The sequence below is a fragment of the Callospermophilus lateralis genome, chromosome 14, assembly GCF_048772815.1.
Source record: "Callospermophilus lateralis isolate mCalLat2 chromosome 14, mCalLat2.hap1, whole genome shotgun sequence".
In the NCBI taxonomy this organism is placed as follows: Eukaryota; Metazoa; Chordata; class Mammalia; order Rodentia; family Sciuridae; genus Callospermophilus; species Callospermophilus lateralis.
In genome coordinates this window covers 20,018,419-20,136,644 of record NC_135318.1, presented here as the reverse complement: position 1 = coordinate 20,136,644, position 118,226 = coordinate 20,018,419, and the positions used below count along the sequence as shown (strand labels likewise).

General features: G+C 44.4%; 1 protein-coding gene across 4 annotated transcripts; it reads right to left on the bottom strand.

Annotated features, from left to right (window-relative positions):
• Positions 1 to 25,794: 25,794 nt before the first annotated feature.
• On the bottom strand, positions 25,795 to 109,226 carry Dpysl5 (dihydropyrimidinase like 5). 4 transcript variants are annotated; one of them, XM_076833440.2, is made up of 13 exons: positions 108,919 to 109,226; positions 74,142 to 74,406; positions 48,931 to 49,089; positions 46,742 to 46,921; positions 45,859 to 45,927; positions 44,402 to 44,446; positions 42,611 to 42,686; positions 41,295 to 41,451; positions 37,476 to 37,617; positions 35,470 to 35,612; positions 34,794 to 35,001; positions 31,183 to 31,351; positions 25,795 to 28,775 (listed from the first exon to the last, which is right to left on the bottom strand). In XM_076833440.2, the coding sequence occupies exons 2-13, from the start codon at positions 74,400 to 74,402 to the stop codon at positions 28,690 to 28,692; spliced, it is 1,695 nt and encodes a 564-aa protein (XP_076689555.1). In that variant the 5' UTR covers positions 74,403 to 74,406; positions 108,919 to 109,226; the 3' UTR covers positions 25,795 to 28,689. The 4 variants fall into 4 exon arrangements, with proteins under 4 accessions (XP_076689555.1, XP_076689553.1, XP_076689556.1 ...); XM_076833438.2 differs by having other exon boundaries at positions 108,945 to 109,226; XM_076833441.2 differs by having other exon boundaries at positions 108,949 to 109,226.
• Positions 109,227 to 118,226: the final 9,000 nt, after the last annotated feature.

Here is a 118,226-nt window from a genome sequence, read left to right as displayed (position 1 = left end):
CAGTCACATGGTGGCTGGAACTCAAGCATCAGGGGCTAGCTGGACAACCCTCTCTCATCATGTTGTCTTAGAGCTAGTTTGAATTTCTCACCACATGGTGGTTTCAGTACTCACTTACTTGGTAGTTGAAGGTTTCAAGTTAAGTATTTCAGTGAACAATAGAGAAGTTGTATTCTGAAACATACACTTATTCATTGAAACAAAATCACAGAAAATCACAGTTGCCTATACAATGACAAGAGGAGGGAACGTAGAACCCATCTTTCAATGGGATATAAGTCACATAAGAATGTAGTAAGTCTCAAAGTCACACAATAAGTTGTGAATGGAAATATTGTTAAAGCTGATATTTTGGAAAATATAATTTGTCACACCCTGCCCTCTGATCACAATTTGCCGCAGTCCGGCTGGGCAAAATAACTGGAGGTGACAAGCAACTTGAAGGTTGAAGCAGGAACTGCTTTATTGCGAAGGAACTCAGTGGGAACTGAGCGGGAACTCAAGGTAGCAGGCACCCAAGGTAGCGGGAGCCGCTTTATTGCAAAACAGCAGAGGCATATATACCTAACGGATTAACACACAGCTTGACTCAATTAGCATCATCCAGTTACAGCAATCAGCCAATAAGGAATCCCTACCATCTTAATGGCTTGGCTTTGCCTCACAAACCACTCCTCCTGGCAAACTGCCAGGCGCCATCTTGACTTGATTTGCGGTCCCCAGCAACAATTCACATCACACTCAATGCAAAATACACTCATCTCCTCCAAGACCTTCAAATCTCATCCCATGACATCATCAGCTCAAAATCAGAATCTTGTGATCTGAGTCAGGTCCCAGTGTGGATATAGCTCCTTAGGTCAAGGACCTTGGGTACAACTCCTGAGTACCAGTACCACTCCTTTGATCTGAAGACCTGTAAGGTCAGGAGACACACCATCTACCTCTCATATACCCAACATACATTATGGGCCCAGGTGTAGGATAATTGTATGGACATTCTCAACTCAAGAAGGAGGAAAACAAAAGGTACACACAGCAGTTCTTAGTTCATAGTGACTCTGAAATCTGGCCAGGTGCATGATCCAGGTTCAGCTCTACTCCCATTTATTTGTATCAATGAAGATATGGATTTCTTTGCCAGTGGGTTGCAATTCTTTCCTAAGATTATTTGATTTGATGTTCAATATATCAAAGATTTGACCAGTGAAAGAAACTTCAAGCAGTCCTGTGTCCTTAGGAATTGTCCCCATTTTTCTTTGAGCACTTCCTAACTTCTGACACAAGATGTTACAGGCTCATCTTGCACCTCCCTTGCCCTAGCCCTGGAGTCAGCTGTTTCTCCAAGAAGCCATAGATTCTCCTGTTCTTATTTTTTCCAAATGCTTCATGTGGTAAAATATACTTAAAATATACCATCTTGGTCTGGAGTTGTAGCTTAGATCTAGAGTACTTACCTAGCATGTGTGAGACTCTGGGTTCAATCCTCAGCCCCACATAAAAATAAATAAAATAAATATTGTGTCCATCTACAACTTAAAAAAAATAAATATACCATATTAACCATTTAAAAGTATATAGTTCAATGGTATAAATCACCACTGTTGACTGTCATCTTTCTGTCACTGTGACAAAATATCTGCAAAACACAACTTACAGGAGGAAAAATTTACTTGGGCTCATGGTTTCAGTCCATGGTCACCTGGCTCCATTGCTTCTGGGTACATGGTGAGGCAGAATGTCATAGTGAGGAATGAGTAGTGGAACAAAACTGCTCACCTCATGGTGGCCAGGAAGGAGGGAGAGAGATAGAGAAAGAGAGAGAGAGGGAGAAGGAGGGAGAGAGATAGAGGGGGGGCAGGGACAAGATACACCCTTTCATGGCATGCCCCCAGTGACCTACTTTTTTCAACTAGGTCCCACCTCCTAGTTTCTCCCACCTCCCAATTATCCCTTCAACCCAAGTCCATCAGTGGATTAATCCACTGATGATATCAGACCCTCATGATTCAAGCATTTCCCCAAAGCCTCATCCTGAATATTGCTACATTGGGGACCAAGACTTCAACACATGAGCCTTTGGAGAACATTCCAGAGCTAAACCATGACAACCACCATCCATTTCCAAACTTTTTTCATCTTGTAAATGAAATTCTGTACCCATTAAACAATAACTCCCATCTCCTTCTCCCTCCAGCCCTGGAAACCACCATTCTCTTGTTTGTCTCTGATTTTGACTAAGTGTCTCATATATGTAGAGTCATACTGCATTTATCTTTTTGTACCTGTCTTATTTCACTTAACATAGTGTCTTCAAGGTTCATGTAACATATGTATCAGAATTTGTTGTAGCATATATTAGAATTTCCTTCTTTTTTAAGGCTTAATAATAGAGTCCACTATATTTTTATACACAATTTGCTTATTCATTCATCCACCAAAGAGTATTCTGTTTGCTTCTACCTTTTAGTTGTGCTATATGTTGCTATGTACATGGGTGTACAGACATCTTTTTTAGACCCTGTTTTAAATTTCTTGGGGTATCTGATCAGAAATGGAACTGAAGGATCATATAGTAAACCTATGTTTAATTTTTTGAGAAACTGCCATACTGTTTCTGTAACACCTGAACAATTTTCCACTTCCACTAACTGTGAAAGCATTCTATTTTCTCCGAATCCGCACCAACATTTATTATTTTCTGTTTTTTTGATAGTAGCTTATCATAATGGCTGTGAGTTGGTATTTCATTACAGTTTTGATTTGCATTTCCCTAGTAATTATGATATTGAGCATCTTTTCATGTGCTGTTTGGCCATTTGTGTATCTTCTTTGGAGAAACCTTTATTCAAGTCCCTTTTTTCCAGTTTTGAATTTGGTGGGGTTTTGTTTTTTTTGGTTGTTATTGAGTTTTAGAGAGTTTCTATATATTCTGGATAGTAATCTCTTAGCAGATCTATGACTTGCAAATATTTTTTCCCATTCTATGGGTTGTTCTGAGTAGCTTCATCTATTCAGTGACTTCTGAGTCTATATCTCCATCCTAATTAGTTCTCCCAATTCTCAGACCTGTATGTGCCATTGCCTTTTAGACAGCTTTACCCTTCTTTCCATAGTCACCTCAAACTCAGTGTGCTTAAATTATTTGCCCTTCCCCTATTGTTGTTAATAGCATCATTCTCTAAAACACATTGGGGGTAGTCCTAACCCATCTCTCTCCCCAGTTCCCAGGACAGTTTTCTATTATTATCAATTCTACTTCTTAAATGTCTCTCAAATCTATTCCCTTCTTTATCTCCCTCATCTTGACCATCTCTGGCCTGGCTATTACTGCAGAATGTCCAACCTGCTCTCTCTTGACTTTCCTCACCTTTGATCCAATCTCAGCACTAGTGCCAGAAGCCTCTTTCTAGGAGATAAAGCTTTTCACATAACTCCCTGCTTAAATCCTATGACTCTCTTAAACTGGCTTAGACAACTTCTGGGAAAGGGAGATCCATGGAAGTACATAGAATGGAAGAGCTTTAGAACAGGTAAAGTCTACTTTTTTATTTGGAGTTTCAGGAAAAGAATTTTTTTATATTAAAATGAATAGACATATGTAATAGAATACAAAAGTTACATGTTTTCAAAGATAAGACTTTTTAAGGGAGATGGGCTTGTTACAGTTTAGATCTGGAATATTCCACAAAGCCTCATGTGTTGAAGTCTTGGTCCCCAGTGCGGCAATCATCAGAGATGGGGCTTTGGGGAAGTGATTGGCTCATAAATGGGTTAACCCATTTATGGACTCAAAATATAATGGACTATTGGGAGTTGGTAGAAACTGTAGGAAGTAAGGTCCAGTTGGAGGAAGTAGGTCACTGGGGGCATACCCTGGAAGGGTGTTTCTTGTCCCTGAACTCCTTCCCTCATTCTGCTTCCTGCCACCATGAGGTAAATAGCTTAGGTCTACTACTTGTTCTTTCATGATGTTCTGCCATACCACAAGCTCACAAAGATGGGGACTGAAACCTCTGGAACCATGGGCCCAAGTAAATCTTTCCTCCTTTTCAATTGGTTTTCTCAAGGATTTTGTCACCGTGGTGGAAAGCTGATGGATACACAGCTCAAGACTGGGTGCTGTCCACTCCTAGGCCTGTGCTGTCCACTCCTAGGCCTGTGCTGCCCACTGCCTTTGGGATTCTTCAGTGAAAACGTTTAAGAAATATTGACTCAAAAGTTCAGACGCCTTCATATGGTGGATGAACCCTTACAATCTGGCCCCTACCCACCACTTTCACTTCATCTCCACTCCTTTCGCGCCCTACCCCACCTGACATTTCTCATCATGTATGTCAGCCATGAAAGCGACCACTTGCAATTGTCCAAGCAAACAGTTCTGCTTTGTGGCTGAACCTACAAGAGGTCATTCCTTCTTTTTCTTCATCAGGCAAACTTCTAACTATTCTCCAAGACCAGCCCTAATATCAACTCCTCTGTGGCTCTGTCATGAACTCCCCCAGTCCCATCCCAACCCCAAAATGATTCTTTCTCTTTGGCACCAAGCACATTTTTTGTGAAGTCCCTCTTTGTGTCACTATGATTGCTCACATCTTTCTCTGAGAAGGCCCTCACACTCAACACCATATCTTTATTTACCTTTGTATCCTTAGCACCTTGCACAGGACTGGAAACAGTCACACCAGTTAAAAACAATCGGACCTTTCTATGCTTTTCCCGGGGTGACTGGGGAAGCCAAGAGCATGGCTAAGAGAAGGGGTTAACTCTGCTGATCAGGGGGCTAAAGGTCAGATTAGAATTTGGTTTTTAGATACGTGGCCTTGCTGTGAGGTAGAGGTGAGGTGTTGCAGGGCTGGTAACTGCTACCAACCCTGTTCATTATTTATGGGAAACTGGCTAAAAGTGGAACAGGGCACTAAAATAGGACTGGTGCTCACAATATAGTAACTCCTCAACATGGTTTTGAACTTTTATAGGGGACTCATATAAGCAATATGTAATTTTGCCAAGGAAATAGATTTTTTTTTTAAAGAGAGAGTGTGTGTGTGAGAGAGAGAGAGAGAAGTTTTTTTTTTTTAATATTTATTTTTTAGTTATTGGCGGACACAACATCTTTGTTTGTATGTGGTGCTGAGGATCGAACCCGGGCTGCACGCATGCCAGGCGATCGCGCTACCACTTGAGCCACATCCCCAGCCCCGGAAATAGATTTTAATTACACACCTTGAGTGAATGAGTCTTTATTTAGAGAGTGTATCAACCCTCCACCCTACTAGAGTCCCATGAACACCAGGCCCAATACTTTCTGAGCATGTGACTTTGACCTTGGTTTTCCTATGGTTGTGATGATGGCTAAATGAGATAATATATGAAAACTGCCTAGCAGTATCTGATACACTGTAAATTCACAATACATGGTGATTATCATTGATAATCAAAACGCATTGGAGTCAATAAGTCATTTGTCACCCTTCTGCCTCAATTATGCTTTATTATATTACAAATTTGCAAACTGAAAATTTGTGAAGGTCTTTTTAAGACAAATTTCCTGTGAACATTAACAACTTAGTGTACTCAAAATGACCAACAACGCTAGTCCAGTGGCTTAGATTTCAAGATGTTAACCTGCAGAAAGCTCTGCCCTTGAGAAGCAGGTAGGTGATAAAAACTTGGATGAACCTGGAAGAGCTTGAGGCAGTGTCATGACCTCAGGACTCTTCTTCTATCTTCTCGTCTTTTGCATCTACATCAGCTGCCCCTGCAGCTGGGCAGACAGAAATGGTACTTTTTTTCTCAAGTGATCATACACTCAAACCTCAAGGGCCAATTCATGCAAGGTGGCATAAGCTGGAGGTGAGGGGCAGGGACTGCCTGAGTGGAAATGCTAAATCTTCCACTTAATGGCTCTATAGCAAGTTACTTAACTCAGTTTCTCCATCTGTAAGATGGAGATCATAATGGTAAGTACCACAGGCAGTTAATGTAAGGATAAAACATGATAATATTTATCAGGTGCTTAGGACAATGCTTAGCATGTTGTGAACATTTGATAAATGATATCAGCTATTATTTTTATTTTAAAAATGAAGCATTACTTCCTTTGTAAAGATCTTCTCAAAACTCATTTCTACTATGGCATTTTATGTGCCCTCTATTAAATAGCATTTCTTATTTGTAAAAGGGACACTAGAGGTTGGGGATACAACTCAGTGTTAGAGTGCTTGCCTAGCCTGGGAAAGACCCTGGGTTTGATACCCAGCACCACAAAAGGTGGGTGTGGACTAGTGTTTATTTAGCTCCTACTATAGCCAGGCATGAAATGCGTATCATTTTTTATGAACTCCTTGGTCTTAACAGGGTGGTATTATTCACATTTTCTCAACAGAAGCCCAGAGGTTCATAACTTGACGAAGACACACAATTAGTGGCCATCATATGTGGACTTTGAATTTACACCTAACATGAAAATCCAATTTTCTTCCACTAATTCTTTGCTTCCTGTACTTTCTATACTATAACTGTCAATATGTCTTTTCCTCAACTCACTTTTGAATGCAGGAGCTGCTTTGATTCATTTTTGTGGGGTGTAACATAAGCCTGGTAGACATTCCATTAACTCATTAAACAGAAAGGGGGAAATTCATGTGCATAAGCTCAAACCAGAATTTCCAGATAAATGTATGATACCTTAGAGAAAGCTAGGGGGAATCTCATGACAACTGAAGGGAGATCAGTAGAGTAGAGAAAAGAGACCAAGAGGGAAAGGGGAGAGAGAAGGAGAAATTCTGGGGAATGATATTGACCAAATTATATTGTTATATTCTGTGTATATATAAATATGGGACAACGAATCCCCCATTATGTACAACTGTAATGCACCAATAAAAATATGGAAAAAATGTGAGACAACTTAGTTAAATTTGGATTTCAGGTAACTTTTTTTTCAGCATTAGTATGCCACAAACACTATTTAGGACATATTTATACTTAAAAAGTATTTTTTATGAAATTCAAATTTAAGTGGGTGTCCTATATTTTGGTTTGCTAAATCTGGCAACCTTATCCACATATGAAAATAGAGCACAAAAGGGAGAACTTTCCCAGATGCGAGAAAGGTCACTGCTGCCCTGACCCTGAGCAGCTCTGGGGGCTGGGTCTGAGGATGATGATACCTTGACCAGAACTACCTTTCGCTGAGCCTTACCTGTTATATACTTAGGTTAACGTTGGCATCTTTAAACCAAAGAAGCAGCCATCAATGAGCTTAGAGCACCCTCTGGAGGTCTCTCTGGGTGGTGCAGGGGAGCAGAAAAAAGCCAAACAAGGCATTGACAAGAGGAAGACAGTAAGAAGGGAATCTTTCCTAGCATTTTCAGTTTGCTGCTGCTGTTGCTGCTCTGGCCCCTGGGAACTGAGTGAGGCATTCTCCAAAGGAGGTTACTACCAAGGATTTCCCTTTCCCAGAATCATCTGCCTCTCCAGCAGTTCCTGGCTTTTTCCCAGGCCCAAATCATTGCTTAGGAGAAAGGTCATGATCTGGATTGGCTGAGAGTACTATGGCTCATGCATTTTTTTTTTTTTTTCATTTTCTTTTTGCGCTGCTAGGGTTGGAACCTAGGGTCTCAGGATGCTAGGCAATCCTCTTCATCCCCAGCCCATGGCTTGTGCTTAAGTTTTTTTTTTTTTTTTTTTTTTAAATGTTACTTTTCTTCTTAGAGGCTTGTCAGACATCATTATCTTCCAGAGAAAAACAAAATCTTTGGGGCCAACAATAAAGGGAATTTCTGCCCATCTGACATCAAGAACCCATAAAGTCTACAGCAAAGTACTTGGCATATTGTAGGCTATTAATACTTGTCGCTTTCCTTTTCCCTAGGGATGGGGATGGACTGTTGCCAGTGGGAATGCCTCTTTTTGTCTCCTTGTCTTCCCGGGCTACCCTCAGAAGTTCCTTCTTCCTCGGGGTGTGTGTGTGTGTGTGTGTGTGTGTGTGTGTGAGCGTGAGCGCGCCCGCGGGCGCCCACGACAGGACTTCCTGCTGCCCAGAGGGGGGCTCTCAAGCAAGCAAGGCCTGCCTCTGTCCATCAAATCCTCGCAGAGCAGTGGAAAACCAGCTTCTCATCATCTCTGGCAGCTCAGGGTTCAGATTTTGGATCTGGTCTTGGAGAGATTAATAAAAAGCTGTGGCAAATAATCCAGAAAAACAAAATCATGGAAGAAATTTAAGGGAAGCACAGATGAGTGAGGAAAAGAGTCACAAAGATTGAGAGACTAGGAAGGAGACATCTTGGAGGAAGAAGTTCAAGACAGTTTATTCCCAAAGATGTCCACCCAAAGCATTTCCCTGGGGGTGGAAGTCTTGGGCCAGAGAGGTTCACAGTCCCTTGGAAACCTCAGTAAGGGCCCTGCTCCAGTACTGAACAGGCTGGCTGGGACTCTTAAATTCCTGGGGATGGCTGTTTTGGGGGAGTCCCCAGGCAACTCCTGTATACCAGGTGAATTCATCACTGCTCAGCTGGTGAATGTTTGGGGGGCTCTATCTTTGCTCCTGCAAAGCACCATCAGTCCATGCATTGGTGGGCACTGGTGGGCACTCTCTCCTGAATGCCTTTGGTCAGAGGACTCTGTTCTGGTGCACACATTACAGTGCTGGGAATCAAACCCAGGGCCTCCTAGCATGCTGGGCAGATACTCTACCACTGAGCTACATCCTCAGACTGCTACATTTTAAGATGAGGACGAGTGGCATGAAAAGAATTCTATGGAGGAATGGGAGTTGTTTTTTTAAAGCAGTATTTCTCAAAGCTTAGCTTTCAGCATACTTGGGAACTGGTAAGAAATGCAAATTCTTTAGCCTCATGACAGAGCCACTGAGTCAGAAATTCTGGGGGTGGGGCCCAAGAAATTATTTAAGCAAGCCCTCTGGGTGATTGTGATGCCCTCCCAAGAAATACTGGCTTAGAGAAAACAGTAGTGTGGTAGGCACAGACCAAGTCTGCAACAATGTGCAAATATTGTTGCATGAATAAGATAATTTGTGGCTCTGGAGGGAAGAGTTAGGACAAATGGGCACAAGTTGCAGAGATAAAATTCTGTTTCAATTAAGGAAGTAATATTGGATAAACAGCTCTAGGGGAGAGGCATAGTAAACCTGGTAAAATCATTTCTCTGTCATTGATTTAAATGACCTGTATCCTAGGCTAGATGTTCTGTCAGAGATATGGTAGAAATTTCTACAGAGGATAAATTATATGTGTGTTAGAAACTTCCAAACTCAGAAGCTCCATGATTCATTCTTGCAAATAAATATGCTTCTTAGGTTCATATGTGTGTGTGTGTGTCTCTCTCTATATATATATATTTGTTGATGGACCTTTATTTAATTTATTTATATGTGGTACTGAGAATTGAACCCAGTGCCTCATACATGCCAGTGCTCTACCACTGAGTCACAACCCCAGTCCTTCTCTGGTTCCTTTATCAAGAGCTAGGGCTATACTTGCTGGTTGTTCTGTCATTTCTGAAGAAATTTGTCAGCTAGGTATTTGTAAAACATTGTTACAAATGAGCAAATACTGAGAGCAGGTGTCTGTCCTAGTCTCCTGGTTAGGATTTTCTCAGGACTGTGTCCCTCTGGACCAGCTGTTCTCTGCTGCACAGTTGTCTTCTAGAGCTTTCCCTCTGCACTACCCCAAGACTGCTTTTCCTCTCTCACCTCTCAGCTATATGATTTGCAGATGTTCTCTTCCATTCTATGGGTTCTTTTCTCTTTCTTGGTGGTTTATTTTGAAGTACAAAAAATTTAATTTTGATGAAGTCGAATATTTCTATTTTTTTTTTCTTTTTGTGGTTTTGGTATCTGACTTATCAATCTCTTGCCATATCAAGCTCATAAAGGTTTTTCTCTGCATTCATCTAAGAGTTTCAGTTTGAGCTCTTAAATACTTGATCCATTTTGAGTTATTTTTGCACACAGAATGAGGCAAAGTTCCAATTTCATTCTTTTGTATGTGGATATCTAGTTGTTTAAACATCATTTGTTGAAAACACTATTTTTTCCCCCATTAAATCAACTTGGTATTTGCTATGGTTTAAATGTTACCCCCAAGGGCTAATGAGCTGGAAGCTTGGTCCCCAGAATGGCCGTATTGAGGTGGTGGAAATTTTAAGAGGCAGGCGTGGTGCAAGGTAATTAGGTCATTGAGGGCTCTGCCCTCACAAATGCTTTAATTCTGGTCTTCCAGAGTGGGTTGGGTCTCGAGGAGTGAGTTAGTTCCCACAAGAATGTCAAAAAAAAAAAAAAAAAAAAAAAAAGAGCAAGCCTGGCCTCTTTCACCTTCTTCCTTCCCATCTTGCCACATGATACTTCATTCTGGAATATACTTCTGTCATGATGCCATCTGCCATGTTGTCCTGTTGACAGAAGGTCGACAAAGCTGAGCAGATGCTGGTGCCGTGTTCTTGGGCCTCTGCAACTGCAAGCTAAATAAACCTTTTTCCTTTCTTTTTTTAAAAAATTACCCAGCTTCAGATATTTTGGTATAGCAAAACAAAATGGACTGAGACAGTATCTTGTTCAAAAATCAGTTGATTATAGATATTTGTCCCTCCCCTCCCCGACTTTCAATTCTATTCAGTTGATCTGTAGTCTCTCCTTTTACCAACTTTACACTGTCTTGATTACTGTTTTGTAGCACCTTCTGAAATCAGGTAATGTGAGCCCTCCAGTTTATTCATTCATATATGTATATTTATTTATTTTACCCTTCTGGATCCCTTGTAATTTCAAATAAATTTACAATGAAGGTGTCCATTTTTATAAAGAAGCCATCTGGGATTCTTACAGACTATAGTGAAATTCCAGCTCAACTCAATGGTTGTATATGGAGAGTTGAGAGGTATAGACTTCCCTGAGTAACTCTGAGAAGAGGCAAAGATCCTCTTATCCCTAAAAAGTGGAGGACCATTCCACAAAGAATCACTATATACCAGTACCTTGACTCTTCACATGTTCACATTTTAAGCTGTGCCAATCATCTATTTCTACAAAATGAATCACTCAAACTTGTTGGTGTAAGACAACAACCATTTAATTATCTCTATTTCTGTGGGATGGGAGTTCAGTAGGAGCTCAGTTGGGTGGTTCTGGCTCAGGATGTAATTGCAGTCACATGGTGGCTGGAACTCAAGCATCAGGGGCTAGCTGGACAACCCTCTCTCATCATGTTGTCTTAGAGCTAGTTTGAATTTCTCACCACATGGTGGTTTCAGTACTCACTTACTTGGTAGTTGAAGGTTTCAAGTTAAGTATTTCAGTGAACAATAGAGAAGTTGTATTCTGAAACATACACTTATTCATTGAAACAAAATCACAGAAAATCACAGTTGCCTATACAATGACAAGAGGAGGGAACGTAGAACCCATCTTTCAATGGGATATAAGTCACATAAGAATGTAGTAAGTCTCAAAGTCACACAATAAGTTGTGAATGGAAATATTGTTAAAGCTGATATTTTGGAAAATATAATTTGTCACACCCTGCCCTCTGATCACAATTTGCCGCAGTCCGGCTGGGCAAAATAACTGGAGGTGACAAGCAACTTGAAGGTTGAAGCAGGAACTGCTTTATTGCGAAGGAACTCAGTGGGAACTGAGCGGGAACTCAAGGTAGCAGGCACCCAAGGTAGCGGGAGCCGCTTTATTGCAAAACAGCAGAGGCATATATACCTAACGGATTAACACACAGCTTGACTCAATTAGCATCATCCAGTTACAGCAATCAGCCAATAAGGAATCCCTACCATCTTAATGGCTTGGCTTTGCCTCACAAACCACTCCTCCTGGCAAACTGCCAGGCGCCATCTTGACTTGATTTGCGGTCCCCAGCAACAATTCACATCACACTCAATGCAAAATACACTCATCTCCTCCAAGACCTTCAAATCTCATCCCATGACATCATCAGCTCAAAATCAGAATCTTGTGATCTGAGTCAGGTCCCAGTGTGGATATAGCTCCTTAGGTCAAGGACCTTGGGTACAACTCCTGAGTACCAGTACCACTCCTTTGATCTGAAGACCTGTAAGGTCAGGAGACACACCATCTACCTCTCATATACCCAACATACATTATGGGCCCAGGTGTAGGATAATTGTATGGACATTCTCAACTCAAGAAGGAGGAAAACAAAAGGTACACACAGCAGTTCTTAGTTCATAGTGACTCTGAAATCTGGCCAGGTGCATGATCCAGGTTCAGCTCTACTCCCATTTATTTGTATCAATGAAGATATGGATTTCTTTGCCAGTGGGTTGCAATTCTTTCCTAAGATTATTTGATTTGATGTTCAATATATCAAAGATTTGACCAGTGAAAGAAACTTCAAGCAGTCCTGTGTCCTTAGGAATTGTCCCCATTTTTCTTTGAGCACTTCCTAACTTCTGACACAAGATGTTACAGGCTCATCTTGCACCTCCCTTGCCCTAGCCCTGGAGTCAGCTGTTTCTCCAAGAAGCCATAGATTCTCCTGTTCTTATTTTTTCCAAATGCTTCATGTGGTAAAATATACTTAAAATATACCATCTTGGTCTGGAGTTGTAGCTTAGATCTAGAGTACTTACCTAGCATGTGTGAGACTCTGGGTTCAATCCTCAGCCCCACATAAAAATAAATAAAATAAATATTGTGTCCATCTACAACTTAAAAAAAATAAATATACCATATTAACCATTTAAAAGTATATAGTTCAATGGTATAAATCACCACTGTTGACTGTCATCTTTCTGTCACTGTGACAAAATATCTGCAAAACACAACTTACAGGAGGAAAAATTTACTTGGGCTCATGGTTTCAGTCCATGGTCACCTGGCTCCATTGCTTCTGGGTACATGGTGAGGCAGAATGTCATAGTGAGGAATGAGTAGTGGAACAAAACTGCTCACCTCATGGTGGCCAGGAAGGAGGGAGAGAGATAGAGAAAGAGAGAGAGAGGGAGAAGGAGGGAGAGAGATAGAGGGGGGGCAGGGACAAGATACACCCTTTCATGGCATGCCCCCAGTGACCTACTTTTTTCAACTAGGTCCCACCTCCTAGTTTCTCCCACCTCCCAATTATCCCTTCAACCCAAGTCCATCAGTGGATTAATCCACTGATGATATCAGACCCTCATGATTCAAGCATTTCCCCAAAGCCTCATCCTGAATATTGCTACATTGGGGACCAAGACTTCAACACATGAGCCTTTGGAGAACATTCCAGAGCTAAACCATGACAACCACCATCCATTTCCAAACTTTTTTCATCTTGTAAATGAAATTCTGTACCCATTAAACAATAACTCCCATCTCCTTCTCCCTCCAGCCCTGGAAACCACCATTCTCTTGTTTGTCTCTGATTTTGACTAAGTGTCTCATATATGTAGAGTCATACTGCATTTATCTTTTTGTACCTGTCTTATTTCACTTAACATAGTGTCTTCAAGGTTCATGTAACATATGTATCAGAATTTGTTGTAGCATATATTAGAATTTCCTTCTTTTTTAAGGCTTAATAATAGAGTCCACTATATTTTTATACACAATTTGCTTATTCATTCATCCACCAAAGAGTATTCTGTTTGCTTCTACCTTTTAGTTGTGCTATATGTTGCTATGTACATGGGTGTACAGACATCTTTTTTAGACCCTGTTTTAAATTTCTTGGGGTATCTGATCAGAAATGGAACTGAAGGATCATATAGTAAACCTATGTTTAATTTTTTGAGAAACTGCCATACTGTTTCTGTAACACCTGAACAATTTTCCACTTCCACTAACTGTGAAAGCATTCTATTTTCTCCGAATCCGCACCAACATTTATTATTTTCTGTTTTTTTGATAGTAGCTTATCATAATGGCTGTGAGTTGGTATTTCATTACAGTTTTGATTTGCATTTCCCTAGTAATTATGATATTGAGCATCTTTTCATGTGCTGTTTGGCCATTTGTGTATCTTCTTTGGAGAAACCTTTATTCAAGTCCCTTTTTTCCAGTTTTGAATTTGGTGGGGTTTTGTTTTTTTTGGTTGTTATTGAGTTTTAGAGAGTTTCTATATATTCTGGATAGTAATCTCTTAGCAGATCTATGACTTGCAAATATTTTTTCCCATTCTATGGGTTGTTCTGAGTAGCTTCATCTATTCAGTGACTTCTGAGTCTATATCTCCATCCTAATTAGTTCTCCCAATTCTCAGACCTGTATGTGCCATTGCCTTTTAGACAGCTTTACCCTTCTTTCCATAGTCACCTCAAACTCAGTGTGCTTAAATTATTTGCCCTTCCCCTATTGTTGTTAATAGCATCATTCTCTAAAACACATTGGGGGTAGTCCTAACCCATCTCTCTCCCCAGTTCCCAGGACAGTTTTCTATTATTATCAATTCTACTTCTTAAATGTCTCTCAAATCTATTCCCTTCTTTATCTCCCTCATCTTGACCATCTCTGGCCTGGCTATTACTGCAGAATGTCCAACCTGCTCTCTCTTGACTTTCCTCACCTTTGATCCAATCTCAGCACTAGTGCCAGAAGCCTCTTTCTAGGAGATAAAGCTTTTCACATAACTCCCTGCTTAAATCCTATGACTCTCTTAAACTGGCTTAGACAACTTCTGGGAAAGGGAGATCCATGGAAGTACATAGAATGGAAGAGCTTTAGAACAGGTAAAGTCTACTTTTTTATTTGGAGTTTCAGGAAAAGAATTTTTTTATATTAAAATGAATAGACATATGTAATAGAATACAAAAGTTACATGTTTTCAAAGATAAGACTTTTTAAGGGAGATGGGCTTGTTACAGTTTAGATCTGGAATATTCCACAAAGCCTCATGTGTTGAAGTCTTGGTCCCCAGTGCGGCAATCATCAGAGATGGGGCTTTGGGGAAGTGATTGGCTCATAAATGGGTTAACCCATTTATGGACTCAAAATATAATGGACTATTGGGAGTTGGTAGAAACTGTAGGAAGTAAGGTCCAGTTGGAGGAAGTAGGTCACTGGGGGCATACCCTGGAAGGGTGTTTCTTGTCCCTGAACTCCTTCCCTCATTCTGCTTCCTGCCACCATGAGGTAAATAGCTTAGGTCTACTACTTGTTCTTTCATGATGTTCTGCCATACCACAAGCTCACAAAGATGGGGACTGAAACCTCTGGAACCATGGGCCCAAGTAAATCTTTCCTCCTTTTCAATTGGTTTTCTCAAGGATTTTGTCACCGTGGTGGAAAGCTGATGGATACACAGCTCAAGACTGGGTGCTGTCCACTCCTAGGCCTGTGCTGTCCACTCCTAGGCCTGTGCTGCCCACTGCCTTTGGGATTCTTCAGTGAAAACGTTTAAGAAATATTGACTCAAAAGTTCAGACGCCTTCATATGGTGGATGAACCCTTACAATCTGGCCCCTACCCACCACTTTCACTTCATCTCCACTCCTTTCGCGCCCTACCCCACCTGACATTTCTCATCATGTATGTCAGCCATGAAAGCGACCACTTGCAATTGTCCAAGCAAACAGTTCTGCTTTGTGGCTGAACCTACAAGAGGTCATTCCTTCTTTTTCTTCATCAGGCAAACTTCTAACTATTCTCCAAGACCAGCCCTAATATCAACTCCTCTGTGGCTCTGTCATGAACTCCCCCAGTCCCATCCCAACCCCAAAATGATTCTTTCTCTTTGGCACCAAGCACATTTTTTGTGAAGTCCCTCTTTGTGTCACTATGATTGCTCACATCTTTCTCTGAGAAGGCCCTCACACTCAACACCATATCTTTATTTACCTTTGTATCCTTAGCACCTTGCACAGGACTGGAAACAGTCACACCAGTTAAAAACAATCGGACCTTTCTATGCTTTTCCCGGGGTGACTGGGGAAGCCAAGAGCATGGCTAAGAGAAGGGGTTAACTCTGCTGATCAGGGGGCTAAAGGTCAGATTAGAATTTGGTTTTTAGATACGTGGCCTTGCTGTGAGGTAGAGGTGAGGTGTTGCAGGGCTGGTAACTGCTACCAACCCTGTTCATTATTTATGGGAAACTGGCTAAAAGTGGAACAGGGCACTAAAATAGGACTGGTGCTCACAATATAGTAACTCCTCAACATGGTTTTGAACTTTTATAGGGGACTCATATAAGCAATATGTAATTTTGCCAAGGAAATAGATTTTTTTTTTAAAGAGAGAGTGTGTGTGTGAGAGAGAGAGAGAGAAGTTTTTTTTTTTTAATATTTATTTTTTAGTTATTGGCGGACACAACATCTTTGTTTGTATGTGGTGCTGAGGATCGAACCCGGGCTGCACGCATGCCAGGCGATCGCGCTACCACTTGAGCCACATCCCCAGCCCCGGAAATAGATTTTAATTACACACCTTGAGTGAATGAGTCTTTATTTAGAGAGTGTATCAACCCTCCACCCTACTAGAGTCCCATGAACACCAGGCCCAATACTTTCTGAGCATGTGACTTTGACCTTGGTTTTCCTATGGTTGTGATGATGGCTAAATGAGATAATATATGAAAACTGCCTAGCAGTATCTGATACACTGTAAATTCACAATACATGGTGATTATCATTGATAATCAAAACGCATTGGAGTCAATAAGTCATTTGTCACCCTTCTGCCTCAATTATGCTTTATTATATTACAAATTTGCAAACTGAAAATTTGTGAAGGTCTTTTTAAGACAAATTTCCTGTGAACATTAACAACTTAGTGTACTCAAAATGACCAACAACGCTAGTCCAGTGGCTTAGATTTCAAGATGTTAACCTGCAGAAAGCTCTGCCCTTGAGAAGCAGGTAGGTGATAAAAACTTGGATGAACCTGGAAGAGCTTGAGGCAGTGTCATGACCTCAGGACTCTTCTTCTATCTTCTCGTCTTTTGCATCTACATCAGCTGCCCCTGCAGCTGGGCAGACAGAAATGGTACTTTTTTTCTCAAGTGATCATACACTCAAACCTCAAGGGCCAATTCATGCAAGGTGGCATAAGCTGGAGGTGAGGGGCAGGGACTGCCTGAGTGGAAATGCTAAATCTTCCACTTAATGGCTCTATAGCAAGTTACTTAACTCAGTTTCTCCATCTGTAAGATGGAGATCATAATGGTAAGTACCACAGGCAGTTAATGTAAGGATAAAACATGATAATATTTATCAGGTGCTTAGGACAATGCTTAGCATGTTGTGAACATTTGATAAATGATATCAGCTATTATTTTTATTTTAAAAATGAAGCATTACTTCCTTTGTAAAGATCTTCTCAAAACTCATTTCTACTATGGCATTTTATGTGCCCTCTATTAAATAGCATTTCTTATTTGTAAAAGGGACACTAGAGGTTGGGGATACAACTCAGTGTTAGAGTGCTTGCCTAGCCTGGGAAAGACCCTGGGTTTGATACCCAGCACCACAAAAGGTGGGTGTGGACTAGTGTTTATTTAGCTCCTACTATAGCCAGGCATGAAATGCGTATCATTTTTTATGAACTCCTTGGTCTTAACAGGGTGGTATTATTCACATTTTCTCAACAGAAGCCCAGAGGTTCATAACTTGACGAAGACACACAATTAGTGGCCATCATATGTGGACTTTGAATTTACACCTAACATGAAAATCCAATTTTCTTCCACTAATTCTTTGCTTCCTGTACTTTCTATACTATAACTGTCAATATGTCTTTTCCTCAACTCACTTTTGAATGCAGGAGCTGCTTTGATTCATTTTTGTGGGGTGTAACATAAGCCTGGTAGACATTCCATTAACTCATTAAACAGAAAGGGGGAAATTCATGTGCATAAGCTCAAACCAGAATTTCCAGATAAATGTATGATACCTTAGAGAAAGCTAGGGGGAATCTCATGACAACTGAAGGGAGATCAGTAGAGTAGAGAAAAGAGACCAAGAGGGAAAGGGGAGAGAGAAGGAGAAATTCTGGGGAATGATATTGACCAAATTATATTGTTATATTCTGTGTATATATAAATATGGGACAACGAATCCCCCATTATGTACAACTGTAATGCACCAATAAAAATATGGAAAAAATGTGAGACAACTTAGTTAAATTTGGATTTCAGGTAACTTTTTTTTCAGCATTAGTATGCCACAAACACTATTTAGGACATATTTATACTTAAAAAGTATTTTTTATGAAATTCAAATTTAAGTGGGTGTCCTATATTTTGGTTTGCTAAATCTGGCAACCTTATCCACATATGAAAATAGAGCACAAAAGGGAGAACTTTCCCAGATGCGAGAAAGGTCACTGCTGCCCTGACCCTGAGCAGCTCTGGGGGCTGGGTCTGAGGATGATGATACCTTGACCAGAACTACCTTTCGCTGAGCCTTACCTGTTATATACTTAGGTTAACGTTGGCATCTTTAAACCAAAGAAGCAGCCATCAATGAGCTTAGAGCACCCTCTGGAGGTCTCTCTGGGTGGTGCAGGGGAGCAGAAAAAAGCCAAACAAGGCATTGACAAGAGGAAGACAGTAAGAAGGGAATCTTTCCTAGCATTTTCAGTTTGCTGCTGCTGTTGCTGCTCTGGCCCCTGGGAACTGAGTGAGGCATTCTCCAAAGGAGGTTACTACCAAGGATTTCCCTTTCCCAGAATCATCTGCCTCTCCAGCAGTTCCTGGCTTTTTCCCAGGCCCAAATCATTGCTTAGGAGAAAGGTCATGATCTGGATTGGCTGAGAGTACTATGGCTCATGCATTTTTTTTTTTTTTTCATTTTCTTTTTGCGCTGCTAGGGTTGGAACCTAGGGTCTCAGGATGCTAGGCAATCCTCTTCATCCCCAGCCCATGGCTTGTGCTTAAGTTTTTTTTTTTTTTTTTTTTTAAATGTTACTTTTCTTCTTAGAGGCTTGTCAGACATCATTATCTTCCAGAGAAAAACAAAATCTTTGGGGCCAACAATAAAGGGAATTTCTGCCCATCTGACATCAAGAACCCATAAAGTCTACAGCAAAGTACTTGGCATATTGTAGGCTATTAATACTTGTCGCTTTCCTTTTCCCTAGGGATGGGGATGGACTGTTGCCAGTGGGAATGCCTCTTTTTGTCTCCTTGTCTTCCCGGGCTACCCTCAGAAGTTCCTTCTTCCTCGGGGTGTGTGTGTGTGTGTGTGTGTGTGTGTGTGTGAGCGTGAGCGCGCCCGCGGGCGCCCACGACAGGACTTCCTGCTGCCCAGAGGGGGGCTCTCAAGCAAGCAAGGCCTGCCTCTGTCCATCAAATCCTCGCAGAGCAGTGGAAAACCAGCTTCTCATCATCTCTGGCAGCTCAGGGTTCAGATTTTGGATCTGGTCTTGGAGAGATTAATAAAAAGCTGTGGCAAATAATCCAGAAAAACAAAATCATGGAAGAAATTTAAGGGAAGCACAGATGAGTGAGGAAAAGAGTCACAAAGATTGAGAGACTAGGAAGGAGACATCTTGGAGGAAGAAGTTCAAGACAGTTTATTCCCAAAGATGTCCACCCAAAGCATTTCCCTGGGGGTGGAAGTCTTGGGCCAGAGAGGTTCACAGTCCCTTGGAAACCTCAGTAAGGGCCCTGCTCCAGTACTGAACAGGCTGGCTGGGACTCTTAAATTCCTGGGGATGGCTGTTTTGGGGGAGTCCCCAGGCAACTCCTGTATACCAGGTGAATTCATCACTGCTCAGCTGGTGAATGTTTGGGGGGCTCTATCTTTGCTCCTGCAAAGCACCATCAGTCCATGCATTGGTGGGCACTGGTGGGCACTCTCTCCTGAATGCCTTTGGTCAGAGGACTCTGTTCTGGTGCACACATTACAGTGCTGGGAATCAAACCCAGGGCCTCCTAGCATGCTGGGCAGATACTCTACCACTGAGCTACATCCTCAGACTGCTACATTTTAAGATGAGGACGAGTGGCATGAAAAGAATTCTATGGAGGAATGGGAGTTGTTTTTTTAAAGCAGTATTTCTCAAAGCTTAGCTTTCAGCATACTTGGGAACTGGTAAGAAATGCAAATTCTTTAGCCTCATGACAGAGCCACTGAGTCAGAAATTCTGGGGGTGGGGCCCAAGAAATTATTTAAGCAAGCCCTCTGGGTGATTGTGATGCCCTCCCAAGAAATACTGGCTTAGAGAAAACAGTAGTGTGGTAGGCACAGACCAAGTCTGCAACAATGTGCAAATATTGTTGCATGAATAAGATAATTTGTGGCTCTGGAGGGAAGAGTTAGGACAAATGGGCACAAGTTGCAGAGATAAAATTCTGTTTCAATTAAGGAAGTAATATTGGATAAACAGCTCTAGGGGAGAGGCATAGTAAACCTGGTAAAATCATTTCTCTGTCATTGATTTAAATGACCTGTATCCTAGGCTAGATGTTCTGTCAGAGATATGGTAGAAATTTCTACAGAGGATAAATTATATGTGTGTTAGAAACTTCCAAACTCAGAAGCTCCATGATTCATTCTTGCAAATAAATATGCTTCTTAGGTTCATATGTGTGTGTGTGTGTCTCTCTCTCTATATATATATTTGTTGATGGACCTTTATTTAATTTATTTATATGTGGTACTGAGAATTGAACCCAGTGCCTCATACATGCCAGTGCTCTACCACTGAGTCACAACCCCAGTCCTTCTCTGGTTCCTTTATCAAGAGCTAGGGCTATACTTGCTGGTTGTTCTGTCATTTCTGAAGAAATTTGTCAGCTAGGTATTTGTAAAACATTGTTACAAATGAGCAAATACTGAGAGCAGGTGTCTGTCCTAGTCTCCTGGTTAGGATTTTCTCAGGACTGTGTCCCTCTGGACCAGCTGTTCTCTGCTGCACAGTTGTCTTCTAGAGCTTTCCCTCTGCACTACCCCAAGACTGCTTTTCCTCTCTCACCTCTCAGCTATATGATTTGCAGATGTTCTCTTCCATTCTATGGGTTCTTTTCTCTTTCTTGGTGGTTTATTTTGAAGTACAAAAAATTTAATTTTGATGAAGTCGAATATTTCTATTTTTTTTTTCTTTTTGTGGTTTTGGTATCTGACTTATCAATCTCTTGCCATATCAAGCTCATAAAGGTTTTTCTCTGCATTCATCTAAGAGTTTCAGTTTGAGCTCTTAAATACTTGATCCATTTTGAGTTATTTTTGCACACAGAATGAGGCAAAGTTCCAATTTCATTCTTTTGTATGTGGATATCTAGTTGTTTAAACATCATTTGTTGAAAACACTATTTTTTCCCCCATTAAATCAACTTGGTATTTGCTATGGTTTAAATGTTACCCCCAAGGGCTAATGAGCTGGAAGCTTGGTCCCCAGAATGGCCGTATTGAGGTGGTGGAAATTTTAAGAGGCAGGCGTGGTGCAAGGTAATTAGGTCATTGAGGGCTCTGCCCTCACAAATGCTTTAATTCTGGTCTTCCAGAGTGGGTTGGGTCTCGAGGAGTGAGTTAGTTCCCACAAGAATGTCAAAAAAAAAAAAAAAAAAAAAAAAAGAGCAAGCCTGGCCTCTTTCACCTTCTTCCTTCCCATCTTGCCACATGATACTTCATTCTGGAATATACTTCTGTCATGATGCCATCTGCCATGTTGTCCTGTTGACAGAAGGTCGACAAAGCTGAGCAGATGCTGGTGCCGTGTTCTTGGGCCTCTGCAACTGCAAGCTAAATAAACCTTTTTCCTTTCTTTTTTTAAAAAATTACCCAGCTTCAGATATTTTGGTATAGCAAAACAAAATGGACTGAGACAGTATCTTGTTCAAAAATCAGTTGATTATAGATATTTGTCCCTCCCCTCCCCGACTTTCAATTCTATTCAGTTGATCTGTAGTCTCTCCTTTTACCAACTTTACACTGTCTTGATTACTGTTTTGTAGCACCTTCTGAAATCAGGTAATGTGAGCCCTCCAGTTTATTCATTCATATATGTATATTTATTTATTTTACCCTTCTGGATCCCTTGTAATTTCAAATAAATTTACAATGAAGGTGTCCATTTTTATAAAGAAGCCATCTGGGATTCTTACAGACTATAGTGAATCTATAGATCAATTTGGGGAGTACTGCAATCTTAATGATATTTAATCTGATTTGTGAATATGGGATTTTTTTCATTCATTTATTAGATCTTTCAAAATTTCTTTCAATACTTTCATAGTTTTTCAGAGTACAAATGTTGCATTTGTTTTGTTAAACTTATCACTAAACTGTGGGGAGCCACTCTGAATGATTCACGGCTTTCATCCTGGAGAGGAGAGATTTTGACTGGTCACTACACTAAACACTTTATTCTTTTTGATGTTACTGTAAATGAAACTGTTTTCTTCACTTTTAAATTTTTCATTGTTAGTTGGTAGAAATAAAATTGAGTATTGTATGTATATCATTGTGTTCTATTACTTTGCTGAATTTGTTTATTAATTCTAATAGCATTTTAGTGGATTCCTTGTGACATTTCTGTACATAAGATCAGGCTATCTACAAATAGTTTTATTTCTTCCTTTTCAATTTGGATGCCTATATTTCTTCTATTTTCCTAATTACTCTGACTAAGACCTTTAGTATAATGTTGAATGTCTTATTCCTGACCTTGGGGAGTTAGTATGTCTTTCATCATTCAGTATGATGTTAACTGTAGGGTTTTAATAAATGTCTTTTATCAGGTTGAGGAAGATATCTTCTGTTTCTGGTGTGTTGGGGATTTTTATTTTTACTTTTTTGTAGTTGTAGATGGACAGCATGTCTTTATTTTATTTGTTTATTCTTATGTTTATTCTTATGTGGTGGATTGAACCCAATGCCTCACAAATGCGAGGCAAGTGCTCTGCCACTGAGCCATAGCCCAGCCCGAGTTGTTTTTGTTTTGTTTTGTATAATAATGGAATAGTTTTTCCTGCATTTATTGAGATTATCCCATTTTTTTATTCTATTGAGATGGTATATTATATTAATTGAATGCTGTCATATAAGGTAGTACTACTAACTGAGCTACCTCTCCCTACCTCTTAAATTTTCCCTATATGATTTTCTAAAATAACTGAATAAATCTCCTTTTACCTGTAAGCTAGACAGGGGTTTCTGAAGCTCAGTGCTATTGGCACTTTGTGTTAGACAATTCTTTACTGTGGAGGCTGTCCTGTGTATTGTGGGCTGTTTAGCAGCACCCCTGATCTGTACTCACTAGATCCCAAGGGCCCTAAGTTGTCCCCGCTAAGTTGTGATAACAAAAAATTGTGTTTGAACATTGCCAAATTTCTCCTGGAGGACAAAATTGTCCCTGGTCAAGAACCATGGGGCTGGATTGACCTATGGGTTGCTTCAGCCCAAGGGCAGGAAGGGAGCCTGGTCACTGCTCAGATCATATTAAATAATTCTGATTCTCAACATACTGGATTTGTTTAAAGAATGGAATTGGAGAGCAGGATGTCCAAATTACCATCATCTTGATCGTTCACATGATAATGATGCCAGATGTGGTATCTGTCAAAAAGTAAGAATTACAAAAGAAAGGCAAAACTCTTTCATTGCTTCCCACACTGGGAGGTAGTGCAAACCCATGTTACAGACATCAAGTAGGAACAATAAAGTGCTCCTAAAAGCATAAGTTCAAATCCTTAAAACTTAGAAGTGAGAGCCACCAGGTACATTGGGGACAATTCATCTATGGAAGTCTGGCCAATGGAACACTGAATGTCCAAATAAACCTCTGCAGCTCCCACATATTGACACCTTCTTCTAAGATACCCTTGGTAGAGCCTCCAGATTTCTTTTCCTTCAGACCAGAAAATGGCTGATGGAAACAGGCCCTCAAGGCACTGCCACTGAAGTCTCCTTTACTCTAGGGCTCAAAATACCCCAAGAAAAATTGTTTTCCAGGGGCTTCTACACTCTGAGCTGTGAAAGGTTCAGACTATCCTGAGGTCTTTTGTTACTGATATTGACCTCTCTCATGGTTTGAAACTTGATGTAACTAGGAACTGATCAAAAAGGAGTAATCTACATGGCAAAACTTCAAGGACAGTTTACAATTAAGAATTTCATCTGATGTGGTGGCACATGCCTGTAATCCCAATGACTCAGGAGGCTGAGGCAGGATGATTGCAAGTTCAAGACCAGTTTCAGCAACTTTGCAAGACCCTCAGCAATTTAGCAAGACCCTATCTCAAAATAAAAAACAAAAAGGGTGGGAATGCAGCTCAGTGGTAAAGAACCCCAAGGTTCAATCCCCGGTAATCTTCCCACCCCCCAAAAATTTCATCTTAAGGAAAAATATCTCAAGCATTTGTATGATTCTAGCCAGAAAGATGGTACTAGATGAGTGTATTTATTAAAACTAAAAACTGAAACACAAGATGTTTTTAAACCAAAACTTTAGCATAGACTTAAGTTCAGAAGGAAAATGAATGTTATCAGCAACGCCATCAAAGAGCTTTTTATTAACGAGGATTATAACATCTACCCTTCCGTATTGTCTAACGTCATGAGTTTCTTCTTTGTGCTTAGGGTGCTATGATGCCCTTCCACCTCCACAGACTGCAAGGCAGTTCTTGGCATCAGCTGTACTACATGTGAAAGTCGACCTGCGATTCTGAGTTAAGAAATTAAGGCTGTTGGTTACTTAGCTGCAGACTGGCCTGGGTTTCTCACAATGCAAATTCTCCTAAATGACTGAGCCTTAAAGTCTGAATCTGTGGTCTTTATTTTTCAATCACTACATATTAAAGTATTCACTGTCTTCATAAGCACCTTTTCTTTTTCTCCATAGACTGATAAATGCACATGGCTTGTCCGATGTAGGGTCATGCTATTTTCCCATCCAAATGTTTACTATGGATTTTAGGCAGTTAATGTCTGATGATCTCCCAAATGTGGTGTGCAGAGTCCCCACACACTACCTACAATTCCCTCCACAGTATTAGAAACAATTTCATTTTCTTATGAGTGTGAAAGAGTTGGATTGGATAATCCCTGCCAACAACAGGCTTGAGATCTAAAGATGGGAGTGGGGGTGATCTGGACACTGAAAGAGGCTTGAGGATATAGCAGGCCAACCCCTGCAGCAGCTGTACTGCATGTGAAAGTTTTTTATTTTTCTATCAGGTATTGAACCCAGGGATGCCTAACCACTGAGCCACATCCCCAGCCCCTTTTATTTTTTGAGACAGGTCTCGCTAAGTTGCTTAGGGCCTTGCTAAGTTGCTGGGGCTGGCTTTGAACTTGTGATCCTCCTACCTCAGCTTCCCAAGCAGATGGGATTACAGGCATGTGCCACCGAACTCAAGGTGAGGTTTTTGAAAGCCAAAGAGCAGTCAGAAGGCCCTGCAATGACACAGAGGCCTTGGGACAGCCCCTTTTCTTGTGATTTTTGTGAGGCCATGAGTCAAGGTTCTGATTTGAATGGAGAGGGGGCATAGGCTTCCAGAATGTTGGCCAAGAAAACAAGTGACAAAGGGTACATGGAGGGAGTCTAGTTTTTCACCCTCTTAAATCCAATGATTCCCCCTAATTATTCCTGTTTCAGATGATTGAACAACCTTTTCCTGGGAAATCTGGCACCAAAAACCTTGGTTTTATTCCCATAAGAAATTCTGGGATTTCAAAAGAGAGGCTGATCTTCAAAGCAATTTTTTTTTTTTTAAATCTCCAGACTCTGATCAAGCCTCTCAGAGAGTTGCCACCCCACAGGAGTGATGGGTCAAAGCTGAGTTTTCCTAGCCACTGCAGAAAGCTGAAAGTCTCCGCCAGTCACTGAAGAAGAGGTCCCCTGCCAAACTCCCTCTTCCTTGAATAAACACAACAGAGACCGAGTGAGAAGTAGCTACAGTTTAATGCAAACCTGCACCAGAACACAACGTGTCGGGCTGTTTTGTTTTTGCCTCAAACGGTGGCCAAAGCACAGGGCTGTGTGTCATCGTGGGGTTGACACTGTCTTAGCACCATGACATTTACAGAGGAGTGAGGAAGTCACTTAGGTGCTGGAGGCTCCATCCCGACCCCAGGGTGTGCCCGCCGCCTTGGCAGCTGGAGGGGGTTTGGGTTTCCGCGTGGTTCTGTGGTTTCTGGGTCAGTATGGGTCATCATGGCATCGGCTCGACAGAGACCTACTGTGCACTCCTAGCACTACACACACGCACACACACGCACACACGGTAGCACAATTTTCTGGTAACTTAACCCCACAAACCTAGAGAGCAGCTAAGGCAAGAACAACAGTATTTATTCAGTAAGTACAAGACCAGTTTGAGAGCTGCAGTCGGTGCAACCAGAAACCCTTTCCATCCCAGCCGGGAGCCGTCGGGGCTGGTGATGGAGCTGGCTGGAATCTGCACGGGGCAGGGAGTGGATGGTGGGGATGACCATTCGTTTGGCTCCTTGAACTTCCTTCTGATTTCCATCTAGAAGCTCCTGGGTGAGGGTTGGGTCTATGTCAGGGTGGGAGTGGATGAAGTGGGAGGCCTCCAGCGGGCCCCTCCAAGACGTGGTCTCCCAGCACCCTGGGTCATGCATCTCTTGGGTGGAGGCACTCAGAGAAGGTAAAGCTTTGCTAGCCCAAGCAGGGTGCTCTGCCCAGCTGGCCTCACCACCACTTGGCTCTTTGGCATCTGCCCAAGGCCCATGACCCAGCTAGAGCTGAAAGGGATAAAGATGGTGTGCATTGTACCAGGGGTCAGTGTCACAGTTTCCCTTGTCACTTGTGGCTTTCCCAGGCCTGGGTCCCTACCTACTGTCCCCATAGCTGCCTCTGTTCCCTGGGTTACCATCTATCCTTTCAGCCCCTAAGTGAGATTAAGGGGAGTGAAGGGAGGATGTGGATGAAGCTCAAATGACACAGGAGGACCCCAACATTTGGCTAGTCCTGACTCAAACCAAGAATGTGCATTAATTTGTTTACAACAGAGAAAAATCTATCTATTTGTGCAAAACAAAGCAGAATGCCTACCGGGGAGTAAATCTTCTAGTTAGTTCTTGGTGGATTTGACAGCAGACACCACCCCATACCTCCTTCTCCATAGCTAGGCTAGAGAGCTATGGTCACAGGGCAGTCATGGGCACTTCTGGGACCAGAGGGTCTAAATTTTCTGGGCCTCAGTTCCATCATCTGTAAAGTGGGAAGAATAATAGATGTGCTCTATTGTTGTGAGGAGCGAGTGAGATCTTGTATATGGAAGAGTTTTGATATGCAGAAGCGCTCTAGAAATGCGCAGGGTATGACCTTTAACCAAGAGTCCAGGGGCCTCCTGAAAGCTTGGGGGGGATCAAACCAAAGGCTCGACATGAAATCACTTCCCCGAGGGGGAAACAAGGCTTATCAAGGGGAGGTGGCTGGGCCACTTCCCACACCACTAGGGATAGATGGACATCACCTGCCTCCAGGGCTCCCGTGAGAACCTCTAAGGAACGTGGGAGGAGATGAGGCCACCAGCCAGTGAAGGTGGGTGCTGACTACGGGAGTCCACGGCACTTATTCAGTGATGTGGATTTACCATTGTCCCTGTGGCTGGCGTCTCCCTCCCTGGCCCTGGGCATTTGGCCAGTCCCTCTTCCACCCCCCCTCTCTCAGCAGGCATGAGGCCTCTTGCCAATCACACAGGAGGAGTGACCAGGCCTCTGTCCAGCAAGAGGAAGTTACAGGGAGGTGTGTGTGTGTGTGTGTGTGTGTGTGTGTGTGTGTTGGGGGGGTTAATGCTGGGAGTGATCAGAGCCAGAAATGGGAGGGACTGACCTACTGCCTGAAGGTTTCAAGGGCCAGTGTCCAGGTCCCCTCTTAGAATGAAGAAAATCCAAATGAAGGAGGGGAGTGGGTCCTGGCCCAGGAAGCCTGGGGGAGGGGCCCGTGCGGCCTGGCCCCATCAACTCTGCCCTGTGCTGTCTGGTTGGTGGCGAGTGCAGCATCTCCTAAGGACCACATCTATTCCTGTTTCTATGCTATGCTAGTGACACGAAGCACCGTTATTTTCCACAGGATGCACAAACAAGTCAAACCAAACCACTGCGCAAACCAAACGTGCAAAACAAAACCATTTACACGCGCCTGGCACCAGCCTTACAACCCTGCCCAGCTACCCGTTGGGGCCTGGGTCTCACAGAGGGTATGGGTTTGGAGCTGAAAGAGGCTGGCAAAGGGCACAGGGTGTCCCAACCACACCCACACCCAGAGTGTCCCAACTGCACCCACACAGGACTAGAGGTGCGTTAGGAGAGATAGGATGTCCTAGGCATGGCTGGGAAGCTGACACCTGTCTGACTTGGGAAATGTCACCAAGGGGCCTAAGGGGGTGGGGGAGGGAGGCCATTACTTATAAAACACATCTGCTAAAGTGCTCTGGACACCTGGTGGGGTGGCCAGGGGCAGGGCACTAAAGTCTGGGCCTTCCCAGAGCCAGCAGAGGTGGCAGTGGTGGGAGGAGGGGCTGGGCCAGGGCTATGCATTGCTCCCCTCCGTGCATAGTGTGGGCTTCTGGGGCCCAGAGAAGCCCCTGCCGCAGGAAGGGAGCACAGCAGGAGGGACAGCTCAAAGTGCCTGTTAGGGTGGCTCGAAGCCCAGTGAATCACGTTCAGATGTGGGGAGGCTCCCCGGTCTGGGGGGGCCCCCCCGCAGGTGGTGCTGCCAGCCCAGCCTCTCCGGCCCCCTGTAGCTGTGGCCGGAAGGTGTGCAGGTGGGTGGCAGTGGCGCATCCTCACTTGGGGGGCCGGTCAGTGCCTTTACCAAATGCCACTCGACCTGCCTCCAGGGGGCGCGAGGATCCGAGCTGAGGCTCGCTTTGGAACATGGTCATCAATCTGAGAACCTGCAGGGAGGGAAGCCGAGGGTGAGCCAAGCAGCTCCTGCCTGGGTAACAGGCCCCGGCCGCCTCCAGGAGACAACCGGCTAAATTAAGCCCCTTGTAGGTATTATCTCAACACCACCCCATTTTACAGATGAGGACACAGGCTCAGGGACAGTGAGTAGCGGTTCCCTGTTAAGGAGTGGAGCCTGGATTCGAACCTAGGTTTTCCTGACTCAGTCTATCTATCAGCTGCCCCCCTCCCTGTGGGCTTGTGGCCTGCAGCCAGGGCACAGTTTGTCACCATGCAGACCACGGGTCAGCCTCTCAGCCCGGACCTCTATACACGTGCCTCAGTGAGTGGGTGAGGGGGAGAAGGGAAGACGCTCCATTGTTTTGGAAAATGAAAGACCCACACCCCAAAGGCCCCCTATCTGAAATTCCAAAATTTATTTAGAAAGGGAGGGGGCTAAACTTAGTGAGACCTTGTCTCAAAATGAAAAACAAAAAGGAAAAGGGGCTGGGGTGTAGCTCAGTGACAGAGCACCCCTGGGTTCAATCCCTAGAGCCAAAAAAAGACAGAAGTGGCCTGGGGAGCATGGTGGGGCAGCGGGCAGTCTTTGGCCTGACCCACTTGGAGTAGACAAGAGAGCAGGTGACGATGGGCTGCCTGAGCCTGCAGTGCTTGAGCCGAGCTCTGCCCAGATGTGGCTCTTGGGTGGGGGCCACAGGGCCCTGAGGTCGTGTTCCTTCTCCTGGGGCTGGGGGCAGGACTGTACCCAGGCAGCCCAGGGGATTCACCTCCTGGTGGGTGAGGCCTGAGCGTGCCAGGACAAGTCCTCCAGGCACAGGTGCTTCTGACTCCCAGCATTCATGTCCTGTCACAGGTGGAAGTGGCAGTGGCCCTCAGCATGTTTGTGTGTGTGGATCCTGACCCACAGGTCACCACTACCTCTGATGGGAACCCCATGGCACTGCTGCAGGCTGCTCCCACTGTGCAAGAGGGGTCTCTGTAGGCAGGTTCCCTTGCCAGCCCTCACTCGGCCTCTGCCTGTCCTAGGGAGTGGTCTGTGCTCTGGGTGGGATGATGGGGGTCTTACTCTTCTGGCTGTCCCCACTCCAAGCATACCCCCCTGGCAGAGAGGACTCTCTCTGGGCTGGTCCTGAGGGCTACTGGGCCGAGGTTGGGAGGACCCAAGCCCCCTGCTCCTTTCAAGTGGTGATGACAGTTTCCACCAAAGTCTCTAGAAGGACCAAGACATCTCACAGCCTCTGCCTGTCCTCCACTGCGGGCTACCACTTATGAGGTAGTGATCCCACCCCAGTTCCATACAGGGAGGACCCTGTGCACACATGGCCATGGCTGAGGGGAGCCTAGGGCTCTGCTGTTGGTGTTGGTAGGAGATTGTGGCATAAAGAATGGGGACAGAGGGACTAGGGACATAGCTCAGTTGGCAGACTGCCTGTCTGGCATGCACAAGGCCCTGGGTTCAATCCCCAGCACCACAAAAAAAAAAAAAAAAAAAGAATTTGGGGCTGGTGTTGTGGCTCAGTGGTAGAGCACTTGCCTAGCATGCACGAGACACTGGGTTCAATCCTCAGCACCACATAAATGTAAAATAAAGATATTGTGTCCACCTAAAACTTAAGAATAAATATTAAACAAAAAGAAAGAAAAAAAGAATGAGGACAGGACACAGCCAAGGAGCTCAGAGATTCTGCAGACAGATGGGGGCTAGGACATGGCCCAAGGGACAGAGAGATAAGAAAAAGAACTGGGAGTCAGAAGTCAAGAGACAGAAAATATATATATATATATATATATATATATTTTTTTTTTTTTTTTTTTTAAAGAGAGAGTGAGAGAGGGAGGGAGGGAAAGAGAGAGAATTTTTAATATTTACTTTTTAGTTATCGGCAGACACAACATCTTTGTTTGTATGTGGTGCTGAGGATCAAACCCGGGCCGCCGGCATGCCAGGCAAGCGCGCTACCGCTTGAGCCACATCCCCAGCCCCCCAGAAAATATTTAAAATAAATGGAGTGTGTGTGTGTGTGTGTGTGTGTGTGTGTGAGAGAGAGAGAGAGAGAGAGAGAGAGAGAGAGAGAGAGAGAATTAAATATATATAATACAGTTCCTGTTTTTTATAAAGATGGAAACAGGGGAAAAGTGAGGATGGTGAGGCAGGGTCAGAGAGAAACAAAGAGCAGGATGACCGGCCCCCAGAGGAGCTGCCGAGGGCTGTGAACCACAGCAGCCCGGGCATCGCTGGGGCACCCGTGTGTGGGAAGCCCGGGGGAGCCCTGGTGCTGCTCATCCCTCCCCATATTTGTGTGTCTACAGCAGGCCCAGCGCTCATCCCCGGGGAGGAGGAGGGATGCCGAGGACCAGCAGGCCTTCCAGGCCCTGGCCCCGCCATCCCACCCTTACCAGAGAGGCTGAAGCTGGATTCGTGAAGGTCCCGCATGCCCCCATGCCGGGTGACCGGCCGTGTGGGCGTGTCTGCCAGCGGCGTGCCCATCTCTTTTTTCCCAGGATGCACAACGACAGCGACGTCCCCCAGGTAGGGAGTGCGGTCCACTCCCCTCACCTTTAAGGTCTGGTGAAGGCAAAGGACAGTAGTGTCAGAGTCAAGGGAAACGCGAGGGGACCTGAGTCAGGTGTCAGCGAGGCTTCCCTTGCCTCAGCCCAGAGGTTGGGGGTTCTTTTCTTGCTCCCCTTAAACAGCACGTATGTGCATGTGCTCAGGGCGTCATGTGCTAGAGAGAGACCCAAGGCTCCCCTCAAAACTGGCAGAACTCTCGTGGCTAGTCTAGCATATAGACTTCTGAGGCTCACATGGGACAATGCGACCCCTCTGTGCTGGGCTCCCAAGGGGCCTTGCCTTTTACTATGGTCTGATAACTGGGAATAGAGGCTCTAGAGCTGATCTGGAGACCCCGAGTTGGAAGGCTAGTTAATCCTATACTCCCCAAACCAGCAGAGTTAAGAGCAACCGGGCTGCCTGGGTTCCAATCCTAACGGCCAGTTGTAAGCTGTGTGACGTTGTGTAAATCACTTAATCTCTCTTTCCTCTTTTTGCAACATTAGGATGGTAACTGGACCTATATCAGAAGAGTTGTTATGAGATACAATAAATGAATAGGAGTAAAGCTCTTAGAACCGCTCCAGCCCAGGTTGTTTTTGGTGCTTCACAGTGTTCAGAAGTGCTGTTGTGGGCAGGAAGATGTGTGTGGGGGTGTGTGCACGTAAATCTGAAGGAACAGCAGAGACCATCTACACTCTGCCACCCCTCAGGGATGCAGCGTCAACTGCACTGCGTTTAATGCTTATTGACAATCTTGTTAAGAGAGAGAACAGACCTGGGTGATTTCTCTAAGGCCATTCCTTCATGTTCTCTGACAACAGATCAAGCTTTCCTCTTCCAAGTGGGAAAGAGAGTGATCATATGTATCAAGCACTCAGATGCCATTATAAGACTTGGTATTTATCAACACATTTAATTCTCACACAACTTTATGAGGAAGTGCTGTTATTACCCCATGTGGCAGCTGAGTTCCAGAGGGGTTAAGCAATTCGCTCAAGGTTACACAGCTGTTAAACAGTAGAGCCAGTCCACAGTCTAACTCTGGGGCTTGTCGGCCAACACTGGCTGCTACACAAGCTGGGTGACCATCCTATTTGTTACTGATTTCCAGGCCTTTGCAGCCTTACCCCAAACCTGTTTTTTTTGTTCATTAAAAACTCTCTCCATCTATCTATAATCTTGTCACTTTGTCCAATTTTCTGTATCATGTTTTGCAAAAGTAACTTTATCTACTTCAAAGACCTTCTATCTTGCAGGACAAGCAGGGGACTCTCTTCTGTCCTCAGTTCTCCATGGGGGAAGGTAGCTTGATCCCAGCTTTGCTATCAGCAGGGCTTTCTGTCCTTGGGTCCATTGTCAGGTTTCCTGAGCAGCGCTCTGGCTGCTTTGGGCCCCACCTTCCCCACAGCTGACCAGCTGGACATCAGAGATTGCAGTTTCACTGAAGTCCCAAGGTCAAGGTGGAGGAAGGAAGTGTTGCTCAAAAGTGGAGATGTGGTCTTCCTAGGTTGCTGGGCAGGCAGAACAAATTCCAGACACCCGGCCTGTGGCAGAAGATCAGGTTCCTTAAAGGGAGAGCATTAAGGACTCTGTGGTCTAACTGGGACTTAGTCACACTGCACATTTGGCAGGGTCTGGACCTCAAGGCTTCCTGAGTCTCAGCTGGGGTGCTGCATTCACGAGACTGCAAGAACATCCTCAAGATCGGCAGACCTTCCTCTGTAGTATATTTCTGAGAACATGGGGACTCAGGTTCCCTCCCAGCGGGCAGGTTCCATCCCTCAGTCTGACCTGCAAACACAGTCTGTGCCTCTCCCCCTACTTGCTGCTTCTTGGGAACCGTCACTGGCCTTGGCCCACAAGCTCTGGGGAGCTTCCTCCTGAGGCCTGGGGCTGCTCCCCCACCCACTGGCCCACAGGTGAGGCTGGCTCCTAGAAGTCTGAGACACGTCTTCGGCTCTTTTCATCCTATTTCCTGGCTATATTTGTTCAGGAATTGCCATGGACCCTTGTCAGAGATGATTCTTCTTTTTTAGTTGAGACAATCAGAATATTACACAATTCACAATGTAAAGTATAAAATCTAGTGGGATTTAGTATTTTACAAGGTTTTCTACTGTTGCCACTAATTCCAAGATAATTTTCATTATCTTGCAAAGAAAACTTATCCCATTAGTAGTCATTCCTTTTTCTCCCCTTTTCCCAGTCCTAAATAACCACTAATCTATTTTCTGTCTATGGATTGTATTTTCTTCTGGACGTTTCATATACTATCATATAATATGTTATCTTTTGTATTGGGCTTCTTTGACTTAGAATAACAGATTTATCCACATTGAATGTACTGTTTATCCATCTTTATTCCTTTTTGTGGCTGAATCATATTTCACCGGATAGATATACCACAAGTTTACCCCTTCAACAGCTGATGGACATTTGGGTTGTTGCTACTTTTGGGCTTTTATCCATAGTGTTATATGAATGATTAGGTGCATATTTTTGCATAGACATGTTTTCATTTCTCTTAGGTAGATACCTGAGAATAGAATTGCTGGGTCATATGCTAACTGTCTATTTAACTTTTGGGGAAAGTGCAAAACTCTTCCACTGTGGCTGCACCATTTTACATTCCTTCCAGCAAAGACTGAGGGTTCCAGTTTCTCCGTATTCTCGCCCATGATTGTTATTCTCCTGTGTTCCGGATATGGCCTCCCTCTGTCAGACAATCTTGAGTGCAGATGCCTTGCTCTTCCAGCTCTTTCTGGGACCTTCTCCAGAGGTATGGCGGCTGAGGCCTCCTCCTGCCCACTGTCTAAGTCTGGGGAGCACCTTAAGATGGGACTATTTGCCTGCCTGCCTTAGACACCCTGAGTTTGTACTTGGATTCAATGCTACGGTAACTGAAGTCACGCCTGTTTCTGGCAGCCCAAGCCTCCTCCCCCACAGTGCTCTATACTGATGGGGTTCTGTACCGTTGGCCTCGGTGACTCAGGGAGCTCGGGCCCTCTCACGTGGACAGCTTGCCAGCAGCCTTGGTCTTGAGGGTCAGCAGACCTGCTTACCCTTATGCTCTGGATGACGGCCTTTGAATGCCCGCTCCACCCACCTTCACTCATAGCAAGTGTGGGAGGAAGCAAAGGCTGTCACTCCAGGGCCAGCAAAGGCTGTCACTCCAGGGCCAGCCTGTGTATAAAAGGATCTCAGCGGTCACAGACACACGTTTCCCTAGTGTGTCCAGGAACTCAGGACTCCCTGCTTGCCTGTTCTTAAAAAATTCTATCTGGTAATCAAAGATGGGAAATGGAAACCAGAATTTCCCAACTCTAGCATTCTCCCTGTCCTGCCTTCTCAACACTGGCTAGGTGGCAACAGGACTTTAAAACAGTCATATGAGCTGTCCACCAGTGGAAGCTTTGACCTCTTTCCACCCATCTTCCGGCCCTGCCCACCTCACCTTCTCTCTCTGGACCAGTTTCTTGTAGACAGTGTCTGGGAAGGACCGCAGGGGACAGAACTTGCCGGTGCCCTCGGCACACATGAAGACACCGTTCTCGTACACAACACGCCCCCGGCTGATGGTGACCAGCGGCACGCCATGGCAGCGCATGTTCTCGTACAGGTTGAAGTCCCCTCCTTGAACCTGGGTGCTGGCGGAGATGGTCCTGGTGGGAGGCAAGGGTGGGAGAAAAGGCTCTGAGAAGAGGTCGAGATGCCACCCCTTGATGGAAGGGGATGACAGCGCACGGGAAGGGATGGCCTGCAAAGGCTGGTTGTCATGGGCTGAACTCTGACCCCTCAAAAGTTACATTTTGAAGGCTTAACCCCCAGGACCCCAGGATGTGACCATCTTTGGAGACAGGGCAGTTAGCAAGGTAACTAAGGTAAAAACGAGCTCACAGGACAGGTGGGCCTCAATCCAGTCTGACTGGGATCCTTATAAAAAGAGAAGACTGAGACACCAAACATGAGGTGCCCAGAGGAAACGGAGGGAGAAGATGGCCTTCAGTAAGCCAAGGTCACATTCTCTAGGCCAGAAGTGATGCGGAGACCATCTGCTTTGGGAGTTCTCCAATACAAGCTCTTTGAAATCCCAAGTCCCCTTAGCCCTGGAGACCAGCAGCAAGTTTTACTTTGTGGCTTCTGGGTCCCACACCACCACGTCGGCATCAGCTCCCGGGATGATGCGGCCCTTGCGGGGATAGAGGTTGAGAATCTTGGCTGCGTTGGAACTGGTAACAGCCACGAAACGGTTCTCGTCCATCTTTCCTCCAACCTGGAACATTGTAGAGGAGTCACATCAACCAGGCTCCGGGTGGGCACCCCTCATCCTGGTCACCTTTGACCCTGACCCTGTGGCCTTTTAGATCAGGGTATGAGAATTATGATCCTAAGGAGGACACTGCTGTGAGCACCATCCCAGATCAGCCAAGGAGCCAGGCGTGGTCTACTCCTGTGCCCACTAGGGATGCATCAGGGCCTCCCTTTATTTGCAAACAGGTTACAGTCGTTCTCCCTTTTCTGTGAGGGAGATGTTCCAAGACCCCCCAGTGCAGGCTTGAAACTGCAGAGAGCACTGAGCCCTATGTAGCCTTCTCCTATACACACAAAGCTGTGAAAAAAATTTAACTTACAAATTAGGAACAACAATAGATAAATAATAATAACCAAAATGTAAAACAACAATTATAATAATAGGCTGTAATAAAATTATTTTAAACTTATGAATTACTTATTTCTGGAATTTTCCATTTATTACTTTTGGACTGAGGTTGATGGAATGTAGATAAAATGGTGGAAAGTGGCACTGGATAAGAGAGTACATTATTTCTGTGCTCTGGAGAAGCATCCTGCTACCCCACCCTCCCTCCCTGAAGTGCGGACTCCCCTCAAGGGGCCCTGAGCCAGCTCATGGGCCTCCTCTGAGCTGGGGGACTTCAAATCTCTTTCAGCTCATATTTTGTGTTGAGTTTAATCCGTGATAGATCAAGACCAAAAATAACTTATTCTTCATGGGCAGAACAGGTGGTATTCAAATGCAGTCCCTATCTTTTTTGAAATTCAATTAGATAAAATATACCAAGAACCTTACAAATGTTATATCCCTTGGCTCAGAAATCCACTTCTAGGAATCTATCCTACAGGAGCATTAGAAATACTGACATACACTCATGAACAAAGTGGTTCTCTATGGCATTATTAAGTACAAAAATTTAAAATAGCCCAAGTTCTGAATACCAGGAAGGATTAAATGAAGCACAGTACTTCAACTGGAGGGAATGTTATTCAGCCTTCAAAAGATGTTTAAAAGACCTTTTACTGATATAAGACATTCAAGATATACTAAATACAAAGAAAAAAGATATCCCCAGTTCTTAAAATAATGTATGGTACACACCTCAAACTAGAAAGAAATACACCAAAATGTTAATAGTTTAATTTCTAGGCATGGAATGACAGGGATTGTTTTCCTATACTTTTCTGTATTTTCCCAATTTTTATAGTAAGTCTTATCACATTTCTAATCAGGGGAGAAAAGACCTTTTTTGTGTCACGGATTTTTTGTTTTGTTTTGTTTTGTTTTGGGGGATCGAACCTGGGCCCTTGCACCTGCCAAGCATATTCTCTACCACCGAGCTCACCTTGAGCTTTTTCTTTTTCTTTTGGGTACTGGGGATTAAACTCAGGGGCACTTGACCACTGAGCCACATCCCCAGCCCTATTTTTGTATTTTATGAGAGACAGGATCTCACTGAGTTGCTTAGCACCTCACTAAATTGCTGAGGCTGGCTCTGAACTCATGATCCTCCTGCCTCCCTCTCCCAAACTACTAGGATTATAGGCGTATGCCACCGCGCCCAGCTGAGCTTTTTCTTTTTAATTTTTTTCATAGTTGTAGACGAGCAGCATGCCTTTATTTCATTTATTTTTGTATGTGGTACTAAGGCTCGAACCCAGTGCCTCACACATACTAGGCAAGTACTCTATCACTGAGCCCCAACCCCAGTCCCACCCTGAACTTTTTGTTTTGGGGTGGAATAAGGAGCTGTGGCTGAAGCAGCCCTCCTGAGGATGGTCTTGGGTCCTCAGTGTGAAAACTTGCCCCCAGCCCCCAGGAGCCAGGTCCCGGGATACGTACCACTCCTCTCTCCCAGATGACGCTCATGCGGTCCTGCACGCCGCTCACCCCGTGCGGGATCTTGGTGAAGTCCTCCTTGCCCATAGCTTTCTGCTTTGTGGTGAATGGCCGGTGATCTGATGCCACAATGTTCAGAGTGTCACTGGGGAGAGAAAAGCAAACAACCAATGAGGGGAGGGGGAGGCCAGGGTCCCCAGAGGGAGGGACAGGTACAGGGGAAAAGCCTGGGCTTGGGAACCAGGCTAAGCTGACTCCGGTCTTAGTGGGGCCATTTAGTAGCTGTGTGACCTATAATGAGCTCGCCTAAGTGAATTCCAGTTTACCCATCTACAGGATGGGAATATGTGCAGTATGCGTCACAGGAGGCTTTAGTGACAGCTTTTGAGAAGGCGATTTTTATGAGACAGGGCAGAGAACAACTGAACTTCGGGTTCAGCTGAAATGAAATGACAGGTGATTTTCTATCATGGAACCAAACGCCAGAGTTCCTCTCATCAGCTCCCCCTGTGACCCCCATCTCTGTTGGCAGCAAACGGGTGCCACTGAGACATTCACAAGTTCAATGTGAAGCTTTGCTGAGTGGCTTGGAGCCATAGTCTTCCGTGGATGCAGAGGCTCTAAACACCCAGAAGAGAAAGAGGGACAACAGAAGAGAAAGGGACATCATTAATTGACATGGTCTGAAAGTTGATTGGTCAGGGCAACCCTGGGAAGAAATGCCCTAGGAGGGCAGGAGGACTTGTGGAGGGCCGGGGCAACTGCTGGAGCGCTCAGCGGGGCCCTCGTGGGTCTGCTGCAGGAGCCTCATTTTGCCCTGTGGGAGGCACAAGGTGAGTGTGCACAGGCCACCTACGATGCCTGCTTTGAAGGGGAATCTGGAGCAGAAGGCCTTCCCTGGTGCGGTGAGGAGGCATAATTTTGAGGCTCTCAGACAATAGCCAGCCAACACCACGCAGGGCTATCTCCACGGGGGCTGGCAGGCTCATCAGTTTCAGCTCTTGCCAAATGATTAATGTGCTTGGTCAAATCCACAGTAAGATGACTTAGCCCTTTCTGCAACTGAAGCTGACAATCCCCTGGGCTTCAGAAACAGCGGAAGAGACTCTTGCACCGAGCAGAGGGTGTGTTCTAGAGCCCATGGCTCCCCGTGTTCTCCACACCTGCAAAACCCACCAGACAGCGGGATCTCCAGGGCTTTCAAGGTCTCTCTAGGAGCCTCCAGATACCAAGGACGGCTTAAATCAGGAAAGACCCTACCACAGGGTCAGGGGTTGCAGGTCAGGACCTTGCAGCATGGGATTGACGCCTAACTTTCTCAGAAGGCTCCCCAACAAGTAGGAAGGCGAGAATGAATGCATTACTTTCTGGAAGAGCATTTGAGTTCTCCTAATACTGCCCCAAATCTGGGAGATGGAAAATACCCATCCAAAATCTTCCAAGCTTAAAAACAAGACTGGGTTTGTCAAAGATGTACCTCAATGTTTTACATGTTGAAATAAAAAAAAAAAAAAAAATTCTGGACCTTTTAAGAAGACAGATTTTTTTAAATATATATTTTTAGTTGTAGTTGACACAATATCTTTATTTTATTTTTATGTGGCACTGAGGATTGAACCCAGAGCCTTGCACATGCCAGGCAAGCGCTCTACCACCAAGCCACAACCCTAGCCTCAAGATAGATTTTTAAATAAAGGACAAATCCTCATATGTATAGATTGTGTTTTTTTTTTCCTATTCAGCATATGACATCACATCTTAAAATAGATAATGATAGAGTAGCTCTTATTCTCTTTTAGCAATAATAATTGGTGTCTGGGTTTTCTATCAAGTATTTTGCATCATGGAAATTACACCAACAATATATTATATAGGCAAAATTATAGTAACCACAAATTCCTATAAATAATTAAAATGTGAAAAGTACGCTCCAAATCCTATAAAATAGCACACATTTTACAATATGTACTGATTAAAAAGGGTTTCAGATAATTCTAACAAATAAAATTGCAATTCTTCTTAAATGAATAGAATTTATTTAAATTCTGGGACAAAATAGGCTAGATATAAAAACTTCAGTTATTCAATTAATAATTCTTGATTTGTGTGGGTTTGGGGCACTTATTATCTTTTGCTCTTGCAGTAAATTTGCTTATACCAAGTGGAGGCATTTCAAAGATTCTCTGACTTTGGAACCAAGCCCAAGTTATTATATATGGTGGGTTGTTAATAATTATGAAAAGGAGGTTGGTTTCTCCCAAGGAAAAGCAAACCTAGCACATTCTCTCTTTACCTCTTTACCCTCTGAATTTGTCTAATGAATCTGTAAGAACTGCTGCTGCTGCTGCCTAGCACCACACCCAAACTATGAGACTGAGTCTAACTACTGCCACTAGACCATGGTGCACAATGGTCTCTACCCCAGACTCTACCCCACAGAGAGCCCCCTCCCCACACTTCTCTTTAGGGCCTTAACATGTCAAGTGTTGAGATTCCAGTTGTTGGCAACCAGGACTGAAAACCAAGGACAGGGATGAATTAAGTGTCGCATGATCTAAAGAGAACCACCTTCCATTAGGGCCTATCACTCCTTCAACTCCCTCTCATCGTCCCAGAAGAGGTACCTTTGCCTTTCCCCAGCCCCTGGTCTGTGGGAGACAAGTGTCCACTGGATGCAGTGGCCTGGTGTCTTGCCCTGCCTCCTATTCCAGGTTCAGCTCTGCTCCCAGACTCTCCACCCCAGCGTCAAGCAGGAGCATTTCAAGAGGGCAGAGGAGACAGCGATGGGCACTTGCTGGGGCAGTGGACTGGCGGTTCTGCCCCTAAGCTCTGGGTGAGGAGTGCTGGGGAGGGTGGGACAAGCTCTGTAAGCTTCCACATATACGCTGCCTTGCCAAGGTCCTCGCTAGCACTGGGAGCAAGGAAAGATGCAGGCCTGGGCATGGGGAAGAGGCCTCTTTCCCCCTCATCCACCTACCCTAACTTGAGTTGAGCTGGGAAAGGAAGGGGAGGAGACTTTCTTTTTCTTTTTTTTAGATTGTCTTTTAAACTAGATGTCACTTTAACCGCCAAAAGTGAAGAGAAAGCAATGGCTCCTCCCCCAATGTCACTAGAAAAGAGAAAGAAGCTGCAGGAAGTTACTGGGACAAAACAATTTTTTTTTTTTTTTTTTTTTGTACCAGGGATTGAACCCAGGGGTGCTCAACCACTGAGCCACATCCCCAGCCCTTTTTTATTTTGAGACAGGGTCTTTCTGAATTGCTGAGACTGGCCTTGAACTTGCAATTCTCAAAACCTTTTCATGGTTCTGCCTTACTGAATTCCGACTGTTCACTGGACCATCTTCTTCAGTTTGGGACGGAACAGGGAAAGGCTGTGCTGGAGAGGTGCTGGAGGGAAGGGGACCTGGAGGGAGGGTGGGAAGAAAGAGGGAAAAGGAAAAAAGGGAGGAGAGGGAAGAAAGAAGCGAGAAACACATAGAAAGAGGAAGAGAGAGATGCAGGGGGAGAGAAAAAGGACCTTTCCTATGGGCTACATCCTCCAGCTCCCCACTGGGCTTTGGAGTGAGTGTCAATGTCCTTTGAAATGCTGACTCACCACTGCTCTCAGCTCTCCACACCCTTCCTTCTCACACCCCAGAAGCTCCCTGATGATGGGCTCAGGAGAAGGAAATACAAGAAATGCATCTCAGGGGCACAACAAAACCAAACCTAGGTCAGGTCTGTTTCCTGGACTCTGGGACATCTTCCTAAAGACCTATGAATCCCCTGCGTGGCATGCACAGTGGGCCGATGGCTGCATGGTCCTGCTGGAATGTCTTACTTGGCCAGCAGACTCATGAGGTAGGTGGAGGTGTTGGTGTCCAGTCTCAAAGGAGGCACGGTGACATAGGCGGCCGCATGGGACCAGTCCTGGTGGTAGTAGTGCAAGCCTGTCAGTGTGGCATGTGCGGTGGTGGTCTCAGCCAGCACCACCTTCCCTGGAAGAAAAAGGGGAAAAATTGTAACTTGGAAGCCACTGAGCCCAAGAGATCACTGGCCTGAGCCTCTCGTTTAGAGCTGAAGGAGCTGAAGGTGGAGATGGGAAGAGACTTCTCCAAGCTTGCTGGGGCATTTGAAAGCCTGGCTCGGTCCAAGCCCCGGGACTTCCCTACGTCCTGCTAACTCTGGGCAAGGGGAACAGTAGGGCGAGACCAGGGAGCACTGAGCAATGCTTTGAGGAACCCAGTTTGGCCAGGGTGTGTGTAGGGTACCGCAGGGAGCTGAGGCTTGGTGGTGACTGGCAGGATGCAGGGCGTGAAACCTGGGCTAAGGGGCAGTCTGGCCTGTTTCTGAGCTGGCAGGTGCTGTGAGCAGCTCCAAAAGAACTGCTCGGGTGGGATCTGTAGTAAAGCTAGACAGCAGGGAGCTAGGAAGGGGATCCACCCAGCAGGGTGGGGCAAGAATCCAGTGGGACCCCAACAAGGGGCTTCAATTCGGAGAAAGGCAAAGGGTGGGATCTAGAGGGTAAACTGTGGAACTCTGGGGTGATTTTTGCTTCTGACTGACATCCCTAGGGTAGTAATCATGACTTTGTTTCCCCCATTACTAGGCCCTGCCAGCACCATGTGCTGGGTGAACTACACACAGCCATGAAGCAGGTCCTGCCAGGGGATCAGCACAGGGAGCTACACGAGTGCCCTGCAGGGCTTGCACACAGGGCTCCAGATGGCTAGAAAGGGAAGTTGGGCTCACACACCGTCATTCCTCCAGGGACTTCCTTACACCCCCGGAAATGCCCACTGGAATTGGCCCAGGGTTTTATGGTAGTTGTCAAGGCAACTGTTAGTAAAATCTGAGGCCAAAAAGACACCAATTAATGAGTCAATTTAAAACTTAGATAATTTTATCAGACCCAGAAGAGGTGACAGACATTTCTGCAAAGCTGTTACGCATACAAATGTGCGGAGGAGAAAACTCCTGTTTCACAAAATGAACCCAAGCGAGGGCGGGGCACTCCGAGGCCCACAGGAGCACAGATCAGGGAAGAGTGGGTACACATCCCAACCTCAGAAGCCAGACCTGAGCGTGCACTGAGCTGGTGTGCCTTGCAGTTCTCCAGTCCCACAACACAACATGCACCCAAGCCTGAGCACTTACCTTGCATCTTAGCAGCTGCAATAACGTCACCAGCAGAGATGCTGGACACATTGACCAGGTAGATGGGACAGTGAGTCTAAATATAAGAAATGCAGGAAGTAGAGCATCAACCCCAAAACAGGCAACAAGCACCAAATTAACCCTGGCACAATCAGTCCCAGCACGGGCATCCCCACCGGCCCATGTCACTCAACCCCACTGTCCAGGTGACAGTCTTATGCTGGGATGCAGGACTGGCAGCAAGGAGGCAGCAGGTGGCAGCCAGCAGCAGATCCTGCCAGGGAGGCCAACCCCAGAGGCAACCTCAGGTCAAGACAGTCGAGTCTGAACCTCCCATTTTCTCCCATCCAACATCTTGGACTGTAATTTAAAGGGAGGGACTGTTTTTCCTATTTCAACTTCCTGTTTATACACATCATGACCTAGAGACAGTAGTGTATTATATCCTATATCTAAAATTACAATGCCTGCTGTCTACAGGCTGCCTTATCAGGAGACAGCTGTACCCTGGGGAAGAACAAAATACAACAGGGTCAGGGTTCAGAGTGTAGGACAGACAAGACCCATCTTGTGAATGGACACCTGGATTGTCAAATTGATTAGCTTTTCCTCTGTTGAACTGTGTGGCTATGGCCCATGGCTTACTTTCTCTGGGCACACGTTTGAGCTAGAAACCAAAGAGCTGCCTTCTTATTGTTCCAGTCTTTCCTTATTCTGGGGTAAATTCCCATCAGGAGGTAATTGCTAAAGTAACTATTGTCAAAATAAATGAAATAAGGTCCTTGTCTAACTGCCAGAGCTATAAAGAGCTAATAGAAACTGTTTCATCAAATGTTATTTGGATGCTTTCTTTGCTAATCAAATTAGGAGGATATAAGAGTTTAAGAACTGGCTTTATATCATGTGCATGTTACAAGTCAACTGACTAATTCTGGGGCTGAATGACTTACAGTCTCTTTGTCCCCCCCACCCCACCCACCACCAAATTCTTAAGACCACATCTCCCTGTTTATAGGCTTTGGGTAGCCCAGGCCATTCCAGAAGGGAAGGTCTTATTAGAATCACTGGGGGGCTTATTATATACAAATTGCTGGAAATCACCCTCAGTTTCTGATTTAGTGGGAATTTGTGCTTCCAAGTCCCTAATTCTGATAAATGATGCTGACACTGCAGGTCCAGAGACCACGGGGTGAAAGCTGCTGTTCTGGAGGCAGTAGTCAGATTATCTGAGCAAATCGACTCCTTCAGCGCTGGCTTGGGAGCAATGACCTGCCTGGGCTCTACTGTCTGTGAAGCGCTTTCCCTTCCTGGGCTCCTTTGATCTTACAACTCCCCTGTGAAAAGCAAGTGACACTATTATTCCAACTTTATATAATGAGATAGCAGATCAGAGGGCATGTGGTCAAAAGCTAAGATTAGGTGAAGGCCAAAACTGAACTCTGACATCACCATCCCATTACACCCTCCACCAGTGCCTTCTCAACCCTGCTTTACCTGAACTAGACCAAGGAAAAATGTTCAAAAACAACGATGTAGCAGCAGAGGTCTAATTGTGATTTTCTAAGCCATAGTCTACCTATTCCTCCAAAAGGAACAGATTCCAGTTGCAGAGAGTCTCGGGGTCCCCCCACCTTCCTCTGCCTCCCTGGGCCATTTACCCTTGAGCAATGAACTAGGGCTTCATCTAGCTCAAATCAGTGGAACAGAGAGCAATAACACTCCACTCAGCAAACAGCTGGGGTCCTGGGGGCCACAGCAGAGTGAGGCCACTCTGGGATCCAAGCTACTTACCCTGTTGGCAATGGTGATGACTCGGTGAGTTGCTTCTGCTTCCAGCTGTTAGAAACAAATAACAGGAAGGAACCCAGCTTCAGCCTTGGAGCGATGCCAGGAGGAGCTGGCTGTACCCTCAGGGGCTAATGGGGTTGGGGGCAAGGCCTGGCCACTAGGCTCCAAAAACTTCTGCTCCAATAGAGAGAGGGTCCTGGGACTTAGAATACTATGCACATCCTTGCTGGATGCTACTCAGGGCATAGTTAAAAGGCACCGCTGTAATCCCAGCGGCTGGTACCAGCGGTTCCCTTTAACCAGCAGATGCTGTTGTTTGTCATCACCTCAGTGAAAGCCTTGCTCTTTCCTAATGTAACCTAACAAAGCAAGTACAGGCCTAGGCGCACCCCTGCTCACCCCGTTCTCATGGGCACCCTCGGGGAATTGACTGTTATCTGTTGCATCCTTCTCTACCAGTTCTGAGGTGCCCAAACAGGACCTATATTCAGAGACAGGTGCAGGGCAGGAGGAAGGCAGGCCACCTTGGCTCCTGGATGATAGTGAGACCACAAATCCCATCTCCTTGACATCGTTGATATCCAACCACCACTCTGCATTTGAGGAAAGGAAAAGCACTTTCCCTTACACATAGTAGAGGATGTCGGAACACTCATGGGGCAAGAAGGCATTGTTTATTGATATGGAACCTCCAGAGCAGAATTCTGTAGCAGGGGCACTGTGTGTGTCAATACCCTGCAAAACTGTATGCAAAGATAAAAATCAGACGGCAGAGGAGAAAAGGGCTTTTAATTTCTTTAAACTTTTTTTTAATTTGTTCTTTTTAGATATACACGTCAGTAGAATGTATTTTTGACATATTATACATACATGGAGTATAACTTATTCTAATTAGGATTCCATTCTTGTGGTTGTACATGATGTGGAGTTTCACTGGTGGTGTATTAATATATGAACATAGGAAAGTTATGTCAAATTGATTCTGCTGTCAGGGCTTTTAATTTCCATCTCAATGAGCAAGCAGGGCAGAAGAGCAGGGACAGGCAGGTGCCCCTCGTTTCTGGTGGGAATGGTCCAAGGTGCTCCTCAGATGGGATCTTATTCCCCAAATGCTAAGTCCTTGACTTATGGTTTGGACTTCCTTCTAGCATCTAAAGTCCCTTTCAGTCTCTCTGTCTCCTGATTCAGTTTTGGGCAAAGCAACTCCCGGAGCCGATGACATTTTCCCCAGAATCAAATGGGGTGGGGTCTGTGTGATGCCCCACAACTATCTCTCTCAAGGAAGCTCCAGATCAGGTTGGCTTCGGCATGGAGGAAGCTGAACCCTGGGAAGCTTCCAGACGGAAATTTCACCCAGGGAGGAAGTGATATGTGTTATATTCTTGACCCCTCTTCCATCCTACAAGATTCTGTGAGCCCGCATGAGAGAAGCTGACAGAGGACACAGGAGCTTTCCTTACCTCCTCTGGACGGCTGATCTCGATTCCTTCTGGGCCTGTGATACCCAAATCTAGTGCCTCCTTAGCACCCTAAATAATAGCAAAGGAAAACTGAATCATAGAAATACAAGAAAATCCCTAATCCAAAGGACAAAACGTATGCTAGACACTGCTATCCTCACAGGGTGGCCACAGTCCTTATTTCTATAACACTTGTCTTCAGAAGAGGAAACCCAGGACCCCAGATAGTAAGTGAGGACCTTCCTGCTCTCACTTCTTTACTGCCAAGCTACACTCCAGCCCCGATTCTTCTTCTTAATGGCAGACATACATTTTTCTGTTAAAAATATAATTCCATAACTAGCCAACAGGACAGGGATGCCAAAGACAAACACTGTTGATTGGCTTGAAAGTCAGTATTTCCTCAATGGAAGTCTAGATACTGTAGCTTCAGCAACTCCTAGACCAACCCTTACCCCAAGACCCAGGAGAATCCAGAGGTCTATCCTTCTTGGCATCAGAGAATAGATCTCTATACTAATTCATTCCTCCAAAGAGATACAGGAAGGTAGAAAGCTTGATTCTTGTTTGTTCTGTATGTCAAACCTCACGAAAAATATCTCTAAGAGGTGTTCCAAACTCTTTAGCAATAATGGACTTTAAACATCTTGCCATTAGATCTTAAAAAAGAGGTATTTGCTTTTTATATACAGTATATACGTTAGGATTTTTTGACTACCATTTGGCACCGACAGTGTTCGCATCTCACAATTCATTTTTTATAACTTGTTTTGCCTGAATCTTGCAGTATCAGCGACAGGTGGTCAGGACACTCCTCCCCACACCCCCAACAAATTGTCCCCACTGGTGCCACCCCATCTGCCACCCTTTCCTGCACACTTGCCTCGGCCACAAGCTCCCCATTTTCAGCATGGACTCGGGGGATGGCCCCGATGTCCTTGCAAGCGTGTAACACTTGGTATAGCTCGTTGTCCCGAAGCATGTACAAGTCCTTGTAGGTCATGAACATCTGGAACGAGTTGACGCCTTTCTCTCTTACCAGGGTTTCCATTTCTGCTTTTACCTGGAGAGTATAATGCAAGGCAATGCCAGGTGAGTATTGAGATCCCAGAGGTGACGGGGCAGGCACTGGCCCAGCATGGATACTCAGGGCCAGCCCCAGGTAGGCAGGTCAAATCACCTTATGATTCCCCTCAACCTTGCAGTGTCTCACTGTCCTTCCACCCCAGGCTGCTGCGAGGTCACTTGACCAAGAGGATGCCTAAGTCCTTTGAACTTAGATTATAAACTGTGTTCTTAGATCATCAACGTGCTTTTCCCATCACACAGACTTGTCCTGGGTCTGCACCTCCAAGCCAGCCCCCTTGATAAATGTAGGAAAAACAACTTTTATTCTTGTGGCGTGTTCCCCAGCCCCTGGAGTGGAAGCGGTGTCACAAAGAAGGCATACTTACACTAAAAAACCAGAGACTGGGAAATCAAATTAGGAACAAAACAAAACATGAACAAAGCTATGCAAATAAGGGCATTCATCTGAACATTATTTATGTTAGGGGGGAAAAAAATGGAAGCAACATTGTACTAATGGTAGGAAACCAACTTGAGGTTCGTTTGCTTGCCAGAATGTTAGGTGGCCATTAACATCAAAGCTCATAAAGACTGTGCAACAAAAATAGTGCTCACAGATCTGCTATGGAAAAGCATGGACTAGACAGAAAGAAATAAGCCTGAATGGATTATGTGCTTCCTTTTTTAAAAAAAAATTGTGATTAGAAAACGATATGTTATTAAAAAAAGAGAATTTAGAATTCTAGATAAATGAATGTCTCCACAACCTCTGGCAACTTAGGGACAGCTGATCTGGCCCTAGTGTTGCTGGGAATCTGCATGGGTCCTCAGTTCCAGGCCAATTCCAGGGGGAGGCAGAGGGCTCCAAGTAGGGGTCACAGCCCAGAAGGGTGTCCAGAAAGGAGACTCCCATCTGAGATAAGCATGCTCTGCACCATTAGCCTGGTACCAGCAGAGGGGCCTTCGTGTGTGAGGGTCTCATTTTCCATAAGTAACAGGTAGGAAATGATGGGAGAGGCTGGGCAAGCCCCCAACTCAAGGCTAAAACCAGAAGGGCAGAGGTAGAATGGGGCTTTTAGTTACCATTTCAGAAGGGAGTCGGAGGACCCTTTAGACTAGGGTCTGCAATTGCACATTTTGTGAAGCTTACATGTTAGTTATGGTATGGGGCATCCACCAAACTACTGGCACATTGAGCTTAATAAATAGAGGAAGAATGAATGCACAGTCTACTTCCCTGGGTAATAAGCAATAAAACTCCAGCAATGAAGCAAAACCTGAATGCCTATATACTATTTTCAGGAAGAAAACGGAAGTAGGAATCCAGGGAGAAGAGCCTGGGCTCTGGCCCTTGGTCCTGGACAGGGGGGAGGACAGGAAAGCCAGAGGTCAAGGGCAGAGACACAACATGGGCTCAGAAGCTGGACTGAGAAAGGGCTCAGAGGCAACCAGCCTCAGGGCAGCCCAGGACAGGTTCAAGTCTTTTCCCAATAAAAACAAGGCTCCTGTAGGAAAGAAGCATCCCCTGGGTCATTTGTCCCAGGCAATGCTGAACCAGGACATGAATGACCCTCAGTTTAGAGACCTCAGCTCAGTGTTATCAACTCCCAGTACAAACAGGACACCACCCTCTGCACCTGAGCTGTCTCAGCCAGCCAATCGGCATGCTCCCTATTAGACATCAGTGACACCTCATATGACATAATATGCTGAAAGCCTCTGGTCAAGGACCAGTGCTCTTGAGGCCTGGCCTCTGGTCTCTAGCCTTGGACTCTGTTGCAGCCTGGCACTCCCTGTGTCTGCTGCAATATGGGTAAAGCAGGGTAAGCCCACCCACTGTCCTTGTGGAACCCCAGGTCAGTTTCTTTGGCAAGTGGGGGCATTAGTGGGCATCCCTCCCCACCCAGGCAGGAGAGCACCAGGGCCCAGCTGGCTGAGTCCAGATGGCCCCTTTGCCCACAAGACCTCTCATGCCTTCTTTGAAGATTCTACCAGCAGAAGTACCTTGGGTGCCCACCAGGTGATCCCCACATGGAGGGCGTAGTCACAGCAGACCTTGGGGTCGGCGAGACCCCTGCACTTCTCATAGGCATCCACGAGAGAGGTCTCCTTGTCAGGCAGGACGTGGCCGATGATCATGGTGGTGCCTCCAACAAGCGCTGCCTGAGGAAGAGAGGAAAAAGCAGTCTTGTCACGGTGCTACCTGCACCCAAGTCACTGATGTGGCGAGATGTGGTCCTGGGGGACACTCAGGACAACCACAGAGTCTACCTCCCAAGAGGCTGTGAGGACCAAAGGCAGCAAGGTTTGGGAAACCATAGTGGTTGCACCAAGGACAGAGCCAGTGTGTGACTGACTGCCATCCGTTCCTTATTATTACTGTGGGTCCAGCACACAAGTCTGTCTCTTCCCCATTCGGGTTTCAATTTGTTATCCTGGTAAACAACTCAGTGTGTCACCACGCCCAGAGCGATCTCTCTCTTTTTTTTTTTTTTTTTTAAAGAGAGAGTGAGAGAGGAGAGAGAGAGAGAGAATTTTTAATATTTATTTTCTAGTTATCGGCAGATACAACATCTTTGTTTGTATGTGGTGCTGAGGATTGAACCCGGGCCGCACGCATGCCAGGCGAGCGCGCTACCGCTTGAGCCACATCCCCAGCCCCCAGAGCAATCTCTATTTGCCAGGTAGGATGACTTTTTGTCTACCTGAATACAAAGATGACACAATCAAATGCTATCATATAATTTAATGTAATATAAAGCATAACCAAATGTCCATTTGTAACATTTGCTAATTTATTTATACACAAATACTTAAACCACAAGGTATAAAATGTTAATTGGGATATATTGTTTTGTTTTCTTCTCTCACACTTCAAGAAACAATCTTACTCTATCTTTTTAACCGGTTCTTCAACATCAGGGTCTCTATCTTCAGTTTTTCCAAGCACATTAGCTTTCTTTAGATCGAGTACTTTTTAGATGCTGACTCTAATTTATCAGTGAAAAACAATCCAATTCACAATCTCCACAAAATTCTACATTTTTAAGAAATTTTTAAAAAGCCTTACTTGCAATCACAAAACATACTTTCAGGGAAAATTATCAAATTCCTCTCAACTTTAAAAAACAAATTTGGCCAGGTGACATCCGAGTTTGTGTTTCAGGTAATGCGTTGTTCCCAAACAACACTTTGTATTAAAATTAAAATAACAAGTGATTTGGAATCTGGGCTCCAGGTTGGAGTTCTGCTTTGTGACTTCATAGGTGATCACTGCACCCAGGCAACTTCTAAGATGCAGGTTCTTTGTCTAAACCTGGGTCAGCTTCCTGCTAGACAGCTGTAAAAAGTCAAGTAGGTCATCACTTACGGCGTAGATCTGGTAAAGTGTCCTGATGTGTGTGTTTTAATTATTCAGGACGTAGATGTTCACCTGTTTTCTGTATGGGTAAAAAACACAATGGAGTTGTCTTCATGATTTCATGCTTCTCTGTTCAGTTAAATCCTTGATCACAATTCAGAAATACTGCTAGGAAATAAGGCACTGAGGACAACTAGTTTCGTGGCCAAACAAAAAGGAAAAAATAAAACTTGCAACCTTGGTTGTCTACACTGACGTGACTAGTGCAGTGAGAATACTCTCCATGCCCTCTTGGGGGCCTCAGTGGCATGACTTCAAGCCACCAACAGAGGGTGGTGGTTCTGTGACACAGTAGGAACAGAGATGGGTGGGGGAGAGAGAGAAGGGGAAGCACGAGGCAGATTGTAGCTTACTCGCTGGCTTCTATTTCTAATTCTGCTGGATGCTGCCAGGCTGATTCATCTGCATAGCAGGTGGTTGTACTCTATTTTGTCCTGAAATGCATTTCTTGCTTGTACACGTGCACGTGGGGGTGTTTGATATATTCAGATTTTACACACTAATTTTTTTTATTTTTCTGTGGTTCCAGATTGCTTTCCTTTTCATTCTCCATCAGTACACAATCCGCAGGCTTGGAGAGAAAAAAGGGAACCTGAACCACAATACAGTGTGCTAAAAGAGCCAGGACCGTCATTGACATTTGGGGATCCCAGGGCGAGAGTGGAAAAGGAGGTGCATGTGCCAGTATAAATATTCAAAAGGCAGAGAGCGAGCTAATGAATTGTGACACAGAGTATATTCTATTCTTTGACAAATATATCCTTATAATGATCGAGAAGGCAAGGCTTGCATCTTGGGGGGGTCTTCAAAATTCTGAGCTACACTGAGGGGGAAGTTGGCCTCAGCCTCTATGCCTGCCCCACCCAGCTCTCACTTTCCACCCGGGATTCACCCTGCAGCCCACAGGTCTAAGCTCTGCCTGACCCTGCAAAATGCTGCCTCCGAACTTAGCGTGCACACACTCGTGGTCTGGGTCCCTGGAGGAGAGATTCACGTTTGTGCAGGCCCTAGAAGGGCTCAGGACCTTGGTCAGGGAATTGCAGGGATCCCAGTGGCCTAGGAGTGGGCTGTGGGGGTCTGGGCAGGCATGGCTCTTGAGCCCCGGGAGGAAGGGGAACAAATTGTCAGAAGGTCCAAGCCCGTCCTTGAGAGCTCAGCACCTGGGGCAGAGTCCCTTCTTTCCTGGGTCTAGGAGTTCTGGAGGGAGTGTGGGACACCGGGTGGGTCTTGATTCTCCACATACCATTTGAGATCCAGGAATAGCCATGTGCCCGCTTTGCACCTCAGCCCCCAGGGTGCAGAGAGGGTCAGCACACTCTCCCAGCTGGAGGCTTGGGAGCCCAGCCTGGAGCCTGGCTGCACAGTGCTTGTCTTCTCTCAGATAAGACACACAGAGCTGGCTTTTAAAATATGTGCAGTTCCGACCCCTGGATGAATGCTGCAGGCTCTGTCTCCACAGGAATATGATATCACGGATGTGACAGACCATTTCAGTGTCAGCCCCACAGCCAACCTGAGATCATCCGTGGAGCACGACCCAGCTTTGGTCCTGAGGCTTTCAAAAGGATTGTGTTTAAAACCAGGCAACTGTGTAGGTGGGGGAAGGGCGCTGGGGATGCACTCAGTGGTAGAGGGTATGCTCAGTGTGCACCAGGCCCTGAGCTGGATCCCAGCACACAGAAAAAATTTTAAAATGAAATTAAAAAAAAAAAAAACAACATCTAATCCCTCTCCACCCTGTTGCTTAAAACAAAAAAAGAAATGAAATAATTTTGATGAAGCTCTCCATCCTATTCCCACCCCTACTTCTCTGAGGTTGATATAAATTCCTTCTATTTATGTTTTTATGCTTTTACTATTTTTTTTTTTTAAGAATATACACAAAAGGCCTATCAGGCGTGGTGGTGCATGCCTCAGTTCGGGAGGCTGAGGCAGGAGGATCATGAGTTCAAAGCCAGCCTCAGCAAAAGTGAGGACCTAAGCAACCCAGTGAAACCCTGTCTCTAAATAAAATACAAAAAAAGGCTGGGGATGTGGCTCAGTAGCTGAGTGGCCCGGAGTTCAATCTCTGTACCCAAGAACAAACAAACAAACAAAAGGCATCCTACTGTCTATCTCTTTGCAAGTTGCTTTTTTCTTACTCAACATTTTATTAAAATTTATTTCATTCCTTTTAATTCATTCAAGATCTGAACATCCCTCCACGAATTTATCTGTTTCTGAGTTCACAGGCACTGAACCTGATATTTGAACATTCTTGTGCACCTATGAGCAGAGCCCACACTCTGCCAGGAGGTGAGGTTGCAGTCTGTGGCGTGCACACTGCCAACTACCCCAAACCCAACCAGGAGAAGCTGCCTTGCTAGGGCGTCCTGGGGCCTGTGGCTGAGCAAAACTGCCCACTCAACAACCCAAGCCCTTATTATTATTTTTAAACTTTAAACTTCTGTCCAGTTAAGTCTTCGCCACTATGAAAGTGAGCATGTTTTTGTCCTCACGTAGGACTTCACATGTCTATGAATACCCAGGATATTTAATCTGGGTACTAGACTGTTTGTTTAACCTACAGTCACAGTACACCATTCTACACATTGGGCAGGGTACAAAACTTAATTTTACTATTTCAAAGGGTTATTCTTTTTTGTTGTTGACATTTATGATGCACTGCTAGGTAAACCTGGATTTGTTTGATACTCAGGATTGCCCCATTTGCTCCCTAAAAACACCCAATATACAGAATGGTAATCCAAATGACACAATTTCCAGGCACATACTTAGCAAAGAGCAGGATCTTATATAGAACTCGACCTAGACCTTTCCTAAATGTCATCTTGATGCTTCGGAAGTTCATCAGACCACTGTGGGTCAAGCAGGTCTCTAGGTCAAGCTGGACTCGCTCAGCAATTGGAAAGAAATTTCAGATATTAAGTCTGTTCCTATGTGATTTACTTGCCGACCTCACAATATTAGAGAGAACAATGTATTGATAACTCCTCTCTTATCAGGGCAGAGATCTGATCTTACCATCTTCCATATTGCCATGGAACAAATCGTACTTTTCTGAGTTTCCTGTAGCCATGGTTTCCTCCTCCTCCTGCCACCTCCCTTCCCCCGGCCACAATGCGGTTATCTTACTCCAAGGCCAAGAACCAATGGGTCAAGGCACAAACTTTGTGCTATGCTTTGAGAAAGCAGCTGGGCCAGAACCACTCTGTGGGATTCTCTTCCACTGGAGGGGGGAGGGGCTTTCTGAGCACATTTTCGTACAGGCGCATGGTAAAGGGGTGTGTGTTGAGGAGGTGACTGGACTCAGAAAAGCAGGGTCTGCTACTATCCAGATGCATGGATTAAGGGCAATGTGATCTTTAAAGGGGGATACTGCACTGAGAATCAAATGACAAGGATTTAGATTTGCCATGGTTTGGATCTAGTTTGAGTTCAGGTGTTGAAATTTAATCTTCATTGTGAGGTTATTAAGATGAAAACTTAATCCTATTATAGTGATCAAATGTGGAGACTTTGGGAAGTGATTAGGATTACCTAGAGTCTTCAGGGTGGAGCCCCCGATTAAATTCTGATGGCTTTATAAGAAGAGAGGGACCAGAGGATATACAGACTCATACTCATATTCTCTCTCTCTTGCTATGTGATGCTCTTCCCTGTCTCAGGACTCTGCCAGCAAGAAGGCCATCACCAGATGTAGTCCCTCAGCCTGGGACCTCCAAAACAATGAGTCAAAATAAACCTCTTTTCTTTATAAAGTATGCAGCCTCAGGTATTTCATTACAGCAACAGAAAGCAGATGAATACAGTTTTGCTTCATAAACTAGTCAGTGAAATGAAAACATGTGCATCTCTTAATGTGGTTAGGGAAGCCATCATTTGTTCAGATGGTTCTGTTTCTCTGAGAATTGCTGAACTGTATCTTTTTCTTTTCATATTAAAATTATCTTCTGGTTTTTTTTTTTTTTTTTGCTCACATCATCCTTAAATATAAGAGGAGAAGAAAATGTACCAGCTCAGTAGTTTTTCTCTTTCTTGGGGTAACTTCCTTCACCTTCAGCAACTGTTTGCTGCTTACTGGTTCTCCAGGAGACTTGGTATTAGCACCATCTTGTCTTGTGACAGAAGTAACTTCCAGAAAGAGGGGTCAAGCATTATCACCAAGTGAGAAGATACATACAGGGCAGACAGAACCATGCCTGACATGTGGCAAACACCCTTTCCATCCTGAACCACAAGCCCACAGCCAGGCCAGCTTCATGGACCTCGTGTACTCACTTGGTTTAATGTTCTGCAGTCGCTCTCTGGAAATTCTTAATTATTTTTTCTTTAAAAAAGGAATCCCCATCAGGCATGGTGCTGTATGCCTGTAATCCAAGAGCCTGAGGCAAGAGGATCACGAGTTCAAGGCCAGTCTCAGCAACTTAGTGAGGCCTAAGCAATTTAGCAAGACTCTGTCTCAAAATAAAAATGAAAAGAGCTGGGAATGTAGCTCAGTGGTAAAGCACCCCTGGGTTCAACCCCCAGTTAAACAAACAAACAAACACCAAACCAAAAAAGGAGTTCCACATTTCCCTTGTGCACAGGCCCTGCAAATAGTCATTCCTTCCACCAGCTCACCATCTACACGGGCTGACACAGTGACCAGGACAACTCATCAGCACACACTGGGGCTGCGAACAATCATTTCCCTAATTAGGTTGCTGGGATGCTGACCCCTGCTCCACCTTCTTTGATCCGCGCCCTCCCCCATATATATGTAATTGATGGACCTTTATATTACTTATTTATTTATATGCAGTGCTAAGAATCAAACCCAGTGCCTCACACAAGCTAGGCAAGCACTCTACCACTGAGCCACAACCCCAGCCCTCTCCCACCCTCTTTTATCAAATGCCTCTCTGAAGCTTCTTCTAGGGCACCCAAGTACTGCATCATCAGTTTCTCAAGGCCACTCTCACTGTCCCCTCTGGCCACATACAGTTCTCAAGTCTTATCTTGAGTGATAATTAGCAGCCTGTTGAGTTTATCCAGCAGCTGATGGGTTTTCTCTAACTTGCGTATTAACAAGCTGACTGCTCTTCTGAACTTCCTCTTATTCTCCACTCCCACCTTCTGGAGCTACAGTCTCTATCATATCTTCTAGGGAAGGTCTCACCTCCTGACTTCTTAGTGTGGTCACTCTAAGCATTACCAGGTCTAAAACTCACACTTTATTCTTTCAACTGTCTTTGGGGTAAACAGACAGCATTCAACCCACAACATACTTTAGTAAAGTCACATTTTCCCATACTTAACTGGAATGCTATTTAAAACACATTAGTAGGGCTGGGGATGTGGCTCAAGTGGTAGCGCGCTCGCCTGGCATGTGTGCGGCCCGGGTTCGATCCTCAGCACCACATACAAACAAAGATGTTGTGTCTGCCAAAAACTAAAAATAAATAAATAAATATTTTTTAAAAAAAGTAAAAAATAAAACACATTAGTGCTATGTAGAAGCAAACTAGGCTAGTGACATGAATGAGACTGTCAGGCAGGTAGACCTAGGTTTAAATCCTAGCTCCATCACTTATTAGCAGTAAGACCTTGAGCAAGTTACTTAATCACTTTGAGTTCCATTTTACAAATGGGGATAATAACATATTCCTTGAGGGGGTTCTAAGAGAACCTAATGAGACAATGCATGGAAAGCACCCAGCCTGGTGCCTGCACATAGTAGGAGCCCAGTAAACTGTGGTGATTGTTGACAACAGCATAACTGGTAGGCAGCACTAACGGACACGCTGTGCGCCCCTGCACTGAGTACCAGGTACTCTGGAAGAAGTGAGAAATGTAAACTTAGAGTCCAGCTCACAAACAGGACAGACATCTGAATACTATGAGAGTACAAGATAATATTCCTCAGTAATGATGGAGAACATCAAGTCCAAAAGAAAACCAGAGGAAGGAAAGACCACATTAGGACCAGAAAGCTGTGAGCCATAAGGTGAGTATGACATCCAGGTCAGGAAGCGATGTGGCACAGTCAAGGACACAGCCAGTGGACAGAGAATGGACCTGCTTGGTTTGGGCTGAGGCAAATCTGATTAAAACCAAGTGTGTAGACTTTGATTAACCTGGATTCCATCTAATCCACAAGTTTGTCAACTTGTAAGTATAGTAATGAGGGAGTTCAGGAAGTGTGGGCCGAGGAGTTCATGTGCTGACAGGACCCTGGCCACACTCCCATCCTGGGACAGCTCCTGTCCTGGGATGGCCTCCTCATGGACCTCAGGTTTCTGAAAGGCAGAGGAAGACCATGGAAATCAGCCTTAAGAACATTACTCTGCCTGTGGGCACAAGTTCAATGGCAGCGTTGGGATGACAGACCTGAATTTGGGGACTGAGACAGAAGGGGCATATTTCCTGGAAGAAGCAAGTTTTGGTAACAGAGGAGGAGGTGAAAATAAATAAGGGGTTAGAGTTTTCACAGTGTCTGAAAAACAGTCTCACAAGAGGAAGATCAAATTTAACGGGTGGGCAGTTTTTAGATATATTGAGATATGAGCTCATTAAGAGACCTCAAGTAGAGATGAAAAGAACTAATAACTAGTACCATCACTGAGCACCTACTCTGTATGTTTACTTCTTATAGTTCCTTATGAAATGGATGCCCTTACCCACCTTGATTAGACAGGGAACTGAGGGTTGACATTCGTATGGTTTAGGCTGGGAGACTTCTTCCCATCCATTGAGGGAATGTGGATACAGGAGACAGTCACAGGTCACATGGAAGAGAGCTGAGAGAACTAGGCTTCTCAGCAAAATAGGAAGTTAGGTGACTTGAATGTAGGAGAGAGACTGTTAGTGAAGAGGAAGGGGATGAGAGGGAGGGGAAGGGAGAGGATAAGGGCAGGTGATGGGGCGGGATGGAAGTGATCAAAATATGTTACGTGCATGCACAAAAAATGCCACAATGAAAGCCACTATTCTGTATAATTAATATGCACTGATACAAAAAAGAAGCAAAATAGGAAAGAAACCAAATTCCTGAAGGGAAGGTTTTGGGCAACCAGGAGTATTAGTGTGAGTCAAGATGACCTTTTAGACAACCACATGGAAAATGCCCTGCACAGTTAACAAGAGGGGAAGTCACCTTGGCTCAAGCCAAGTGGTATGCTGTGGCTTATGAAATGGATGCTGAGGAGCTGAGGCATAAGGAGCTGAGGCAGAACTAGGCTGGGATAGCTGAGAGCAGGGGTGGCCGACAAAGGGGTCCTGGTAGAAGTCCAGCACAGTTCCAGAACGGGGAGGGGTCCCAAGGCAGGCTGAGTTTGTGGGGCTGAGGGTTGAAAGTAATATTTGCACTCTCGAGTTTGCTAGAAATGCAATTCAATTCTGTGATCGTGGGCGGGGGTGGGAGGTGATGGCGGGAGAAGCTGGGAAGTTTGGAGGCTGCCTGTTGTGGTTTGGCTAGGAAGTGTCCCCCAAAGACTCATGTTTTGAGGGCATGGTTCCCGATGCAGCAAAGCTCAGAGGTGAGGCTGGAGGAAAGTAAATGGGTCTTGAGGCCTCTGACCTCATCAGTGGGTTAATCCATTGAAAGCCCACATGGAACACTGGGAGGTAGTGGAAACTGTAGGCAGGGGGCATGGTTGGACGGTGTAGGTCACTGGGTGCGTGGAGACTATACCTGTTCCTAGCCCATCCTTCTCTGTCTCTTCCTGTTTCCTGGCTGCCATCAGCTGAGCAGATTTCCCCCACCATGGCCCTCCACCATGATGTTCTGCCTCAACTCAGTCCCAAGACAATGGGGTTGGTCAACCATGGACTGAAACCTCTGAAACCAGGAGCCAAAACAAATCTTTCCTTCTCTACGTTGTTTTTCTCAGGTAGTTGTCACCGCCATGAAAAGGTGACCGGCAGACCTGGAGTGCAGTCCTGGCTGAATTACTCAGGTACCCTCTGTCTTGGGCTAGGAAGCCCTGGATGGAGTGATTGGGGGTGCCTTCTCTGGAAGTGGAGCAGGCCATGAAGGAGAGGATCCCAGTGGTGGGAGTGTTCAGTTTGAGGGTCTTTTGAAGGGCACGGAGGTGTCTAGGCTGTAGCTATAAACATGGGAATCATTAGCAACAGATCCCCTGAGAAGTGGCTGAGGAGAAGACCTTCTGGTAAGGGTCAAGATGAAGACAAGACCAGAAGGGAGAATGGAAAGGGATCTCCAAGAGGAAGCCCAGGCTGGCACAGGGTTATGGAAATCAAGCTACCTTCTTGCCAAGGTACAGACACTCCCTGGGCTCACGAGCTTCAAGAAGAGGGGAACTCAGAAGTCAAGATGCAGCACCTTCCTGGGACCCCTGAGCCTTCACTCTTCACCTATAAGCAGACCAGGGCCCCTTCTGTGTGTTAAGGACAATGAGAACATCTACTCAGGAAGGCCTGCTTAACAGGTAGACTCCAGGTGCGTACCACACTACCTGCAACAGCCGTGGCTGCCAAGTAAGAGAAAGCTCTGTGAGGCTGTGTGAAACCCCCCACCTCCTCCAAACAGTCTTGCCAACAAGGAGCAGGCTTGATGGCTGTGCTGTGGAGCAGCCAGGCCTACATGGTCAGGAGGCTGCCTCTGCCTTCTGCCACAAGTTCCTCTACACAGACAGTTGGCTCTCTCCACCGCACAGGCAGCAGGGCTGGCAGCAGAAACATTGGCTGGAGCCTGGAAAGATCACTACAGAGAACCCCACAGGGAAAGATGGCTCCAAGGCCTGGGATCCTCACCTCTGAGGGTTCCCAGGCAGCAGGTGGATGGATACTCCCCAAAGGATGCTTTCAGATGAATTAGACCCAGAGAGAATCTCCAGAGATTTGCAAAAACAGCCCAAGGCCCTGTCCCTTCTGTCACATGCATGGAGCATTCCAGGAATGCAGGGTCAGTGCAGCAAAATACTTGCCCCTTTTAACCTTCAGACACCATGAGTGGCAGTCACTGCCATCATCTTAGCTTTTTAGTGATCAGTCAAGTCTGAGATCCAGGTATTTTTACTCCAAGCCTCACACTCTCCTGTGATACTAAGTCTGATCCAGTAGCTAAGCACTGAGCCTCGCGGCCTGTAGCCATCCAGCCCAGCTTTGGAGTCTCCCAGAGGGTATACTTAAAATAGCCACAGATGAGGAAGTGTACACAACAGCTCTGACATTTCCTTTTTTCATTTTGGAAGTAGGAATATAAGGATATCAATTGGTAGGAGAAGTATATAAGCATGCTTGTTTTTATGGTGAGACATGATGGCCATTTCCATGGTGAAGACATACATATCCTTAAACCCCAGAATGAATGAATTTCCAGGCTGTCAGGCCAGCAAGTCCCAGGGGTACAGAAGCAGCCTTCTAGCACAAAGTGACGTCCCTCACCAAAATCATCAGACCAGGAGTTTCTGGGTTTAACTACAGGAAAGGAATTAGCACTTACTAATGGCCTATTATGTGCAGGGTTCTTAATATTTATTATTTGATTCTCAATGACTTTGTAATTCAAAGCAGGGACTCAAACAGATAAATGTACACTCATGTGTCTCAGCATTTAAAATTGCTATTTAAAATAGCAATCCATGAATAAATGGGAGAGAAAAATGTAGTCTATGCACACAATGGAATATTATTCAGCCTTGAGAAGGAAGGCAATTCTGACATGTTGTAACATAGATGAGCCTCGGGGACATTATGCTAAGTGAAACAAGACAGTCACAGAAGGATAAATACTATATGATTCCACGGATATAAGGTACCTAGAGTCAGATTCATAGATTCAGAAAGTTGAATGGTGAGCTGGGTACAGTGGCACACACCTGTAATCCCAGCAGCTGGGGAGGCTGAGGCAGGAGGATCAAGAGTTCAAAGCCTTAGCAAAAGCGAGGCTCTAAGCAATTTAGTGAGACCCTGTCTTTAAATAAAATACGAAATAGGACTGGGGATGTGCTTCAGTGTCCCGAGTTCAATGCCCAGTACTGCAACGCCACCCCCAACCAAGAAAAAAAAGTTGAATGGTGGTTGCCAGAGGAGAGAGGGAGTAGCAGTTAGTATTTAATGGGTTGGGAGTTCCAGTTGGGGAAGCTGAAACAGCTCTGGAGATGGGTGGAGTTGTCAGCTGTACAATAATGTGAATATGCTTAAGCCCAGTGAATGTATGCTTAGGCACGATTAAAATGGAAAATTTCATGTTATGAATATTCAACCAACATAAAAATTTTAAAAAAGGACTTTGTAGGGTAGGGATCGCTCTTCTCATTTTACAGACAAGAAAACAGGCACAAAGGAAATCGCACAGCCAGACTGAAAGAGGGTCCACCTGACTTCAGAGCTCCACGTTCCTTTACATTAGGCCACCCCCCTTCTGAGCTTGTGGTACCCCTGGCCTGACCAAGTTGTCCCCATCTCCAAGATTTCTTGGTCAAAGAATGGAGAAAAGTCCACATGAAAAGGAAACTAGCTGTAGCTTAGACCCAGAAGAGTAGGTGTGGCTGGGGCTTGAATTATGGGGCTAAAAGTGAGAATTGTGCCAACATTTAAAATTATGAAATGAGGAGCTCCAGGCTCCCCTCTAATCCAGAATGATTATCTTCACTGCCGAGCATCCAATTTAAATTCATTGTGTTTAATACAAAGCCCCAGCACCAGAGCAGACTGTCTCCCGACATGCAGTTGCCATGGAGACTGCAGATGATCCTCAAAGGGAGCTGGGTGGCAGAGGGAACCAGGCGAAGGGGCCTGTGGAAGCCATTCTAAAATAGAGCTGCACAGAGAGGTCCTTTGTCACTCAACTCCGCGACAAAGCTCTTTCTGATCCCGTGGTGGGGAAGTTTACGGGCCAGCAGGCCACAGTGATGTTTATTGAGCGTCCGGGCTGCCCACAGATGCCACAGAGGAGGGACTCATCAGCAATCTGGAATGAAACACGTGTGACCCCACTTGCTCTCTGTTCCTCATCTGTTTCGGCATTGTCAAGGCCCTCGCCAGTCCCACGGCGAGGTGGTGACAGCGCCGTGAAGCTGCTGAGGCAGGCTGCCAGGCCCCCTCCCTGGAAACTGGTGTTGAGGAATCAGGGCTGCGAGGCCAGGGAAGGCTGGCAGACCTGCCCTGCACCTATCCGCCGGGTGGGTTATTTCACCTCTGCAACCCAGCTTGCCACCTGTGAGGGAAGGATCATGAGACCTTCCTGAGCAGGGCTTCAAGGATCGAAACAAACATAACGGATACAGGAGCCCTCTAATCAGTAGGCCCAAGGCACAGGCCTCCGTGCTCAGGTGCAGCCGCACTACAGGGGAGACAGCAGGCGGGTAGAATTTCAAAGCTTCAGGTCGCATGGGGAGTCACATGCCACCAGGTGCCAGCTGGGGGTCTGGAATGCCGAGTCGGCCAGGGGCTGAGTGTGCCCCACACTCAGGACACTACATTTCCTATAAGGAAGGAAAAATCTACTCTTTGATGGCCACTGAGTCTAGGGCACAGAGATGCAGAGCCAGAGCACTCTCCTGAACACAAGTCCTAGCTTGTGCTAAGCCTGACAAAACGAGTCAAGACAGTATACCCAAAAAAGAAAGCTACAGCCCAGTCCCGGGAGAAGAATGAAACCGAAAAGAACAGAAACCTGACACGGCAGGTGGTGGCAATGGCACTGTGGTTAGAATTTCAGTGCATGAAAAGTTTTATCCCAATCTTGTCTGTTTGGGACACCCCCGTTTATCACTACTCTCCACTGGCCCTAAGGCAAAGAGGGTATGGAACCAACTGTCCCCAATGATGTCATCACACTGCACTTTAAGATGTGGATTATGTATCTATAATATCTATAATCATGTCATAGATTTTTTTTTTCCTCCAAGTAACTTGAGAAAGTTTTTTACTCTTAGCCAACTGAAAGGGACCATGCTAATGACTGAGAATGTTTATCAGGTGCCTGGTTCATGAGCTTTGTTCACGGTTTTTGATTTAGAGCCTTCACTAAAAGTGGTTGTTTCCAAGGACAACGATTAGCTAAACCAACTTTGAAATCAAAGAACAAAGTTGGAGAACTTACACTACCTGCTTTCAAGACTTACTGTACAGCTACAATAATCAAGTGCAGTACTGCTGTACAAAGATAGATAAATAGATCCACAGAAGAGAAAAGAGATTCCAGAAACAGGCCTACATGTATATGGTCAACTGATTTTTGACAAGGGATAATATTTTCAACAAATGGTGTTGGGACAACTGGATAGTCTTATGCAAAAAAATTAAGAACCTCAACCCTTCCTACATGCTGTACATAAATTAACTTAAGATGCTTACATGCATAAACTTAAATGCACTGTAGACCTAATCGTAAGAAAACTACTATGGTTTTCATGTATCCCTCAAAAGTTCCAGTGTTAAAACTTAATCTCTAACTTCACATTGATGGTTTTGGAAGTGGGCTTTTGGGAAATAACTAGGATTAGATGAAGTCATGAGGGTGGGCTGGCTCCATAAAAAGAAGAAGGAAGACCAGAGCTAGCACCCTTGCACTTCTTGCCCATATGATGCTCTCTGCTTTGCCATGATGCAGCAAAAAGGCCCTCACCAGATGCTGGTGCGCGTTCTTGGACTGGCCAGTCTCCAGAACTGTGGGCCAAATAAATCTCTATTCTTCATAAATTACCCAGTTTGTGATATATTTAGTTATAGCAACAGAAAATGGACTAAGACAGAAAATATAGGAAAAAATTTTAAGTGACTTCAGATATCATTAAAAAAATTTGATTATAACACAAAAAGCATGAACTATAAAAGAAAAAACCAATAAATTACACTTCAAAATTTAAAAATTTATACTTCAAAAGATACTATTAAGAAAATGAAAAGGTTAAATAACAGACTGGAAGAAATTACTTGCAAAACATATAATCAACAAAGGACTTTGAACCAGACTATATAACTTACAATTAGATAAAAAGAAGACCAGCAACTCAACATGGGCAAAAAGCGTGAACAGACACCTCACCGAAGACACAGAGATAAACAAGCACATAAAAATACTCAATGTTAGTGATAACAAGCACATAAAAATACTCAATGTTAGTGATGAGGGAAATGCAAATTAAAAGCACAATGGGATACCACTTCACACCCACTTGAGGTTAAGATGGAAAAGACTGAGCATAACAAGACAGCAGAGATGCCGAGCAACTACCACTAGGAATATCCACTGTTGCAACCGCTTTGGAAACCAGTATGGAAATTTCTTAAAAAGCTAACATAATCCAGCTAAACATTCCACTTCTAGATAATTGCCCAAGTGCAATGACAGCTTATGTCCACACACACGTGTACATGAGCATTCAGAGAAGCTTTAGCCCCAGACTTACTAATGCTGAGGGAAAGAAATCAGACCAAAAAAGGAATACACACTGTATCGTTCATTCCATTTACACAAAACTTATAGGAAATGCAAACTAATCTATAGTGACAGAAAACAGATTAGTGAAAAATGATAATAAAACAGAAGGAAAGCCAAAAGAAAAGAAAGAAAAAATAAAAAACAGATCAGGGATTACCTGGGACAGGAGCAGGGTTGGAAGGAGAGACGATTACAAGGACATAAAGAAACTGGGGTTGGGGGAGATGGATGTATTTATTATATTAATTGTGATGATTTCATGGTGTATACATATGTCAAAATGTATTAAACTTTACAATGTAAAATGTGCAACTTATTGTACATCAGTGATACTTCAATCAAGTTTTTTTTTTAAGTAAGGTGTATATTAAAAAAGAAAAAGAGTGGTTTCCCAAGTTATTTATTAATGACTTCTCTCTCTCTTTCTCTCTCTCCTCTCTCTCTCTTTGGTACTGGGAATTGAACTCAGGGGCACTCGATCACTGAGCCACATCCCCAGCCCTATTTTTGTGTTTTATTTAGAGAAGGTCTCACTGAGTTGCTTAGCAACTTGCTTTTGCTGAGGCTGGCTTTGAACACATGATCCCTCTGCCTCAGCCTCCCAAGCAGCTGGGATTATAGGCATGCACCTTGCTATGACCTCTTACTTTCTCTACATATTCTTTTCTAGAGCTCACCACCTTATATCAATTTTAATTTTATTTTCAAATATTAATTGAGACTGCTCTGGAGAGTTTGAATCAAATAGGAAAGTTATTTCTGGATCAGGGGTTGGATTAATTCATCTCTAATGGTACTTCTAAATCTAAAATGGGTGCAAGTGAGAGGATGTCCGAATGAGAGATGTGGAATGAGAGGAAAATACTGGTCAGCAAGAAAGCTCTCACTATTGTTGGCCCTTTGTTTTATCTTCATATAGTCATTAAGTATAGATTTTGTTTTAATTAATGAGAAATAAAAAGGATCAGAAGGAGAAAAAACAGTTGGCTGCAGTGATAACCCAAGGGAAGGAGGAGGCTGAAACCACCCAGGGGAGAGGGAACAGCTACACTCAGGTCCACTTGGTACGAACCATTCTAAGACATATACCTCGTGTTCAACACAGAAATATGGCAACTTAGAAAAGTTTGGGAGAAAAGATACTTTCAACTGAGATTTTTTGAAATTTTCCATAAGGTCACATTCAGAAAAAAAATTTGAAACCCTAAAAAATATGTAATCATGGGCTGGGGTTGTGGCTCAATGGTAGAGCACTTGCCTAGCACATGTAAGGCACTGAGTTTGATCCTCAGCACCACATAAAAATAAATTAATTAAATAAAGTTATTGTCTCCATCTACAACTAAAAAAAGTAGGAATTTAAGAAAAGGGAAAAGAAGAAGAAAAATACATAATTCATATGCAATATGTATCATGGAAGTGCACATATAGCACATGATATCTTTTCTTCTTCTTTTTTTCTTTTTAGACTCAAGGATGAGAGCAAAATGCAGGTTTCTTGTCCTAGGTATGAATGGTTTCCAAGATGCATACAGGTGTTTCTATTCTGAACTCAAGATTTTAAATATTCAAAGATCTCTCGATGTTGATAGATACTTTGCAAATACTCTTTGTTCTGGGAACTGAGGAGCTGCTTTGACACCACAGGAGGTTATTTCCACTATAAATGCAAAAGTTGATAAAAGAGCTAGATCCACCAGGAAGGATCAACCTGGCTTATATTCTGGGCAGCCAATTAACGCACAGGTAGGAGGAGAGTTGCCAGCGAGGTTTTATTAAGCAAGATAAGTGGTTTGAAGTGGACATCTTTAAATGCCAGCAAAATTTATAACTATTTCCATCTGCTTTCAGAAGAAAGAGAAAACAGAGAACATTAGAATTTCTCACCATTACTAATAGGTTCCATTTGAAATCTAATACACAGAGTTGACCCTAATGGTAGAAATGGAATCCAATTTTTCAGCTACTATTTGATGCTTAACAGTTTAATATATATGCTCGGGAGGAAACTGCACAAATGGCTTTTTAAGGGGTCTGTCTTTGATCAATATGATCCATTTAGTTATTTTTAAAAATTCATATAATGCTTAGTAAGTACTAAGTACTAGTTTGAGTTCTCTACAAATAGCGGCTCAACGAATCCACAGAAAGTGCCTTTATAGTCTCCATTTTCCAGATAAGGAAATGGAGGTCTGGGAGACATTAACTTACCCATATCACACACCTAGTTAAGTGGAGCTGAAATTCAGTTCCGGCAGCCTGTCCAGGGCTCTGTTCTAACCATCAGGCTGAGCTGACAGTGAATGCATGGATGTCTACCATATGCACAGACTATACCATCTGTGTGTCTGTGGGGACTCACAGGTTCCATATAAATCATGGTCTCGGCCCCTTGGAGTCTTCACCCTCACCTAGAGACAAACTTAACATGGGAATCAATCTGAAAGCCCCGGATGACACATGGACTTCAGCTGGTGAGAAGCAAGATGCTAGGGCTGAATCTGCCAAAGAAGTGCAACAGGGGTGACTGAGCTTGGAAGGAGGGGTTCTGTGGACAGGTGGGGAGGGGATACTCACAGGGGCAGGCTAAGAAACCCATCTCCCTGATGTACCGGCACAGGCAGAGAGCAGCTGGCTGTGAGGGATGCCTGGCCAGGACAAAGTCAGATCAGGAGTTGCCCAGGGTGAGAGTCCAGAAATTCAAACTTGATGTCTTGGATAACAGAGAACCATTGCAGGTGCTCAGGTGGGGACATGGTACAAAGCAGAGAGAGCTGTGAGGTGACAGTAGCTAAGGTGATTTTTTATTTTAAAAATGGAATCTTAAACAGATTTAAGTAGTTAAAGCAAAATTGGTGAGCAGAGGCATATCAGGGCAAAATGTCTATAGGGTGGCCATGTTAGTACATGTGGCCCCTGGTGGCAGAAAGGCTTCTAAGATGACTCCCATGATGGCCACCTCGATAGTCCTTCCTGTTGAGGGAGGAAGGGACCCAGTGAATAAGATGTGAAACCCCACCCATGAAAAGGTCATATTCTGTGGCACAGTGTTCAAATAAGGGAGCTGACCCTCAGTGGGCCTAAACTAGTCATGGGAGCTCACACAGGGAAGGGGCTCTTCATTTTCTAAAATTTTTTTTTAAATATTTATTTTTTAGTCTTAGGTGGACACAATATCTTTATTTTATTTTTATGTGGTGCTAAGAATCGAACCAAGTGCCTCACGCATGCTAGGCGAGCGCACTACCACTTGAGACACATCCCCAGCCCGAAGAGGCTCTTCTTGCTGAGAGAGATTCCAGCCAGGGGCTTGAGGTGGGAGAGGGATTCAGGGTGAGAGCATCAGGAGATGGCTTTATGATGGAGGTGGCACATGGCATGGCCTGCTGGCCTCCTCTAAGAGCTGAGATCCGTTCTTGACTGACAGCCATCAAGGAAATGGGGATCTCAGGCCCTGAACTTCACCACCACATAAGCCTGGAAGGGGACCCTGAACTCTGGATGAGAATGAAGCCCAGTGACACCCGGATGTCCCATGTGGGGACAGCAAACTGAGACACACCATGCCCAGACTTCAGACTACAGAACTATGAGCTAATAAATGGGTATTTTAAATAGCTAAATTTTCAGTATTTAGTTATACAGAAGAAAACTAACACACCCCCTGCAAGTGGACTAGACAACACAGGGAAGGGTAGAAGGGACGTCCCCCTTGGGGAGGGAAAGCCAAGTCATGAAGCACTCATAGCACTCTCTGGTGGGACTGTGGGTGACTCAGAGAAGAAAGTGATCCTAACCAGCACAGCCAGTGGCAGAGGGGTAGGGTGAGCAGAAAGGATGTGATAGCAGCTGAACCGGGAAAACAAGCTGGGAGGTGAGGACAAATGTCCAGAGAAGACCCACCAGGGTGCACGGCCAGGGACCCAGGCAGCATGGGCACTCAGATGTCTGTCTCTACGACTGTACAACGCCTGGCCCAGACTAGACAGAGGTTGTCTCTGGCCCTCCAGGAAGTGGGCCAACCCCAGTCAATCTTCCACTTGAAGACACCTCTACCACTGCCAACTTCTCTCACCACGATGAACCTATGGGGTATGGATATGCCAGTGACACTTAGCAAGTATAAGGGATCTAGACCCTAGACTGGGGGTTGGGTCTTGGAATGTGAATGATCAATTTTACTGTGAAGTCAAAGTGGGCAGATCTTTTCTCAAGAAACTCAAGAAACTGGAAGAAAGGCCTGGGGTAGAAATAGGCAGACCCCAATATTTATTTTATGTGCATTCTGCATCAAGCACTCTGAAGTATTTGTCACACACCACCTCTTTTACCCTCACAATCACCATTTATAAATGGTCCTGTTCTGAGGCACCAGCTGTGATGTTAGCCCTGCAGGGGGAAATGCTGCTTCTCAAAGCCACCATCTTGGGTGGGCAAGCAGTTTGTCAGCTTCTGCCTGAGAGGTCTCAGTTTCTTGACACTCTCATCTGGTCCAGGCAAGTTTAGAGTCATTTTGGGTGAAGGAAAGTATTTGTATACAGCCAGCCAAGAGGTCACAGGCTGACTAATGGAATGACTATCCAGTCAGTTCTGGGGTTTCAGAAGACCCTGAATGGATTGGTGAAAGAATTAGTCTTATACTGAGAAACCTGCATTCAGGTCCAGCTGTCTTTGGGACTGGGGCAAGGCATTCATTTTCTCTGGGCCTCCTATCAATGGGAGGATGGGTTCATGATTTCTTTCTTTTTTTTTTTTTTAATATTTATTTTTTGGTTAGACACAATACCTTTTTTTTTTTTAATTTATTTTTATGTGGTGTTGGGCCTCACACATGCTAGGCGAGCGCTCAACGGCTGAGCAACAACCCCAGCCCTGGGTTCATGATTTCTAAGGTCCCTTCCAACATTATAGAATAATGAAGGAATATATGAACTTGGGAACACCAATCAATAAATAAGACCACATAAGCATGGGTCACCACAAGCTGGAAAACACAGCAGAGTTTCTAGACTGGAAAGATATTTTGGCCAGAATTAAATAGAGTCAAAGAAAAAGAAGAAAGGACATGAGCAGCATTTAAAGGTTAAAGCCAAATTTCAAAGGCAAGAATAGTGTGCCCAATGGATGGATGGGATCCTTCGTAAGGATGCTGGCAGGGCTGCACACCAAAGGAAGTTCGTGTTTACATCTATTTATGTGGCACATTTCAGGATTCCACCACAGAGGCTCCTCTGCAGTGGGAGAGGAAAGGGAGAGCCAAAATCCTCGGCCGGGGTGGGACCCAGCACGTCATTCTAGTCTATGCCAATGAATGTCCACCAGGCCAATCCCGTGCTGGACCAGCATTCTTCTGGTTTGGATTTGGCTTCCTCTATAAGTTAATCGTAAGATCTCCGACCAATGCTGATTTTTTACTTCCTGGGAGGCTGTTTCTAAGACTGTACAACCCCTGGCACAGACTAGATAGAGGTTGTCTCTGGCCCTCCAGGAAGTGGGCCAACCCCAGTCAATCTTCCACTTGAAGACACCTCTACCACTGCCAACTTCTCTCACCATGATGAACCCACGGGGGGTATGGGACACTTAGCAAGCCTAAGGGATCTAGGCCCTAGGCTGGGGTTTGGGTCTTGGAATGTGGATGAAAAGAGAGAAGCAAATAAGACAGGCAAAGGTCAGGCAAGGCCTATACTTTCAAAGGAGATTCAGGTGTCAGCCTTGGCATATAAGGTGAGGGTCAGATGGGCACCATAGAACAGCCAGGTTGTTGGGCCATTCCAAACACCAAGAAATCTTCTGAATAATCTTCTGGCCAGTGATCAGAATCACCAGAGATGCTTTAAAAAATACTTATGGGGGAGGAGGCAGGACTAGAGACATGGATTTAATTGGTCTGGGCTGGGGCCTGACACTGACATCTGTTAAAAATCCCCCAAGTGGTTCTAATGTAATTTGCTTCCAAGGGTTGAAAACCATTGGCCTAACTGTGGTTCTTAAAATATTTTTGGAGGAGAGGGAGGCAGGGAAGGGAGGCAGAATTTTTTTCAGTTGTCTATGGCTGCTCCTTCTCTACCGGCTTAGTGAAGGGGCTAGTGCCTCTAGCTGAAAGGACTGATTCTGTATTTCCACCTGGCCATGAGAACCCCTGGTGGAGAGCCCATATGAACATTCTTTGTGATGCAATATTAAATATGTACGAAAGAATAAATGTTAACTTCTATGTAGGTCAAGTCCCCATAAGCCGACTGTAATCCCAGACCTTTACCAACACAGGTGGGTCACTGGATCCCCTCAGTACCCCTCTCCTTGTCTCCCCACAGTTTCTTTCTAGAATAGAGTCTGTATTATCAGGAAGCAGGTGGTCCTGGCACCTCCCGGTAAACACTGCTTCTGGCCTTGGAAGACGAGGCCTGCAGGTTAGAGGGGAAGAGGGAGGTGGTGCCTGGGGCAGGGCGGACGATCAAGTGACCAGGCTATGAACAGGGGAGCCAGGCAGAGCCTGTCGCAGCCTCAGAGGCTGCTGCGGCATGGAAGGCGTTTGCTAAAGTGCTGGAGAGAAATCCCTTCAGGCTGAGTACAATGGAGACCCAGATGTTCTGGGCAAAGCCAGGCTCTCAACTGTTTTGTTTTTCCAGCCCTGGCTGCTGCTGCCAAATCCACAAGTATGCGAAAGCTGAGGGGGTGCGAGGCTCAAGACCCGGAGGATCTGTCTGATAAGCACAAAAAGACGCGATGTGATCCCTCCATCTCTCTTGGCTAATCGCTCAGTGAGCTCTTCCTTGGGGTCATTCTTCTATTATAATAATATGCTTCAAGTGAGCCAGACTTTGTGAGCTGAACAGGTTGGTAGTGGTCTATCAGGGCACATGGCCTCTGCACAAGTGCCAAGGTGGAGTGAATAATTAAACCCACACATCCCTGTCAGCCAGTGTTCTAACAGGAGAGCATTTTCTCATCCCAGGAGATTTTTAGGAACCAGAGGAAATGGGAAGACAAAATGTTGAGCGGTAGGAGCAGCCATGTGGGAGTGGAGGGGAGGAGGGTGCAAGGGCAGGAATCATTCTTGGGAGGCCTGAGGAGGACTTGGGGCAGGTCTACTAAAGGGGTCCAGGAGACTGGCTCAGGGGCTGGGCAACAGAAAGGCTGGGGCGTAAAGACACATGCAATCTTGCTGAGGGGATGGATATAATAAAGAGTCTGTTTATGTGACATCACCAATCAGGTGGCTTGGTGGGGGTGGTCTATGGTCTAAATTCAGCACAACTGGTGCCTGATACGAAGGCAGCCCGAACCTGCAGAAACTGGAAGGTCTGGAGCCTTTAATCACATAGGGTCCTTCAGATGTTTTCTGGAGGAAGCCAACCCCAGTAACAGTGGAGAAGCCTGTAAAAGATCAAGAGTTACCCTCCATTTTGCACAAAGATTCGTGTGCAGAGCTCTTCTTTGGCTCTGAAGAGCTGAAGGCTCTCAGGGGAAAACCTGTAACTCCTGGCTAAGGAGGCTCTGGCAGATGACAATGTGGAAAATAAGACTGAGAGGGCCAGGCTGCCCTCCATGAGGCTGGTAGACAGCATAGGGACAGCATGGCATCTGGCCCTGAACTAAAGGTCCCCCAAAGCAGGAACACTAACCATTTTTTGGTACAAGGCCTGAGCATACCACCCCAGCATAGACTGGTGTCACTCACTATCAGAGGCATGTCAGTGTGAAATACTGTGGCTCTCTTTCACACTGCAGGAAGCATACATTGTCACAGTTTGGAAAACTGTTTGGCAGTATCCACTGAAGCTGAACATTTTGTGTCATATTTTGACCTGTTAATTCCACTCCTAGGAATATGCCCAACAAATTGTGCACATACATGTTTGCCAAAAGATGCATACAAAATGTTTATAGCACGATGTCTTAACCTCAAACCAGCAAGGACCTAAATGCCCAGTGACAACAGAATGGGTAAGTACATGTAGTCTGTCACACAGTGGAATACTATAGAGCAACGAGAGTGAAAGAACCACAAACAACACACACACAACAACAACATGGGTGAATCTGAGCAAAAGAAGTCAATGCAAAGGCACACCTGGCTTGATTTCATTCACATAAAGTAATGATACTCCAAACCGATCTGTAATGAATGTACTAAAAATCCCTGGCTCCTACAATTTAGATGGGTGTATATGATATGGGAATTAGATTTCAAGTTCTTATTTTCAAAAACTTATGGTATTTAAAAAATACTGTAGTATTCGGCTTATAGTTAGGATAGTGGTTACCCTTGGTGGGGACCAGTGACTGGAAGGGGCTTCTGGATGCTAATATCATTTGGTTAATCGACAGGGAGCTGGTTACAAGGGTGTGTTCAGTTTTGATAATTCTGTATATTTAATATCTGTGCACTTCTCCATATGCAGGCTATATTTCAACAAAAATGACAACAAAAATAACCACAAACAAAACCATCCTGTCCTGTCCTGTCCTGTCCTGGTGCATAGGATGGCAAGCTGGATAGGCTTACTCACTGGGTACCATGCAAGAGGATCCCAGTTTATGAGGATGGGGTTACACACTTCATTAGCAAGACATCACCTGCAGGGTCCAAGGGAGTTCTCAGAGGAGAGTAGGAGGATCTTCCCACCGCCTGACTTCCCTGGGCTTGACAAGAGGGGGCAGGTATGCTCTCGGACACCAGGGAATATCCTTACCCCAACTCAGATTGGTTCCTGGCTATTGGGTCCTGACTCATCACAGCTCAACCTTCCAAAGGTCTATTCTGCAGATCCTGGACGGGGGAAGAACGTGTTCTTACCTCAGGGAGACTGTCAGGCCACCTACCCGGGGCAGATGGGTCCATAGGGGCCAGCCTCTCCTATCCTTACAGTCCCAGCCAGACTCCTCAAGGCTGGCCTTGAGGGGCCTCATCAGCTGCTGCCTAGCATCAAGAACACCTGAGCCCCCAAGAAATGAATCCCAGGGGGAAATCCCAGAGCACAGGGAAGGGTTCTCTGACAACGTCCCTAACCCCAGATAGAGTACTAGTAGGATTTTAGGTTTTAGGGCCACGGGGGGGTGGGGGTTTGAGGCTGTCAGCCTATGTAGGACCAAGAACTGGTGAATTCTTCTCACCCAGGGAGCATTAGAGGCCAAGTCCATTGTAAACAGTCAGTATAAGGAACTGCTGCCAGGGTTGGAGACTTGCGCTCCTGAGATTCTGATTCAGTTCTGTATTTTAAAATAACTTCCTAGATGAATCTGACGCCCCCTGGGTGTAGACAGCCATCTGGATATGTAGCATTTGCCCATTCATTCTACAAATATTCATGGGCAGCTAGGCTCCAGGTCAGTGCAGGCTCCAGGAAAGCTGACGAATGCAGAGGCTTTGCCCTGCATGTTCCCACTGTCTGATGTCCAGGAAGAGGCTGGAATGTGACAGATCATTATGATGAAGAGGAATGACATCGATGATAGGTTTAGAGCACAGAGAAAAAATGAAAGAACCCATCTGTGGCTCCTGATTCCTATGTTTCACAGGCTTGAATTTCTGTACTCTGCATTCAGGAACATACAGTAGCTCAGACCCAGCCCAATTAAATATTATTCCTGATAACTCACACTAAAAAGAGAACAATCAGTATTTTTTAAGTCGTTTATACAAATAACAAACAAGCTAGGAGAGAAAACAGAAGATAACTATGGCTTTTTCACGATTTCTGCTATCAAAACAACTAGAGAGGTGACTTTATAATCTGTCACACTTTGGGGATTCAATTTAGCTTATCATGCATAAACAAGTCCACCAAGCCAACTCTTCCCTCCTACTCAATAATAAACACAGCTGATCCTCTTCTTTCTCTAGTTCTGTGTAACATGACATAAAAATATAAAAATAGCTGGGTGCCGTGGTGCATGCCTGTCTGTAATCCTAGCTATTCAGGAGGCTGAGGCAGGAGGACTGCAAGTTTAAGGCCAGCCTCAGCAACTTAGTGAGATCCCCTTATGAAATAAAATTTAAAAAGGGTTGGGGGGTTGTAGCTCAGAGCTAGAGCACTTGTCTAGCATGCATGAGGCCCTGGGTTCAGTTCCCAGTGTTGTGAAACAAATTTATTAAATATATGAAAATACAGTCAGTTCCTGGCCTGGGTACATGGGTAAGTAATGCAATCAACAAACAGGTTTAAATTCTGTCTTTTAAACTGTCTGAGACAAGTAGGTGGAAATCCCTACCCTAGTTGCCATAAAAGCCCCTAGAGACACCCTTCTTCTGGTAGTAACAGAGTGGGAACATCCACTCTGGATTCTGTCCCCACTGAGTGGCTGAGACCCTCAAGGCCAAATGGTTTCGGGTTTCATCTGGAGCAGCCCCAGGAGCAGAATAAAGAAGCCACTTTTGGCAAACAGGAGCATTACCTTGGTCCCGTGGTAGAAGTCATCCACGCAGGTGGCATTCATGAAGGTCTGGTGGAAGTGGGTGCTAGTGTCGATGCCTCCAGGGATCACCAGTTTCCCAGTGGCGTCAATCACCTTGGCCCCTCCGGGGATCATCAGCTCTCGGCCCACTTGCTGGATGATGCCATTCTCAATGTAGACATCGGCCTCGTGGGTGCAGTCATCATTCACCACCTTGCCTCCCTTGATGAGAATACGCACGCTGGCTGAATTCGCAAGCATGTTCCTATGGAAGGTGACAGGGGAACCAGTCAAGGTCAAAGTTCCTTTCACAGTCACTAAGGCCCACTCCTTCCTAGCCACACTACAGTCACCCCTTCCTAGAGCCACACTCTGTGGTCAGGGTGAGCAGAAATGGGGAGAAACTTATTCCTGAGCCTCAGAAAACTGGTCCTACAGCCAACTGGGGGTCATGAGCCTCCCGATGACCTCACAATGGACTCATGACACAGTGGCAGTAAAGGGGAAGCTGGGGCCCACAAAAATACCATTTTTACCTTCCAGAAATGCTGTGTGAGTTCTAAAGCCCTTTCATATCTACTATCTCATTTTAGCTCCCCAATAACGCCAGGAGTCGCATTTTACAGATGAGAAAGTCAAAGTGCCAAGGACTTTATGTCTACCAAGTAGCCAAGCCAACGAGCAGGTCTTACATGACCAGTGTCTCTACTATGCTCCATGGTGTCTCGAGACGTCAGAGGCTCCTGGGTGGAGTCTCAGCCAGATCCTCCAGCCCTCCCAGCTGCCTAATTCATGGCATTCTTCAGATGGACCCTCTCAGTTCACGCCTCAGGGTGGGCCTCCAGAAGGCTGCCCTCCCCCATGGGGATCCACAGCCGGCTGCATGGTCAGCTCTTCTGAGAGCTGTTGAAAACACCTGTGGCCAAGCCCCACCCCCAGAGATTTGGGGGTTGAATGAAGGCCACTTTTATACACAGCAAACTTCTTATTTTTTAGGACTCAATTCAACCATCTCTTCTTCTAAGCAGCTTTCACTGATTCTCTGGGTCTTCATGGGATTAAATGCTTCTACAGCTCTGGATTCTGTCCCCACCGAGTGACTGAGACCCTCAAGGCCAAATGGTATCGGTGATCTTTGCCTTCGCCTCCTCTTCATCCCCAGCCTCTCTTAGAGGACACTTGAAACTGGTGAATAATCGAATGAATAAACTCATCTTCTTGTTGCACTCTGACACAACCAAAATGTTAAGGCACTGAGTAGGCCGATTCCATATTTGTTTGCTGGGCTATTTGGCATCTCTGTCTAGGATAATGGTCAACTTCTTGAATACAACAAATAACTGTGAACATATTGTCTCTCATTCTCGTCACTTCATTTTGTCTTCCACCAGGCAAGTGTCCAGGATGAAGAGGGCTGAGGACCTGTGGAAGGGACTCCTCTTGAAAGGAGACACATCAGCTCTCTGCTCTCTGCTCTTGGCCTGCTCTCCTGGACACAGTTGGCTTAAGCAGTTGGCTTATTCTTTTGCCAAGTGGGCCAGGCTGGGGCGCATGGAATCTCAACACCAAGAAGCTTTCAGGGCCCTCCGAGCCTTGAGCACCAGGTGCTCCTGCAGTTCAGACAGGCTGGCCCTTGGGGCGCTGCGCAGGGGAGCGCTGGGAAACAAGATAGGTAGCTGGGAGTGATAGTTGTACCCTATGAACACCTGCTCTTTGCAAGGTATCATTCTGACCTCTGGGGAGAAGAGATCTGCTCCCTGGTGTGGAAGGGCAAAGAGGCCATGGGAGGAGTTGAGCTGGAGAGACTGGGAAGAATTGGGATGGCCACAGCTACAAGTCTATTTATTGTTGGAAACTGGGCATATTTCTGCGGATCTTTTGTCCCATGATCTGAAAACCAGAGACTTAATTTCAGAAGCAATAATTTTGAAATGGTTGGGTTCTCAGATGATGGACAAAGCTACCCTGACCAAATCTCTCTCTCTCTCTCTCTCTCTCTCTCTGTTATTCCAAAGCCATGCTCAGGTGTGACTATGAAAACACAGATCCAAGTTCTCAGTTTGCATCACAAGAGAGGAGTGATGATAGTGGCAGTGGTTGCTGAAAGAGGACACACGTCTGATCCTCTGGGCAAATACGAATCCTTACATTTTCAGAACAGTTTCAGGGTAAAAGGAGCATAGTTTTTAAGTCCCTGTTGGAAATAACAACATTGGTTTGCTTCTATTTCACAGCACATGCCTGGTGCAGAACCAGGAAGTGTGTGGTACAGTAATGATTGAGTTTTGCTACTCCAATCAAAGTCAAGGGCATCATCTTCAAGAGAAGCAAGAGCAATGGCTCTCAATTAATACCACACACCCAGCACTACACATGCATTTTATCTACACAGCAATTCTACAAAATGGGAACAAGGGGGAGGGGGAATGTTCACATCATTAGAGGAGCAGGAAACAGAATTTGAAAAGTAATGGGAAACAAGAGCCAACTAAGGGTCACACAACTCCAGGAAGGGGGTGTGGGCTTCAGACCAGGTCTGTCTGGCTGCAAAGGAAGTTGGAAGTGTGAACTCTGCACAAAAGAGGCGGGGGTGATTGTTATGGTCTTCATAAGTTCCTATGTTTTTTTTGTTTTGTTTTGTTTGAGAGAGAGAGAGAGAATTTTTAATATTTATTTTTTAGTTTTCGGCGGACACAACATCTTTGTTTGTACATGGTGCTGAGGATTGAACCCGGGCCGCACGCATGCCAGGCGAGCGCGCTACCGCTTGAGCCACATCCCCAGCCCATAAATTCCTATGTTTTCAAAAACTTATATAATAAACTTGGGTTAGTCTGAGCATTTATGTTAAAGAGCTTTTCCCTTTTTTAAGCGAAAAAGAAACCAGAAGGAATCCAATGGCCTTCACTCAGGTCCAACTGGTGCCATCCCTTCTGCCACATCCTTTCTGGGAGGCGACAGAGCTGCTCCATCAGTCCCAGCACTCACTCCCCTTCTCTCGGCCTTTGGACTGCCACCACCTGTTCCGGCTCCTGCAGGAAATCTCAGAAGGTTAATCTGGCCCAGAAGAGGGTTGGTTCCCCTAAAGAATAGAGGAAAGTTCTGGGACCTCCCTGGCCCAGGGATCCCATTCCCATAGGCTTGGACTAGTCCTAAAAATCCAGGCTGGACTGCACTCCTGTGACTAGTGCAGAGGTAACTCATCTCAAAGCAGAGAGTACCCTGTGAATAGTGTTAACTTATGGTCATTAAGCACCTCCTATTCATGAGACCTTTCACTAAGCCCATATATGCACTATCTTATTTAATCCTTACAATGCCCCGGACAGCACCATGACCACTCCATTTTTTTACCAAGAGGATGCTGAGGCTTAGGAAAGTTAAGAAACTTCCTTAAGATAAAGTTTATAAGAGTAGAGATGGAAAGAGTTTGTCTTTGGAGCAGTTATGGGATGAAGGTTTGTCTCACCTCATCCCCAAATTCATATGCTGAATATCCCTAACCTCCAGTGCAGTTGGCTACATTTGGAGATGCAGCCCTTAAGGAATTTAAGGTTAAATGAATCTATAAGGGTGGGGCCCTGATCTGATGTGAGTAGTGACCTTCGAGGAGGCGACATTGGAGTATCCTCTCTCTTTCTCCATGAATGTGAACAGAAGAATGGTCATCTGAGGACACAGTCATCTACCAGTCAGGAGGACAGTCCTCACCAGAAATGGACCCTTAGGCTTCTAGCCTTCAGATTGTGAGAAAACATTTCTGTTCAGCCACCTTGTCTATGGCATTTTGTCATCCAGCTCTACAAGTGTCTACACTCTTAGCTTTGAACCATGCTGCCAGTATGGAAGTGGGGTCACTCAGTTCCTAGATCTTCAGCTACCCAATAGAACTACTTCAGTGTAAATCATAACCCATCCTGGAGTCCTGACTGAACCTGGCATGGTGAGCTCCACCCTTGCCTCCTGGGCCACTTCTAGTTACAGGGAATGATGTGGCCTGCTGTCATCAGAACCACCTGTGGGGCTTCAACTTGTCCGGTTCACCCAAGCCTTGGGACCCTCTAGGCCTGCGCTGGCTTATGTGGATAATATTGTAGCACAATTGCTTAACATATTCCCTACCCATGTGCATTTGGAGAATAGCTTTTGAAAATGAACATTTGTGTGTGGTATAATAGTTCATAACTTCATTCCTTTCCACTGGAGACAACTCTGGCAAAAACACAGGCTCTGCTCTCAAGAAACAGCCTATTGGGGGAGAGAGGCAACTGCTTCACTAAGGGATTGAAGGATGAGCCGGACACTAACTAATTTGGCAGGTGTTGGTTTAAAATGGGGTCTTTCCCTCCAGAGACCAGAGCCGGGAAGGGTGACACCAGCAGTTCTGTGGTCATCAATTCTCCCACACATTTCTACATTTCCAAGTTATGCCCAACCCCTTCCAATCCCCTCTGGCTGTTGACTGTTGACATTCATTCTGCTGCTCCCCACCTCCCCCTGTAACCTCATTAGCACCTCCTCCCTACAGCTTTCCCTGTTAGTCTTTGCTAAACTAGACAAAGGAAATGTCCCTGGCATCTCTCTCTGCAGCACATATGTGGTCTGTGCATGGAGTTGGGGGTGTCTGGGTGGGGTGGATACTCTGCACCTCTCAGGAGAGTCCCCACAAAGAAAAGGATTTAAGGGCAATTGTAACATTGGCTCTTAAACACTAAAGACCACCGGCTGCCTTTCTCCCTCTGCTCGGATGGAGGCCATGTATCCATAGAGCACTCTTATCAGAGGTTGTGGTCAGAAGGAAATAGAAGCTCTCCAGAAGGTCAGTAGCAGATTTACCAATTTATGATGCTTCAAGTCACCCGGTTTATTCTAAAATGCAGTAACTGTGAAGACAGAGCCAGCCATCTGGCCCACTGGGTCACTGCATGCTATGAACACATGTTTGTGCCCTTCCTCCACCCCATGCCCTGAATCCCTAATCCCCAGTGTGATGGTTCTTAGAGGCAGGGCCTTTGGGAGTAATTAGATCATGTGGGTGGAGCCTCATGAATGGGATTAGTGCCCTTATTAGAAGAGACAGAAGAGATCTCTCTCTGCCGCATGAAGAAACAACAAGAGATCTGTCCCTTAGCCAGGAAAAGAACCCTCACCAGGAACCAAATCTGCAGGAACCTTGACCTTTCAGTCTTCAAAACTGTGAGGGAATCAATGTTTGTGGTTTAAGTCACCTAGTCTATGCTATTTTTGTTACAGCAGCCAAACGCACCAAGATATTACACTAAACAGAAACGAACATTATAATCAAATCATCACTAAGGAACAACTGGGCCTTAAAATAAATGTCACTTCCATTAAAGACGTCTGGCTATATCACACATGCCCATATGTTTAACGAAAAATTTTAATCATTCAGCTATTTTGTCTATGCAAACAAAAGAATCCAGAACACATGTCTATCCTCTCAGACAGAAATGATGAAAAATGTTTGATAGTTAAAGCTATAAGAATAAGTCAGAGTAAGGAATTCTAGCACTGTGCAGATTCATCCAGTTTGCCCTAACTTTCCCTCCAGTCCCCAGGTTTTATCAACAGTGACCTTGAACTGAAGGGCAGGAGTCCAGGACTAGCAGGGTGGTGGTACAGGGACCTGAAGGATTTTACAATTTATTCAGGGAAGCAATGATGCCTTCCATGGCAAGATGGTGGGTATCTTTGCTATGCCAAGATTTATCCAACCGTACACAGCTTGCATCCCCTGATTTCCCAATTCTGTGGCATAGTGTTCGTATGCTCATGAACCAGTTACGGTTCAGAGTGAAGGTGATGTGCCATGCTGAAACTGGGATTTCCAGGTGGGGACAACACTATAACCAGGTCTTTTATGAAAGAGCCTCTTCATGTTTAAAATAGTAACACTCTTTTGCTATCCAACAACAACTTTGCTGGATAACAAATCCCAGCTCCCCAACCCTTTTTAACTGCCTTGGAGATGTTCCCGTGCAGAGAATAGCACTGGGAGCATCGTGCTGAGCTGACAGTCAAGGTTACGCCGGCTACCACTGTTTGCCCATGACAAGCGAACACCCTACCCTCCTACAAGGCATGCAGTGTAGTTCTGCCAAGGAAATGCCAACCCCAACACTGCATTTTGGAGTTGTCATCACCTTCCCAGTTTCCCGGGCCTGTGGGGAGGTGTGAGACAAGGGGAGCTGAACGGTCTGTCCTGCACAGCTGGCCCTGCCGCAGCTCAGCTGGAGTCTGCACAGACACATGGGGCCAGAAAGGTGCAAAGGGGACCCTTCTTGCATAAAGACCTGAAAATAAACTTGATAGGTATTGGTTTAACGTATGGATTTCCTCTTTCTAACAGGCACAGTTTGATTCGCATTCCCTCTTTGGATCGAATCCAGAGAAAAATGTGTGATTTTTACATATAATCTATCACTGTGATGTCCTGCGAGAGGAAAGCTACACAACTGAAGTGACATGAAGCCAAGCCTAATGGCAACTTGGGTGGCAACGTGAAGGGCAGGTGAAGTCAGCACAAGTGGCAGAGGATACAGGCTGGCTCCAGACAGATGACACTTCTAAAGGATCAAAAGGCACTCGGCACACTTGTTTGGGAACCCTAACCCGCAGCTATTTTTCTTCTGATCAGCAGCTTTCAGAAGCCTTCTCTCTGTTCTAATTTAGAGCCAGCCCTAACGGGGAGGGGAACGTTGGCACTTGTAGCACTCTAGGGTCACTCAGGAAAGGGATTCTTTTTTGAGTTGAAACATGACAGCAAATCAAAGGTTCAACAGATCCCCCAAATCAAAGGGGAATCTGAGATGAGTGGGAGACGTTGAGGGTCTAGGTTAATACATTTAATTAAAAAAAAAGTAAACTGTTTTCCAAATTTAGAAAGCACTAAATAATATTTAACTAATATTAATACACAGTATAATGTTATAATTCTTTATTTTTTTTAAACCTTTATTTCAATTATTTTTTTTAATGTGGTGCTGAGGATTGAACCCAGTGCCTCACACATGCTGGGCAAGTGCTCTAACACTGAGCCACAACCCCAGCCCTCTATATTGTTTTGATCAAACTATTGAGTAGATTTGATATTTATGAGGCTGGGGATGTAACTCAGCAGTAAAGCCTGTGTTCAGCATGTGCAAGGCCCTGGGTTCAAACTCTAGCACCAAACACAAATAAATCAACAAAATAGAATAAAATAATATTTCTAACACCCAAGTAAGGCATACAGAATAATGATACAAAGACCTGTGGACTCAGCATTGTTATCATCCAAGTCCCCACACCTTATTCAACTAACCTCATGTCCTCCTTCTCAATTCCCTAGTGCATTTATATAAACTAATGACCCATAACAATCAGGTCACCAATAAAAAAATAGATCGTAGCTATTTCTGCCCCTATGACCTCCTCTCCCAGACACCTATCTCACCTGCTCTGTGAGCAAGTTCTTCACTACCCACCTCCCCTCCACTTTCCAAAGCAGGTAGAAATCTGAAAACCTAATGACGGAGCAGGGGCATTTTACTATTATCCAAATGCCCACTGGACCACTTTTTTAGGATGTTCCACAGGCAGCAGGAATTCAGCCTGTCCAAAAACAACCCCACCATCAACCATCATGGTCCCCAGAAACCTGGAACTCCTCCTAGAGTCAACCCAACCTGGTGGGGGACCTGGTACCAGGGCCTGGGACAGGAAGATGGACCAACAGATGTTAGAGTAGCACATAGACAGAGGCTACAGAGAGCTGTGGCCAATACTATGTCCACCATGACACACCCTGGGTCCATAAGCATAGTTCCATGTCAAATTGGCTAGTCAGGAGGCCTCTTCATGTCCCACCAGGTCCTTTTTATTAACCCAGAGGCCCGAACAAGGTCAAATCTATAAGATAGCCTGCATCATTCTTGGGGAGGACTGGCCAAGAGAGTTTGTAGTTAGGGACCATGAAGCATCTCCATCCAGAGTACTGCCACCACCTTTGTCACTGTGCTGCATAAAAGTTGGAGAGGACCAAGTTGGTCAGGAGAGGGCAGGACTACAGTTCAGAGCCAGCACCAGAACAGCCTCTTCAAAACTGTCAGAGGAGAGAGAAGGTTGGGATGGTTCCCAACCTGTCTGCATGATGGGTGTGAACACAGTGAACAACGGCTTGTTCTTGAGGAAATTTAAAAACAAACTTAAGGACAAAGGACTGCTACAAGCCCAGTGCCTGGTGGGCCCAGCCAGAGTTGAGTGAAACAAACAGCTTCTGGGAAGGAGAATGTAAATCCAAAGGATTGAGTCCTTCACAGGCTAAGATGGAGTAAGAGGTTTTAATCCCACGGGTTCATCTGGATTGGCCTGGCTCAGCACGGCAGGACGTAAAGAGCAAGCACCATCAGTGCGCACAGGACAAAAGCTAAATTCCCAAGGATTAGCTCTGAGAGGGTGGAAAGAAATGGAGCCACAGACCACTTGTTCAACAAGATTAGCTCTAAGGCGCAGAAGAAAAACTGGCAGTTGTCGTTGTGGAAAGCCAAAGCTGAGTCAGTGTGGTGGTACATGTTGGGATAGGTCAGGTTTAGTTGTGTGTTAGTGCACGTGTACCTAGGTGTGCATCCGATCCCAGGGGTGTGTAGTGCAGACCTTGGTATTTGTGCAGAAACCTGGCTCCTTGTAGGTGTCACTCACTCATCACCATCAGGAGGCTACATCTGAGGCTCAGGGAGGCTAAATACTGGGAAATGTAAGTCTGAATGATCCCGCATCCACGAGGCCAGTTCTTGCAGAACCCTGAGAACCACAGAAGGGGTGTGCATATAGGGATGATGAGGACTTCAGGCTGTTGGTGGAAGTTTTAACCAGAGAATACCAGGTGGCCAGTAGAGTTGCCACCCCTGACAATCCCCTGGCAGATTCCTCACCCTTGCCAAGCTTTCCAGGCCCTCACCAGCTGTCCCTGATCCCAGGAAGAATTCCATCGGCTCCCTTGGAAGAACAGCAGCTGCATCTCCAAGGCTCCAGTGGCCCAGAGTGGCTGCTTCCCAGCAGGCCAGCCAAAGGGTGGAGGGGCCGGCCCCCTACTGTGGGAAGTGATGGGGCAGACTCTTCTCAGCTTGGGACTATGTTCACAGATGGGGTGTGATAACTGCGCATATATCCTCTGCACTCTTCTGTGAGTCACTAATAGGAGAAAAAAACACCTTTTCCTAAGTATAAAGGTACCACAAGTCCGGGCCACTTGACAAATCTAGATTTGGGAAAAAATTGAGCATGAATATAAAATTTCTATTTTTTCTCTTTTAAACTAAAAATTAGTATCAACTAACTATAGACATTTGCAATATCTTGCAAGCAATAACTAAGAGAAATAAGTAGACATGAAATAGTAAATAAAAGTATGATTTCATTCAGATAATGATCAAGACCAGACAACAAGTGAAATAGAGTTTTAGCATATAATGGTAAAATCATGAAGAAAAAGTTGTGATGACCAGAAAAGTCAGGACAGTGAGGTTCCATCTGGGGGGAGGGAGGGGCTCTTGGGCAGAGGGCGCTCTCAAAGGCCGAAAGTGTCAGATACAAGAGAGGACACAGGAGTGATGCAGATGGCTTTAGTCTTTAAACTGCACATATATCCTCTTCACTTTTCCGTATAAAATTCATCAAACATTTAAAAATTTGGGGGGCTGGGAATGTGGCTCAAGCGGTAGCGCGCTCGCCTGGCATGCGTGTGGTCCGGGTTCAATCCTCAGCACCACATACAAACAAAGATGTTGTGTCCACCGAGAACTAAAAATTAAATATTAAAAAATTCTCTCTCTCTCTCCCACTCTCTCTTTAAAAAAAATTTTAAATCTTGGAATAATTGCATGTTTATACAAATACATGTCAATTATTATCAAAACCAAAATATGTGTGCAAAAACAGACCCCATGAGAATAAACAAGGGTTTGTATTGAGGGGTTACAGGTGATGTTTCCCCCAAGAAAATATTGTGGCCAGGTGCAGTGGTAAACGCCTATAATACCAGTGACTCGGGAGGCTGAGGCAGGAAGATAGGCAAGTTCAAGGCCAGTCTTGACAGCTTAGAAAGACCCTGTCTCAAAAAAATAAAAGGGGGACTGGGATTGTGGCTCAGTGGCAGAGGACTTGCCTAGCTTGTGTGAGGCCCTGGGTTTGATCCTCAGCACCACATATGAATAAACAAAGTTAAAAATCCATCGGCAATTTAAAAATATTTTTAAAAATAAAAATAAAAAAATAAAAGGGCTGGGATGTAGCTGGGTGGTAGAGCACCCCTGGATTCAACCCCTAATGTGGCAAGGAACAAAAATAGTAAACATTTTAAGCCATGCTGGTACTTTATATTGTTTGGGAAAAAATTGCAATAAAGTGAAAATTTTCCCCTCTTCTTTTCAAGAAGTCTTGCCCGTACCATGATGTCACCTTCTCGAAGGTTTTGAGAAAGGGCTGTTTGACCCTTGAAATTAAATAGATTTCAGAAGGGCGCCTACCATCTCCTCTGAGATATAGAACTCCTTCAGAGTGTCAGGTACCAGGTAATTTCATCTTCTGCTTAAAACATGTTTCCCCCAATTGAAGCTGCTTTTACCTGCCAGTTACTGAGAGCCAAGAATGCTTCTGCCCAATCAAGGATGTCCCTATCCCTTGTGCCTTTCTCTGCTACTGCCTTCTCAAGGGCCTCTCTCACCTCCCTCACTGAGGCAAACAGACACGCTCATCCCAATCCAGAATTCCTGAGCCTGAGTGCCAAGTCCCTTCAGTACAAGTGGAAACACACAAGAAACGAAACTCAACTCTGATGGGATGGGTGACAGGGTGGATGGGCCACTGTGAGCTGGGTCACTTGTGTGGGATACCCAGGCTCATATGGGGAGCATGGGGCCCACCAGAAGCAACAGGCCAAGTGAGCACTCAGCACACTTTAAAAAAGGCCTTGGGATTTTTTGTCCAACTTTCTCTAGACAGGGGCAGATGCCTCTAACATTTCGGGGTCCTGTCTTAGAAGAAGTGGGAATGCAAAGGATGCAGAAGGAGTATGAAGGGCAACTGGAAAGGATGATAGGGTGGGGCGGAGCCAGGAGCATCCATCCCACTTGGCTCTGTTTGCCCTCTGGCCACGTGACTGTGGCTGTCGGGTGGCATCCACACCATCAGCACATCGTCATCACTTTGAACTTATGTGTCAGGCCCACACACAATTTCATATAAATCCTACAACAGCCTCTGAGGTAATCAAACATTACCCCCTTGGGGCCCAGGAAACTCGGGTTGGAATTCCTGCCCTTCACACTGGAGCCCCTGGAGAGCAGAGCCTTTGCCTCACGTCATCCTTCTCGGGGCCTGGCCCATGGAGGGGGTCTCACTAGATGCCTGGTAAAGGCAGACGTGCTCTGAGGCCCCTGGAGGACAGTGAGCTGGTGTGAAGAGCTCTGTATATGTGACGGTGTGGCTACAGGAATGTGCTAACAGGGAGGGGCAGGAAGGATTCTCCCAAGAGCCCTTGGTGCAGGATCTGAGTGTTTGTTCAAGGAGCGGGCCAGAAGACCAGAGGGCTCTCTCTTACTGCTCTTACAGAAATCAGCAAGTATGGGTTGGGGGTGGTGGGCAGGCTCTCTGCCTTGGGGTAACAGGCCAGGGATGAGAAAGGCGCTTGGAGAGCTAGGAGATAAAGTCAAGGGTGCAGGGCCCAGAGATGGAGGCCCCAAAAGACTCACAGCTCACATGATGCCCTGCAGCAGCCAAAGCAGGAGCCTGAGTTTGCTCACTGATGAAAACGTGCTTTGGGGGCTGATCTCCCACCCTTTCACCTGGCCCAGGCTGACTGCAGGCAGGACAATGGCTGTGATAACCAGGCATGAGGACGCAACTGGGCTAACTAGTTGCGGAATAGAAAAGGAAGAAGCAGAACTCAGAAAGGACAGAATGCTGGGATGTCCCTGGAGGAAAAGGAAAGTAGCTTGGGGATAAATGACAGTGGCAGCAAGGATGAGCAGAGCAGAGCATAGAGCCACGTGGACAGGTGGGGACCTGCTGGCCAGGCTGCACCCGTGACTTATGGAAATCCATTAACAAAAGCGGATTTTGCCTTCTCTCCCTAGGAATTTTTCAGATCAGTCAGGCTCTAACCCAATCACCCAAGGTAAGGGGGTGGAGGAGAGCAGAAAACCCTAAGTGCTAGTGTGTCAGGGACTGGAGGGCTCTTATACATGGGGCTTCAAGGGAACCACCTCACAGGTGGTCTTGGAGGTGGGTATACTAACCCCATATGATGGATGATGACACGGAGGGTTGCTAGATAAAGTCACACAGCTTTGTGGAAGGGAAGAAGAATAGGGGTAATTCTAAACACACACACACACACATACAAAAAAAAAAAAAAAAAGAGTCAAAGATCAGGACTGTGATGATGGGCTAACTCACTGATCCCCTGTGCTGAATAGTTAGGGGACATCACAACCCAACACTGCTCACACTGTCAGTTCTACCTACTTGATCTGTCTCTCATCTGTCCTCTTGTATCCACCCACGGCCTCACTCTAGCCTTTATCTCCTTCCTAGACACTATGACAGCACCATTACGTGGCTGTTCTAATCAATCTTGAGGCCTCCACACAGTTAGTCAACTGAGCTTTGCTAAGAGCAATCAGATCATAGAAGCAGGTTAGCACCTATGACCTGCCTTGCATCGGGTGCCAGATACTGAGCCAACTCTCAAGGAGCTCGGAAGTTCACAGTGGAAAGGAGAGCGCAGACATTTCAGTGTGAGACAAAGAGCTGGGAGGGCTGTGTCAGGACAGGAAAGGTGCGGAAGCATTAACACGAACTGGGGTAGAGGACACTCCTTAGAAGCGCCACTGAGGTGAGGCTTAGGAGTTCATCCAGCGTGATGGGGAAGCCAAGAAGGGCATGCTGGACAGAGCTGCATGGTGCCCTCCTGCTCAGTGCATTCAGGAGGGCTGGGGATATGATGGTTGAATGTGGGTCTCCAAGGCCTGGGATATGCCATTTGAGAGTGTGACCTAGATGTTGAGGGTAAGGGAAGGTTTTCTGGGGACTCAAGTAAAGAAGTGGCATCGTTAAATTTGCATTTTTACATAAAAATATAACAGTATAAAGTATCAGAAGAAAACATAAAAGGGTAGGTTTATAACTCTGGTTGGGTTATGGTTTTCTTAGCATAATCCAAAGCCCGAAAACAAAATATAAGACTGACATAGATGAGGCTACATAATAGTGAAAAATGTTGATATAGCAAGAGATACTATAAATTATTTTTAATAAGGGCAAATAAAACTGGTTTGTAACATAACCAAGGATTAATATCTGTAGTATATAAGAGCGCTTATGAATCTGAAGAGAAAAACAAATGCCTCACTAGAAAAATCTAGGCAAAGGATAAATAAGCAACTCACTGGAGGAGGGGAGAAATACATGGTCATGGGCAAATGAAAGATGTTCACCTTTGTTAATCATCAAAGAAATGCAAATCAAAACGATATCACATTTTTCACCTGTCATAATGGCACCAATGAAAGAGAAAAATGCTCAGAGCAATTGAGAAAAGCATATGCTCTTAACGGGAATTCAAATGGGTACCACCTTTCCAGAAGGAAATCTATACATCTATAATGAAAACTCAGAGTGTACATTTCACATCTAAGAATCTCTTCTAAGGAAATAATTGAAAAGTTGTACAAAGATGCATTATGAAGCTATTGCACTGCATTGTTGTTTATAATGGCAAGTATCTGTACAAGAAGCCCAAGGTCTGGTGACAGGAAGACTGTGCAAATAAATGATGAACATACTACAGCAATACATGCGTACCCACATTTATAGCAGCACACTTCACAGCAGCTAAACCATGGAAACAGCCTAGGTGTCCATCAATGGATGAATGGATAAGGAAAATGTGGTACACAATGAAGTTTTATTCAGTCAAAAAGAAGATTAAAATTACATAATTTAAAGGAAAATGGATGGGATTTGAGAACATGTTAAGTGAAGTAAACCAGACTCAGAAAGTCAAGGGTCATAAGTTTTCTCTCATATGAAAAGGAAGGTTGGGGGTGGGTCTCATGAAAATCAAAGGGAGAGAGTAGAAGAAAGGGACCAGGAGAGAGAGGAAGGGAGAGAGCAGGGAAATACTAGGGAATGATATTGGCCAAATTATATTGTTGTGTGCATGTACAAGTATGTAACAGTGAGTCCACCATTATGTACAACTATAATGCACCAACAAAAAAAAAGTGGAAAAATAAAAAATAAATACATGATGGTACATTCACACAAAAGAAGGCTATATAGTCATTGGAAAGGACTATGTAGATCCCTAAGTTCAATTTGGAAGGTGATCTGGTACTAGGTGAGGAAAGCAGGTTCTGGAACAGAACTCATGGTACATGTCTGTGTATTTATGTAAGAGAAATTATATGTGTGTGTATTTCATATATATGAAATCTCATTTATATAAATATAATTCTGCATAAAACATTGGGAAGGTTTTCCAACAAACCTTTAACTGCCTTGTCCCAGAGAAAGGGAATTGCTGGGACTGGATCTCTGCACTGTTCAAATATCTTTACAATAAAATTGCCATGGAATCAGTAGTAGCCCTGCAAAGGAGCTACTGCGCTGGAGTACGTGCTGAGGAAGTTAGTGCCGGGGCCAGCAATTCATGAGCAAGCCCACACGTCACATATAAATACACAACAATTCATCTGCACATCTAAAGGTGTGTAGTTCTCTCTATTTTGAGGTCTTACTGGTCCATGTCTAAAACTAAGTTCCTCAAGCTCAGTCTCCACCTGGCTCCTGTTCCAGTGTCTCCCATCAGTGAAAGATGCCCCCACCCTACTCTGCCCTGGGACCAGTGGCAAGGGCATCATATCACCTTGGATGAGAAAAGCAAATGTTAGGTCCAACTCCATGAGCCGCCCCCTTCCTTCATTCTGTTTATTGGGCCCTGAATACGGCAGCATCTTCTCAAAGGGCTGCAAACCCGACACCGTGTGTGACCTGGCCAGTCTGGCTGCTACCTTCCTTGAACAAGGGGAAGAAGAGATTCAACAACAGATTGTTTGGGTTCCAAGACTTTTCCTAGTGGTTGAGTCCGAAAAAATGCAGACAACTTCATTTACTTTTAACAAAAAGAGGCAGGGAATCTTCCCTTCCAGACTGTGCTGTGCTGTTGAGCAACCGCAGAGCGCCTCCCAACAAGAGGGATGCCTACAGCTACATCTTGAAAGCAAGCAAATGGCAGGAATAGAGGTATGGCTGTCTGCACATCTAATTCATTCATCCTGATTGCTTGCACTTCCTCTTCTCTATCTGCTCCTGCTAGAGGACAGGAAAAGCTGGAACTGATGACAGATACCCAGATTCTTTTTATAAATGCTTTCAATTAATGTCTTTCCACCTCCCAGAGAAGCTGCTTAGATTGTCTTGGTTCCCAGTCCCTGGCAGCCTCCTTTCCAGGCAACTCCTGATCCAGGCCAAGGACCAGAAGGCACATTTTGCTTCATGTTGAGACTCTAGGTTCGAACACCTGGTGTTAGATTAAACCCTCTCTGCCTACTCCAAGGTTGGACCTGAGTGTTGGACCCCGGACTCCACATTATATACAAGTTCCCTGTGCTCTAGCCCCGGTTATAAAGGTGACACTCCCCTCCATTGTTACCCACTGCTTTCTCCAGGTGCTGAAGCCTACCCAGCTGTGTCTGAGGACTTCCGACTACTGGACTCCAGCTGCTTGTCTGCCTCTACCTGTGCCTGCACTCCTGCCACTGTGCCCTACCCATCTGTTTTCGTGGGTCACCCTCAGCTGTTCCCTGCCATCACAGGTGTGTACAGTGGAATGCAGCTGCCCCAGTGTCTGTGACCAGTGGTCCCCTCACCCTGCCCCACCCATTCCAGGCCTAGCCCTTCTCAATCTGCCTTATTGTGTTGCAGGTAATCAAGTGATGGTTGCTTTTCTGTGAACTGACAGAATGAGGCAGCTCTCAATATTAAAATATGTTCATCTCATTAAAATAACATCAAAAACCAGGATGGATTTTAAAAATACATGAGAAATCTGTATAAACTATACAATGTTGTTAAAAAAATTGAGAACTAAATAAATAAAGACTTTTCATTGGAAGACTCAATATTAAGGTATCACTTCTCCCTAATTCAACTTCCTAACAGGCCATTTGTAGATATTGATAAGCTGATTCCAAATTTACATAAAAATGCACAGGACCTAAAAGAGGCAATTCAATTTTGAAAAACAATAAATTTGGAAGATAAACTACTGCTTTCAAGACTTAATATAAAGCCCCAGTTTCAAGATGGTTGTGGTACTGGTGTAAGAACAGGCAAACATGTGGACTGGGGATGTAGCTTAATGATAGAGCACTTGCCTAGCATGCAAGAGGTCCTGGGTTCATTCCCCAGTATCACTGGGAGGCAGAGGAGATAAATGTATGAATATTACAGAACGGAGTCCAAATACTTACATATATATGATGGATTAATTAAAAAAATTTTTTTTAGTTGTTGATGGACCTTTATTTTATTTATTTGTATGTGGTACTGAGAATCGATCCCAGTGCCTCACCCATGCTAGGCAATTTGATGGATTAATTTTTGAAAAAGGTGCCAGTAATTCAATGGAGGAAAGAGTAGTCTTTTTAATAAATGATGCTTGAACAAATAATGTCCATATGGGAAAAAAAAATGGACTCAAAAGGGATCAGAGACCTCATCATAGATGTAAAATACATGCTTCCATGGAAGAAGAAACACAGAAGAAAGAGAAAGTCTTTAGGACCTTGAGTTAGAAAAACCAAAAAAAAAAAAAAAAAAAAAAAAGAACCTCAAAAGATAACACTGAAAAAAAACAGAATTTTATCAAAATTTAAATGTTTGCTCTCCAATAAATACTAGTAAGAAAATGAATTTAAAATTTGCTCTTCAATTGACACTGTGAAGAAAATGAAAAGGTAAGTAAGTCACAGATCAGAAACATACATTTGCAAATCATAAACCTGATAAAGGACTTATAGCCAGAATATAAAGAAAACCCTTACAACTCAATAAGACAAAAAATGCAACAGGAAAATGAGCCAAAGATTTAAAGAGACACTTCACAAAGAGGATTCAAATGGCAGATAAGCACGGGAAAGATGTTCAACATCATTGATTATCAGGGAAACACAAATTAAAATCATAATGAAATACCACTATAGGCCCATTAGAATAGTGTGAAGGCTAATTTTATGTGTCAAGTTAAGTGGGGGTTAAGGGATGCCTAGAGAAATGTCAAAATATTATTGTCTGGTGTGTTGGCAAGGTGTTCCAGAAAAGATTGGCATCTGAATCAGTAGACTCGAGAAACGAAGATTCACCCTCACCAGCGTGGAGAGGCATCATCCAGTCTGACTAGGGCCAGAATAGAACACTGGTCATGATGTATCACTCTTCTTTTGATTTTTTTTTTCAACCACTTAAACATACAAATACCATTTGTAGCTTTCAGGCCACACAGAAGCATGCAGCTAGGCTGGATTTAGTCTATAAGCCATCATTTGCATACCCCAATCTCTATCTATGGCAGGGCTTCTCAATCTTGGCACTGTTAAGTTCTTAGCCTCTACCCACCCAGGTAGTGGGTACCTGCTCTATTGCGAAAAACAAAAAATGTGTCCTGTCATTGCCCTATATCCCCTGAGGGGCAAAATCAGCCCTGGTTGGGAATTACTGATTTACAGGGACAGCAGGTCATGGTTGCCCAGGGGGTAGGAGTGAAGGGGAAAGGAGATTGGCTTGAAAGAAGCACAAGGGAACTCTTTGGGGTAATGGAAATATGCCATATCTTGATTATGGTAGTGGTTACATAAGTATATAAATATGTAAAACATATTTACATATTTAAAATAAACATACTTTGAAAAGGCTGTTTACTGTATGCAATTTTAAACTTTAAAAAAGTTGATAGAAGTAGAAAGAAAACAAAGAGGAGGAGGAGGAAGTGGAGGAGTGGGGGAGTAGGAATTACATTTAGCTGTAAGCATCCTGGCAGTTCAAGCAAAGAAAGAAACCCTCATTATACTCAGATAAAAGGGAGGTTTCTCATTTATCCGCTTGATGTCAGAAAGAGGTTTCAGTCAGAATGTGTTAGTGAATTCGAGTCAGCTCTAGAAGGAATTTCACTGCTCACGTGTAAAAAGAACAAGCTACCAGAAAAAAATTAAAATAATAATAATAATAAAAAAAAAATCATCCTGATGGCTAAAACAGTGAAGTCATAGTCATTATAATTAGGAAAAAGCAGGGACGATTTCCCTTGACCACTATTACTAAACAATGTTGTAAGTTACTAGAAAATATAGTAACATAAGAAAACAAAATCTTCCGGATAAACATTAAAGACAGATAAATTTTGTTATGACTATATACCTAGAAAACTTAAGAAAAGTGGTAGGATAATAGTTATTATAAATATAATAGGGCTGGGGATGTGGCTCAAGCGTTAGCGCGCTCGTCTGGCATGCGTGTGGCCCGGGTTTGATTCTCAGCACCACATACAAAGATGTTGTGTCCGCCGAAAACTAGAAAATAAATATTGAAAAATTCTCTCTCTCTCTTTTAAAAAAAAAATAAATAAATAAATATAATAAAGTCAGTATTTTGTATATGAGCAAATAGCTAGCAAGAAATAGGAAAAAAAATGTTGTATTCATAATAATGAAACACATTTTACTATAAAGAATAAAACATTAAGAATGGATCAGAAAAGGCACATCTAGATAGAGCGTATTTTCTCTATTTTGATCTATTTGATTAGTGGCTGCCTAGGATTGAGAGTTGCAATAGGAAGTGAGGACAAATGGGCTCAAAGTTTCTTTTTGAAGTGATGGAAATTTCCTAAAATTAGACTAACATAACTGTAAATATCTAATCAGTGCATTATACACTTTTGGTGACTAGTATGGACATTCTTAGTAAATATTAAATATGTTATATGAAATCATATGAAAAACTGTATATGACATCAGCATCAGACTAGACAAAGGGAGAAGAGCAGAACAGACTGCTCGGGTAGCAGATTTAAATTAAATGCAATGAAAGCGATATTTCAATTCAGTGGAAATGATTTATGCAATAAAATACTGGCTATTCATCAGGAAGAAAATAAAATTGGCTTCCTGTCTTACAGCATGCACCAAAATCTGTAATCTATCTGAAATTTATTTAAATGTAAAACAAAAAACCATAGAAAAATACTAGAAGATGATCCAGGAAACTACATGCACAACAAAGAAACAAGGGAGACTTTTAAACTCAGCCTGGAAATCCAGAACCCATAAAAGAAAAGACACATTTATAATACTATAAAATAATTTTAATTTGGTAAAGTAAAAGGGGCCATAGAAATAAAATTAATAGGTAATAAGTAGCCTGGGAAAATACGTGCAGTGCATTTGACAGGTATTTATCAACTGGAAAAACCCAAGAAACAAGAGAAAGTGGAGCTTAGGACAGAGCAAATGATACACAGCAGATCAAATCTAAATGACCACTGTGTAGGAAAAGAGTTCAAACTCTGAGTAGCCAAGGACATGCACGTGAGAGTAGCAATGAGGTTTCATATTTCACGTTCGTAAGATGGCAAAATTCAAGAGGGATTCCTGACACTGGCAAAACTTGGGGAAGGTGCAGGTCGGGTTGTGAGAATGGTCTGACACTGCTGATGGAAACACAAAGTCTTACATCCCTCAGGAAAGATCTGAAGAGACCTCTATTAAAATGTTAAAAAGACCCTTTTTAAGGTCCTTTTAAGTCCTTATGCTAGGGCTCTATGCATAAAAATAAAAGCAACAGAACATTAGGAAACAGCTACCGAGATGGCCACAGCAGAACTGTTGGTAGGGCAAAACACAAACAACCAGAAATAAACTGAATGTGGATGAATACACAATGGTTGAATAGACTCTGGTGGGATCCATGCCTTAGAATGTTCTGCAATTTTTAAAATTTAGATCTCCACCACTGACAAGGTGGGTTGCAGAGATAATTTTACCCAAGTAAGATCCAATATTTCCCCAAGTAAGATCCAATATTTCCCCATATATAGGCATAAATAACCAGATCCCATTTTGGTAAAATGAACAAGAACAAAAAAACAACCTACCCGTGTACATGTATTTATATTCACTGGCTTGTGAATGGAGTAAAGTATGGGTGGGAACCCCCTGTTGATGTTGATTTCCTCAACATAATATTTAGTTGGTGTTTTAGTCAGCTATTGAGTCACTGTGACCAAAATATACCACGAGAACAACTCAGAGGAGGAAAAGTTTATTTGAGGCTCACAGTTTCGGAGATCTCAGTCCATAGACAGGCGACTCCATTGCTTTGGGACCAAGATGAGGTATCATATCATGGCCCAAGATGGGTCAGAGGAAGCAAAGAGAAAGGAGCAAGAGGGGCCACAGGAAAGACAGAGCCTACCAGGGCAAGCCCACAGTGCCCACCTCCTCCAGCCCCACTCTACCTTCCTACAGTCCATTCAAACTAGGTTGACCTGATTAGGTTTCTGCTCCCCCAGTCATCATTTCACCTCTCACCATTCCTGCATTAACATAGGAGCTTTCAAACCATAAAGTTGGAGATAATGATGGAAAAAAAAATCTTCATTATTTAAAAAAAGAAACAAAAGCTCCAATAATTAAAACAGAGTGAATGTTGAGTATGTGTATCTGCATGATGAAATGCAGGAAAGTGGTCACCAAATTGCTAGGTGGCTATATTAGGGTTGAGGGATTTGGGGTGCCTTTCATTCTCTTCCTTATACATTTTTAATGTTATGTTTTAACTTTTCGCAGTGGATATGTATTGTTAATAAAGTCAGAAGAAAAAAGCAATGAAATGATTTTCATTGAGGCAAAAACAATCTACTCATTCTTTAAGGCTTATCAAATTCACTGAGCCTTATTGTGTGCCATGATTAGGAACAGAAGTTTTATACACAGCTGTCCCTCTATATCCACAGGTTGGCTCCAGGACACCCCTCTCTGCATGACACCAAAATCTGTGGAAGTTCAAACATCTATTTGCATTATATATATATATATATATATATATATATATATATATATATCCTCCTGCATACTTTATTTTTCTTCTGCATACTTTAATAAATCATCTCTAGATAACTTTTAATATCCAATCCAAAGTATATGCTATGTAAATAGTTGTTATACTATATTGTTTAGGAAATAATGACCAAAAAAAAAGCATGTATCTGTTCAGTACAAAATTTTTTTCCCAAGTATTTTCTATCCATGGTTGATTAAATCTGAGGATGCACAATTGGCAGACATGGATACCACAGTACTTTTTCTCTAATCCTTATGGCAACACTATAATGAAGGAGGTCTACGGGTCTCAGAAAGGTTAGGTAACCTGCCTGTGTCTCACAGGTTACTGGTAAGTGTGGCAAGACAAGGTCTAAATGTAGGTCTAACTCCTAGACATTCTCCTGCACTGCTTTATCACCTTGGAAGCTCTGTAGTTCAGAGGGCATTTATTCCCTCATCTGGCCAACCCTGTGTCCCCTCATTTACCATGCCTATAAACCCCTGGCAGGTACCTCTCGCTATCCTGGATGCTGAGGTTCAAAACAAGTACTACAGGGTCCTGGCCTTCAGGAATCTCAAGGCCATTAGCATTTCAGCCTGTGACTGCTTGAGGGGGCAAGGACAGTGTACTATCGATGTCTTGGCGCAGGTCTCTGTACATGTTTGATTCATTGATTGCTAACTGAAGAGTGAAAACACAGCAGGAGAACCTATGAGCTGTTTTTTCCAGCTCTTGACTCTCTCTTCACCCATAGTGTCTTTCTCATGGGCCACACCCATTGCAATATAATTTTTATATAATATTTAATATGCTCCAATTATTACAAGCTCACCCTAAACCTAAAAACAAACATAAAACCCTACCTCCACATCTTAACTGGGAACAGGACTCTACAGTTAGGAGGAAAGACCATATTTTATGTATTTTTGTTGGCTATTTGGAGCATGCACAAAAGTTCCCAGAGGAAGGAGGAACAAAAGATGTTAATTTAATACAAGTTCAAAGGAGAAAAACAGTTGCATTCATGCATACAATTTTCTTATACACACATAGAAACGAATCTATATTTTTCAAGCTTGTCACTGATTTTAATTAGCAAAGAAAAATTTCTGAGCGTGGTCTGGAAGCTCAGGACAACATGGGTTTGAGTTAATTAATACAGATAAAGCCAGGTTCTGCTAATTTTCCACCCTCCTGGGCCCCTTCCTTGGGTCCCAGCCTTGTACTCCCTGTAGCACACAGACTCCAACTAGAAAGAGGCAGGAAGAGATGAAATTGGAGAGTAGCAACATGCTTAGTTGCCCCAGCTGCGTTGGGTATCTTTCCCTCTGCTTCTGCTCCTCTTCCTCCACAGACCTTCCAAGCCAATCCTTTCGGGTCCTTGGAACCTGCCCTGCAGCTTCATACCCATCCCTCTGTCTGGCATCTTGTCCCCCAAATCCCACCCACACACCTGGTTGTGAAGACCTTGGCTGGATCCCAATGGCTAGGATGGTTCTCTCGCCTGCAGCCCCATGGACCCTGCCCCACATTAGCTACACTCTGCCTCTTCACTGCCCACTGCACAGTCTCCAGACAGGAGGCAGCTGAGCCTCCTTAATGGTTGGGGCTCCTATCTATCTTTCCTTTCCAGGGTACTCTGATGGGCCTGAGATTGGCAGATGCTCAGAGAATGTCAGCTTTCTTCCCCATCATCTATTCAAATAATTCTACTCTGAGATTTGCACCTGCTCTGGATGGAAAGCCATCTAGATGTCATCAGAATCGTCTATGTCTGCTTCTTTCAGATAGGGGTCCAAAAGTGTGGCATGAGTTGAGACCTTAAGGACAAAAGGGCATTTCTTCCCAGAGCATGCTGGTGGGGCTAACCATTTAACTGTATGTAATTTCCAAACTACTTTATATCTTTAAATTAAAGCAAAAAGAGCATATTGTGAACTAGACATTGCATTATTTTTTTAAAGATTAAAACACGAGGCTTTAACAGTCATAAAACACCACATACATACATGATTTCATTTATATATGTCTAGATATGCAAATCCATCAAAGCAATTTTAAAAATTATATATTCTGACTCTACCCAATCACTTATATTAGTCACAGTATCAGCTAGGACACTTTTTTGGAGAAGGGATGTATACAGTTCCCATCCTGGTGGAGATGACAATCCAACCACTGACCTGCTTAGTTCCAAAGCCACAGGGCTTCTTACCGATGAGGCTGGCTGAGTCTGGCTAAGAGAATGGCGTGTGTGTGTGTATTTGCAGACTAAGCCCTTCTCCCTTCTCACAGGGGCATTGGGAGCTGTAGGGCAAAGATGCTTAAGAGAGTAAGAATGACTTAATATTTAGCAGCCCCTCTTTGGAATTTGCTATCAGCTCTGCCTCCTTGGCCACACAGGTGGGCAGTGCCCCACAACCTTCTCGTGTCTTGCTCAAGTCCTGATGCAGTCACCTCTACCCTGACCAGGGCCAAAGGCAGGCAGACAGCTGCCATCTCCAGGGACCGTCCCAGTGAGAGCCAGGGAGGAGGTAATGATGGAGTCTTCAAGGAAGAAGTAGTTTCTGCTCAGTTTGGAAGAAAATTCCCTAAACTGCTTATCTGAAGAGAAAGAGAGAGATGCCTTGTTCTGGAAACCACTATTATAGTGTTTATTGTATCAGGCAAGGGGAGGGGGAACAGAGTGATGAATGAAAAGTCATTTTCAAATAATAGAAATTTAAAAATGAATTCATTTTTAAAAACTAAATCAGGCATATAAAAGCAGGAGATGAGAAACTGCAGGGAGAAAGGGAAGGAAAAATAATCGGATTATTTAAAGATTAATCTGTTGAGAAGAATCAGGGGGGAAAAAATGACTGCCATTTGCTATATGGTAGCTATATGACCTTGGGAAAAAATGGGGGGGAAATATATGTAAGGGAGAGGATGGGATTAGGAAAGACAGTGGAATGAATCAGACATAACTTTCCTATGTTCATATATGTTACAACCAGTGTAACTCCACCCCATGTACAACCACAATAATGGGATGTTAATTAGAATAAGTTATATTCTACATGTGTAATATGTTAAAATACACTCTACTATCAAGTATATCTAACACGAACAAATAAAAAGAAAAAAGAAAGAAAAAAAAGTATCAAATATAAAGAAAGATATATATTCCTTAACACATTATGAGTGTGCATGTATGTATGTGTATTTTCTTAAAACCTTATTATTGGCAGGGTACAGTGGCACACACTTGTAATCCCAGTGACTCAGGAGGTTGCAGCAAGAGAACTGCAAGTTTAAGGCCAGCCTCAACAACTTAGAGAGGCCCTGTCTCAAAATAAAAAATAAAAAGGACTGGGGATATAGCTCAGTGGTAAAGTGTCCCTGGGTTCAGTCACCAGTACAAACAAACATACATATTACTGGGCCTGACATGATGGTGCATCCCTGTAATCCCAGATACTGGAGAAATAGGGGCATGAAGAGCACAAATTTAAGGCTAGTCTGGGCAATTTAGAGAGACACTGTCTCAAAAAAACAACAACAAAAAAAGTATTATCAGCTGGGTAGTAAAATCATGTCTGTGATTGTCACGAGAAATGAACAAGGATTTTCACTGCTATTTTTTCTGAAATAATAAAAAATCAGACACAGTTTAAATGTCCATCAATAAGTAAATGTTTAAATAGAAGACAGTACATTCCAATGGAAGGGTAGACAGCTATTTAAAAGCTTACATCTGTAAATTAGGTAGAGATGAGCAAAAATATTTTCTAATGTCAGATTTCTGAAAGAAGAGAATATGAAATAGAATCCAGTGTGTTTACAATTCTGTAAGAATTAGATCAGCATTTGGACAAGGATTTGAATGCAACAAGCAAAAATTGCATTGGCTGGGTTGGTAAACGGTTAATTGATTAAATATTGGAATATTAGATTTATACATTTTAGTGTACAAAATTAAATCCTATATATAAATAACATGAAATATCTAAGTGCTTACAGGGTTCGGAGTTTAATCATTAAGTCTAGGCTTTAGAGCAATGAACTGATTTTACATATTTGCTTGTAGGAGGACCAACAGCAAACAGGGCTCATGTTAAGAAAAAAAAAAAAAATCTTTCTCAGGAATAACTTGGGATGTGAACAGATCTTCTAAGAAAAAAAAAAAAAAAACAGCCAAAAAAAGAAAAAAGAAAGAAAACAGTCAAGTTTTGAATTCATGACTGCCTTGTTAGACTCCTTTGATACATGTTTCATTACCGCCATTGTCTAGTTACTCCTAAATCACTGCCCATGTCTACACTGGCCATAGTTATCACTGCCATGCTTCCTGGGCCACACAGTGAAGACCAGTCATGGAGATGAACTGGCTTTGCCTTCTATCCACAATCTAAAGGTTACTGCTCAAGTGTCTGTGCCTGATCTTTATGGTTTTTCATTAGTCGCAGAGATTCTTTCTATTATAATTCAATTGGAGGAATCATGTCTGTTTTAAGTCTTTTCAGAAGTCCATTAAAAAATGAGAAATATTCTTTCTTTCTCTCTCTGCTCCCTGGATATCACAAGCTGAACAATCTTCCTCCACTGCTACCCTTCTGCCATGATGTTCTGCCTCATGTGGGCCCAGAGCAATACAGTCGGTGGACCCTGGACTGAGACCTCTGAAACCACTGCCCCCCTTTTGAAAGACTTGTACAGTGAAACCTACAAAACACTGATTAAAAAAAAAAAAAAATGAAAGCACAGACTTCCTGTTCATAGATTGGAAGAATTACAATTGTTAAAATGTCTATACTGCTAACAGTGATCTAAAGACTCAATGGAATCCTGATCAAGATCTCAATGAAGTTTTTACAGAAATAGAAAAAACAAAAACAAAAAAACAAAACCCAAAATTCATATGAAACCTGAAAGACTCTGAAAAGTCAAAGCAATTTGAATCGCGAACAAAAAAGCAGGAAGACTCACATTTCCCAATTTCAAAATGCATTATAAAGTATTCAAATCAATGTGATACCAGCAAAAAATCTGGGACCTACAGACCAATGGAACTGGACAGAGCCCAGAAATAAACCAACATGTATACTATCAACTGATCTTTGACAAAGGTATCAAGAACACACAATGGGGAAAAGATAGTTTCTTCAATAAATTATGAAAAAGCATGAAATTAGGCCCTTGTCTTACATCATACATAAAAATCAACTTGAAATTATACCAAACTAAAAAACTTCTACAAAGGAAATAATCAAATGAAAAGACAACCTACAAAGTAGGAGAAAATATTTGCAAACCATATATTCAATAAAGAGTAAATTGTCAAAATATGTAAGTTACACACTAATGTATAGCAAAAATAAACATTGGCTGAAAATGGATAAAAGACTTGAATAGACATTTCTTCAAAGAATGGCCAAAAGATACAGAAGAGGTTCTCAACCTCACTAACTAGTGAAGTGTGAATCAAAAGCACAAAGAGAGATCACCTCACTCATGTCAGAGAGAGGAGAGAAAAAAGGATCAGTGAGGATGTGGAGAAAAGGGAACTCTTGGTGGGAATGAAGCTACTATGGAACATGGAATAGAGGTTCCTTTAAAAATCAAATAAAACTACTGTAGGATCCAGCAACCCCACATCGAGTACATATCCAGAGGAGTTATAATTAGATCTTGAAGAGGTATCGGCATGCCCATGTTCACTACAGCATTATTCTTAACAGCCAGGATATGGAAGCAAACTAAGTATCCATAAGTGGATGGCTGGTGAAAGAAAAAGAGGCAGACATGTACAATGGAATATTATTCAGCCTCTAAAAAGGGAAAAAATCCTGTCATTTGCAACAATATGGATGAACCTGGAGGACACTTCGCTAAGTGAAAAGCATAACAGCAGATACTGCCTGTTGTCAATCACATGAGGAAACGAAAATGGTCAAATTCACAGTAAAGAGTAGGGAGTTGCTGGAGGCTGATGGGGGGGGGCACAATCTACTAAAACAGAACATGTGTACTTTGACTCAGCAATTCCACTTAGTATAGACCCAAGAGGAAAACACACATATTCACCAAAGACACCTACTAGTGGAACGTTCATAACAGCAATGTTCTTAATAGCCCCCAAACTGGAACCCTACCCCAACACCTGTCAACAACATAATAAACTGTGGGACGTTTATAAAATGCAATGCTTTGTATTGAAAATGAGCAAATTAAATGTAACAATAAGAGGAATCTCACAAACAAAACAGCAAAAGAAGCCACTCAGGAAGAGTGCCTATGATTCTCTTTGTAAAAAGTCTGGAAACAGGAAAAGTTGATTCTTACTTCTGTAAGAAGTCAGGATAGTGGTTAGCTACCTTGAAGGAAACATTAGTCACTGGGAGATGACACAGGGGCCTTGGGTACTTGTAATCTTCTGTTTCTTGACTTGAGGCCGATTACACGGGTATATTTAGTTTGCAAAAATTCATCAAGATATGCTTTTATGATTTGTATACTTTTCTATGTATCTGTTATACCTCACTAAAAAGTTTTGAAACATATTTTTGGGGCTGGGGGTGTGACTCATTGGTAGAGTGCTTGCCTAGCATATGCAAGACCCTGGGTTTGATCCTCAGCACCAAATACACATATTTTTAAAATTTAAATTTATTTATTTATAGTTGATTATAGTAGGGCTCAGTGGCACATGCCTATAATCCCAGCGACTCAGGAGACTGAGGGGGGAGGTCAAATTTGAGGCCAGCCTTGGCAACTTAGACTCTGTTCTCAAATTAAAAAATAAGCTGGGAATGTTGGCACAGGCCTGTAACTTCAGCAATTCAGGAGGCTGAGACAAGAGGACTGAAAGTTTGAGGCCAGCCTCAGCAACTTAGCAAGGTCCCAAGCAGCTTAGTGAGGTCCTAAGCAGCTTAGCAAGCCCCTGTATCAAAAAAAAAAAAAAAAGAAAGAAAGAAAAAAAGAAAGGGGAAAAAATGGGGGGGGGCCTGGGGATGTAGCTCAGTGATAAAGTACCCCTGGGTTCAATAATCAGATAGATAGATAGATAGGGCTGGGGATGTGGCACAGTGATAGAGTACCTCTGGGTTCAATCCCCAGTAATGAAAAAATCATCTATCTATCAATCTATACATATTTATAGATGTATATATACATATATTTACTTTAAATACATATACATACATATTTTAATATACCCTCAGCCAATCTCTCTCTCCCCCAAAGTCAGCATTTTAGGTATGTGTATTGCCACTTGGCAATGTGGTATGCTTAAATCAGTCAAAGTAACTTCACGAAGGTTACAAGGATTCCACAGATGTTGGAAACAAGACCAAAATGATCTGAAATTTTAAAATCAGCTGTGGTGTTTTGGTTTTACAACAGAAAGAGTACGTCAATACACAAGGATGGAAATCCAAAGTGGTAAAAATGAGAAAGAAGACAGCTTTTGCATCAATAGCAGGTCTTGCTCTGCAGAAGGACAAAGGGAAGGACAGGACCAGACAAAGAAGTGAGAATAAAGACCCAGGCCTGAGAAATGAGAGTGAGCCCATGGCAGATTTGAAAGCAACAAAGGGGCAGCCTGGAATGGACACTGGCGTGACACAAAGATAGTGTGATTGAGGGCACTCCTAATGTGTGGGAGACACACATTCACACGCAGTCCAGGCCGGAGAGACCCAAAAAATTCTGCCAAGCCAATGAAAACGGACAGATGTCAGGGGGCGGGGAATGACATGGCTCAATTTGGAATGCAGAAATGCTCCTTTTTTCAAGAGAATCTAGTCATTCATAAAACCTCAAATTCACAAGGGCAAAATGATTTTAAATTTAAAGGGGGAACCCATTGGTCTCAATGGCTGGAAAAATCCCATAAAAATAATATCTAGATCATTCAGTCATCCTTTCAATATTATCTTTTGGATACCTACTCTGAGCAATATTTTGTGTTAGAAACTACATGGCTGAGAAAAGAGGTACAAATTCTATTTTCAACATGATGAACTGCTATTTGATAACCCACTGCTAAATTCTTTAGTTTACTGTAAACCTAATACCCAACTACTGAAGTTCTCAGGTTGGGGTAGTGTTTAAAAGCATGGAACTTGAGATGATTAGTATTTTTGTGTCAACTTGGTTAGGCTGTAGTACCCAGTTATCAAAGACTCATCTAAGTGTTGCCCAGAAGGTATTTTGTAGATGTGGGTAACATCCACAATCAATTAGCATAAAGGAAACTTCCCTCAGTGATTGGAGTGAGCCTCATACAATCAGTCGAATAAGTGAAAAGTTAAGATGTCCCTAAGAAAGAAGAAATTCTAGTTTAAGATGGAAACAGCTCCTGCCTGCCTGTCCTCCAAATATCATACATGCCAGTCTCCTCCATCACACAAACCCTATAGCTTCTGCTTTTCTGGGGAAGATAAACTGACACCGACCCTGAGTAGGCTTCAGTGTTAGAGCTCTGGCTCTGCCATTTCCCTCCCTCGATGACCCTTCTACCTCCATTACCTCATCTGTAAGATGGGAATAATAAAAGCCTTCTAACTCATAGGAATTAGAAACCCCTCAGAACAGAGAAGGTATTTTGAAAGTGTTTGTGAAAGATGTAGCATCTATATTTCTTAGCTGGAAAACTATAGATGTTATATTTCTAATAATTTGCCATCAACTAGTCATTCCTTTCTCCTCCAAGAACAGAACAGCCTTGCACCATGACCCTCACCAGTCACAGGTGGCAGAGTGAGACATCAGACTAACCCCACACATAGGGACAATCTGGCAAAGCTGGGGTCAAAGCACTTCTGGAACATTCCTAAATCTCCAAGTTCTCAGCTGCTCAAAGCAGCTGCGTATAACAGGGTTACCCAGGAACAGACCCAGCACAGAGCTATTCCTACTATTTGCAAGGGTGGAGTTTTCAAAAAGGGGTCCTCATCATTCTTTCTGTCCTCACTGTTGATATTCTATCACAGCAACCTGCCCTGACCCCCAGGACCGAAAAATTCAATGGGGAATTAAAGTGTTGTTTTTGTGGGCATATGTTTTGGGGGGACAGGATGATGATGATGGTGATGATGATGATAGCTGACATTTATTGATCACTCATTAGATGATCAATAAATGCTGTCAGGGCTCTCCAGGTAGATGCTACACCCACCAACCATGCTCATTGTGCAGAGGACCAAATTGAGTCCCTGATAGACAAATAACTCACCTAAGGACAGACAGAAAGTGAAAGAGGTGTATTTGAGCCCAGGCTTTCTGGCCCAAGGTCTAGTTTCCCCTTCTGTGTACACTCTGAGCCTGGATTGTGAGGAGGGGTCCACAGAGCAAAAGACAAGGGAGGAAGCACAAACTGAGCTTTGATTGATGGCAGCATTTGACAAGCTCAGGCAGTGCTATGGTTAAGTCAACCTATTTTAAACAAGTCTCAAGACTGAAATAGAAGAAATCATAAACAGGTTCCTTCATGAATTTTTGTTGAAATACATAATTTATGCCCATTTTTATACATAAATATCAAAGTTCATAAAAGATTCATACTTTACTATTTGAGTCTTTCATCTTTATCCAAAAAAACATAAGGCAAGGCCATTTTGAAATTACTTCTCATTTATTCACTAGCAGTGCAATAAAATCAAACATCCACTTTCTTGAAAAATAATAAAACACATTTATTCTAATTTGCTCTCCTATTACACCAATTTCTTCCTATAGGATTTCACATTGACAAAAGATGTTCTGTATTATTGTTCTCCTATAGGATCCTGTGAACTACTTTTCAAATTATTTTCTTTTTTAAAAATATTTTTTAGTTGTTAGTGAATCTTTATTTCATTTATTTATATGTGGTGCTGAGAATCGAACCCAGTGCCTCACACATGCTAGGCAAGCGCTCCACTACTAAGCCACAACCCCAGTCCCTCAAATTATTTTTTTATAGCTCAGAAAACAAAAAAGGATATACAGGATCAGATTCTATCAGAAAGTGATAATTTTTTACACCAGGAAGATAGACTGGGTCTCAGATACTCTTGTCTAATAATACCAACTCGACTGGCTCTCAATATTTTTCTAAGTCCTAATTTAAAAGAAAAAGACTTGTAAAAACAGTTTACTTTTTGTCCCAGAGATTTGTCCACAATTACAATATCCTTTGGTCCATAGTTCTATGGCATTAACGCAGGATTGAGCTGAATCCTGCATCAGAGGAGATATTAGGTAGGGAATATTCTCAGATACTCACATCAGGAGGAGCATGGAGACAGGTGGAGGTACTACAAGTGAAGGCTACTCTAAGTCTCCAAACTGTAAATGTACCTTGCTGTGCAACTGCGTCCAGAAATAGAAGCATGTAGCAGCACATTGAAAATCATGGAACTATCCTGGCTCCTCTCATCTGGGAGAGATTATGTTGAAAACTGCTTGGGCTTCATGGTCCATGAACATCTTTGTGTAGACTTAGCTAAGATCCCCAAAGTCAGGAAGACAAAGAGTTTAAGAATGGCACTCTAGAATCCTAGAGGTAGAAAGTCCTTCTCTGGGCCACCTGTCTTTCCCCTCTTTGGGTTCTGTGTCCCAGAAGTTTTCACAGGAGCAGCCCTTAGCAGAAGAGATGCTGCTGCTTTCCCTCTCTCTTCTCTGTAAAAATACTGCAGTCTTCATCCTTAGACTCTCCTCTGTGAGGATGGGTTTCTACTGGATTTTTCAGAATGCTTTCATATAATTAAACCCTCCTGAAAATCTGTTCAATTATTACACAAAGAATAAGCCTATAAAACAGTCCCTCTTGAAACTTTTCTCTTCGGACAATGACATGAAAACATTTCTTTCACAAGAATACAAGAAAAACTCCACATGTTTAGATTTCTGACTTTCCGACATTGGGATTCCTAGTTTTACACACTTAGGATGCAAGTGTGCAAACATACATGAGTGTATACATGAATGCATGCATGTATATTCATTTGTATTTCATTCTTAACTAAAATACAGCTAAAAACATCCAATGAACAATGTTCCAGCTAATCCTCTCAGATCAATTTTGTAAATTCTGGGAGGCACCTCCTTAAAGCACTATCTTTTAAAAGCAGCAAGACCTACCTACTGCTGATCCTGGACAAGAGACCTTAATGTGGATAAGTACTGTCTGGACTGGGCAAGAACCAACAGTCATATCACAGTCCCTTACTTTACTAACCAGGTTAGTAAAGAAATTCCTGAGGTTTCAAGGCTATGATAAGACAGCCATAAGGTTCATCCATTAACTTAATGGCAAAGGTAAGTGACGTCGATCTGTTCTATTTTGTTTTGTTATTTAGACAAGTTTTCCCCACTCTTGAAACAATAATGCATCTACTTTGCTTTTTCTTTTTTAAACCAATGGCAATTTAACTTTATTTTAAAGATTCACCTTTAACTTACCAGTTAAACAATTATCACAGAAAACTTACATAACAGAATCCTGTTTGACTGACATTTCACATGTCAAGGCTCTGCAGCTCTGACACGCAAGGTGCTTAGATAGCTGGCAAGACTAAGTACACCTAAAGCTCAGCTGAATCCCTGTTCTGTGTTTCCACTCTGTTCATCTGCTTTCCCATGGGCAAGCAGCCACCACCTATCGCAGAGCCATCTCAGTCTTAGGTCAGCAGACAATACAGGCGAAATCTGCAAAGAACGCACTGGCTTGGGTGTGGTCACCGGCAAATGAAAGCACTGATCCCCCGGTTGTAGGCTCTAAAACCAAGAGCCGCACCCTTAGCGGGTAATCCCCAAGCCTGTTTCTCCCCAATTTTAACACCAGCCCTGATGACTACCCCTAGGAAGCACAGCAGTCCCTAGACCCGGGCAATCTGGTCAGACAAAGCCAGCTACTTTTGAGAGCAGACTCTATACCCAGGAGACCTCTGGCCTCTGGGACTTGCATTGCAACCGTCCGCTGCGCGCCGCTAAGCACAGCACGTCTGAGCTGCTGGTCAACAGCTTGGGGCAGACGGCGGCGCCTCAGCCTGAAGGCACCCTAAGCTGGGGAGGCGACTGTGCCCCAGCCTCACAGCGTGGGGACGCTCTACTCCCAAGCGGAATTCTCCACAGGGCCGAGGGCCCCAACGCAAACCCCAACGAGACAGCACGTGCCTTGAGGTTTCTCCGCGAGCATTTTCCATACCAGAACATTGCACACCTAAATTCTGGGAGGGCCCTGTTTCGACGTCGGGCGAACACCAGGGTCGGCTATTGTTCTCCGGGGCGGGAGACGCCCCCCATACCGCCTCCCTGGCAGCATTTGCCTCCCGGCAAAGCCCTTCAGCTCTGCGAGAACAGGGCGTGCCGGGGGCGCTGCAGATTATCACAAAATCCTGAGTCCCTACGGGCACGTTCCAAGCTAGGAAACAAAGCTCCTCGCGGGGACAGCCTCACACCCGTCCGAGAGCCGCCATCCTGGGTCCCTTGCCCCGTCCTAGGACCACGCCCAACCGGCCACTTGGGCCGCCGCGCCCCTTCCCCAGCACTGAGGGTCTTTAGGCCCGAGACCCGCCTCTCAGCTGCCTGCCCCTCCCCCCGGAAGACGCCCCTTCCTAAGGCAGACCCCTCCCCCGCAGAGCTCTAGGCTCCAACCCCCTCCGGGCTTCCCTCCTCAAACCCAGGCGGTCTCCACCCTCCCGTATCTCTCCTCCACTTCTCATTCTTCATCCGACCAGCCTCGCCCCGCGCCACCTGCACCGAGCTCCTTCCCTCTGTCCTCCAAACCTCCCTCACCGCCCCCCATCCCGTTCCCTTCTCAAATCCTGGTCCCTGCAGTCTTCCTCAGACTGCACCTGTCCCCACCCAACTCTCCAGCCTTCCCCATCTTTGCTCAAAACGAGGCCTTTGCCTCTGTCTCTTCCCTTCCCGGCTCCTCTCCAGCTCAGACTCTAGCCCCCTCCCCTAGCCCGGGGCGTCGAGGTCCTCGCCCGCCGGGATCGATATTGCGAGTCGGGCTCTGGCTCAGGGCTCAAGGAAGGGACGCAGATACGCGCCGGGAAGGGGTCGGGTAGCGGCAATAGGCCTTTGTGGTTCCCGCAGGTGCCTCAAAGGCGATAGCGGGAGTCTTCTGCAGGCGTCCACTCGCTAACCGGGCGGATGGAACGGACCGCGGAGTCTGGTACAGGCTTGGCATAAAGTGGGATGGTCTGAGGGTGTGTATCTGGATGGTGGGTGGGGACCGGGGACAGCGCCGATCCAGGAACGCGGCAGGACGGGCCGGCGATCGGAGAAACCACCCTCGCCCCTTGTCTTCCAGCCATTCACTGCACGAGGATCAACTAGGGTAGGGCACCTACTGTGTGCGGAGCACGAATCCCTTCCACCCAGCCACCTCCTCACCCCAATTATTTGCAAATCCCACGAACACATAAAGCGCCAAGGCACGATATCCTCCTGTGGGCGTACAAAGGGGACCTGCCTAGCACTCCCGTTCAGCAGGCTGGCCGCCCCCAATTCCAAACCTTCCGCCGCGTCCCCGGCAGCTGGGCCCCTCGACGCACCCCATTCCCTCCCTTTTGTGCACCTCAGAGAAAAACAGGGAGGGAGCGAGATGGAGGTCCCAGCCTGGGGAGACTATGCCCACCTCTACCCGGTGCCCACCGCCCTCACCCACTCCTCCGTGATGCTGCTGAGATGGTTGGTTGATCGTTCTGTCTCCCGGTCTCGCCGCGGCGCGGGAGCTGCCGGTGCTTGGGGCGCCAGCGGCTGCAAGCGCGCTCGCTCGGTGGCCGCCTTAGCGCGCTTGGCGCTGGACTCCGAAGTGGCGAGCGGGGGAGGGGACGCGAGTGGGGGCTGGGAGAGGCCTGGGCCAATCACGGATCAGATGGCTCCTCCCCAGCGCTCCCCACCTCTTGCTAGCAGGTTAGGGGGAGACTGGGACCCGCGGCATCCCGCACCCTCCGCGCAAGGCGCGGCGGCTGCCGCCTTGGGACTACAACTCCCGACAGACCCTGCTGCAGAGCCGGGGTCCGAGAGGGGACAGAGGGCGCGGCCCGAGAACCCGGCTGACCCTCCCCCGCCCCCGCGTCTTTCTCCGCGTTCCTTTGGGTTTCTATGGTGACTTGCAACATTTCACAAAGCCCGGGCGCTGGAACGCGCTGATGCACTGGTCTCCTGGGAGGGCTACGGGGGAGGGTTCCGAGGACACACTGCCTCCCCTCCCCCTGCAGGACCCCACCCGAGGGCCTGGAACAATGAGGCTGCAGCTTCTCCCTGGCAGTTGCGGAGCTGCCCCTTCCTGTGGGGCCCCACCGAGGCCTCCGAGTTCGCGCCCGGACCCGGTGCGACGCCGGCGGAATTGCTGGCTGCAGAGGGCTAGGTAGTCGTTATAGGGAAACTCTTCTCGCCAAGCGGGGCCAGCTGAGGTCTGGTAGAGTTCATTTTCGGACGGCGACGATTTTGACCAGCGCTGCGCTGGGGTTTCCGCATCCAGAGCTTTCTGGCCCAGGCTGACTGTCCTATTTCTGGCATCTCCTTTCAAGGGATGGTGAAACTTCTGGAAATATTTTGTAACCCAATTTCCATCCGCTTCACCTTTTTCTTCACGTTTTACACGCATCATTTAATAAAAACAATTTATAAAAGGAGTAGGAGGATCATCACCCCGTTCCTCACTTCGTTATCCCGACTCAAGCCTTTGCTGTACATCTGCGTTATTTTCTCTAGTTATAATGATACTTTGGATATGGTTTAGTAATTTGCTTCTTTTCACTTAATATCACCTCAGAGGTGTTTCAAAACGCGTTAAAATGAAGCATCTTAACCCTATCCGGGGACCCCCTAACCGGTTGCTGAAGAAGACCCTCCTGTCCCGGGTTCTCCCTCCCCACTCCACTGTGGGGAGTCATCCCCCGCACCACCACCCAATGCCTTCTTCAAGCCATAGTCTCGTGAGGTGACCTCAGGTTACTTTCAAAGAAAAGCAGACTTCACGACTCCTGGGGGCAAGTCCTCGCCCCCGGCATCACAGCCGAATCTACTCTGGCAAGCGGCCCGCAAAGCCCGCCAAAGCGGGGTCCAAGTGAGTTACTCTGCCAAATGGAGTGGAGTTACCAGCCGCCTCCCCGCAGCTGGTCCGCCCGCTACCGCGCGCGTGCCACCACGCGCTTTTTGCCTAAGGCAGAGGGAGTCCTCTAGTGGCAGGAAATGTTTTCTGCAGTGTTTTGTGGACCTTGAATTGGGACTCTACTTTCTTGGTACTACCTGCCCTGACCAAAGAAAGGGCTGGTTTAAGAGTATCTGTTGGCTTGAGAAATTGGTAAAGGTCATACCCAAACCCAAGATTGCAAATATCCCCCAAATTGAATTTATTTATATATATATATATATACACCACACACACACACACACACACACACACACATATATATATACATTCTAAGTTCTCTCCTGAGTATCAAAAAGAGTGCAGAGCTTAGAATTACACAGCTCTTCTGCCTCAGCTCACTCCTTCCTCTTTCTCCCTCCAGAGGGCTGGATCTCCAGTGCAGAGACTGTCCTGATAGTGAATGACTCATGGAGAGGCTATTGGCAAGAGGCTATTGGCAAGATGTTCCTTCCTCTGCTGTTTGGACGGATTCATCCCCTGGGTGACCTCTGGGAAAAGGGTCTCCAACATGCTGAGAAACTTTATTGTTTTCTTCCTCAGACTTCTCTTTTCACCTGTTTGCCCCTCTCATACTTCTTGGTGCCAACACCAATATGGGGAACACATTGTCAAGTCCATTAGCCATTGAAATCATCATGAGTCAACAGCAAATCTCTATATCCAGGTCACTTCCACAGAGCAGGAGCCAAAAAATGGACTAGAAGACAGACAAACACACATTGGGAGAGGATAACAGGACACAGAGGAAACACAAAGAAGCTCTACAAACAGAAACGCGGCTGAGGGTCTAGCCCAATGGTAGAGAGCTTGTCTATTATGAATGAGGCCCTGGGTTCACCCCCCAGTACCAAAAATAGAGGGAGAGATAGAGATAGAGATAGAATAGAGATAGACAGATAGATAGAAAAAATTAGATGCAGAAACCGAGACAGTGGGAAATGAGATCTAAAGAATTCTAGACCCCAGACCTGTGGCCACCCAGTCCCACATAGGAAATAGGGAGGGAGTCTGGAGAGGCTGGGAGGTGGCAGCTCCAGCAGAAAACATTAGAATCAATTCCAGTGGCTTATCACTATCCTTGAAAGGCCAATGAGCTCCCTCCAAATTTATTTTATTTTATTTTATTTATTTAAGTACCAGGGATTGAACTCAGGGACACTTGAACACTGAACCACATACCCAGCCCTGTTTTGTATTTTATTTAGATACAGGGTCTCACTGAGTTGCTTAGCACCTACCTCACTGTTGCTGAGGCTGGTTTTGAACTCACATGCCTCCTGCCTCAGCCTCCGAAGCTGCTGGGATTATAGGCATGTGCCATTGTTCCCAGCTTCCCCCCAAATTTAAATCATTCCTTCTGGCTTAAGGAGTAGTTTTTTTTTTTTTTTCTGCTTTCATTCTTAAATTTCAAAGTTTGATTTTGAAATAAGAATTTGTCTTCTCTTGGAATTAGAATGGCCAGACACCAGCATAAGGGAGGAATTGCAAAATGATTCAGCTGCTTGAGCCCCATAACAGAAACCCATAGTTTTCAATTTGCATTTATTTCACACACATATAACAATTCTTTAAGCCAAAAGGAACCTAGACATTGCAGAGTCTCACAATGCCAACATTATATGGATGAGGATAACGATGCTTTGTTTTATGCTTTTTTCCTCCTTTAGTAAAATTCATTTGTGTATTAGCAAGAATAACAATGAGGGCAAGAAACACAACTCTGATAAACAATCACCTTCAGAGAACAAGAGTTACTTTAAGAACCAGATTTTTTTTTTTTTTTTTGGTACAGGGAATTGAACTCAGGAGCACCCGACCACTGACCCACTTTCCAGTCCTATTTTGATTTTATTTAGAGACAGGGTCTCACTAGGTTGCTTAGCACCTCACTGTTACTGAGAGTGGCTTTGAACTCCTCCTGCCCCAGCCTCCCAAGCTGCTGGGATTACAGGCCACTAGATCAGCGAAGAACCAGATCTTTAATCATCTTTCCTCTCCCCCCACCAGTCACACTGTACAACAAAATGCCTTATTAAACCTCTACCAATGTGAGGAGCTGAGGACATTGGAAAGAAGTCCCTCATCTCAAATTGAGTTTTTAATAAAATGAATCCAAATAAATAAAATAGCAAGAAACACCCATTGCTACCTTTACCTGATTTTTTATTTCTGATAGTATGAAGCCAGCCATCTGTTGATCTGGTTTTTCCTTTTTAGTTGCATTAATAGAACTTATTTCAATAAGAATTAAAGTTAGCTTGTAATCACAGCAGGAGGATTGCTTGGGCATCAGAGTTCAAGGTCAGCCAGGGCAACACCATTTTAAAATAAATGAATAAGTAAAACAATTAAAGTTAATATTTATTGAGCATTTCTTGTCCTTTATGTATGGCATTCATTCAACCCACAGCGCACCTGTAAGAAAGATATGGCTTCCACTTTATGGAAGAGGGAAATGGGTCCTTAAAGGTTAGTAACTCACCTAGTCAATTTGAAGGGGAAGAGCCAAGATCAAAGCCCCCGTTTGACTTCAGGTTCCATTACACCACACTGCCTCTCGTGATCATTATTCCTTTTGTATTTGCCCTTTTGATATTTTGAATTCATATTGTAATTTTCAAGGCAGTGGGCACCCCATGGAGCTTGGTGATTTTATTGAATTTGATTTCCCAGTTTTAAATAAAAAGCCTCTAGTAAGGTCCCCAGGGAACCAGGTGTCCTGCTGTTAAATCCTCCCATCTTCCAGAGCCTTGTACTTTGGGGTCAGTGGAGACAAGTGCCTAAGTGACCTGGAAGGGGTCACTTCCCCAGTGGATGCTTTCTTCCCCACTTAGGTCCATGATCTGTGGCTCTTTTATTTTGAGGATCAACAGAGAAGGGACAAGTCCCAGCTTGTTGGAGCTGGTGGACTCTTTGGCACCTGCCTGAACCATTCACTCCCCTGTGAAAATATGTCAGGTTAAACAGCCTCTCTATGCCTTGGTGTCCTCCTCAGTGAAAGGAGGCCAGTTCAGTACCTACCCACAAAGAGGCTGCAGGGAATGAATAAGGATGTGTACATAAGGTGCTTGTGTATACAGTACATGTTCAGTGTCAATCTTTGATATAGATTCATCGATAGATTCATTGATATATATTCATTTTAATAAGCCACAACTTTTGTCACAGTAAAGCCCATGCAACCAAGAATTACTGTTAGGAGAGAATACCCACTTTGCAGAGTGTGATGAGGATTGTATAAGTCAGAATGCTCAAGTAAATTCTCAAAAGATGTCAGCAATTGTAACTACGACCATTATTATCTGTTAGTGAACCAAATGCCCACCAAGTGTGAAACAGAGTATATAGATCCTGGTCCTGATAAGAATAAGAGAAGTCTATTTGGCTTTATTGTATTTGGAGTGGGAATAGTATTTTGAAATCCTTGCCATGCTCTGCTGGGAATCTTGACACACCAGACTTGCTAGGTGTTCAGCCAGTTCCTAACAAGGTCTAGGCACCTGTCCAGGAATTGAAGTTGGGCTGAAGTCCTTCAAACAAGCTTTAGAGATTTTGTTCTGTGCATCCAGAATCCAAGCAGAGGCCTTCACTTGTCTCACTCTCTTATCCCCTCTCTGGCATGGACACCATAAGCTAAGATTATTGTGCCTGTCATTCAATAGGCCACACTTCCTGAAGGGGGCCAGGCCATGCCCAGCCAGAGATTCTTCCATTAGAAGGATGAAAATGAGAACCATCAGCCAAAAAATGGGGCTGTTACCCCAACCACCTTAAGGCCAGAATAAGAAAGGGACCAGCGTGTCATCTCCTTTAACTCACTTGAGCTGTTTTCTCTTGGGAAGGGGCCACTGTGCTCCAGTTGGCTAAAATTAAGGTTTTCTTTGAGCCATGTCAACAGATGTTTGTGCTGGGAATTGTGTTCACTTGAGCCCAGGCAGAGGACCTAAGGATCAGACAGTGCCTTAGGACACCTGATCAAATAAGGTGACTTTTAGGAAATAGCCTGATCTTGTTTTGAATTGAATATAAAGCATTCTGTTGATGCCAGTTATTACTGTCATGTGATTTGATCTGAGGCCTAAATTGTCACCAAGTTTTGTTCCCATTTTATGTATGGGGAGTTGATCAGCAGGTGCTAGCCTTAGGATTACACACTACCTGGATTGATAGAAATGGGAGGGGTGTCATTTGTAAAGTCTGTTCTTCTCCTGGGCTGAAGTACAGACAAAATGAGTTAAAGAATCAAGAAATTTACTGAAACCCCTTCTAGACAAAGACAGGCATAACTTTCCCTGCAAATACCAATTTAAACTTCAAACTGCTTTAAGATAGAGGATCCAGGTGTTGTGGTGTACACCTATAACCCAGTGACTAGGGAGGCTGATGCAGGAGGATTGTAAGTTCAAGGCCAGCCTGGGCAACTTAGCAAGACCCTGTTCCAAAATAAAATTTAAAAAGGTCTGGGGGTGTAGCTCAGTGGTAGAGTATCTCTGGGTTCAATCCCTAGCATGAAAAAAATGATGGAGAAGGAGGTTCATTACTTATATAAGAATCCTTCCTCTTGAGTCTGTAGGAAAGAAATGGCCATTAACTAGAGGGAGAGTCAGAACTCTGCATGAGGAGAAAAAGCTCTGAGGAGGAAAGCTAATCATGTGTGTGGTTGCTTTATTCACCTAACAAGTCTTGTGGTCAACTCTTTAGGTAGGTTCCTATTACAGAATAGGGCCCCCTGCCCCACAGCCAGCATGGACAGGTGGCATTCACACTATAGAGTGCCATCAGTCACTAGCTCTTTTGAGGAAATGCACTCACATGTTGAGCCACCTAAGGGGACAGGCCCCATACTCTTGTGTAAGCCCCCAGCCTAGACGCTAGGCCAACATGGACAAAGATTTAGCCCTCACCAGCATAATGACTGGATGGAGCAGCCCTGTAGCCCTCAAGGATCAATTTTTTCTTCTTTGTTCTTGGTCTTGTTTTGCTCAGGTCTCCTGTCCATCTCTATAATCTATATTTATATTGAAGTCTTGAAGAGTTTCTCATAACACGTATGTTTTACTAATCCTTCTGTAATTATTTCCTGCAGCAAATATAGATGTGATATGGGAAAGATTCTTCTCCATTGAATTCAGTCAAACATTTATTAAGATCCTACAGTGTTATAGGTGTTATATCAAGAATGATATACAATCTAAAAATGATTAAGAAGTTTTTCTTGACCTTGGAGAACTTGAAATCTCGAGGAGGACAGAGACAACTATTACAAGACACAGACTAGTGTATGTTACGTAATATAGGTGTAAAGAAAATGCTATTGGTAAAAGGCCACAAAATAAAAAAGTTGAACAGAAGTCTAGCAAAGTGTAAATATCAGTTGTCTGGATGGTGGGTCTTTAGGCTTTTTTCTTTCAATTTTTTTCCATATTAAAAAAAAATCCACATTTTTAGGGGCCTGACACATGCTAGGCAAGCACTCTACCACTGAACTACACCGCCCCCGCTCCCCACCAGTAGCTGGAATTACAGGTGTGAGCCCCCACACCTGGCTGTCTTTTTAGTCTCTTTAAAGTACAGGGGAGGAGATTTTAATTTTAATAAAGTCCAACTTATCAATTTTCCTTCCATGGTCATGAGTTTAGTGTTGCATCTAAAAACTCACTGTCAGATACAGAGTTACCTAGATTTTCTTCTGCATAACCTTCTGGTTGCATAGCTTTGCAGGTTACATTGCATCTGTGGTCCATTTTGAGTTAACATCTGTGTCTCCATTCTTTGTGGCTTCGGTTTCCATGCTTATATCCACTAGCTCAGGCAGCAAACCATCTAGTCTCCATGAATTGCCCGTGCTCCTCGTTAAGGATCATTGCCTCAATTTATATGGGTACATTTCTGGGCTTTCTTTTCTGTTTCGTTCATCTATTTGTCTATTCTTTCACCAATGGCACACTGTCTTCATAACAATGGCTTTATAGTTAGTCTTGCAAGTTTCTGGGAGGAAGTCAAATACCAGAACAGCTGGTTCAAGTGAAAACTCAAGAAGAGACCAGATAAGGAGGTGTGGATAATGACTGCAGCAGGCTTATTTTTATAGAAACTGAAAAATGAACACACGCACAAATCTTCAACAGTTGAATAGAAGCCAAAATGCATCTGGGCATTTAGCACAGAGCCTAGAAGGCAGTAAGAGCTCAGTCAAGTCACATCTCAGTCAAGTTCACAGTCATATCTGTGATGATGTTAAGGAAAGGGATCTTCATCTGCTGTTGCCACTCTTAGCGGGATGGAACCAGAGATCAGATTAGCGTCCCCAACATCTGTGATTCCTGGAGTTCATCTTCCTTGACCTTGTCCATTAATCCTGCCCCCAGGTAACAAGTTGGACCCCAAGAAGACACCCATATGCTCTGGCTCCTTGGTGCCATTCTCTTGTTGAGTTTTCTACATCCCATTTCCACCCAATCTAAAAGTCATGTTTTCTGTGGTGATTTCAGAAGGTGTGGATAATGAACAAACTGTCCCTCCTCTATGCTCCTACTGTATTTAATATTTTACTTTTTTCCTATTAAAAAATAATGCCTTTAGTTTCAGCTCAAATAGGTAAAAAGCCTGGAAGTCATCACTCCCAGACTCACAAGAAAAAAAGCTGAACAAAGTAAAAAATAATTTTTTTAAGGTTCATCAGAGAATGGAGGTCACAGGGCACATCATCACCTCAAAATCTGGACAGGCAGGTGAATACAGAGAACCACGCCTGAGGTTAGCTTACCAGAAGCAGAAGCCACTGGAACCAGTAAAGTGGTAAGAACACTTACCTGGACTTGCCTCCCAGCTGCAGGCTGAGTTCAGACTGGCTTGGGTATTTAAAACTCCTCCCGGTGTTGGTGGTGGGGACTCACTTTCATGGGTTTTACCACCAGCTTCTCATGGTGTATTTTGAATAACTATTACATTTTTAGGATACATTTCCTATCAATTAAAAAAAAACTTTGTTATATGCAAATTCTATTTATATTTTTATTTTTAAATTTCATTTTATGAACATGTAGTAATTGTCATCTGCCAATTTTGGTGACACTGTCTTTCATTACGTCTTCACATGACAACAGAGAGAGAGAGAGAGAGAGAGAGAGAGAGAGTGTGTGTGTGTGTGTGTGTGTGTGCACGCACACACATGCGTGCATGTATGTGGCTTAAACACATTGGGTATATTTTTCTTCTATAATGAAAAGTCTGGAACCAGGCAGTAGCTGGTGTCTCTCTCATTGCTCAAGGATGCCAAAGACTTTTTCTGGTTTTTCGCTCCATCAGATTTGGCTTGTTCCATTTATCCTTATGCTCATTGCCTTCTGGTTACAAAATGGCTGCAGCAATTTTGTAATATCTTTTTCTTTAGAGAAAAGAGGAATATAACTCCCTTTTGCTTATTAGCTCTAGTCAGTTGTACATGACAGTAGAAAGCTATTTGATTCATTGTATGCAAATGGAGCAAAATTTTTCACTTCTGTTCATGAAGTAGCATCACACCATTCGTGCAATCATACATGTACCTAGGAGAATGATATCCATCTCATTCCACCATCATTCCTAGCCCCTCTCCCCGCCCCATAACTCATTTTTTCATAATATAAACAGTTTGGACTTTGTTCTTGATTGTTTAGAAATTCTTTTTTTCATTCTTACCTGGTTATATTGATTATGTCTAAAAAATTTTTAATATTGTTGTTAAATTGAGGGAAATTTAACCATAATTTTGAACAAACATATTTTGAATAATTCTGGTGGCA

Bases quoted from the DNA above. Each gene is read 5' to 3' on its own strand.
- Dpysl5 (XM_076833440.2), bottom strand. From the start codon at position 74,402: ATGCTTGCGAATTCAGCCAGCGTGCGTATTCTCATCAAGGGAGGCAAG. The intron at 49,090-74,141 runs GTAATGCTCCTG...TCTCTTCCTCAG, and splicing joins ACTTCTACCACGGGACCAAG to GCAGCGCTTGTTGGAGGCAC. The intron at 44,447-45,858 runs GTAAGGAAAGCT...TGTTTCTAACAG, and splicing joins AGATCAGCCGTCCAGAGGAG to CTGGAAGCAGAAGCAACTCA.